Genomic DNA, 133736 nt, shown 5'->3' on the forward strand with positions numbered 1-133736 from the left:
AACATCGACATGTCGTTTGTTCCTTGATGTGCATGATTCGGGATCGTGAGTTAATTCGATCATTGATTACCTTTGCATCATTCTAGATTTGAAGTTTTCGTGACTGCAAGGATCCATACTCGTTGGTTCTTTCGGTAAAGTGACGTAGGTGAAAAATAAAGAATAAAAAAAATTGAAATAACTAAATGAAATCACGATGTTTAATTTAGTTATTTCTATTTTTTATTTTTATTCTTATTTTTTATTTTTATTTTTTTACCTACGTGACTTTACCGAAATAACCAAAGAGTATGGTACATTTGCATCATTTGTATTGCCATGTTCGTATTGTTTGTCGTGTTTGTTTTGTGCCACTTGTACAGTTTTCCCCTTCTCACCTTGTCTATGATATTGAAGATTCATACACGCGATTAGATACACTAATCAGCTGTCCTCGAGCATGTTCGGTGGGTGACTTTACCGACACGTGTATGCGCCCTGAAACAAGTAATCGTCACGTGTTAGTCAAACACAATTTCATTATCGTCGGCGCACGAAGGCAGAAGGAAATGAGACCGCACATTTTTAAATAACGTTCTGTGTGCGTGTGTGTGTGTGCAGTTATTGGTGACAGCACGAGGTTGAGGATATCAACTCACGACACTTGGTAAACAGTTTCACTCGGAGTACTTACCCAGAGTTGAACCCAGGACCTCAGCGCTCTGTCTTGGTGTTCATTCCCTGAGCCATGCAGCCAGCACAGCCAAGATATATTGTGCGTGAGTTGTGTCAATGTCTCAACCTAAGGTCTTGTTCAAGTTTATTCAACAGACTTGGGGTGGTGACTGGCCGGTGATATATTGCTGGGGGTGAACTGATTTCATTCTCCTCGGAGGACATACAATCAGGTGCCTTCCATTTTTTGGCTACCACTCTATTATCAAACTTCTTTTCATATCGTGCATTTATTTTTGGCCAAAAGTGAAAATGAAGCAATGTTTTGTTGGCGCACCACCCCAATGCCCCATAGAGGCCTGCCGCCATTGGGGGTAAATGACAATGCTGGTCGCAAAATCGACCTCAAATATTATTGGAATGTAAACCTCTGCTCCAGCCTTCAAATGCCTCCTTATCTCCTCGCCACTGCCCCTCTTTCTGTCCGAAAAAAAACGCCCGGCAGCACAGAATAATAATAATTGTGACAAAAGCGACCGTGGTTAACAACACGTGTGCAGGCCTCCCCGACTAAGCGGGAAGTATACGGGCGCGATGTGCAGACAGCGAGCGACGCTTTGGGTCGCGACGCGTCTTTATCGACCGTCGCTCATTTGCCTCTGCGGAGACAAAATCAATGTGGATCGATGAGGGGTGCGGTGGCAGAGCTTGGCGCTGCGGTCAGCCCCACGTCGTCGTGTGGTGGTGCCACCGCCCGACGTTACCGGCCTTTTGTGAAGAGTTTGGGTGGAATAAAAAAAACCGCGGCTTGTTAACGAATCGAAAATGTTTCAAGTCGATTTCGTTTCACCCGGCGGAATCGCAAAGAGACCGCGACAGCCGCACGTGCAAGAGCGAACTGGGGGCCATGACGGTGCCAATAGGCGGTGATGGTTGCTCCTGTTATTATATTCCAATCAAGCAATTTGCGGGTAATTTTCGCATTTGGAAAATGTAGACCCTGGCACCAGCCCACCATGACCCGCTCTTACGATGATGTCCGGGGATATTCAGCATCCGCCGTGAAGGAGACAGCGCGAGTATCATGACAGAGATCACGCTCGCAGTAATAATCAGGGCAGTCGCTGGAGTTGAACAGCGAACCTCTGTAACGAGCGATGAACGTTTGACGGGCTGGGCCACGTGACCGCCATTCATGTATTCGTAGGAGTTGAGCGACTTACTGGTTTCAATCGGCAGTTTGCGTTTAGAGGGGTAGAGTGTGTCCAACCATGGAAGAGTAGGCCAAATACTGCCTAAAGCGGCTCTCTAGAGCTCCCTCTAGCGGAGGCCCTTCCGCCGGCAGTAGCGTGCGCAAGCAATTGCAGGGCTGCGCCTTCACCTGTTGAAGCCATCAACGTCAAATAGCTGTCCGCATGCCACCTTGTGGCCGGGCAGCTGACGCACAACTCCATTCATCACACCCAGCACAGAGCTTCTAAAAAAAGAAACAGACGCGCAGCCATCACGCCTCCCCGTGGTCCCCGCTTGACATTTCCTCATTATATTTTTGCCTCCCCCCCCACCACCAACCACCCGCCAATTATATTCCAATTGCAATGCCATATTTAGTTTTAGCTAGGCTCGTCGCTAAGCAACCACAGGAGCAAGGGGAAGGCAGACAGGCGGCGAGGAGCCTCGTTGTCAACTATTGCCCAAGCTTTGGCAGTCCTCGATATATGAAGATGTTTCCAGCTAATGAATGAGTGTTTACGTGTGGGGGGACACCGGAGCACCCGCAGGAGACACACGTGTACGATGGGGGGGGGGGGGCAGCACGCTACCCGTACGGCAGGGTCAGATGCAGAGTAGTCCCACACTCTGCTGTACCGCTCTGTCCCCCAAGCCCAGGGTATGGCACCTCAGGAAGGGAGTTTCCCAAACATGTGTGTGATCCACCAACACTGACCTGCGCAGTGCTGGATTACATGCCTGCGCCTCCAGCACACGACTGGAGTATGCTGCTCATGTGATTTCATGAGGCGAAGATATGTCCCTTGCAAATGTTGCTTCTAGCAGCGCATCGCCCTGCAGCAGAGATCAGTACTAGAGGATGATGCTGCTGAACTCTGGTTTCACTTTAATAGACCTCTCCAATGGGACGTGGAGCGAAACAACGGACATCATGCCCGAGAACACGTGGTACGACCTGAAAACACTTGGGAGAACTCTTCAGCAGAAGCCCACGAACATACGCGGGACTTTAAGAGACCTCTTTATCCCACCCAGGACACAATGTTGAAATGCCCTGTACAGATTGTTCATCAATCAAACCAACGTCAAGCGAAAATTTAATTCTGCAAATTGAGTGAAAATCCAAATTTAGATTCAATATTTTTTGGTGCGGTTATTAAATGAGCTGCAGAGAACCTAATTGAGTTACAACAGTAAATGTGCATCAGACTCAATGTCATTCAACAACTCGCTACACTGGAGGACACGTTTTAATCACGGGCGGCTGAAATCCACACGTATGCACGTAGCATGTTGAACTTCGTTCTCACCGTACGTAGCCTACCGTGCTAACCGGAGGCGCAAACGCACCCAGGATCTCGGGAACTGCTGGCTCGCTGCTCTGACCTCTGAGCCACCGAGTCGCCTTGCAACAGTTGACATTGGCATGCGCATGCATCAATTAATCAACACAACGCGTGCAGCGACGGGGCTTGAAACGCTTAGTGGATCCAACCTGGCTGGGTGGCTCCCAGAGCTCGTAATGTCCTTGTCCCCGAGCGCTGAGACACAATTGCTGTGAGCCTGGGGTTCCAATCTGCGTCGCCAATCAGTAGACAAACTCAATGGCGAAGCACGGTCAGTTTGGATGACCGCAACTATTTTCCACTTGCATAGAGAGCTCAATTAGGTCATCACCGGTTCTGCGCAACGGCATTTGTATTATTCTAATCAGAGTATCGGGATGCCGTGAGCGCACTCGTCTCGCGTTGGTCCAGAAATTAAATGTGTTTTAAGCGGTATTGTAAATGTCTCGGGCCCCTCCGTGATGTGACACCGGGAGCTCGAGTGACACACGAGCCCTCGAATGGGCATTTCTTCATGTCATGTTTTCACAGCACAATTGAGATGAGACTGATGATTAAAAGCTATTTTTAAAACATAATGCCACTGGTTTTAAAATAGTGATTTGCTTGTAATTCTCTACATAACTTAGGGTGGCCACCTGTCCAGGTTTGATCCGGGCAGTCGGAAATCATTGACGCAGTCCTGATCAGGAGTGAACTTTCCTCGTATGCATATTTAACTTCTTTTGCACCCTACATACCCAAACCTCATTCCAATGGCAGGAGTAAGTCTCTTCAATTGAAAACCACTGTTGACTTCTCCACTAAGTGGTACATCTTTTCTCGACCTCTGACGGGCTGAGTCAACCCCCACACATGCACACGCATAGCCTGTAACAGACTGTTGGGGCAAGTGCAGAACGGCACACGAGGGGGTGGGTGGCCAGCACCACGCCCGGCCGCCTTTGTCTCCCCAGTGGCGATGTTTACACACCGCACTAGGTGACGCCCAGGACCGGTTCAGATAATCGTCACTGATTTTGGCCGTGAGCGGGAATTGAATTCGGGTCGCCGGGTTCGTAGCGCAGCGCGTTAACCGCTACACTACCGCTCCCCAGTATACAGTACACACGTGCACGCACACACATGCATATGCATGCATGCACGCACGAACACGCACAAGCGTACAGCGTTGCACATGGAAGAACACTTTCCAATGCCGTGCCAAGCATTGTATGGTCATCAGCCTTGCCGGCGGCCCTACCCCCCGTGGTCTTGCGGTGCCATGATTCAAACCTGCTTCTGAGCAATGAGCTGATCGCATTGCTCCACCTTCACGGTGGTCGACCCTCTGGGCGTGTATCTCTCTCTCTCTCCTCGGCTACCATTCCATCACTAGTCTCGCGATGTGTCCTGTACGAACCAACTTTTGCAGTCAATATCCGCCCCTCCGGTTAGCACGGTGGCAACGTATGGTCCGTACGTCTCTCGAAAAGTGGCATAGTTCTATGAACCCATGATTTCCTCGTTGTGTCTCTCCGTTTAAGTCTTGAAGCAGTAGAATTGCCATCTGGCCAGTTGTTGATGAGGACAGTCCAGGGGATCTGGTGCCGTTGATGTGTCGACGTCTCTGAGAGCAAACTGCAGCAGAGCCTTTGACAGACCCGGGGCCACGAGTCGGCAACGCCGCGGCTCCGATGCAGCCAGCGACTCTTAAAGGAAACTGCTTCGTGACGCGTCCTTTATTAAGGACCCAACACCGGTCTCGTATTCACCACCACGGTGCATCGGCGCCTCTTGAAATATTGAGGCCTGTTTTGTTGTTGTTGTTACCGAATTCAAAAAAAAGTGGCTCTTGTTATTATTTTAGTTTGCCGACCCCGTGACCTCGGCTGACTGAGGATATATTCGGGGCTTGGGTCTGTGCAAAGTAGGTGACAAACAACAATAGCCTGGCGAGCGGCTATTGTTTCACACCCTCCGTTGTCGGTGTGCCCGCGTCTTTGTCGTCCCACGTGCAGCAAGCAGGGCAAATGCTGATTGCTTTTCATTATCAAATTCGGGGTCGTTCCGAAAGCGCTCTCTCCTGCTCCCGGCTCGCGTCTGGAGAGGCGATAGTGGCAATTGAGGGTGGAAAAGTGACGCCCGCAAGGTCACATAATCAGCTGGCAAGACACAAGTCAATGCACTGCCAATGGGTATTATTTTTATTATTGCACATGCTAGCGACACGAGCCTATGTACACCGGCTCTCATGTATATTTATTTATATATGTGTATATATATATATAAGCTGGCAAAACGAAAATAGGCAGCTATTTTTTCTTTTTTTGGACAAGTATATGTTTCCATGTAAAGTAATTCCACAAGCGGCAGATGCATATAAAAAGGCAGGTCATCAATGTACTGTACCGTGCACCGTTCTGTATGAAATGAAAACTATCATTTACAGACGTTTTCTTTTTTCATCCACTGCTGGATGAAAGCCTTGACCATGCTTCACCTCGCTAGCTCGTGTCTGCTGGTGTGGCTGGGCAAGGCTGGTTCAGAAATCGCAGCTCACCGATGTTAGCAGCCTGCTAACCGATGCGACACCTTCCCATCCACTCCTCGACTCCCTCCATCTCTATGAAGTCGGTATGTTATTTCCTGGTAAGGAAAACCAAATATTTTATTTCGGGAGCATTATGTACGGAGCTCAGGGCTTCGTGCTGAACACGGTGATTCCTAAAGTCTTATCAAATTGCACGGTCACTCGTGCGCAGGTGGTGACCTGCCCTTTGAAAACGCAGATAATCAATGTACGCGTATCACGGTAAGAGCCATCTAGAAAAAGAAAGGAAACCCCAACACGTAACTCAATATGACTGGAAGGGGATTAGAAGTCATGCACACTCTAAAAGGCAAAATACATTTAGCCCTGGATAATTGTTGGCGCGTTGTCGAACAGTGGACGTGCCGCTTACTTCCATGCTGGGCCTAATTTATTGGTGTAACCCGGCACACCACGTCCAGTATGCGTCTCGCTATGGCTGTGCCGAATAGTCACGTGCCTTCTCCGGTCTACTCGTGACACGGACACTGTTTTACTATCCGGACAGACCACGTCCAGTTTTTCTGTCGCTGTGGTGACTATTCACGTGCCCACTGCGGTGTATTTTATTTCGAGATCGAAAGATGGAGGAGTACATTGGGATGGGACAATACGGGGTAAGGAGCACACCCCCCCCCTCCTCATTCCCCACACTGCTTTGGGCAGTGATGGAGCAAGGGTTTTGATATTATCCTTCAATACATTACATTGATAGCCATCGTGTGCAAGCCATTGGATGTGTCATTGCATTTAGCGCACTGCGTTCTGCACGAACGGACCTGGCGACCCGCGTTCGATTCCCGCTCACGACCAATAACGGGGGCGAATATCTGAACACCGGCCTGGGCCTCTCCTGGGTCGACTCAGCCTCAAATGATCACCTGGTGCGGTGTGCAAACATCGCCACTCGGGAGACAAAGGCGGCCGCCGGGCGAAGTGCTGACCAACCACACACCCCTCGTGTGCCGTGGCGGCCTACATAGGCGCTCGCTAACAGCACTTGCCCCAACGGTATGTGCAGGCTATACGGGGGGGGGATTCTTTGTCTCTGCTTTAGTTTATGCACGGTGAGTGGGAAGCACTCTCTGTCCCGGGGTGGTCTGCATGCAGAAAGGGCAGCAGCAGCATCAGTCGCGAGTAATGGTCGATATTTACTGAGACAAAGCCGCGTGCCCCGGCCGTCCCCACGCGCATGGTACTGTGGGGACAGTTTTGGGAGCAGATGGCAGAGACTCGTCCAATCAGCTTAAAAATGCGAGCAGAATTGTGTGTTTAAGCCCCGCCGTACGGCGAGTGCACACGAGTAATCGCGGCACGAAGATGCTTTGCATTCATTATTTGCTTACGTCCCCTTTATTTATTCTAGCCGTCGCAGGGCAACATTTGAATAATTGGAGATTGTGCTTTGCGTGCAACTCTGCATTGGCTCGTCGATTGAAATGGAGGCTCACGCTCACCGGACGTGTATCAATGCCGACACAAAAACCTTCATTTTCGGTTTAGCATATCAAGGGACCGACCACAATTGTACAATTATGAGAGGGAGAATCGCAAAACAATGAAAACAAGCTGGTAAAGGAGAGGATAATAAGGAATGGATTATTTAATCGACCTCAACTCCAAATAATTCCAGAAGAATTGTCACGTGCCTGGAATGTGATGAACTTGTACGGAGCACGCATAAACACACTTGGTACTTGGGGTGCTTTAATATATGACGGCTTGGTATCATCATCATCCACCGTGATCTATCCACTGCTGGAAGAAAGCAACGATTCATCTCGCTCCTGCACCGGGTCTCCAAATGCAATGTCCACTCGGGCATGTATACACACATGGTACATGGCGTGCTTTTATAACAGAGCTTGAGTTTGACTGTGCCAACTTTTGTTTTTTTCGACTAATGCAGCCCTTTCAGTGAGCGAACACGCGAAAATGTTCAGTCCGAGACAGCTGCGCGACATTGCACAAAGCAATGCGGGATAGACCGTGACGTCTCCATGCAACACCGAACGCAGAGAAGTCACGGAGGGGACACCGTTCTAAAACCACGACCGACGCAGGCTGACACGCAATCCATTCATGGGGGCTGCTATAGCGTGGCAGCTTAAAAGGCCAGGGAGACGTGGTGCCAACCGACTGTGATGCTTTTAGACCCGACAGTCCAGTTTGGTATTTTTTCTCTCTCTCTCTCTCGGTGGTGTGTTTTTTTTCGGAGCAGCTGTCCCGGCTGTAATTTTGACACAGACAAAATCGGGCATTCTATGCTGCGTGCTAAGATTTACGGTCTTGCCCGCTGTTGGGGATTTTAGGAATCGGGTGGCGAGGTGAGGGCAATACGACACACCGTGGCCAGGGTTTGCCCTTGTGATAAAGGCCTACATTGCCCTCTGTCTGCTTGTGAACGATGAAGAACTGTGGGCTCCAGGCCGACGCATGATGGCCTCTGAGCCTCTGCAGCCCGAAGGAAGATACACCCCCCAGAGATGTCCTGAAAAGCTCCGAGTTTTACCAAGGCGTGGGGCCAATGCGCACGCTCGATGCGTGCCCTTGTGCAGTTGCGTCCAAGGTGCTCGACGAGCCGCGGTGAGCCAAAAATAACCCACGGGGCTCTGGTAAGGTAGGCGCCCTTCCTTGTTAATCCCGTGCTCAATAGCGCCGTCCAGGAGGGAGCCTTGGTTGCACGCTTTTGAGCGATTTTAAATGTGCGCAAACATCCGAGCGCACCGAGACTTAGGCGATGAAGTGATGCACGGCTTGGCTTGAGGTGGGGAGTGACGTACGCGGTTCGTGACCTGCAAGCTGGAGGCCAAAAGCCAGCAAACGATGGATGTTTCACGCGCTCCGGTTAAGGTTGACCGCGTTTGCGCATTAGCACTGTCCAGCCATCCGTCCAAACGTGACGCACGGCACGATGACGCTCGTGAAGATGATGCAATATGAACGAACCTGCCGTGTATACAACTGTGTTGCTGTTGGAGAATCAACCCTCCCCCGCCCCGCCAAGCACGAGGGAGGCCTTCATCCAGCAGTGGATTAACAAAGGACTGCACTTTATAAATATTTGTATTTTCATATCGACATTGGCACTCCAGTTGGCCTGGCGTTTCAACGCATTCCAGCTATGGGTTGAAAGCGTTAATGCTCCGTCTGCATCACGGGAGTCACGATAACTCTAATAAAGATGAAACCAATATGAATGAAGCTGCATTGTGCAATCGCTTTGCTAAAATGTATCAAAGGGGTTGGTGAACATTTTGAGACACAAATTACTACAACAAAGGAAAACGGTTACAGCATTTTCAAAATGAGCGAACACGTGCAGCCTAGACCGCCACGCGCTTGCATCTGCACCGCTGATTAAACGCCTTTGAATACGAGCACATGTGGGGAAGCGTTACGTAACCCCCATGCACATGCACGATTTTCCCTAACTTAGTTTGGTGATGAATTGAGACTTCTCATTTCTCGGGAACATGTTGGGTGTTTTTTTTTCCTCCCACGCCAACTCGCTGCTGTCGAGTCGAGTGCTGCATTACGGATCGTTTTGTGCTGTGCACGCCTTTAGTTTGTCTGAGCCAGACACACGCACGTCCAGTGAATGATAACATTCCTACCCCACGAGAATATTAAAGTCCTGACCCAGACTGGGTAACACAATCCATACAAAACAGAATGTCAAGCAAGTTTTGTATTACATTTTCTCAATTTTAATATATGAAAAAAACACGTTTTTTTATTATACTTATATCCAGAAATACGTTTATCCAGTAAAGAGTTTGTATATTTTGTAATTTTGAAAATGATGTGTGAAAGCCATTGTTTCTCGAAGCAGACAAGCTATAGCCAGACTGACGCAGTTGAAAGTTGGCTGAGTGGGGCTATCAGCACGTGCCAACCTGGCCATGTCACCGTGGCAATAAGTCAAATGAGGGTGGAATTCCTCTCATCAACGACCACATTAGCTGCAATTCCTAATATCCGCGGGAGCTCTAGGGTCTGCGGAAACTCTTATTGTAAGCTTCCCATTCCTTTTATTATCCGCAGTTTCCCCAGTGGACAAGTTGAGTAAATACACAGATACTGCAGAGTGCAATATAATCTGCGTTGTCCAATCCCCCACACCACCACCACCACGGATGAGTACTACCTACGGGATCTTTCACGTTCACTGTGAAACAGACAGCGCGTATATTATATACGGTGATACAGCTGCAGTAATAACCAGGGTGGCCGGTTAGAACCGAACCTTCAACCTCTCTGGCACAATCGGTGAACACGCTACCGCTGTGATGCATCACAGCCCCGTAAAAAAAATTGTGCATTTTACTGCAAATGAAAAAAAACGTTTCTAATAATTTTCATTTTTAGTTTGAAAATAATAACTTTTTTTGTTGCTGCCATTTTTGTACAAAAGCAACTTTATTTAGTTGTTTTAACATTATATTTTTTTCCACGTATGTTGTTTTTAGCGTACCTTAATGATATATACATTTTTTTTAACAATCTAATTTAAGAACTAGTTTTGGCAACATTACCATGCAGTCATGTGCTCGTTCCTGTGGGATCCAAGCCCATCAGTCAGTGGCTGTTGCCACTTTCCAAGTCAAATTCACACCAAGACTGGGCTTTTCCTTTTGTTTTTTATTGACTCAAATAATTTTTGTACAAGAAAAAAAATACATAAAGATCCAACCAACTCTTTATCTCTCGCCAGCACTTGTGTCCACAATGCGATGTAAACAAGACTTGAATCTTCTACGCAGCTGCCAAAATAATTTGGAATGTCTGCTGCTTTTTGTCGAATTGTAACACTTTTGTTGCCTGCAGGTTGTCGGAAGATTTAAGCTGCACGTGACGGTAAATCTCAGGACGTGTGTTGTTGGATACGATCTCGTTTCACCGTTACAACTCCGTGCACCCTTTGCAGTGTGACGTTAAAGAATTTTATATTTGCTTGTTCATATTAAATGTTCGAATTTTAGTTGTTTGTGTCTATGATGCATAGCGTTTGTTTATATCGCAATCGCATTCCGAATCATTATATTTTTGTTACAGTAATCGTTACACAAACATCACTGCAATATTCCTCGACAACACATTCCAAACTTAAAATATATTCCTACTCGTGGCTGTAAATGATAGCATATTAAATAACTATGCATTTGCAAATAGAACACCTTATTTACAATGAAAATGAATTTTCATTGCTATTTCCGTTTTGCTTTCAGCGAACATCGTATGCTCATAGCTATCATTTTACTCCTAAGAATTGAACTCATGCTTTTCTGGGTTTATTGCCAAATAATACACTCTGCCTTTGAAATTGTAAATGCCTCAATCAGCAGAAGAAAACTCATGGTGCCAGTTGGATGTTCAATATTGTACAAACACTCTGTAATGAGTGGCTGAAACACAAGATAAATATGGGTCATACCGCACTGCATTCGCCTCGTTGTCAAATAGTTCACTGGCAACGTGAAACGTGTGCATTTGAAAGTAATTCCCGCCACGGTTTCCATTACAAATGTAGAGGTCTGCTCGAGTCGGGCTGCAACGATGCACTGATGCATCGATTCTTCATCCAATGACAAACGCATCGCATCACGTTTGAAATAAGCTTTTTTTGTCGATTTGTATCCGTTGAATAACATGGGATCCCATGACCCTGGGCGCTCCTCATATATTCAGCACAATGTAAAAAAAAACAAGTATTACATTCTTGAATTGCAATGCGACCCTGAATCACAACACACACATTTTTTTCTTTAATGTGGAAAGCTTGCGGCGGGAGGGTGAGGATAGGGGGGGAGGTGGGGGCTGAATCGTTTATTTTAGGGACAGAAATCCCTGCGCTAATCGAAAATTGTTAACACATAAGAAAAATAAAACGCTGCCCCAAGTTTGAGCGCCGGCCACGGCAAACATCAGCGGCGAGTGACTTCTGAAGCGAACTGGTCACTCTCTTCGTAGGCCCGCGCTGACCAGAATGGTGAAGTATGGTCAAAACCCCCCCACGACTGAGAGGTGTGGGGAGGCCTTCGTCGACTATTGGGTTACAAAAAGGTCTGTACATTTCACGACCAATATTTGCTCTTTAAACATCACCACCGATTTTGCACCAAAGAAGAGACCTTGGCAGATCACTGTCCGATCCGTGCCGATGCACGAGCTATATTTGTGCACGTACTTGTCAGATCTTTGGGGTGATTATGTAATCCTGCCTGCGCTGCGGAACAATAGCAGAGTCATCCGACTGGATGGAGCAAGGTGTTGGAAGTGTTACGCGAGAAAGCGTGTTCTGCCCTTGTGAGTTCTGACAGCGTGAAGTGTTGCGGGACTTGAGAATTGAGCTGGCCTGGATGGACAAAAAACCGACAAAACAACTCCAGTTTTGGAAGGATGAGTAATCTGTTGCTGATTATGTTTCCACTTAATCATGCACTCGGCGCTTCTCAAGAGAAATTGAAAATAGCCACTTGAACACGCCCCGACATGACGTGTGGAGATGGACCCAATGAGATCACCTCGTGTGATGGATTGCAGGATCGTGGGACTGAACGAAAGAGCAAAAGTGCGGACGGTAAGATATTGCTTGCTGCTGCTGCTGAAAAATACTGGCAATGCATTTGTATATCACGTAAAACGCATCGCATGGAGCTCTTGGAAGAATCATGGGGCCCCCTCAATCACCCTCTGGCATAACTCCAAATTCGCCCTTGCAGCTTTAGAAGACCCGAGACTGAAACAGAGGAATAGGGGAGGTCACCCAGATCTGCGGCCCCCTCGTGAATGTCCCTCCACAGACCCTGAGTTTACTTGCTTGAACTTGAAATGAGACCGATCCCCCCCCCCCTTTCTTCCCCAAAGAAAATGGATCTGATGCACATACCACGTAATGCTACGGTCCTATACGTCTTAGTTGGTTGTCTGTCCGAGCCGCCTATCCCGCTATTCACCACTCACCTATCGCGGAAGTTGTACACCCCCCCCCCCCCCGTGATTGGATGAATACAAATAAATGCATTTTTGTTTTCTCCTAAAACAAGGGGCAGTGGTGTACAAGCAGGAACATGAAGGAAACTCGCCACATTCATCGTTAACACTGCCTCAAAACCAAATATTTGGGCAGTAGACCTGCAGGGCAGAGAATCACTGTACAGTATATATCTATATATATAAAATAGGGCAGTGTTAATAACAAATGTGAGTTGTTATAGGTATTATTTTTTCCGTTAACTTATTCTCCAGATTACGAGGAACTCCGGAATGTAAGTCGCACCCCAACTTGTGCCCGGTGTCAATAAAGTTACATATATATCTGGTCTCTTTCACACACACACACTCACACGTAGTGGATTATAAGATGCACCCCCAACTTTTTGCTTTAAAATACAGGGCAAAAAGTGCGTCTAATAATACAAACAATATGGCGCGTCTATCGGTTGCGTCTGGCATTCGAGTTCTGCAAAGTAAACAGAACATCATCTCGCTGCGATCTGTGAAAACTACGGTTGCTGTCGTTTTGTCTGGTGGGCCTTGGAGGACACCACGTGGTCACCGCGTGGTCACCGCGTGGGGTCACCGCAGGGTCACCACGTGGTCACCGCGTGCTGTTGGTGTGTGTGGCTGTGCGGCTAAAGGGATTGCAAGGGGCAGCGGGGGTGCTGGCCACTCACTCCCCTCACCACTTTCCACTTCTAACATCCTCGTGAGATGACAGACGATATTTCGACATGGGATGGAGACGTTTCAGAGCGACAGAAAATGTAGAGAATGTAGAGCGATGCAGATAGACAGATGTCGTGGCATGAGAGAACTCGAGATGCAGATGAGATGGAGAGGCAGTGAAATGAAAGAGATGCAGACAAGGAGACAAGGATGGTGTTAGACGAGAGAAGAGGCGAGCTAGGGATGAGCACATTGTCGCAGCCACTCCTAATACAAGTGCGGTATTCCGGGTTAGGCCGCGTGTTGAGCATTCCCCCTCTCAAGCTTTCGCCACGCGCTATTGTAGGCATCTCCAGGAGCTTGAGAGAATAAACGCTCAATACGTGGCTTGACACACAATACCCCACTTCGAAGACAGGGACGAGCCAGATATCTTTGCTGTCGTAAGTCAATTCGCTTGCTGGTTTTTTTTCGGATTTGAATTTGAGCTGCTCGCCCCTATTTCTGCCACGAATCCGGGGGGTGGGGGGGGGAGGTGGGTCACTCTTTGAGCTGCTTGGGGCGCTGATCATTTCCTTGCTTTGCTTCATGCAAAGCAAGGAAATGGGGGAGGGCACGGGGGCCATGGGTTAGGTGGGTGAGTGTGGGTGGGTTTGGTGGGTGAGTGTGGGTGGGTGTGGTGGGTGGGTTGGTGGGTTTGGTGGGTCGGTTGGTGGGTGAGTGAGTGAGTGGGCGCCTCAAAACCACTCGGGTTCGCTGTCCTTGGGCTGGTGCATGCGGCGGCACATGGCCGAGTTGTCCTGGTGGAGCGGAAACTCGGAGCCTGGGATGAGGATGGATCGTCCCTTGCGAACGCTGTATTGGATCTTCAGCCCCGACACCTTCTCCGACTGTGTGAGCACCTCCCTGTTGGGCCCCAAGACATCATCATCGACATTCGTGTTAGAGAACGGTCCACAATACCGGTATTAGCGCTACGCCTCTGATGGCTCTTCAAATGACATCGGGTTCACACAATTGGGGGACAGCACTTTTCCCACCCACCCTGCCACGACATGTTTGTCGCATGCCGGTCAAAAAGATGATTTAAAAATCTTAAGAGCTTAAATTGTGCCAAGTTAGATGAAGAAACAAATTGAATGTCATGTCTATTTTCAACATTTTTACTTACACGGTGATTGGTGACGACCGGGCTGAGGCCATCAACTCACCGCGCTTGAGACCGCGGTGTCATCGAAGGTAACCGCCGCATGGGATTCACAATTGGGGATCTCAACGGTGCCAGCTCACGGCGCCGACCTCCGAACCCAACCGACCAACCGGCCACCGTCTGTCCACGAAGTCTTTAAAAAGTATTGTTGTGTACGTTGACGGCCCTGCCGCACCTGAAGGGGAAGGTGTCTTTCTCCATCTGCATGCACACCAGGAACGGGTAGGAGTTGAACTTGACGGTGGTGGTGAAGTCCATGCCAGCCGCCGCCTCGGCGCTCAGCTCACTGTTCACCTGCAGGTGGCCCAGCGCCACGGAGACCACCCCGGACAGCATCAAGGCACCCCTAGTGGGTGCGTGCAAAAAGGACAAACACAGGATCGTTTATTGAACCAGCCTACAATAGATTATATCGTCCGTCCGTCTGTCCGATGTCCGATTAGGTGTAGCAACATCGCCCCCTACTGCAAACACTTGGCAGGACCCTATAAAAACCTTTAGACTCAGTGAGGCTTTCCTGGCTAAACAAGTGTAACATTCCCTTATAATTCCCTGAGATAGTTTTTAATTAAAATATTTAAATTAAAAATTAACTCATTCCCTGAGATAGTTTTTAATTAAAATATTTACATTAAAAATTAACTCACAGCGGCCTAAAGCCTACAGCTAGACCTAAAGCCTAGAACTAGGCCTCAAACTCTCCCTTCGTATCGTATTTGTTCGTTCCTACCAGCCCACCCCACAGGGACCTGTTCATACAAGCTGAAAGGCATCACCATAACACATTACTCGAGGAATAGTGAGTTGATGCATACACGTTACTGATCGACCGTGACTTGTGGAATTTATATTCCAGCGTGGGCTACCAGGTTTATCGATAATTCTACCAGAATTCAGTTTGATTGCTCGACTAAACGGATGACTCAAAAAAGTTTTAAAAAACGCCTCAGTCGCGGTGAGGAATCAAACTTAGGTCATCAGGTGAATGGTGCGGTGTGTGAACCACTGCGCCCCACTCCCCCCAAGCCTTCCCTTCTACCCCCGACCCTGCCCACTCTCCACACAACATTATAGGAATGTTGAATTTCAACCACACGTGTAGAGGCATAGTGATTTGCGCACTACACTACAAGCTTGGCAACCTGAGTTCGATTCCCGGGCATGGCTAACAAGAGTGTCCACTGATATCCGATGCAGTCCGAGTCATCCATACTTCACCAAACCGCGCTGAACCAGGGTGGCGAAGTATGGTCGAACAACCCCCATGACTGACGTGGCACGGTGACTCCTCCATCCAGCAACATTGAATCAACAAAGCGCCGAACATTACAACGACGAACTCTAACTATCATTTCTCCTCCTCGAAGTGACGTACTTGTTGCGCACAATGGTTTTGGACTCGCGGTGCCACAGGCTGACGTCCATGCTGCCAGAGATGTCGATGGCCAGGCTTCCTTGAAACTCAACGTCGGCACGCAGCCCTGATGGCAGGCTCAAGTCCTGCAGGACAGACGATCGCGAGAGAAATTAATGAGACTTTAAATAGAAAAAATTCGTTGCCGCGGTGGCGAGATGTCGACTACCTCGCCTGATATATATACAGGAGGTCGCCGATTCAATCCCGACCCTGACACCTGTATATTTGGGATTTGCATGTTCTCCTCGTGCTCGTGTTTAGAAACTATATGCGTTGAGAGTATTTGCCTGCTATGAATTTCAACGCAATAAGCCACTTCGTTGAGCTATCATTCGTGGCCAGGTCACTTCCGAAAAAGAAGCCACATAGTTCAGTGGGCCTTATCTGGTAAAATAGAAACAGTTTATAGTTTTAGTTTAATTGGCCTTTTATGCAAACCGGTGTTTAGGTGTATCCATATTTTTTTCATAAATTGAGCCCCCCACCTTGAGCTCCTAGGGGCTCCCGAATCTTTCCCTTCGCTTGCTCACGTCTCACACCGTTCACCTGCGAGTGATCGATCAGCAGGATGATGCCCTTGACGGCGGAGGTCGGCTCCCCCGTGGCGTCCCACATCTTGGCCATGAGGTCGCCGTAGCCGTGGAAGAAGGTGATTGGACGCAGCTGCACGTCGAAGAGGATGGGCGCCATCCCCGCCATCGAGTCCAGATCCTCCTCTCCCTCGTCCGGCGTGGCCGCAATTAGCCCCTCCAGTCCCTGAGCCTCCAGCGACACCTGGTCAATAAACAAACGCATTCACAAACACACGCACAGACGTACAGCCACTTTAGTTATAAATCCGCTCGCTGCCGGGTGAGGGCCTCCCCCAATGTCGCGAGGCTGGTTTGGGCTGGTTAGTGTGGATTGGCTAAAGGCTGGGAGCTTAGAAGTACAGTACAATCGTGGATTTTGATGCACCGCCTTCTGCTGCCTGCCACGGAGCCCTGCAGCAGCCTGTAACCTGCAGAGCTATAACGATCCAGCCATCCACTCAGCCACGCACTGAGCCAAATACACTCAACCAACTATGTATGTAAGTATGTATGTTGCACTTCTTTCGCACCGTACGTAGGGGGAGCGGGGAAAGAACAACAAACTACCCACGCAGCCAATCAATAAACCACCTGCCCCGCCATCTACCCAACCAGCCACTCAGCCAACTTACCCACTCGGCCACCAATTCAACTACCCACCCAGCCAACCACTAAATCACCTGCCCCACCATCTACCCAACCTGTCACTCAGCCAACTTGCCCACTCAACCACCAATTCAGCTACCCACCCAGCCAACCACTAAATCACCTGCCCCACCATCTACCCAACCTGCCACTCAGCCAACTTGCCCACTCAACCACCAATTCAGCTACCCACCCAGCCAACCACTAAATCACCTGCCCCACCATCTACCCAACCTGCCACTCAGCCAACTTGCCCACTCAACCACCAATTCAGCTACCCACCCAGCCAACCACTAAATCACCTGCCCCACCATCTACCCAACCAGCCACTCAGCCAACTTGCCCACTCAACCACCTTACCTACCCACCCAACTAAGTAACCACCCAGCCAGATTCTAGATTTGAAGCTTTCGTGACTGCAAGGAATCATATTCTTAGGTTTTTTCGGTAAAGTCACGTAGGTAAAACATCAAAATTAATGAAAATTAAATAAAATAAAAACAAAAAACAAAAATCACGACGTTTCAGAGGCAACACGGAGACTTGTGTTGCCTCCGAAACGTCGTGATTTTTGTTTTTTGTTTTTATTTTATTTTATTTTCATTAATTTTGATGTTTTACCTACGTGACTTTACCGAAAAAACCTAAGAATATCACCCAGCCAGAACCGGCCCTAGACCTTTGGGGGCCCTAAGCAAAATTTGGTTGGAGGCCCCTTTGATGTATGATTTTTTTCACCCACTAGCTAGCAGTGACTCTAGGGGGCCCTCTGCTGGCCACGGGGCACTTTGCAATTGCAAGGGTCGCTTAGTGACTGGGCCGGCTCTGCACCCAGCCATCGCTCAATCACTCACTCACCTGCACAGAGTGCAGCTGGGCCTCGTGTGAGAAGAGGAACATGTTCATGTTGCTCTTGCGGAGCATGCCGGAGTTGGAGTAGAGGATGTTGAGGCTGTACGTGCTGGTCATGTCCTTGGTTTCTGTACCGAATGACGGGACAGCCAATGTTTTTTTTAGGGACACCTCGGCTATACATTGCCCAAGAGCATTTTGCGAGGCGATTACACGTTTCCATTTCACGATGCCCCCCCTCCCGTTTCACTCAAAAAGTTCGTCAGTCCAAAAACGGGCGCTTGGTTTTACGCAGTGTGGGGAGGGGTTTAAAAGAGCTAAGATCGATCCGGTGATTTTTTTGTACTTGATTGCATCAATTCAGTTCAATTTCCTGCAGTTAACTAGATGAAATCCCATTGTGGCTTTTTTATGGGCACTTCGTTAATTGTTTCACTTTACAAGGTGCAGCGTGAACACCACCACATCGCTGCTCGACGACTTTATATTATTACAGGACCTTTAACCAGAGGTCACTTATAAAGTGACCGGTAAAATCTACGGGCTACACAGAATTACCGGGACCGCATAACAATTCTCTGTACAGGGTGTGGAGAAGGGGTGGGGGGGGGGGCTGACGGGCGTTCGCTGTGCGTGCGCTCTCCCACTGACTGGACATGAAGCCGGAGTAGGCGGAGGAGGAGCCCGTCTTGGAGAAGCGATCGTAGTTGTGCACGATGGGGTCTCGCAGCACCTGTCTGATCACCTGGCTGCTCGCCACACGGACACGCACGTGCTCATGCGGGCAGCCCCGTCGAGACGCACTCCCCAAGCGCGCGACACATCACCTCGCTCGTACTCCGAAAGCTTTTTTTACGAATCGGGGTCACAGTTTGTCTCAGGAAGCAATTCCTTCGTCTCATTTGCATAATCTCATTTAGACTGGAAGATATTTTCACAATTCTGGAAACTGACTGATGATGCTGGTTGTGACTTCCAGAACAATGTCTGGAACCAGTTACTAAATGTCTGTGCTGAAGCAGTCATGAATTGGCACGTTTGCTGACGTGACAAATTTTAATAATTGGCCGTGTCGGGTGGCAAAAGACATTTTTCTCAAACGATCCGACACAAAATTCCGAATAATGATGATGATATTGGTCTACGTGTTAAAAATATATGTGGACTGTATCTTGTTTATCCCGTGCTGTTATTTGCCGATGCTCCATCCTTTCTAGTTTTTTTTTCGGTAAAGTCACGTAGGTAAAAAATTAATGAAAAAGCAACTAAATTAAATAACGATGCTCCATCCAGCCGGTCGCAGCAACTTTCCGCACATCGGAAAAGTAATCCAGATGTGGCAGAACAATGCAACATTATCCACGCCCCCGCTTATCTTTATAGATTAAATTAGCGAAATATATGCTTTGGTTCTTTCGGTAAAGTCACGTAGATAGAAAAATAACTAATAGATCACGACGTTTCGATCGCAACACAAGAAATCGTCTTCAGGTGAAGAAAATACAGCAGGCTGACTGCTGAGGCAGGAAAAAATGTAGCGTGAGAGCAACTGTAGCCAAAGGTTATATACATTTGAGGTGGGTACAATCTAAGGTTAAGTAGGCGGGGCTAGAGATAGCAAAATATGTGAATGTGGTGAAATAGGATTTCCCCTGCAACTGAACGAATTGGTTGATGGCACATTATAAGGGCGGAGTCAAGAGTGGTAGAGGCAGGGCTTCATTTCAGCAGGGTCTGTCCGGCTCGGTGACCAGGTCAGTATTTTTCGGCTCGCGGCACACCACGTCCATCATTCCTCTCGTTATGGCCACCGATACGAGCAGTCACGTTTCCTAACTCCAGCCTACCAGTAACCAGTGAGAAAACAAGCACTGGGAATAGGGGTGGGAGAGAGGGAGGGAGCGAAGCGGGGGGTCGGGGAGGGGTTAAGTGTGGCAGGGGGGACGGTGGAGGGGGGTTGGGAATATCACGGCACCTGGTCGGGTGGTGGAAGTGCAGCAGGTCGTTGACGCGCACCACCACGAACTTGGACATCTCGTTGGGCAGCTCGCCGACCGACAGCAGGATGTTGCGCACCTCCTCGAGGGATGGCTGCTTGGTGAGGATGAGCTCCATGGCGGCGACGCGCACCGTCTTCTCGTACACGCGCCGGTTCTGGTGGTAGATCCTGTTGAGCGCCGCCCGCACCTGCAGCGGCAGCAGCAGCAGCAGAAGCAGCGGCGGCGGCGGCGGCCGCGGCGTTCCGCGCAAGTCAGCCGCTTGCGGAGGAGCCCGGCCGGCTCAGAGGTCGCGGACCCTGAGCCAGCGCTGCCGGGATTGCCTGGTAGTTGCGTCTGGGTTTCAGGTGCCTCTCGTCAAAACGGTTTCTCAAGTGCAATTGTGAAATAGTCTCGGCCAGGACGGTGAAGGCACCATGGAAAAAAAAACACGTAATAAAAATTGGTTTCATAAATCAACTTTTTGGGTTTAGATCGCGTTATTTATAAATGTATCGTAACGCTCCACCACCCGACACGGCCAATCAGTAAAAAAGTGTCACTTTGACAAAAAATTGGTTTATCGTTTAGCACAATTACCACTCTGAGAATTAAATAAATATTTATTTGACACCCCTATGACGAACATGACTCATGTGTGTGCATATCTTTACGTGCCTGTGTAAATGTGAGTTTGTACCTGGGGAACGGTAGTGCAACAGTTAGCACGCTGCGCTACGAACCCGACGACCAAAATGTGATTCCCGTTCACGGCCAGCACCAGTAACGATTATCTGAATCGGTCCTTGGCCTAGTTTGATTCAGCTTCAAATTGAGTACCTGGTGCGATGTGCAAACATTGCCACTGGGGAGACAAAGGCGGTCGGGCGTGGTGCTGGCCACTCACCCCCATCGTGTGGCCTTCATAGATGCTCGCTAACAGCACTTGCCCCAACAGCCTCTTGAAGCTACACGGTGGAAGGGGGGGGGGGATCTTTGTCTCTGTGTGTGCAAGTGCCAACGCTGGCCGCACCTCCGGCGTGATGAGCTCATCAGGGAACCGCTGGAGGCCGGAGATGGCGATGACGCTGCTGGCGCCCGAGCCGACTTCGGCGTGCCGCGCGAACAAGCCGACCGTGTCGGGCAGCAGCGTGTTTTTGAGCGCCAGCAGGAACGCCTGAGCCTCCGCGTCCGAGGCGGCGCGTTCCAGCCCCGCAAACAGCAGCTCCCGCGCCTCCACCACCGGCTGCACGCGGACGGTGCGGGCGGGGAGGGGGGACAAAGACGATGCGGGGTGTTGCCGCTGCCACCGCCGCTGTTGGCGAGCACACGGCGGCGCGTTTGCAATGCGCAGATGTGGACGGGGCGGAGGGCTCTTACCGCAGAGTCGCACTGCCCCGCCTGACACAGCTTCCCGACGAGGGCCCCGATCACGATCACCAGCGTGTCGCTCGTCTGCGACTGAGCGATCGGCAACTTCAGCTTTTCCTGAGGCGGAGACAAACAAACACGTAGGAAATATAACGCCTTGGAAAATTATACGGTTGTCTTCGCGTATGTACCCGTGGAGCGATGGTTAGCACACTTGAACTTGTCATGCAGAGGTCGCCGATTCGATCTCCTGGGGGGGGTCCATGCCATCAAGGAATGGCATGGACCCCCCCCCCCGCCCCCCATTCCAATTTATCCTCCCCATGTCATAGAGCGGGGCCTGGGCCCCTCTGGCCTATGGGCCCTGATGCAGTTGCATCACATGTACACTGTGCCACTGACTGAACCCCAGGGACATTCTTTTAAAACTATTAAACTAAAACGAAACTATTTCAAATATAAAACTTTTTTTTTAACTGTTTTTATTTTGCCAGGTAAGGCCCACTGAGCTATACAGCTCATGTTCAGAAGCGACTTGACCACAAATGGTAGCTCAACGAAGTGGCTACCACGTAGAAATTTACAGCAGCCAAATACTCGAAACACGTGATTTTGATTCTGAATATGGAAGGAAAATCCGGAGGACCCTACGTGACCACGGAGAGATAGATATGCAAACTCCACATACACAGGCGTCAGTCGGAATCAAACCCATGGCATCCTGCATACCAGGCGAGATAGTTAACATCTCACCACCGTGGCGCCCCCACTCTGACTTTTCAAACCTTTTGCATTAACACCGCATGCAGTGGCATTGCGTGGACGGCGTGGACTCCCATGCAAGGCAATGCGATGGGGCATCCCCTCTCCAACGTCCTCTCTTTGTAATTACTGGGAGCATGGGACCCCCCCACCACCCCCACCCTGCGGCTCGTGGGACCCCCTCGCGCAGCCGCACCGCCTACACGCTGGGTCAGCCACGCCACCAAACTGGCCACGTCGGTGGGAGGGGGGGGGGGTGAGCTCCCGGGGGCTCACCAGCAGGCCGGCGAGCAGCTGCTGCGAGGGCTTGGTGGCGAAGGCGCAGGCGTAGAGGAAGCGCTCGTGAGCCTCCGCCATGCTCCCCTGGGACAGGTCGAGGAAGCGGAGCAGCGCCCGCAGCGACGCGTCGGTCTGCGTGGCGCTCATCGCGTCGATCAGCTGCAGCCTGGTCGGGCGGGACGGGGAAAAGCGCACGCGAGCGAGGCGTGCGCGCGGCAAAGGCTTTAATGGTGACGGCTATGGCAGTGGTGGATCGATAAAATGATGATTGGATGACACATCGATGGTTCTTATTCCTGGCTGACAATGATGATTGACATTAATTGTTGGATCATGTTAAAATGATCATATGATGATGATTCTATGATAATTTGATCATATAATGTTCGACGATAATGGTGGTGGTGCTGATGGGTGGTTAATAATCATGATAATTTAATCAATTACTACTGTATTTAATAATATTAATGTTGATGATTCGATTGATAACAATGAAATATATTTGATGGCATTATCGGATGATGATGATAATAATGAATTGATGGACGATGATGATCATCGATGGAATGATTGATGATAGTTATGATCACACACCAGACCAGATGCTTATTTAAGGCTGATTTGACCTAGGGGAGTCCCATGACCGGTCCAGATAATCGCCACTGGTGTTGGCCGTGAGCGGTTAAAATATCACCCGCCACTGATGTTACAGCATTTAATAGACTGTAGGGTAAGTGCTGCTAGCAAGCACCTATGAAGGTTTGGACGTTGCACGAGGGGGTGGAGGGCTGGCATTATGCCCGACCACTTTTGTCTCCCCAGCAGCATTGTTTGCATACTGCACGAGGTACTCAGTTGAGGTTGAGACGACCTAGGGGAGGCCCATAACCGGTCCAGATAATCGCCACTGGTGTTGGCCGTGAGCGGTAATTGAACTCGGGTCACCCGGTTCGTAGCGCAGCGCTCTAACCGCTACGCCATCGCTCTACACCACTACGCGCCATTCGCCACTAAGTGACAGTGACATCAGCACGGCGCCTGTGCCAGGCCAGGCGAACTCTGAGGCCATTTGAAGTGTCTAAGGCTCGCTGGCAGGAGGTCACGGGACAGACCCAGCAGGTGCCACGGGTCGACTGACTGAGATGACTGGCCAGATGCACCAGCTATGAGCCCCACTACATCGCTCTACGCACACACACAAGACAAAGACAAAGATCCCCCGTATAGCCTTAACAGGATGTAGGGGCAAGTGCTGTTAGCGAGCACCTATGAAGGCCGGAACGGTACACGAGGGGGTGGGTGGCCAGCACCACGCCCGACCGCCTTTGTCTCCCCAGTGGCGATGTTTACACACCGCACCAGGTACTCATTTAAGGCTGAGTCGACCTAGGGGAGGCCCGGGACCGGTTCAGATGATCGCCACTGGTGTTGGCCGTGAGCGGGAATCGAACCCGGGTCGCCAGGTTCATAGCGCAGCGCGCTAACCGCTACACCACCGCTCCCCCACACAAGACAAACACGCACACACGTGCAGCACGGTGCGCCGTGCCCGCCGCCTCCGCGCGCTCACAGCGTGTCCTTGGGCTCGTCCTCGAGCAGCCGCAGCAGCTCGCCGTACTCGGCGCCGCGGAAGGCGCGCACCAGCTTGAGGAAGCTGCGCGTGGTGACCGTCTGCGACAGCGTCTCCGGGTGCAGGTGCCTCCGCACGGCGCTCAGCTGCTTCTTCGCCTGCAGAGAAGCCCCACCGTCCAGCGGATATCAATAGGGAGTCTCTAGGCAAGCGACCGTCTTTGGGGAAGCGACCGGCAGACCGCTTAATTGATGGGCGCTATTTAGACAATGACATGGCTCGGCTTGTCGCTGATGGGGTTTCTAAACAGTTGCTGACAGGCCTGTCACCAATGGTGTTTCTGGATAGAAGACTGACAGATTGGTATCTCAAGTGGTCTTTCGGCAATATATTGATGGAACAGTTTGCGATTTGGGCTCTCGACAACTGACTTGACATACTGATTGCTGATGGTGTTTCTAAACAAAAGATTGTTCGACTGGTCACTGATGGGGTCGTTAGGTCACTCACTCTCAGACGTCCCTAACGTGAGTCATCACTCACATCACCGATCATTGCCCCACAAACACTTTTATAGGAGGTTAAAAAATAATCCTTCTGGCAACCCCAGAGGCAATCGAATGGCTTCCCAAACTCAACACACAGTCTTAAGCTTGTGCTGTACTTTTCAAAATGGCATACGAATATCTGTCAGACCAGTTACTGATTGGCAGAGGTGTGGACTCGAGTCATGTGACTTGGACTCGAGTCAGACTCGAGTCATGAATTTGATGACTTGCGACTCGACTTGGACTTGCATAACAATGACTTTGTCCCACCTATGAGATGTGGACTCGAGTCATGTGACTTGGACTCGAGTCAGACTCGAGTCATGAATTTGATGACTTGCGACTCGACTTGGACTTGCATAACAATGACTTTGTCCCACCTCTGCTGATTGGGTCTTTAGGCAACAGGTTTATAAATAAGTCTCTGATAGGGTATTTAAGCAATGCATTGACAGACTCGAATTCATTGCAGTTACTAGATAATACTGGCTAATTGGTATCTGATGGGAGCTGTGCATACTATGCTGCAGATATGTAAACTTTAGGCAAGATACATATTTAGCCAATCGACTGAGAGAGCAGTGTCTCATAGGTATTTGATGGGGTTTGTCACCAATGGATTGACAAACCTGTCTTTCACAGGGCTTATACGCACTAAATTGACAACTCATTCTCTGATCGTGTCTTTCGACAAACGTCTGACAGTATTTCATGCGGACTGCTCCTATACAGCAGACCAACAAAGTGATTTATGGACGGGGTGTCTGGCAAACAGATCGCAAACTCGTCTCTGATTGGGTCTCGAGGCGAGAGGCAAACACGCCAGCCTCAGGAGCCTTGAGAATGCCGAGCCGCGTCCAAACCAACTGACCACGTACCTATTTTAAAACCCCCTCCGCCCCAAAAGCGAAGGCCACTGGGCGATAGCTGCGGTGTGTGCAGAGCGGTGTTGCCAACTCACCAAAATTTGCCCCAAGATCTAGCGACTTTTAAGCGTTTCTCAAGTGGCAATTTTTTGTTTTATTTCTCAGCGATACGCGGAGCGACTATGCATGACGAGGACTTCACACCGATTTAGGAGCAATTCCAAGTCCTGCATCAGTTTACTTACGGATAATGCAGCCATCCCTCGGTTAACAGTGGCATCGGTTAACAGTTTTTCGGTTAACGTTTCGCCTCCCATAGGACCCCCTGGTTTCGACTGACGTTAACATTTTGATTAACGGTCGTTTACAATATTCACGCGTGCACCAATTACAGCCAATCCGAGCACTTGTAAGTGGGGGCTGAGGCATGCCCTCAGCGTTCAGACCTCGACTGGCTTTGTTTACATTATGTTTTCTGTTTTGGTCGTGGAAACAGCTTTCTTGCAGACTCAGTTATTTTGACTTACTTTTAAACTGATAAGTGAATTCGATGAACAGTTACTTTGGTTCACAGTAGTTTCCGTGGAACGAATTAAAAACATTAACCGTCAGACCATACATGTTCCAGTGACGTTTTTTGACAACTCTAAAAGTTCCACCTAAGTGGCGCGTAGCGACTTCAGGACGTTAGCTTGCCCGCTTTTTCCCACTTCGAGCATTTGGCGACACCCGGTCCAGCGGGCATCGGAAGCTGACAGTCAAGCGCTTACCGAGGGGCAGCTGGCGCACTCGTGGCGCAGCTTCTCGGACGGCAGTGGGCGGCTCGCGTGCTTCCCGCCGGCGCTCGCCACCGCCTCCTTGGCCGTCTTGGCCTTCAGCTGCTTGGCGCCGCCCTCGGCCGAGAGCATCTCCAGCCGCTGCCTGCATGGCGGCGCAGCGGGGCGGGCGGGCGGGAAGCGTCACCAGTTACGGGCGCCGCCACGCGTTGGGGAAGGGGGAGCGAGAAAACGGCTGAACCAGAGGTCGCAACCGGGTACCCGATAGCCGTACCCTACCCGGCTACCCGTACCCGGCCGGGTACGGGTACTGGTAGGCCGTGAGTCACTGGTGAGTAACCGTTTGTCACAATTCAAGTTCCTAGAATCAACCCACCCGCGCCTGCAACATGGCTTCATCCCAGAGGTCGCAAACAGGTACCCGATACCCGTACCCTACCCGTACCCGGCCGTACCCTACCCGGGTACGGGTAGGGTACGGCCGGGTACGGGTACCCGTTTGCGACCCTGGTGCGGCCGGGTACGGGTATGGGTAAGGAATCAAAACTCGTTTGCGACCTCTGGGTTGAACGCACGAGCAGGTTGGTGGTGAAAGAGCGGACACGAGTGAGCACGGTCCCAATCAAAGTTCATATCTCAGAAGCGAAGTTTTTGGACTGAGCCCGGTTGATACTTGGATGGCAAACTGCCAGGGAGTGTCAGGTGCTATGTATATATACATGCATTATTTTTTTATTGACTTGCTTACCATTCATATATATTCTAGTGTTCGTGAATGCTGTGGTTGTCACATCTGATAATGATTGCTTGTGTTGCAATCGAAACGTCGTGATGTAATTTATTTATTTTGTATCTTTTATTTTTTATTTTCTTTACCTACGTGACTTCACCAAAAGATTCTAGATTTGAAGCTTTCGTGACTGCAAGTATTCATATTCTTCGGTTTTTTCGGTAAAGTCACCAAAAGAACCAAGAGTATATACCATGTATACACTTTGCACTCCGATCAGTTTTTGCACTGTTTGTTGCTGTAATTTTCTGACCCGCCCCTACTGGGCATCTGTGAAAAAGAACTTCAAAGCTCACGGGATTCAATCTTGATTTGAAGCTTTTGTGACTGCAGGATTCCATACTCATTGGTTCTTTCGGTAAAGTCACGTGGGTAGAAAATAAAATAAATCGCGACGTTTCGGGCGCAACACAAGCGTCCATCATCCCACCTCATGGGATTCTTTAAGTCTAAATAAAGATTCAGATTTCTGAGATCGGCAAGAGCTGCAGGGTGGCGAGGTGATGGCACTACGGCTGAATGTAACTCAGCGGAGTCTTGTCCTGCGTACTGTGGGCTTGTTCCAGGTTTTCTCCCATAAGTTACTCGCTATTTGAATTGGCCAACCATCCAAATGGAGAACCCTCCCGGACAAAAGTCTCAAGACTTGGGGAGGCTTTCCTGAGTTCATTAAGGGCATTATTGGTTTTAAGTCGCAATAATGTCCTCAATTTGTATGGTAACGATAACAATGGAACTGGTATTTTTACATTGAATAATTGTGGCCCTAACGATAATTGCAAGAAACATGGCAATGGGCAGAGCGATTTTTGGTTTATGGCACCATTTACCCCCAAGTCTCCGCACCCTCCAGTGCAGTCGTAAATGTAAGGACTGTACGGGCCTCATTCTGCCCTTTTGACTCATTATCCCCGCGGTTGGATCTGGAGACGATAACCACGAAAGCGTTTTGTGACACTCTCTCTCCCTCGCCTGGTATGCTGGAGGTCGTGGGTTCAATCCCGACCCTGACGCCTTTTGTATATTTGGAGTTTGCGTGTTTTCTCTCCCCGTGGTCGTGTGGATTTTTCTCCGGGTCCTCTGTTTTTTTAACCCTCCACATTTAGAAACGTGCGTTTAGATTACGTGGCTGCTGTACATTCCCACGTGATAAGCCACTTAGTTGAGCTATCCATCGCGGCCAGGTCGCTTCTGACAAAACAGCTGCATAGCTCAGTGGTCCTTACCTGGTAAGATAAAAACGAGTTCAGTTTAGTTTTAGACCGAGGCCGAGTTTCCCCTTTGTACCTGCTCACCACCGTCTTCCCAACCTCAGTGCGCATGTTGAGGGTGATGCCGTGCGTCTCTTCCAGCGAAACAGACTTCAGAAAACCGCCCTCAAAAGTGTACGACGCCACACTCTTTGGGCTCCACTTCAACCCGAGCACCTAGGAGGGGGGCAGAGTATTCATCATCATCAGTCATGGTCTCTCCACTGCTGGTTAAAGACATCCCGAACCAAGTTGTCGCGATCTCTCACAGGCATGCGAAGCAACTATCCATCCATCCAACACCTGCACACGAGCTGATTTCATCACTCCATCTTCACACTGGATATGTTCTCTCCTTTGGCCGCAAGTCCATTGTTAGTTTTGACCACTGGCCACTGTCCCTTCGAGGGGCGCGTCCTGCACAACCGCGCTTACTTCAATTGATTGTCAAAATATCGTCCCTAACTTCTATAGGAGGTCAGAATCAGAATATGTATTTACACAGATGTCCAGTAGGTGGACAAGAGGTGGAAGTATTTAGGTACCAGCCCATTGTCAACGATTATGAACTATAAACTATTATATCCTGTGCAGGTGGGCTCTGGACAAATGTGCCGATTTTGAGATTAACTATTTGATTTCTAAATAAGAAGCTTGCAACGAAAGATAATCTCATTGGTATAGACTACTGGCTCGTCAAACGTCTAACACGTTAATCCATAGCTTATATATATATGAGGCACATTATCTAATTCACATTGCCTGCACACGCTCTTCGAACACTGCAATTTGGATTGATTTAAATTTGGCATAAAGGTCACGACTTTGTCATAATGCGATTCCGAGTTCTCTTCCACGTGTTTAATTTCCCTGAATTGTGGCCAAATGGGTGATTCGTATGGCCAACTATGTAGAAAAAAACTGTGGATTATAATCAAAGAACAAGATTAGAATAATATATAATTTTTACGACTCTCATCTCTTGAACTCGGATCAAGGTTCAGTGGGGGGGGGGGGGGGGTAAGCATGCCTTATCAGCAAGCGATTGCCCTCAATCTCATGCAGCCCTCTGATTCTGCTACAGCAGCACCCAAGTCCTGCACTGCTCCACGCAGGTGCTGCCACGTGGCATGTCGCGCGTGGGCTGTGGGAATTACGGCAAGTGGAACGGGCAAGCGACATCACAATGCGCTTGCTTAACCCACGAAATCCTCAGCCAGTCTCGTGGCTCTTACTCAGGAGGGTACTGTTACGTTTTCGAAGTAGGGTGTGTAGGTATGTACGTATGTATATATGTGGGGAGCGGTAGTGTAGCGGTTAGCGCGCTGCGCTATAAACCCGGCGACCCAGGTTCGATTCCTGCTCACGGCTAACACCGGTGACGATTATCTAAACCGGTCCCGGGCCTCCCCTAGATCGACTCGGCCTAAAATGAGTATCTGGTGCGGTGTGTAAACATCGCCACTGGTCAACCGTGCGAATCGGAGGTGCGGGGGAAGGACAACAAACTAAACACAAAAAGCAGTTCGCAAGGTACTCAAATCAGTACCCTGCACTCATATTTCAAATCAGTAGCTTGTGGGTAACATTTCAAATATGGCAAATGTGGACCATGACGCTGGAGCGCACACAATGACCTACTCTTGAGAACGACACCATGGGATCTTCAATGCAGATGGCGCACCATGGTGTATGGATGATGATGATGATGATGAAACACACGGCAGTATTAACCAGGGCGGCTGCTGGACTTTAACCGCGAAGCTCCACGACCGCCCTACCACGGGGCGCGTTTTAAGCGTGCGAATGCAGCGACACTGGCACCTCCCGTGCGGTGTTCAACGATGCATCCATTCACTCAAATTACGACGGTTCTGGCGCTCACGATACACACGTTGAATTGCGTGTGAAAATAAATGCTATGCACATTACGTGACAACTCTGTGTTTGGGACTCATTGTGCTCGAACAAAATAGTGCAAACAAGACAGAAGATAGAAGCAATACAAAGAAGACAGTGAAAAAACTCACCACAAATTCGTGAGAAAAAAATACGAAAGTGCAGCCCAGAATCGTGATAATGGAATGAACGCGGGGGTGAATTGTGATATTGTACATCTATTGCACCAGCTGAAGCTCTACTTTGAACTGAAGGGGCCTTTGGGTGTAACACTGCATTTACTGATGTCAATTATTAAGCTCCGTTTACATTCATAGAAACGTGTGCGTAAGAATGAATGTGTTTTGATTCATATATTCATTGGCGCGCTCGCCACTTGAGGTGTTACCATTCAACGCACTGGTAAAAAAAACACCCAAAATGTATTTTTGAATCGTGACGGTGAAGTGCAGAAATTCATTGAATGTCTGGGGAGGGTCTGATTTGTTCCATATGAAATCATAAGCCTCGCAAAAAGTTCGAACAAAGTAGAGAGCGATGGTACGTCTCTGCAATGTACGTGCACAATTTGCTCGCTGCACCCAGACAAGAAAGAAATGCCTTCAAAACATTTCATTGTTGACGCTAATGCAATCAAATCAAATCCCTTCACTGCAACGGCACCTTGTTAGTTGCGGAAGGCGCGGTCTGATGGTTGCTGCAACTCTTCAGGTCCTTGACCTTGGTCACCTGACCCGAATTGACCTCGTAGGTGACCTTGCACTTTCCAGACACATCGATCTGAGAGGACGACACAAGAGAAAACAGAACGAGCACGAAAACATGAGAGACATCGCGCTCAATTCCCACAGTGAGCGGTGCATCGTACCATTGCACGTGTGTGATGCATGTTAGCGTAGTGGCTAGCGCAATGCAAACCAGACGACCCGAGTTTTATTTTCGCGCATAGCCAACACCAGTGACGATTATCTGGACTGGGCCTCCAATAGGTCGACTCAGCCTCAAATGAGTATCTGTTGTGGTGTGTAAACATCGCCACTGGGGAGACAAAGGTGGCCGGGCGTGGTGTTGGCCACCCACTCCTTCGTGTGTCATAGGTGCTCGCTGACAGCACTTGCCCCATAAGTCTGTGAAGGCTATAGGGGGGATCTTTGTATTTGTATGTATGTTGGACTTCTTTTGCACCGTACATAGCCAACCATGCTAATCGGAGATGATGCAAAACCGGTCCTGGCCTCTGCATCACCATCCATCCCCCTACCAGCCCGCTCTGATCTAAATGGTGCAGTATGGTCAAATAAGCCTCATGACCTGCATAGACTGGGAAGGCCTTCATCCAACAGTACATAGCCAACCGTGCTAACTGGAAGGACAACTAAACTAAACACAAAAAGCAGTTCTAAAGAAATAAATTTTCAATGTAGACTTAAAAGTGCATAGCTCCAGTGGCTTCCCAATATCGGAAGCAAGAGCGTTCCAGACGGTCGCAAAAGCGCATCTGAAAGTGCGCGATGCGGCGACCATCTTTGTTCGATGGCTCGCCAGAATCCACTGCTGTGAGGATAACTGGGGATCGTGTGATGGTTTATGCTCCTTGATGAGATCAGCAAAGGTATTCTGGTTCATTTGTGGCAAGCACTGTGTGTGTAATGAGCAGGACCTTATGATGTATTCGTTCGGCAACCAGGAAGTGGTACTACATTGAGGCTGTGGACATGGGGGCCTGCCCCCCTCCCATTAATCGTTAGTGCCCCCTTAGTGCCCCCCCCCCCCGCCAGAATTGGCACCGCTTCGTGGTACCCTCCTCCCCCCCCACTCCCCCACCCCTGCAGTGACCGTCAAGGGCACCGCGGGTCTCACCTCCGTGGCCTCTCCGCTCGACAGCTGGAACTGCAGCAGGCTCACAAGGCCCCGCTTCAAGTTCTCCACCACGACGGGCTCCCCTGGCTCCACGTACAGCCCCTCCACCTGCGCGTCGCAGCAGTCGCGCGCGGCAACGGCCACAGAATTAGAACATTTATTTATACTGGAGGAATCCGATGAGCTGCAAAGCTCTTTTTTTTACATGTCAGAACTTTACAACAACAAACAATACAAAAGCACGATCGGAGTGCAAAACCACAATCGTAAATGAGGACGGTTGGCTACGTACAGTTCGAAATGAGTTCAACATACATGCGTACATACTGCACCAGATGCGGTGACAATAGTTCACACAATCTGGCGTGTCCACCACCGTAGGCTGGGGGACCGGGGGAGGGGGGGGCTATTGCTCCCCAACTTGGCAGAAAAGCACGACCCGCTGTGGTCAGAATGGAGTGCGTAGGCACGCAGAGACCGAGGATTTGGAATTGTGAGTTTGTGAGTGAGTGAGTGGGTGAGTGAATGCAAGGTTGAGCGAATACTTTCGTGAGCTGGCAGGTGCGTGTACCTGCATATTGCACCACAGGGGAGTAGGGGGCTATTGCCCGCCCTCCCACTTGGCAGACTGGGAAGACGAACAATAATACATTTAGCCCCTACCCACGAAAATGTGTATCCATCTGAACAGGGGTGAGGACAAATTGACTTCATTTTAATGGTAAAACGTACATCTTCCTCATTTAATTTTTGTAAAAATTTAATCTGCATTACCTTAAACATATAACGTGCTATACATTCCTTAAGCGGATAGATGCTCTAGCTTAGGGGTTGATTTAGAGAAAGCACCATGTGATCTGAGTATCGGATCAGAACCTGTAACCAAGATGTATGAAGCTAAGCTACTTACCCTTTGGCTACAGGTCCTCTCCACAAAAAGTGCAGATTTTTGTTTTCCCTGTTGGGCATTGCCGAGACGCACGGTGTCACCTCAGCCTCTCCATCCTTCTCATGCGCCTCCACCCCTCCAGCTCCTTCACCCACGGGTACGCGTGCCGGTGAGCGGCGTTGGCTCACCTTGTTCTGGGTGATGAGAACGAGCGTGGGAGCTTGCAGGGCCTTCATCCCGGCCGCTCCCAGAATTCCGTCTCCGCCCGCCGCCCTCGCAGCGTCCTGCTTGGCCGCTCGCTCCGACACGTTGCCGAAGTGGACGTCGCTCAGCTGAGAGCAAGGCACACGCTCGCGTCATTTGATGATTCCTTGAACAGGAATTAGGCTCATCAATCAACACGAAGCGCATAACAAGGAGTTCAAGTTGAGCAACATTATTCACTGTGTTGTGCTGTTAAAATATGTGCGGAACATGATAACCTGGTTTGTGCGAAAGTTGCAAAATAACAAGCGTAAATATCACTTGAAAACCCAAATAACGAGTCAATTTAATTGCAGTTTCTCTGGCATATATACGTCGACTACAAAAACTCTAAATCTAATTTAAAAAAAGTAATGAATATATATGTGAAGGCACTTTCACCTCACAAACATAATTATTCTAAACTAAATTTAACTCTGATCAAATAACTAAGAGCATACAATTGAAGGGATGTCCAAGGGATGTCCAAAAGTAATGCCTCTTGTTTTTTTATCTCAACATTTAATTGATCTGATACAAAATGTTAATCATTAATTGGAATGGCATGCACATTTGGCTAATTTTAAACATAGCCTACAGTCGTTTCTATGCCCTTGCACCAATGAGGAATCAGGGCCAGTGTTCAATCTGCTTCAAATAAACATTTGCGAAGGGAATACTGCACCACAGCATCGTGATAAATACATTGTCCAAATAGGTCATCTCGCCAGAGGAGCCGAACAAATTCAATATGAGGGCGCCAGATCTGGGCTGCATGGTGGATGGGGGGCAGCGTAATCCATCCGAACTGTGCATCGGCCTCTTTTGTTCTCAACATAGTGTCCATTCCAGCATTGTTGTGATGGTGGAGGGACTGGCCGTATAAATGTCCTGAATGCGTTTGCCGAATGTTTTCCAGCAGATTTCTTGAGCCAAATGCATGAGTGTAAACAGGCATGTAACGCTGCATCAATTCCTTGGTTCGAAACAATTCCAACGCTTCCAATGCATGCTCTGAATCAAGAGTGTGGAATTCAATTATGTTAAATTAATGAAACATTTTAGCCATTTTATATACGTACTAACGTTACATTTAGGCTAGCTGAAAGAAGAAAACTAAACTGTGCAAACTTAAACGAAAAGAACAATACAAACAAGACTAAAAAAGAGCGACAGAAAGAACAAATTCTTGAATTGAATCACAATCTCTAAATCATCACGATTCATCGAATTGCTGGCTGGTTGTCGGAGTAACGGGGTGGCGTGGCAACTTATTGTCACGTGCCTTCGCATAACATTCATAAGCAATGCAAAACGTCAATGAGGTGCTTCAACGTGAGCCGGCTTTCTTCGCCGCGCTAACTCCCCGCGGCACGGAGTGAGCGGCCCACTCACCGTGACGCTCAAAAGTTGCTGCTCCTTGCTGGACCACAGCACGGCGAGGTGCACGCGCCCGTCCAGGCTCACCCCAGCCACGTGCCGGCCTCCCGGGCCCGTCGCCTCGGGCCCCGTCGCCACGCTGGCGCTGTAGGCGTACGCGTAGCGACGTCCCCCGCGCCAGCGGCCCGAGATCGGGCCATCTGGGTCGGGGGGGGGGGCGTGACACGGGGTTGAGGATTAACACTGCGGAAGGGGCTTTAAGGGGCTGTGGCCCAGGGCTTGGGATTTCGAGTGGCCCACTCAAAATTATTTATTCTATTATCTGGATTGTGACGCACGTTTTACTCCTACACTGTGTAACTTAAAACAACCCAGTGCAGAATGCTTCTGACAATAATCTTGGGACTAAATTGCACTTGCCTAGATATTTAATAACATTTTAAACAAAATTATCATATTCAAATTCCCTAACACAATTGCCTCAGTGGCTCACTGCTGGCTTAATTGCTAGCCTCATCGACCTGCTGAACCATAATTCATCTTGTCACTCCCGTATAAGCATTTTAAATACATTTGCTATAGGTTTTGATTCATTCACATAACATTTCAATTTGCATGGAAACAAATATATAAAATATATGTATTCTTGTTTGAAGGAATTATTGTAGATTGTATTTTGAACATGTGATTGACATTTGTTACAAGTTTTTTCTGCGTAACATCTTTGTGTTACGAAGGTACATTTGATGAATGAAAAACACATTTCACACTCACTTCTAATTCTATAAAAAAACTTATCCATCACGTTATTTTCTTCCAGTTGCCACTGTTTGAGATAAAGGTGAACAATAAATTAAATAACACCCATTGACCACAGTTCAGTGATCATCTGCTACAAATAAGTGAAGCCCCAATACAACGAACTAACCAAGGAATAAGCAATAAGGGTAACTGTTAGACAATAGACATACAATCCATCACTTATTGAGAAAACACTTTCTAAAAGAAAGCAAGTTCTGCTCATTAAATTAAAAAAACTGTTAAAAATGTTTTGCTTTATCAGATAAGACAGTTAAACCCTGATTAGTGGGAGTACTATTTGGTTGAGGTCAGAAGTCAAGGTACGTGGTGTAACGACTCCACCTCTGGCTCCTGGACCATGCGTGGCTGCTGGGTTAAAGGTAAATCACAGTTTATCGCGAGTGCCGCCGTGTCTACTCCGTACTTCGGCAACCTTTCGCCCCCCCCCACCCCCCATATCCACCTGTTGGGTGTCGTAAACTAAAAACAGCATCAGCCGTACGTGTGAATGCGCCCTGCCTGAGTCAGGGATGTCAACCAGGTGATCCAACGTGGAATGTTAAAGGGTGCTCAATTAAAATAACGACCAATTCAAGTCAGCGATGGCCTGAGAGAAGGGCCCCAACTATGCGAGGATTTGAGGCCCAGCCGTCAACCCCCCCCCCCGTTCCATTTGGAGCGATGCCATCTCGATGTCGGGGACAGTGCTGACTGGCTACCCATCGATTTGTGCACACGTGGCAGAGTGGATTGTCGAATGTCCATTCCCGTTGCACCGCAAGCGAACGCGGATGAGCATTCATGTCTCTGTGTGTCACTGCGTTCTGAACTTCTTTCGCACCGTACGTGGCCAACCGTGTTATAATCGGAGGTGCGGGAAACATCTCTGAACAGCTGTTTATTTTTTGTACTAAAGACCCCGACGGCTCGGCTGACACTGTAGGAATGTAGTGGAAAGGTGTTACTGTCGGTGCTTCGTGTCACAGAAGAATCTGCATTTCCAAGAACGCAGAGCAGTACAGCATGACGTGTACTTTATGGCATAACCACACTTTGCAATTAGTTTATTTTTAGTGTTTTGACGTTTCATACGTCAATTCGTCTTTGACGATTTCTATACTGTTCGTACTTCTCGATTTGAATCTAGCACGAGTAATTTTCAGGCTGTGCCTTGTATGAATACAAATCGACGTTTTTTGTGATTGCATTTTCCTTTTTGTTGTTTTTTTAGCGCAGGTTTCTTTTGAAAATCACTTTGGGTCTTAAAAAAGCTCCCACCAGTTTTCAAGGACGACAACAATAACGACATTTATAACTCGCAAGATTTTGCAGACAAGTCAACGACTCTAGAGGCACTGACGAATGACTACTTACGAATTATAGCTGAACGATGAATCGATTTCCATTCGAAATCGCAATTTTAAACAATGCGATTAGCAATTCGCAAAGGCTGCGATTTTTAGCGATTTGAAAAGTCATATTACTTTCTTATTGGAATTGTTTGAGTTTGTATAATTATAACTGTATTTATTTTACTTAACAATCGTTCTGTTTCATTGTTCTATTTCAATTAATTTTTTTTTATAAATACATGTTGGAAGCAATTCATATCTTTTAAGTTCTCATCCTTGAATTCGAATATGTAGAGCAGTTCATATATTGATGGTATCATGTGATTATGCTCCATCACATGTTTTAAATCTATTACACAGTGAATATTGAACTGAAGCGTGACTTCAGAAAATGTAATCGCAAATCAAATCGCAATCGCAAAATCTGTCAGAAAAATCGCAATTAGATATTTCCCCCAAATCGTTCAGCCCGATTACGAATGCCTTCACACACGAAGCATATATTTGAAAGGCGAAAAAAAATCCGCGATCAAAACACAAAGATGCAATGGCAAAGTGTTAGAGCATTCAAAAAGAACGCGCATCATCAGCAGCGATAGAGGTTTCCACGATTCGGCGCTCGAAAATGCCACGCCGCAGGTTGACAGCGGGGCCAGAGGTGCGATTACAATCCAAATGGCATCTTACCTGTTTTCGCAGTCGCGCAGAGGACGGCACAGATGAGGATGGTGAGAGACAGGACCCTCTTCATGATTGATTCAAATCGAATTACGTTGTGTGTGTTGACTGTTTAGGGCCACCGAATGCTGTTTGAACCGGAGGCTGCGCTGTTCTTTTGTTTGTTAAAGAGAAAGGACAGGACTGGTGTAGCCACGGAGCTTTAAAGGAGTGAGAGGAAGGGCGGCAGAGTGACGTTCACTCCAATCTCAGGGCCCCAAAGTGTAAAGTCCAACAGGAGCGGGATGGCCATGGTTAATGATTCGTGTGCCGACACAGATTCTCACAAACAGCGAGCCCCGAGTTCACATTGCTAAAAGAAAACCACACACACACACCACTCATTTCTAGTTGTGAGAAAATGAACGCTTGCGTGATGAGGACAGAAATTGTCTCCAGCCAGGAGCGACAGTCACACTCGGGGGTGTTGGGGGGGGGCTACAGTCACACTCGGGGGTGTTGGTGGGGGGGGACAGTCACACTCGGGGTGTTGGGGGGGGGCTACAGTCACACTCGGGGTGTTGGTGGGGGGGGACAGTCACACTCGGGGTGTTGGGGGGGGCTACAGTCACACTCGGGGTGTTGGTGGGGGGGGACAGTCACACTCGGGGTGTTGGGGGGGGCTACAGTCACACTCGGGGTGTTGGTGGGGGGCGACAGTCACACTCGGGGTGTTGGGGGGGGGCCCTGCTGTGGCCGATTGGTTCGCTCGCGGTTCTGCTCGACCGGGGTCGGCCACCTGTCCGCGACGTGGGAGGATCCACACGCGTCTCGCCCAGGGAGCGCTGCGTGACGCCAGTCACTGCGCACTGCGGCTCGAGACATATCCAGGGTTGGGTTCTTTGTTGCCAAATTGTAACCCCAAAAAAGGCACTTGTTATTCTTATTTACCGACCCCCTGTGATAGACAAAGTTTTACCCCTCCTCCAACAACAATCGCCATTCGCCACGAAGTGGCCGTGACGCCACCACGGCGCTTGTGCCAGGCTAGGTGCACGTTGGGGCCACTTGAAGTGTCGAACGCCCCGGTGGCAAGGAGGAGGTCACGGGACAGACCCAGTAGGCGCCATGAAGTGGACTGACTGAGATGTGCCAACTCCGACAACATATATGTAATCATCAGAGCATGCGTGTCTGCATGTTCACCCCAAGCCCCCGTGTGTGGTTAATGCGAACTTGATTTCTTGCAAAAAAAATTTATGTTTGGTGTTTGAGCATCTTAACACCTGTTTTATTGCCAGAAAGGGTGAAACCTATTAATTGTCCGTACATGTGAGATGACAAGCGTGTTCCACCATAGCTCTGTTGTGAGCAGCAGAGGGCAGTACACAAGCAAGGCACTGTAATTGCTGCACTGTACAACTATGCTCCCATCATGACCAGTTTTATTGTCCTGTGCTATCATGTTAAATATGTTCCCGTGTATTTACAGGTTCCCGCTGCAGCAGCAAGTATTACCAGCGTTGGAAATAGAGAACCGAGGGCTCAAATACCATGGATTTTATCCAAAATTTTGTGGATCCTTGCAAATATATAATGCATCTGAAATATATTCTTCAATATATTGTTTCTCCATATGCTTGAATGATTTATATAAATATTATTTTATTATTTCCCTTCTACGTGAATTTAACGAAAGAACCAATAATATGAATCCCTGCAGTCACAAAAGCTTCAAATCAAGATGAATAACAAGCTTACTATTAATGTTGCATTGGCTCTCGTACAAATTTGGACGCTTACTATTAGTGTTGCATTGGCTCTCGTACAAATTTGGACGATGGTAAATTCATTATAAATACCTTTTTTTTATGTATCACTCATTAGCATTGTTGGTAAAATGTGTACAATTGTTTGTGAGACTTGTACCACTTACAAGTCATGATTGGCCATGATCAATCCAAGTCTGAATGAAGGCCCCCATAGGCCATCGACAATTCAGTATTTCAATCTCGTGAAGGGACAATGCATTTAGTCCGTGCACACGAGCTGATTTCATTGCTTCATCTTCATGGTGGACGACCTCTGGGCCACGTAACCTCCCCCGAGTCTCAAGAATTCATCAGTCGAGTCCTGCATTGGGATGTTTTGGCGAATTCCATCAACGCGTGTTTGGCATGCGGCAGAAAACTGGAGTGCGCAGAGGAAACCCGCACCTACACGAGGGTAGACTTGGGGGGTCACACAAAGCTTCGCACAGATCGATTCAATAATCCATTGCTGTACTGCAATCTCCTGGCCACCTCACACACCTGATTGTACGTCAGTACAATACGTTAGTTACATTACGGAGGGACCACAGGATTGTGGATATTATATAATTGGCTCACAATCACAAATGGAGATACGCACCTATAAATGAGCGTTTGAGTTGTGAGGACATTGACTCTTGACGAGACACAATACACATTTCCAAAGATGATGGTGGCTCAGAAATCTATTTGCAAATAAACATATCCCCTTGATGTGTTGATGCGTTTTGGGAGGTTATATGTTCAGAACTCAATTTGCAATGAAATCAACCTTTGTACGAAATTTGCACGGGTTTAACTTAATCAAACAATAGTAGTTTACAGTTGTACTTCTTTATTATAATTTTCTTTGTATATAATACACATACTACACTTCATAATCACGCTACATCGACACTCTTTAGGTGTGTGTGTAGAGAATTTTACAATTCAAGTATTCAAATCACTGCAGATTAACGTACTGCATGTATGTTAACGTCACACCGCGCAGCCTTGCAACAGGGACAATTCCTATTACGGCAACAACAAACGACGAATTTACAAACGGGGATTTATTAAGGGGCCATCTGTTTAGTACGCACGCATGGAGGGGGGGAGGGGGGGTTAACCCAAATGCGTATGCTTGCGTATGGGGGTCTACTGACAATGTACGCATAGGAAATGGGGGGGGGGGTGGTGAAGCCTCGATAATAATGTGTCTCCATTGGCCTTGGAATTAGTTAGTCCAGCGGTGGACTGTTTGCTTAAACACGTGAATATTATTAATCCTTGATCGTTTATGCGTGGATTAAATATCGGCAGTTCTATAGGATTCAGGGGGGGGGTGTAAAAAGTCCGCGTGCGTACAGGGAGCGGAGAGGGGTCAAGTTTTGACATGTTTGCGTACCTACTAAATATATGGCCCCTATTCAGAAAACCCCAGATCTGCTTGTTCACTCTCGTCAAATGTCAGGCGTGAAATCTCACAATGCAAAGCAAGAAGAGGAGTTGACGGTGATGTGAAAACAAGGATTGGGTGTACGTGATGCATACAATTCAATCATCATTAGCCATGGTCATTCCACAGCTGGATGCATTTACAATGCAATACATGTATACAATTTGGATTCACATTGCGTATAAATGCGACCACACCTCGTGGCCCTGTACATAAACGGTGGAGACATTAAATTTATACAGAGAGGCAGTCACTTGCAGGGAGAGGGGGCCACAAGGGAAGGTCTGGAACCTGGATTTGAACAGGGGGCAGGGAGCCAACAACACGGCTGGCTGCATGAAGAGAGTTCCGGACGATGGGGGCAGCAGACAATGTACACACTCCCACGTGTAGGGCTGCCACAGACAGTAGGACATGTCTGGCAACGTTCACACATCTTCTTGGTTCTTTCGGTAAAGTCACGTAGAATGGAAATAATAAAAATAAAACATAATAAAATATTTATATTATTATTTTATTTATTATATTATATTATTTTATTATGTTTATTTTTATTATTTCCATTCTACGTGACTTTACCGAAAGAACCAAGAAGATGAATCTCTGCAGTCACGAAAGCTTTAAATCGGAACGTTCACACAGTCCTGGTACCTGAGATGAAACGACAGGCAGCCACGTGCAGCAGTTTCGAGCCCCCCTGCGTTTAACTTTAGACCATCCGAAGCGGGAGAATTGTCGGATGTTGCGGCATTAATTGGCGTGGGGCGATAGGTGCAGACATTTTCGATTTAGTGTGTTGAAAGAGTGTAACCATTCGGCACCCCAACCTTCTCCCCGAGTTATTTAATGAATTGGCAAGATGCTAGACCACGATTGTATTCGAGTATTTTTTTTTATCTCGTTTGTATAGTTTCCTCTTTTTTTCCTGCTTCTTAAAAGTTGCGTTTGCTCCATTCGCCTAAATCAGCATCACACTTGCATAGTGTTTACATACAAGCAAAACATCCATTCTTACGCACAAGATTCAATGCATGTATCACGAGCCTTAATAATCAATGCGAATCGTCGAATACATTTTTCGTTACACCCCTATTGTGTTACTTTTGACAAGACACTCTGCAGTAGCCATATTAAATGATCTAATAGCGCAGGGGTGAGAAACCTTTTCCATCCTCAGGACAAAATCGAACTTTCGAATGCTCTTGGCGGCCCACACATTAACACACACAAACACAAATCAGCCATCGCTGGTCACTCCAAGATTCCATTGCAGTGACTTTACTAAAATTAGAAACGCAGTGTTGTTGCTAGGTGAAAAATATTCATCCCTCATACCCGATTAGTGTGGTTTAAAATGCTTATTGTGATGGATCAATATCTTGTTTGCTGCTACAGAGTCGTAGGCCTCGTGTGGCCACGGGACATATGAAATGCAGTAGCAGGCTAGACATGGCCCACAGGCTAAATGTTCCCAACACCTGCGCTTTACAGTGACAATGTGAAATATGCCTAAATACCCAACGCATCAATAATGCTCACATTGTTGCCACGAGAAAAGGGCGAATAATAAAAAAAACCTTAAAATAACCGTTTCGTAAAATACTACAATTACCACAATTTTCAAAAAGAACAGATACCCACACTTCCTGTATTGGGAGTGCATTGTCGCTGAGCACAGCGCATTGTGAGAAAGGTAAGTGCAATGCATCATGGGGACAAGGTGAGCAGCTCAGCCCATGCTCTCGCAAAGCAGCTTGGGAAATAAATTAACGGCTCGGTCTCCCAAAAACAACTGCCACAGCGTCACACACATCGTGTCACAATATACTTTGGTTCTGAAATCGAGACATTTTTTGTGAGCAACGAAGCAACTAAAAAAAACATTTTCTTTGGGTATTTCGGTAAAGTCACGTTAACATTTTTTGTTACTACGTGACTTTACCGAAAGATTCAAATAATATCAATTGCTGCAGTCACGGAAGATTTAGGTCAAGATAAAAATACATTGCTGGGACTTGTGTTGTTTTCACTATCACCATCAGCCACGGTCAATCCACTGCTGGATGAAGGCCTCCGATCATTTGTCGCCATCCTGCACGGTCCCCTGATGTCGTTTTTTTTAAAATTCAGAATAAAGATGTGCCGCATGCAGTGCCGATGTAAAACAGGTGCCGAGTTATTCAAACTGCTGTTTAAAAAAAACGATAACTATGTGCGAAAGAAGATTACTGTATTGATTTTTTTTACGTGTGATATTGAGATATATTAAATCCAAGTCTTATTAACAAGACAAGCGCAACTGTCAAGTTTGTAGGAATGTGGTGACCCCAGGTTTTACGACATCATTGCAATTACAGGACCACTGTTTCTAAGTTTGCCCATGATTTAATTTCGTTATTCTTACAACTTCATTTTTTTACGTGACATATTTTGATCAGAGCATTACACTGCACGCACAGGCTTGTACGGTACATCGTAAGCCGCAGCAGTGTTAAAGGCTAAACAACAAACACATTTAAAAGATACAAGTGCAGCAATGTAAATGAACAATAAAAACACTCGATTTTTGTTTGTTTACTTCCACTTCTTATTTCTTTACATACATTACAGCCGGTGAGACGGATAAACACGCACTACTATTTACAGTGCAGGACCAATAGTCACAAGACGTAAACCCTCCTCCCCACTTCTGTACAGCGTATCACCTCACTGGCTCGGAGGGGAGTTGCACGCCTCAGCGAGTGGGCGTTTCGCAAGACGTATCACTTTTTTCCACTGGCACATCCAAGCTGCACCGGGGCCCGTGCCGTGCCGAGCCAGAGGCCACAGTGGCTCAGTTGGCGCGCCACGTTTTTCCACCTCAGAACCCGAGCCGTGCCACGGACGCCCGCACGCACGCAACACGTGACGTCGAAACGCGTGCAAGGTGACGTGCCGACGTTGTGACCTCACAGTGCGCCCACGTCATGCGCATTGAACACGGAATTAGCCGTGCCCTTGCGTGGCTAGATTGAGAATGTCTTGCGAGGCCATGGCTCGGTGTGGAAAATTGCCAGTGGAAAACAACCTGTGCTGGCACGGTTTGGATGTGTCAATGGAAAAAGGGGATCGATGTGGGGATCGTAGCAGGGGAAAATCACAGTTTGGTCAAAAGAAATGCGCTGTGGTCATACGAAATGTAGGACGATTGTAGAAAAGTTTCAGAGTGTGCAGAATCACCACAAGGATCACAGAATCGTTACAGGGTTTGCATAATCATCGCAGAAATTGCAGCATGGTTACAGGGAAAACATGGTTTAGGGATTACAGAAATGTTTCAGGGATCACATACTTGTTGCAGGGATCACAGAACAGTTGCAAGGATCATAGCGAATGGCTGCGATGACTGCAGAACGATTGGACGGATCGTAGAGTAGTTGTAGAGAACACAACTATTGCAGGGATCAATCAACGGTGGAAGGGATGACACGGAACGGATACCAGGATCGCGCGATCGCAGTCGAACAATCGTAGTCGCGCGATCGCAGCAGCCGGGATCACAGCATGGTCTCTCCCCCACGGTCGCGCTGGGACAGCGGCGGCTTGTCCGGGTCCGTGTCGCAGTCCGAGTCCACCTGGATGTTGAACTGTGGCACCGAGTGGCCACTCACCTGCGCCTTGGGGCTGGAGGTGGGGGACGGGCACGAGATCTTTAGGTGCAGGGTGATACTACGGGGTGACGGATAGGGATGAGCAGGTGGCATTGGGGGGGCGAGGGGCATTGGGGGGGAGGGCATTGGGGGGGGGCATTAGAAGGGCATCGAAGACAAGTTGGGCCAATGGGAGTCATGCGAGGCAGAGATAATGAAATACAGGAAAGGAAGGGGTGGGAGGGAAGTGAAGGAGGAGGTGAGGAATTGAATGATGGAGGGACATGCATGTGAAATTAAATCGTAATGAAAAAAACATTTAGAGGGAAGTAAGAAATTGGTTGTGGGAGTAAATAAAAAAAAATATAGAGACGTTCACGAAGGGCTCAATATATGGTAAATCAAGGTAATGAGAGAAGCAATGCAGGATGGTATCACAAAAAGCAATGGAGGAAGCGACAGAATTGAAGGAAGCAACGAATCACAGAAACAAGGAAGGAAACAGTGGAGGAGACACAAGAGCAAAGAAAGTGATTAGTACTGTTGAGATGTGCTCAGAGCAACGTAAGCCTGTTAAACACAGAGAGAGAAAACCGTGACCACAATCACAGAGCACCGTTACATTCTCGACGATGCGGACATCGACAAGGCACCGCTAGCTGCGGTGGGGCAATTACCGGCGATCCTTGAGATCCGCCTGGCTGTTGGGAAGGAGCTCGGCGCGCAGCTGCTCCGCAGACGCGACGGGCCTCAGCTTTTCCTGGGAATGATAAAGCGAGAGACGGACACTCGCGGGTTCGGCCGAAGATGTCCACGTAGGAATCTGGGCGGCTCAAGGGCTGCCACCTCGCCTCTGCTGGTTAAACACTGCCCCACCTCATCCCACCATCCCCACCGTGCTTCATCGTGACGGTGCTGATGTTCAGAGTGGGGGGGGGGGGAGGGTTTGGGGGGGGCGGGTACCACGAAGCAGTGCCAATTCTAATACACAGGAAATGGGATGGGGTGGGGGGCACTTAGGGGGCACCATCGATTATGGGGGGGGGGGGCGGTAGGCCCCCATATCCACAGCCTCAGTTGGCGATGAGAAAGAGCAGACCTCGGAGGGGAAAGTGTTGACTGAGCAAATGCTGTGGGATCTAGCAGAAGGAAGGAGGCGATGGCGAGATGTGGAGGCATCGTCGACATTGGCTGGGATGACCTCTTTAACAGCATGGGGTAATGCATTGGGATGTTGGGCAAATCCCGTGAATGTACGAATGGGAGTTTAAATTTACGTGGTAGGTAAAGGAAGCACATCACACTTAACGGGGGGGGGGGGGGGGGGGGGGCTAACACTCGACATTTCCCTCTCGTGGCTACCTTGCAGAGCCACTTTTGTAACATCTAGGGCAAGGCCCTGCCGGCCTCTCCAACCGGGCCTCGAGCGCCGCTCGGCTGGCGAGGGCTGCGCTCATCGGCGACGGGCGCTCACGTCGTCGCTCTCGCTGTCGGTGCCGCCCTTGGATTTCTTCTTCTTGTGCTTCTTTTTATTCTTCTTCTTCTCGTCCTCCTTCTTCTTCTTGTCCTTCTCCGGCATGATGTCGTCCAGCCAGCTGAGGTCGTGCTGGGAAAAGACGCACTCCATCGTCTTGCGCACCACCAGCAGCGCCAGCACCTGACGAGGCCCACAAGGACAACACAGAATAAATTTCGATTTAAAGCTTTCGTGACTGCAGGGATTCATCTTCTTGGTTCTTTCGGTAAAGTCACGTAGAAGGGAAGTAATAAAAGAATAAAAATAATAAAAATAATAAAATAATATAATAATATTTTTTTATTATGTTTTATTTTTATTATTTTATTACTTCCCTTCTACGTGACTTTACCGAAAGAACCAAGAAGATGAACACAGAATAAGTAAATAAGCAGGAGACAACAGGTTCGAGTGTTCCCTTTGTATCAAGGTGACAACGCGAAAGTGGAGGGGGGGTGGGTCACGCCGGGTGGCCACGTCACCCGGAGTGCCCCCCGAACTCGGAACGTGACCGTCACTCGTCAAGCAAGGTCACCGCTGCGCCAACCCAGCCTCACATTGTCAACCGTGCAACCACCGTGGAAAAGAGCAGAAGGAAGGAAGTGATGGCCAGTTGCTGGTGGCATCAGCAGCATTGTGGGTGTGGCAGTTGACTTCAAACACAACAGTATACGCCGGGCAAGCTACCAAACTCAACTATAACACAGTGAGAATAATTTTATTATGTTTTATTTTTATTATTTTATTACTTCCCTTCTACGTGACTTTACCGAAAAAACCAAGAAGCAAAAAGGTCCCATGATGTAGATGCTAATCCCTACGCTTATTCTTAAGATGATTTTGCCTCTCACTGCTACTGCCATAACGACCTGTTTATGTGGCAAGTGCCATGACGGGGGGGGGGCAGGAAGGGGGAGGGGACTCGCCATGACGGGGGGGTAGGAAGGGGGGGGTAGAAAGGGGGGTGGTAGGAAGGGGGGGGTAGGAAGGGGGGGGTAGGAAGGGGGGGGGTAGGAAGGGGGGGGTAGGAAGGGGGGGGGTAGAAAGGGGGGGGGTAGGAAGGGGGGGGGGTAGGAAGGGGGAGGGGACTCGCCATGACGGGGGGGTAGGAAGGGGGGGTAGAAAGGGGGGGGGGGTAGGAAGGGGGGGGTAGGAAGGGGGGGTAGGAAGGGGGGGGTAGGAAGGGGGGGGTAGAAAGGGGGGGGGGTAGGAAGGGGGGGGTAGGAAGGGGGTGGGGTAGGAAGGGGGTGGGGTAGGAAGGGGGGGGGGTAGGAGGGGGGGGGCAGGAAGGGGGAGGGGACTCGCCATGACGGGGAAGATGATAGCGGCCACGGTGGACTTGAGCACCCACAGCACGGCGAGGCAGACGATCTGGATGAAGGTGAAGAGGTGGATCCTCCTCAGGGGCACGTGGCGCAGGTAGATGAAGTCCGGCTGGTGCTTGGCTGGCATCATGAAGAGCGCTATGCGGTCCATGAACTGTAATGGACGGGGGGTGGGGGTGCAGTGTTTACTGTGCATGTCGGTAATATGATCGCCACCTCGACAAGCTACCCGGGATATTTAATGAGAAGAAGGATGCATCACAATACCAGAAGGGGAGAGAGCAATGCAAGTAAATGCGTTGTCTTGAATGGTGTATTCTTGTTATTACTACACAGGTAACAAAACTGGGACTTTTAATGTCCCTGAAAGAGAGGACGATCCTGGGAAAACCCAAGTTCAAGTTCATTTCAAGTTCATTTATTAGGTGTAGCCCTGTGAGCCATTCGGCTCTTGAATCGGGTGCAACCGCAACAAACAAAAAACCAAAACATGAACAAGAAAACATCTTAAAGTGACTATGTGACTAAGTGCAAACAGAAAATCCAAGAAAAAACAGCAAAATATTGCTGAAAAAACACCGTACCCCAACGCTGTGTGCAAAAATCCAGGACAGGTAACACAACTCTAGCCGGTAAACCTGTGGCAAGATCCCACCAGTGACTTCATTCCACATAGTAACGTTCGTTAGGTGACGGTAACAACATTAATTCTCAGAGCTGGAAGTTAGCCACATTAATTGCGCAACCAAATGGTGATACTGTTCGACAGTTTTTGTTGTGCAATTGTTGGTGATCGGACTGAGATGACAGACGCATTGCACCTCGGTGAACCCAGAGCCCAATTTGACCGTGGGCCATTTCGCAGATTCGACCTCAGGATCTCAGCAGTGCCAGGCTCAGCGCTCTGACCTCTGAGCCAAATGGCCATCTCGTAACTCGTTTAATCCTTCACAGTGGCCGTAATACGGCGTTGGCATGTGGAACGGGCTCTCCGACACAGCAGACCGACCTGTACTCCATTGAGAGATGCAACTCCCATGTAGAGGAAGACTCCGTACAGCACTGGCATGGGGATGAACTGCAGCATGGCATTTGGGGATTGGAGTGGGAGGGGGCAGGCAAGAAATACAAAAAAAACCCATTAATTCTCAGGCCACAGCCTGCACGATGTTACAGACTGCAGGAAGGTAACTGCCGTGCAGGAGCGGACTGTTAATATTGCCTTTAAAAAAAAAATCCAGATTAATTTTGCAAACTCTCCGGGCAAGCTGCAAAGCAATGCCCACCGCATGAATGATTAAGCATGGCTCATCAATAATTAATAATATATGCACACTTCCTTAAAATATTACATATATATTTTTCACCATTAACACCTCCTACTGTGAGAATCCCTGTGCATTTTCTGAAGCATCCGACGGGGTAGAGGGACATCTATTGGTAACACTGTACAACTACAGCTCACAGCACAAACGTAACGTTCACGACTAGATTGAAATGCAAGTCATGCGTCAACACGCACAGCCCAGGGTTTCTTAGTCTTGCCGCATCACACGATTCCCACGTTTGTAAGGCCACTTCATCAGGGAAGCTGGCGGCTCAATTTGTACACCAAGGATCTGGGCATGGCCTGGATTCCCACAGCAGCATTACTGGGCCACGCTGCTGAATAAAAATTGATTCCCTCCCAAAGGAACCAGATATATATTCCCATCTACTTACTTGTATCCCTGGGTGAGGTTGGCTAAGCGGGTGCCTGACATATCCAGCTGTTGTGAGGCTCTCGGCGTCTTAACACACCGGTCAATAAGAGTGAAATCTTGCCTCGTGGTGCCATGGTAGAGCGCCCTGACCACTGAACACACCCCTTATATAAGCGGAAAACATGGCCCCTTCAACTGGTCCATCCTCGGAAGCAGTCGTGATGCCACGGGGTCAGTGTGGTAGCAGGATACGGCATAGATGCTGTATCTCGAGTAATTTTACTTTAGAGCTGTGTTTGTCCAAAACATAAAAAGAGAAATACAACAGAAAATGTAAAAAATTATATTTTTCATCTTGGGAAAGTGCAACCTAAACCTGCATTAAACCAAATAACAATTATTTTCTCTTAATCTGGAGGGATAGAGAGATATGGTGGTGGAGGGAGGGAGGGCGTGGGATTTTTTTCTATTTACTATTTTCATTTTACCAGGTAAGGCCCACTGAGCTGTATAGCTCTTTTATACAAGTGAACCGGTCACAAATGATAGCTCAACGAAGTAGCTTATCACGTGGAAATGTATAGCAGTCAAATACTGTAAACGCATGCTGATTCTAAATTTGGAGGGAAAAACCGGAGGACCCAGAGAAAAATCCAGGCGTCAGGGTTTGGATCGAACCTACGACCTCCTGTATACCAGGTGAGGTAGTTAACATCTCGCCACCAGAAACGGGGGGGGTAGGGGGAGCCCATCGAGTCATGTAGCCCTTGACGTGTGGAGACAAAAGAGGCCACGCTGGGATAATCTTGAAATGTCCTAGCATGGCTCGATTAATATTTACGCTCATCGTGGAATCGTAGCAAAGTACCTTGAGGATGGGAGCCAGGAACACAGACACTCCCGTGAGCACAAACACCAGGACGCCGGTAATCCTCTGCTCCCTGTGGAACGGAGGACACGAATGTCACATCCCGTGCCGTGGTGAGACACCCACTTGCTTAGAATCAGTAGAATTACAGAGGTGGACGGAGTGAGTCGCAGCGCGAGCAGGGAGAGAGAGAGTGTGCGAGAGAGCGATAGCCACCCAAAATAAAAATAAAACATGTTTGCATATGCGGCCATTGCCCGAAACATCGCCCGTTATATATATTTTTCCTTTTTTTTAAGGCGGTGTTATTTACGAATGCGTTGAGTTTTTTTTTGTATTGCTGTTGGAAAAATGGTAGCCTCTGCCCAATTCTTTTGAGTCGCTATTATATATTTTCTGCTGATCTGGCAAATTTTCGTGAAAACTCAGCAGAAACCGCTTATCCTGTCTGGCTGCAGTGGCACACCGCTGTGATCCATCGGTTCGGAGAAGAGCAGTCGGTGGATCACAACAATTGTGTGAAACGTGCGATTCCTCTGTGCTGCGAGGTGGCCAGGATGTGGTCGGACAGTAAAAAGATTCTTCCGATTCATAATTGCAGACCTTTTCGGTGTTATCTCCTCGTGTGCGCGGCTTTTCTCTCTGTACTCCGGTGGCTTCATCCAACACAACACCCACTGCTGTGTTATCAGTGGTGTTGCCATCGCTTCAGGTCAGATAGGCAGTGAACTCTACCTCCGGGTTTTTTCAGTCAAGGAATCCATGCAGCCTCTCAGAAGAACAGGTCTGGCAACAACCCAACAGGCCACTCATGCCTGAGACATCGCCACTCCTTTCAATTTATTCGAATGCTGGCTGTCCGGAAGCCATATAGCTCGGCCCCTATTGGCGTGGCCCACTAAGCTGGGACTAACCAAGAGATACAATAATCTGCAGATTAATGAGATGATGTTGAAGCCGTAGACAAGAGATAGAGGCTACTGAGATGCAACCCAAGATAAACAAGAGGGAGATGATACCGTACATTACGACAATATGATATCGTGTCGGAATACATGATGTCCTTTGACCCGATGGCACGAGCCAATTTTATGATGTGGACTGCAAGAAAATATATCCCAAGGACCCTGATCTAATTCATAAATCACTCGCTCACATCACCTGCAATTACAAAACCCGATTTGGGGAGCGGTGGTGTAGCGGTTAGCGCGCTGCACGACGAACCTGGCGACCCGAGTTCGATTCCCCTCGGTCGATTATCCCCTAGTTCCACTCAGCCTCTAATGAGTTCCTGGTGCGGTGTGTAAAACATCACCACTGGGGAGACAAAGACGACCGGGCGTGGTGTTGGCCACCCACCCCCTCGTGTGTTTTTCAGGCCTTCATAGGTACTACTCGTTAACAGCACTTGCCCCAGCAGTCTCTCCAGGCTATACGGGGGGGGGGGGGGGGTGAGGGGGTGGGGGTCTTTGTCTTTTGGTCCGGAGCCGCGACACGTCTCCGTGCGATCCCAAGCTCTGCACCTGACTCCCAGAAACTTGGGCTGCTCTCCCGGGGCCGACGTCTCCGTCTCCATCTTGAGGCTGTCGATGTGGGCGATGGAGAGCACGGTGGCGGCCACGTACCAGGGCAGGCCCAGGAAGGAGCACGTGGCCATCAGCACGGCCACCCAGAACAGGTCCAGGTGGTACCCGGAGCCTTTCTGTGAGACCCCCACAACACACAGCCAGGAGAAGTTCGCGGTCACCCAGGGTCAACCACCACCTGCAGAAATACTGCTATCACCATCAGCACCACCACTGCAAAAGCCGTTACCGCCACCACGTGTAGCAGCAGCAGTAGCAGCAGCAGCAGCAACACCGCCATCAGCACCGCCACTGCCATTGCCGTTACCACCACAACCACCACCTGCAGCAGCAGCAGTAGCAGCAGCACCATCTCTTGGCAAGCTGCACAGTGTAGTGTGGAACTCACATACAAGGGTAGGTTAACTGAATAGGGAAACCCCTTCCACTAACTTGTGCACTCTGCAAAAACAATGACATGATAATAAAGAGAGGGGCCACTGCACAGTGACGTCTCAACCAAAACCCTTGAGAATTTCATTCAATATCAAGAATCCGCAGTTATCGCAAAGTCAATGTCTGACTTGCAAGGAGGACTCTTACAGCCTCACACCACCACTATCCTGGGTCTTCCTCTCAGTCGCCAACTTTCTGGGTGCCACACCACTGCCTGTTATAGTAACCAGCCCTCCCACATTCTGCAAACGAGTCCCACCCATTGTAACCATCTCTCTCTCTCATTACATCTACATTTTCCAGATCCTTTGGTGGCTCAACTACTTTGGTGGAGCGGTGTTGGTGGCACAGCAGCTGGACGCAAGGGCGGCACCTTGCCCTGGGCTAAAGGGGACGCTTAGCTGCGGCCCTAACTCCTTGCATTCTCCACATGCACCTGGATTGAAAGACCAGCAGCGTTTTTTTTTACTTGCCTTGAATATTAGAGGCATTGATCAAATTCAAAGAGGACACATGGGGATATATTTCAAAATTAAGCCATATGCGGTCAGGAATTGTTTCATCAATCAGCGCGTGCTGTGGCCACAAATGACATTGTGGGTTATACAAACTTAATTATAAGGTGGCCAATGCTTTCTTGGGATATATATTGTAATTGGGGACTGGACTTTCAAACCAGAGGCATTTGGTTCCCTCTCCAAACACGGCAGTTGAAAGAATAGGGAACATTTCTTCAATTATCCCCCCCCGCATCCTCTGTTCAACCAACAGCATAGATGGTTCAAGGATCACGGTCAATTGGCAGGTTACGTATTTTGACGTAAAGCGTGGGTACTCTCAGCTCTTCCAAGACGTCTGGCTGGTATGGAAGAGTAGGAAAAGCACCCCCTAGTGGAGGCCCTTTTGTCAGCAGTGGTGTGAGCAAACCATAGTATTTTTACACAGCCAGGGAACTGTCTAATCCATTATCACGCACTGTTGCCACAGCCGGCATTCTACGCAATACAACCAAAATTGTAAATGTGACCAAGGCTCTCCTAAACCTGCTTGAAGCCAAACAAACCTCAGTGGGTCTCCAGGAGCAAAGCCATTCCAGAAGAGAAAAAAAAGCATCACGCAAAATGTTTTTTTTTTTCGATTTAAAGCTTTCGTGACTGCAGGGATTCATCTTCTTGGTTCTTTCGGTAAAGTCATGTAGAAGGGAAATAATAAAATAATAAAAATAAAACATAATAAAATAATTCTCACGACGTTTCGGCCACAACACAAGTAGCCGTCCTCAGGTGAAACGTCGTGAGAATTATTTTATTTTATTCTTATTATTTTATTATTTCCCTTCTACGTGACTTTACCGAAAGAACCAAGAATAACAATGTTTTTTGTTCCTTAACACATCGGGTGATAAATAATATATATTATTGTTAATTCTTTTAAACTGTAACCTTGAGCTTGTTCTCCTTGCGGTTGACGATGATGGCGGTGATCTGCTGGTCCATGAAGACGAGGATGGTGATGAGGATCGCGGGCACGGCGGACACGAGGTACACCCACCAGGGGTTCCCTCCGAACGGCGGCACAAACCAGCCGCGCTCAGGGCTCGTGGGCTGTGGGTCAAGGGGGGTCAAGGCGGGTCAAGCATTCGGGGTTTTTGCCAAGATGCGGAGCGAGGAGTGGGAAGGGAGTGGAGCAGGTGGGGCGGGAGGTAAAGGGCAACGGTGGGAAGGATAATTCATTCAATCGTTCATTTATTCATTCATTTATTCATTCATTAAGGGTTATAAATGAGAAGGGGGTGTGGGAAGAGGAAAGATAATGTTAGACACGCAGGGTGCACAATCACTCTGATGGCATAATTTCACAGGTAATACAGTCATATTTAACTATGTATAACTCAGAAACACACATTTGAATATGTTACCCATTAATTCATATAATATAGTAACTTTAAACAAAGAATATTCATATTTAAAATATTGAAAAAAATGTTACTTGAGAATGTATTATTTTAAGGAACTGCCAAGCAAGCAGAGCACACAGAAGTGATTGAAATGAATAAAAATGAGAAAAGATACAAATATTTAAAAAGGGCACTTTTAAAATATGGATTCCAAAGAACTCTACCCAGGTTTAAAGACAGCACGAGACAGCTCCAGGTGTGGCTAAAGAAACCGCTGCTGCGCCTCCGTTGAATGTGATCGTGTATTTATATACGAGAGTGGAATTTGGCCATTATGAAAAATATATATGTGGAAATGCGATAGCCACTGAGGCCACATGGCTCATTCATATATAGCAGCTCAATAATACAGGGGTCATCTTTTCAAACCTAAAGTTAACTCTGACTATCCAAACAGCTATCTCGGGGTACAGATGACAACTCCAACATCTGCATGGTGCGAGGGATCTTTACCTGCTACTCAGACACCGCCTGCATTCAGGACGTTACCTTGAACTCGGTGGGGACCACGAGTTTGGGGGTCTCGAGACCGATCAATATGTCGAGGCCCACGAAGGTGAAGATGGACAAAATGATGGAGAAGTCGCTGATGAGCTTACGGATCTACGAGCAAGAAACAATTGACGGAGCAGCGCATGCGTGTGTGCAGGAGGGACCGGGCCCAGGAGATCAGGAGAGATGGGACAGTCGGGGAGGGACCCAGAGACGTGGTGAAGGGTCAAAGGGCAGGGAGATGCAGGCCGTGGAAGAGGGTCGGGGGCAGGTGGCGTGCGAGACACCGGGTACCCGGGAGGAGAGAGAGAACGCAATTGCGGATAGGGGAGAGCAGAGAGAGCACGGTCAGCACATGGTTGTGCATCCGAAGGGAAAGCAGATCAGCGAGAAGAGAGACACATCGTACAGAGTGTTAGCTTCCGTGGTCATAATTATCCTTCCTAAACGAAGACCTCTGAGCTTTTCTTGCGATGGACATGTAAGTCACGTTCATCTCCAAGGTCACTAACCACTGCAAAATTATTTTTTGCGCACTGTGTATATAGTGTTAACAAAAAAAGGTCACTATTGTATACAATGAACCAGATGTGATGGGTTATTTGGACACTGGTTGATTATTACCATGAATTAAATCACACCTGATTTAAGGCTTTATTGTTTTCCTTCTACGTGACTTTACCGAAAGAACCAAGAATATAAAAATCACACTTGTTTTCATTTAATGATAGCATAACAAGTGTGCACGTGTTGACTACAAAATAACCGCAAGAGGGAAAACTCAGAGGTCTTTCGTCTTCGATGTTGTACTACTTGTTCCCCCGACTGCAGGAGCAGGAGTGAATCAAAGAGGGAGGGGGGCTTAGATTTCCTCCAGAGATCATCATATCAGCTCAGTTGCGAATCACACGCAGCAACAACAACTCAAAGACCGAGAGTGAAATCTCGACGCCGGAGCCTCATCCCGGAGGCAGACCTTGAACTCGCTGGGCACGATCAGCTTGGGCGTCTCTAAGCCCACGAGCGCATCCAGCCCGCAGAACAGCAGGATGGAGAAAATGATTGAAAAGTCACTGATCAGCTTCCTGACCTGGTGGTGGGGAGGAGGACGCCACGGGAGGGGGTGTGGAGGGGTTTGGGGGATTAATCCTTCGAGTCTCAGTGAATGCTGGGCCTCATGAGATGAGAGGGACATTGGGAAGGCAGGTGTAGGTTGTTAGCTGCTCCTTAAAAATGCCTCATTAAAAACATGTATACGTTCTTTTTGTTATGATAATTTTGCTTTTATTTTTCACCAATAGTTTTTTTGTCCTAACCGTTATATAATGATACTAATAATAACTTCAACCTGTAAAGTTCAGCAGAGAGTGAACGACTACTGAAATAAGGGTCAATACTTTCCCACCAACCTTCCTACAGAGAAAAAAAAAGTTCGTCAAACTGACGACAGTCCTGCTGATATTTTCATTAAAAGCAAAACCAAAGTTAGCATGATGTTTTTCTTTTCATACATTCTTTGATGACCAGGCTGAGCTCATCATCTCGTAGCGCCTTATAACCCGGTTTATTCGCCTGGAATCAATCCCAGTATCTCAGTGGTGCCAGACCAGGCCGATTCATTTTGTTAATGATGTAGTAAATGTCACAAATCAAGCGGCTGCAGGAGTCATGTGAACCGAATAATTCCAACGTATGTGAATTAAAATCATTGATTCTTTCACGCACAAATCCCTGCATGTATTATGAGTGTAAAGAGTCAACATCAGTTGACGAACCAATACATCATGCTGGTGCTGTACTATTTGCCCCTCATTCTGCTCCACGTGCGTGCATGCAGAAAGACAAACATCCCCCGCGTAGCCTGTTGCAGACTATTGAGACGAGTGCTGCTAGCGAGCACTTCCTGAGGTCCGATCGGTGCACAAAACGGGTGTTGTGGCCAGCAACACGCCCGGCCGCTTTTACCTACCACACCACAACAGGTAGTCACTATAAAGCCAAGTTGACCCCACAAAGATGCCCAGAAAAAGATCTGACATCACTCGCAACGAGCGTTAGCCACCGCCGGGAATCTTTAGCCCGATCGGCGGGCTCGTAGCGTAGCCCGCCAACCACTGCCGACACTTCCGCTCGACAAGGCGCACGGGCGCTCACCGTGGTGGGGAAGTAGCGGCCGGTCTTGAACCTCTTGAGCGCCATGGTGGTGTAGTAGGTACCCATGAAGAGCAGCAGAGACACGAGGGCCACGTCCGGCACGAACTTGCACGCCTTGCCGTTCAAGCTGCCGCCGTACTTGTAGCACTCCTTCTTGCTGAGCGCCGACCAGTCGGACCCTGTCGCATTGCCCAGGTCCGGCTTGGGGTGGAGGTGCACGAGCGCGAGAATTGCGGGGAAGACGGAAACCGTCGGGGAGAGAATGTTTGGGAATGAAGTGGATGCGAAATAATGAGAGTGGCGTGTTGCACGTCGCGGAAACGTGAGCGTGAGCATGAGAGCCCGCACAGTGAATGGATCAACCCCAAGAGACCGACCTGGGGCAGTGGTCTACACGTGAATGCAGGAAAAGGCTCAACTATCACCAATGACACGGCCTTGTGAACACATTTTTGCGTCACTCGTAATGCTTGTGTTTTTGGAGCTGACTCTTCTCCAGAGCTCTCTATGCTATGGACCGTCGCCTGCAACTGTCAATATATATATTTAAAACAAATGTGTTATAAGACAATGGTTTTGTTACTGCGATGTGTTTCTAAACGTGCTATGGACATAACGTCACGAGATGCCACATCCACTCAGATCTCACATGGAGCATCGCATCTCAAATGAGACGAGCTAATTCTGCGATTCCTTCAAATTAACCGCATCTTCCCACAGGCTTTACTCACAGATAAATCTTGGTCGGAATCCAGTTAAACTGATCGTTTTTTATTTTAAATTTAATATGACGGGTTTTTTTTGCGCGGTTATGTTTGTGCTTAACGGGTAGAGACTACCCATGAACAATACCTGAGAAAGCAAGTTAATCACAGATGGATGCAACCCGAATGTGAATCCAGGATCTCAGCTGTGGTGGCTCAAACCCGAATGTGAATCCAGGATCTCAGCTGTGGTGGCTCAATGCTCTGAGCCACGTAGTCACCTCGATTGTATAAGACAACGTTAATGACAGCAGTCTTGAGCGTTTCTTTCCCTAATTCCGTAATGAATGGATACATGTGCAAATGAGCAAGTAAATATTCAGAAATGTTGGATTAAAACATGCGAAATAAATAAATAAATGTGCACACGGAGAGCCGAGGGGCCCTGTTGGTGGAAACAAAGCGTTACTAATTGTGGTATTAATTTAGGCCTCTTTCTGAATGTAACAACTGCAAAATTAGATGCATATTCATCATTGTACCATCTTTGTTTTACGCACGCATCGCACGAAAACGTATATCGCTGTTCCTCGCACACAGCATGTTAATGCTTAATGGCTTTCAAGAAGTACATGTCATCACATGTGTCTGCTGGTTGCTTACTATTAATAATATAGCTATTTGCCGATGATGCAAAGAAAGTACTGCGCGAAATGAATGTCTTAAAATAACCAACATTGGAACAACGTCCATAATTGTACTATATTTATAACTGTTATATTCTCCCTGCAGTATGAAGGACAGAGTGAACTACGCTGCACCAGCGTTGCGAGCTTATTTACTTATTACTTACAATGCCGCACACAATTAACATGCAAAGGTAGAGGTGCAGCCCTGAAATTGCTTGCTCACGCCACTGCTGACAGAAGGGAGCTCTCGGTTTATATCTGTTGAACTTCATTCGCATCGTACGTATTCAAGCGCGCTAATCGGAGGTGCGGGGGAAGGACGACAAATTTAACACAACAATTTTGATTTAAAGCTTTCGTGACTGCAGGGATTCATCTTCTTGGTTCTTTCGGTAAAGTCACGTAGAAGGGAAGTAATAAAATAATAAAAATAAAACATAATAAAATAATTCTCACGACGTTTCGGCCACAACGCAAATAGCCGTCCTCAGGTGAAAACCAGGTATGTCTATTACTTCCCTTCTACGTGACTTTACCGAAAGAACCAAGAAGATTAACACAAAAAGCTGTTTACAAAGCAATGAGTTTTCAATCTAGATTTTAAAGTGCATAGCTCCGGTGGCTTCCTCATATCGGAAAGGAAAGCGTTCCATGATATTTGGTCTACTCTTCCACGCTGTCCACATGTGTTGGAAGAGGAGCAAGTACCCACACTTGAACAAACCACCCAGCCGATCGACTGAGCGTGGTTCACCGAGCCGTCCTGCTGGGTGGGATGCGTTGTTTATTTATGCTTCCTCTTGCCAAGAAGATACGTCGCAGTTGGGTAGGCGACTTACACTGGAGCAGCACTGATGCATTATCAACAGAGCTGAGCATTTTTAAACACGTGGCAAGCGTCAGGGAGGTAACGCCAGTGCCACGACCAAATGGGCCGAGAGATGAGAGTGCTCGTTTTGGAAAATGTGGCCGTTTATTTAATCGGTGGGCCATAACGAACGTTTTTACTGCCGTTTCTGCTTTGCCAGTGTTGGCAGCGTTGCGCCTTGCACTTAAAGCGCTGAAGCAAGAGCTGCTCTCACTGCAGCAGCATCAGCAATGCAGGGCTGTGATCTCGCATTTTGCTGCAGTGCAGCATTCTCACATGGGGTGGAAAAAAATTACGCCCAGCCATTGGCTATCAGTGCCCTTTCGATTCAGCACAATTTTTTACATCGAAGCCCTAATCTTAACGACCGCAATTTAGTGCCACAATTATCTCAAGCATTAACCCTGCATCTAACCCTTTGCATGCACCCGTAGGTTAACGCCAATGTTGATTCGCAATGCCACGCATTTATATCTGTCCATTTTTTTGCTGTCTTTGCATGGCCGGTACAGTAAAAAGCCCTTTCTGGAGCTGGTTATGATTTTGTAAACTCTACAAACCTTAATCGTTACAAAACTTCATCGAAATAAACCCGCCACAGCCTTCGTGGCCCACATGCCTCGCCTGTTATCTAACGTCACCTAAATAGGACAATTAAAAGCCATTTTTTTTTTACAAAACTTAAACTATTAAACTATTTATATTTGACCAGATAAGGCACCACTGAGCAATGTAGCTCTTTTTCAGCAGCGACCTGGCCACAAATGATAGCTCAACAAAGTGGCTTATCATGGAGAAATGTATATCAGCCAAATACTCGAAACGCATGCTTATAAATGTGGAGGGGAAACCCGGAGGACCGAGAGAGAAATTCACGTGACCACGGGGAGAGAGAGACATGCAAACTCTAAAAGTACACGTATCAAAGTCGGTATCGAACCCATGAACTCCTGTATACCAGGCGAGGTAGTTAACATCTCGCCACCGTGGCACCCAACAACAGAGCGGATCCAACACCGCCCCCCCAACCCCCCTGCCCTGGGGTGCCAGTGGGACTCGTGATGGTGGAACGCGTGCGAAGCCGAGATCGGCGAAGGGGGTGCGGTGTGGCGTGCGCAACGGGCGTACCAGAGAGAGAACGGTGTCGTTAGGACCCAGGGTGGTTGCCACTGTTACCGTACCGTTCACAAAATAGTTGACTGCGAAGGAGAGGAGGAGGGGTACGAGACAAGATGCAACATAACGGCGGCAGGCTTTTCTTAACAATTTTAAACACACACACAAATTGTTCGTGGTCTAATGAGCACACCAGTATGTTACATAATAACGTAAGACATGTAACAGCCCTTTTGTCAATCCACTTCTGGATTATAACTTCTCCACGCTCTGTGGGTCACGGCAGTCGTTTGACTCTCCTTCACCAAGGTGGTCGTAGCAAGTTGGTGAAGGCGGGGAGCATGGATAGGGATACAAATATGGTAAAACTACGGATTTTGCAGCACTGCCCACTACTGCTCACTACGTAGCTCTGCAGCTGCAGGCTACAACAACGTGCTTTATGAATGGTGATCACCAATCCAAGTGCTATCTAGGCCCAAACCTGCTTAGCAGCGATTATAAAATCATAGAATGAATAGCAATTTTATACAGGGGGAAGCATAACACTGCACACACGTGGTATGTTCAAACAAATTGAGTTCTAAATGGAAATACTCTAACTCAGTACATGCAGCTCAGAATGTAAAGCATGCAACATAGAATGCTCTAAGGACCAACATAAGCACTGGATGTCCTAGGTCTCAGGATGCAGGCTCAATGATGTCTTCCGCATCTCAAGCACCAAATTAAACTTAATGCACTTTACTCTCAGCTGCAGCAAATAAGTTTTGGAAATGTTAACTCAAACAGATTGTTCTCCTCTAGGGACGTAATAAAAAAAAAGTCTAAAGATTCCTTTTTTCTAAAAATATTTTACAAAAAACTGAATTTCAAATTATTACAGTCTGTCCGAGATGCCTGTTCACATCGCCATGATCGCAGGCAACCCTGGATGGCACCGGGAGAGAGGGTTGCATTGCGTGGCGGGTATGCTTGAGTGACTCTGCATGGGCTGAACGCGGACGAGAGACACAAAGGCACGTACTCACTCGTGGTACACAGCAGCGCATGTTCACGCAAGGTGGAAGGGGCAAAGAGAAGAGAGAAAGAAAGAAAGAAATCATTGCGTGAGAGTTGAGAGCACGGATGAACTTCGGTGATAAAACACGAACGCCAATGCGGGTAAGAAAAAAACTCGGTAAGAAAAAAAAACTCAAATATTTCAAGAGCCGCAATGCACGTGAATATACGTGACGGTGGTCCTGATTAGATAACGCGTCACGAAGCAGCAGTCCTTAAAGAGCCGCGTGCGGCTCAGGATCAACGGGCCGCCGACAGCTTGCCTACGCAAATGTGGCGGCTGCCTGGCACGTGTGCACGCCTTGCTCCTGCAGTCCAGAAACCATGGCCGGCTTTGTATCTCGACAAGGACGCGAGTTTGAAAACAAATGAAGCTACGCGCAAAATAAATACACTGGCCAGGATGGCGCAAGCGCTCTCGCGTAACACGTCGGCAAATAAAGAATTACAAGTTTAGATTGATGGTACAAGAGTGGAATGAATATTTGATCGTGTCAAATGTACGATTTAGAAGGCAATAAATCTGTTGAAGTTTTCAAAAGCACGCTCGAGAAAAATAGAGGGAGAAATGTGGCACAAGCTAGGTGGGGATTTTTGCAAGGTACAATAGGTTAGGATATAAAATATAAACAGACAGGTTATCTCTAGGAATGCTTATTTTTATAATTAAAACTGAAATTTTATAACAGCCCTCATAGGTAAAATGGAATATTTGAGATTTAAGTTTCTTATCCTGAGTGAGAATGTATCCGTGTCTTGAATATTGTTATAGCTAAGGTCAAATGTGGCAGATTTGCACTTTAATTCCAAACCAAAATTATAATTTTTTCTAAATAATAAAAAACCTATTAATAAAAGATAAGCCCCAAAATTACAAAAGTGCACAAACCTACACATCCACTCAGGCACATCTATAACATGAGATAAGAATTTTTAATACTTTTTTATCTAATGACTTACAAACAGTTAAGCAAAAAAAAAATCAGCTGGGCAGATACTGTGGAGTGGAGAACGTCTCCCTGTGCAGAGTGAGCATCACCACCTCCCCACTTCGCCCTCCAGAGTGAGCCCCAACACAACGCCACTGTTCGCCGGTCAATTCTCACTGAACATTTTTATATCTTCCAGGTCTGCCGGTAGACCGGGAGGTGGCATGTGACTCGTAGCCACAGCCGTAGCGAGGGGATTATGACTGTGGATGCGATGCCCCAGCAGATGCGGATACTGTTTCTGAGGTCAAGTTAAACAGCAAAGGTGCGGCCCTGCAACGTCTTGTTCAACGCCACTGCCCGTGGAAGAGCTTGCACTCGAGCGATGTTGAGAGAGTCCTTCCAGAGAGTACTTTGGCCTCCTCTATCCACGCTGGCCAGCTGTCTTGAAAGCGGTGTGAGGTGCTCACACGTTTTACTCCCAACACACGCGACCTGCCGACGGACTAACCCTGGCGTCGCCGCCGTTCACACCGCTGGGTGGCCAGGAGCAAGTGTGGAGCGGATCTAAGAACAAAAATAACAACACATCGTCGTTGCAATCGAATCGGATTGAATCGCATTGAGTCGGCGACCTCCGTATCTCTGCTGAAACGAAGCCCCTGCACGGTCGCGGGTCATCCCCGGGTCAGCGACGAGCGACGCGGGCAACACGTACGTGTGGAACAGCAGCGCCTACCTGGGTCCGGCGCCTGGCAGCTGCAGCTGTAAAGTGTGACGTAGTCGGGCTTGTAGTCCAGGTTGATGGGGTAGTAATTGAAGAGGCCGAGCATCTTCTTGATGGCGTCGTAGATGAAGATGAAGCTGATGAGGGCGGAGAAGCCCTCCTCGGTGAAGCGGGTGAAGTACTGCACCAGGTAGGAGGCGTCCGTCGCCACCAGAATGAGGCTCATGAAGGCCGACCACAGGCCGATCCAGAGCCGGAACTCCAGATAGTCAAAGTGGTTCTCCCTGGATGCACAGGGATGAAAGAACAACAAAAAAAATCCCCAAATAGGTGCCGATGAAATATTGTGCCCGTTAAAGTTGTTTCTCTTGCACACGTCTCGAGAGGAACGTCGGCTCATTTGTCTGATTTTGAAATGGGACATTTGCACGCTCTGGTCTGAAGATTGCCCTTTAATGAGAGAGAAAAATGACCAATTCACCCGAGTATAAAATAACTCATCACGTAGATAAAAAGTGTGCAGGCTGGAAACAAAAAAACGAATAATACAAAAGACATGTTTTCATGTACAGCCTGCATTGACTGTTGGGGCAATTCAAATCAAGCACCTAATACAGTTGAAAAGGTGTATGAGGGGGTGATATGGCCAAGTCCATATCTGGCCACCGTTGTCTCACCAGCGCTGATGTTTACGCAACAACACACCATCTACTAACCATTCAAGGCTTAGTCGACTTAAGAGAGACCCCAGAGCCACCCGCTACTGACGCCAGCTGTGGCCGGGACGCGTGCGCGTTCACGTGCATGCAGCAACCGCTCACTTGCTGAAGTTAAAGAGGAGTCTCTCAAACACCAGCACGGGTCCCGTGCTGCTCAGGATGATGAGCGGCTGCCCGGCGAACAAACAGAACACAGCGCCAGACAGGGCCGTGCCCAAGAAGCTCTCCAGCACGCCCTGGGAAAATAAGGCACAAGCACACCAAATAAAACCCAACGCTTGTCATTTTAATTTATTTATTCTTTATTGGTTGAGTTAATGAGTTAATGATGACGTCACCCTGCTGCTGCTGCTCTATATAAGAACGGGAGACACAGCAGAGCCTCACCATTCTGGCGAATTGCCCGATGATGCTGGATGCAATTACCAGCGAAACATCGTACTCAAATTGTAAATGTTGTGGTTTCGCGCTTCAACACACCGGTGGGCTAAAGCAGTGAACTAATTTGTCTTTTGGCAACGTGACACTTTTTTACTGATTGGCCGTGTCGGGTGGTGGAGGGTTATGACACATTTATAAATAACGCGATCTAAACCCAAAAACGTTGATTATGCATTTTAATTTATGTTCGTGCAGAGCATCCCCAGTCACTTTATGCAGAAACACACACACGATCTCATGAAAGCCGTCGCCTGATTAATCCAGCCCCCAAAAAATGCTAACTCAAACAAATATGCGTTTTAAGTTCGATTTGAAAGATTTGATCGTGCCAGCATTCCTGATGCGACTTGGAACAGAGTCCCAGAGACAGGGAGCATCCCAACGGAAGGCCCCTTGACCCCTCCCGAGTTCGGACGACTTCCTCGGAACCACCAAGAAGAGTTCAGCATTTTCAACTCGGCTGTTGAAATATTTGGAGCACAATTCATTCTGTACATGACGTTTTCCAAACCGAAAAGCTTGAGCGATATTCAACGGCGCGTAACAGATAATCGTTGGGAATGATCGCTGCTGAGATGCTGGTGAATGCCTTGGGCTTTCAAATCTTCATATCATGTGTGTCGACAATGCCATGAGAGGTACACGGAGTTTTAGAAGGATGAGCCTCATGCAATATTAGGAAGCCACTGGAGCTATGCAATTTTAAATCTCAATTGAAAACTAATTTCCTTAGAACTAATATTGTGTTCAGTTTGTTGTCCTACCCCTGTACCACCGATTAGCATGGTTGGCTACCCACGGTGCGAAAGAAGTTCAACATACATACATACAATAACATCTTCATTGTAGCAAGTGTGTGTCCGTGTGTGCTTGTTTAGTTTTATTTACCCAACTCAAACTGGCAATTATAATGATTTAATATTCGATTATACCGTTATAGACAGCTTATGTATTGAAAACTTACATGTTCTAATGCTGCACAGCATCATGGGAAACAACCACAATGCATTGCAGACAAAGCCAAAGTACGTTGACAGCAATGTACTTGTGACCTACAGCTCAATCACAATTTTAAATAGATGAATCAACAAGGCAATTTTACATCAGTGTGTCCTTCTTTACATGGACAGTTTATTTTTAGTTTAACAACCACATTATGGTTTGGAGCTGTGCAGTCACAGATATAAACTGTTGTGCCCTCCATAAAGAGGGGAATGGAAGAGTATAAAGCCTTGACAAACAGCATCATCCCAGGCAATTGGAATTTCTACCAGCTTCAAAAAGAAGAAGTGCATCCCAGTTATATGTTAACTAAACCGCAACACCCTAGACGTAAACAAACTTTGCAGAGACTCACGTAAGCTGCACATCTACACCGCCAACTACTTTCGTCAGCATTTAAGTTTTCCTTCAACTGAACGAGCAGCGTTCTTGCAAACGCTTATTCCCAGCTCCCACGCGCAATAAATGCGCTACATCCTTGTCACCCTCGCAGCCGTTCCAAATTGGGGACATTTATCATATTAACGCACGAACTGTCAAGTTCCACCTTCGTCGGTGAGCGTCTTTGCATGGCAGAGTGAATGTGCATTATCAGAGGCAGCCAAACACAAGCCCCTCGTGTGTGTACAGTCGCACAAGTGCTGTGGCGTGAGCGGATATTGTGCCGTCAATGGACCATGCAACAATTCCTGTCCCAGGTGCGTTCACTCTTCTCCCTGCAGGTGAGCAGCGGTGGTAACACAAGGCGCAAGCAAACGAAGCAAAAGGCCTGATTCGTGTTCACGAAACAAGTAAGATTTAACCCAATATCATCGCAACAAAAAACTCCGATTCGTAGACAAATGAAATAAAGTTGCTGAATATATATTTCTTGAAATTAATCGAGGAACTTTAGTATTTCACGTAGCTGTGATGCAATTAAGTTACACAGCGTATCCGGGAAAACACATTCCTGCAGAGGGAGCTGGTAGGAACGTTGGGTTGCTCGGTCAATGGCCAGGGTCAACGGCGGCGTGGTGTATTCCGCAAATATGCCCGACTGTGAGGGCGGGCACAAGCCGGCATGAGTAGGTTAAACGTTGAGTTTTATAAGGGCACCACGGGGTGACCAGCCCCTCCTCACCCAGCACCTCCCCGCCTTCCCCACCCAGCCCCTCCCCAACCTCCCCTCCCCTCCCCACCCAACCCCACCCTCCCCACCCAGCCCCTCCCCACCCTCCCCTCCCCACCCAGCCCCTCCCTGCACGACGGACGGACGGGCACAATAATCCCCTGTGGGCTGGTGTAACCAGGAGGTTCCTACCAGTATAACGTTTTCAGTAATGTGGGTGTATACAAAATATCGTCTGCTCTGGGTTCTCAATGAGCTGCCACCACCACGGGTGAAGAGGGGAGGTGGATGGGTGGTGAGCGAAAAGAAGGTAAAGGTGCAGCCCTGCAATTGCTCTCGTCACTGCTGGCAGAAAGGGCTATGTGGGTCCAATGTGCCATGTTAGCCAGGCGTGTTGGAAGAGGGTGCGCGTACCCACACTTTACCCCACCATATGCGACCTACCGATTGCCCACCTTTGGTTTTAACTATTTATACTCCAGGGTGGGGCAGAGGTGTAGTGGTGGTGGGGGGGGTGGCGTGATGGAAATTTGATAAATGTACACCGTTGCTTCAACTGCTGCGTCAGGAGATGGCATTAAACTGGGCAACCGCTAGATTGCAAGTCCAATGTGCTCACCATGACACCACAGTATCTCCCGGAGTAGTGAGAAGTATTACTGTAGCAGCCTCTATTTAAACTGGGGGCGAGAAAGCCCGTATCCCTTCAGAGAGGGGCACCTGCAATCACCGCCGCAATTATTGTCGACTCACGGTGGGGGGGGGGGGTGTGGGGGGGGGAACGCGGTGTTCCATGTGGGTCAGTTTCAAGGGAGCGAGCCGGATTGTCACATTACCGCGGGGCACGGCGGTTATTGCTGTAATTAATATAACCGCTCTCTTGCCGCTGTTGACTCTGCGGGTGTACGCTTGATCAATATTGAGCGTGCTTCTTAGAGTTACAGGCCAGCACAGGACAAGCAAATATTGGGAGGTCGTCAATTCCTGTTCTGAGAAAGTGCTTTTGAAAACGCATTTGTCATCGCACGGGCTGTTGTGGATTTGCTGTCCATATCAAAGCTTGCTGATTATTGAGATTAATGTAACACGCAGCAAGGACACACTCGGATGTCATTTGTCGAGGCGACACAGAATTGGCAAACACAGTAATTGACGAGAAAAGTTAAACGCTGGTCCGTAGATAAGCACTGCATGAGCTGAACAGTGAAACGCTCCGGTAGTGTAATTCAAACCGGTTCATAACGAACTCTACATTTGGGGGGAATGAAAAAAAACCCCTCAGATCACCAGATTCTTAGTGCAGTGTGCCAACCACTGCACTAAAAACCTGGTAACCTGAGTTTGATTCCCGGCCATGGCTCACATGAGCGACGAGTGATAACTGAACCAGTCCTGGTGGCCGTGACTGCACCGTCCCACACTGACCAGCGAGGTGAAGTATGGTCACACAACCCCCGTGACGGCGTGGGACGTCTGCAACCAACAGCGGACAAATGGCTGTAATGTATTCTTATTATAATTAAAAATACTGTTACGGGACACACTCTGACTTAATTAAAGGGAATTTTATTTGCAACATTATCCAAAGCAATTCATTAAGTAGGATATGTTTATATATTTATTATTGGAGGTCAGAGATAGGTCAGCCATTATTTAATAACATGAGCGTGAATCAGATTATTTAATATTGAAAGTGGAGGTCAGTGTGCGAAGCATTAAGCAGGCATTCTCTTGCTGCTATCACATCAAAGCAAAGATAAGGTGCAAATGTTAAGACTCTTTCATCGAATGGGCAACACAGAGACAGCCAACACACAAAACATCGTGTGGGCTGTCACGGTTGTGCTGTACGGCCCTCGGATGTGTTATCAGATCGTAGCGCATTGTGTTGTTCAGCACGGTGTCCGACGTTTCGCTCCATGTGCTTGTACTGTTGGAACTGAACGGAGCCATTCAGTTTCTGTGGAACTACTACTCCTAGTTGTGTTAATTTTACCAGCTAAGGCCCACTGAGCTATGCGGCTTTTTTTCAGAAGTGACCTGGCCGTAAATGATAGCTCAACGAAGTGGATTATCGTGTCGGAATTTAGAGCAGCCAAATGCTCTAAAAAGCTTCCAGGACGTCGAGCGAAACGTCTGACATCATGCCAGACAATACTTGGTACAACCCGAACAAACACACATCGACGGGTGATGGTATAATATATTTATGTTGAACTTCTTTCGCACCGTACGTAACCAACTTTGCTAATTGCATCAACTTTGTCCAACCATTCGAGCCATTCGCTCCATCTTCCAGTCTCCTGCCACAAAAGCACCGTGACATTGGCTGGATTGTCATGCCGCCTTTCGAATTGCGCAATGCTGGTGGCTGTTGTTGCTTTTGCGCGGCGCATGTCCAGAGTGGGAGAGGCGAGCAAAAAACCGAATAATCTAAAACATTACGCAGCCTCTGACCTTTGGGAAATGCGTTTAAATACGTTTGCCTCAATAATTCGCATTGACTTACGTGCATTCCTGGCGGGTGCAGAACAAACGTTTACATTTTATTACGTTTCAGCAAAATCTCACACATTCTTAGATTACATACACTTGGGTGAGTTTGCGCTCGACAAACACAAGTCCAAAAAGCGTAGCTCTGAGGTTGACTTAAGCGACAGTTCACTTTGAGTGTACGTCCATCTGATATGTTGACTCCCTCATCGTCACCACTGTTATCCGAGGGCGGCCCTCCCCAAAGAGTGTCGCTCCCCGAGGACACTGAACCACGTGGCCCACTTTACAGCAAGCCACGTGACCCGGCTGGCTTGGTCTGCAAAGGATGCTGTGGAGAATCTGGGCAGGTCCCCCTCGTCCGGATTACGGAGCAAGCCAACTCACTTCCCACGGGTCATGGGAACGTGGCCACGAGAGAAGGGTTTGGCTGGTGTTGCGTTAGCAGGAGCTCTTGCCTGCATGTTGTCCGTGGCATCCCCCAGCAAGCCGCCAAACGTGATGGCGTTGGTGATGGTGGCCAAGTAGATGAAGAGGGTGGCCGATAGCGACTGGATGCTCAGCGCGTCGTAGATATCGCTGCAGAAAAATGGCAGCTTCCTCTTGATGTCCTTGAACAGGCCACCGAATAGCCTGTAGAGGGCACATGGGCAAGACATGTGTTTGTACAGCGGTTCGTTTAATAGGCAAGTGTGTGTGTGTATATATAAAAACGTGTGACACATATACACGACTGAACGACACAACTCAGGAGACAAATGCGTTCGGGCGTTGTTCTGGTCACCCACCCCCTCGCGTGCCGTGCCGGCCTTGTTCGTTGGTGTTCGCTAACAGCACTTGCCCCAAAAAGTATGTTTTGGCCCAAACGGGGGACCTTTGTCTTTGTTTGCATGAGCATGTTGGTGTGCGTGCGGCTGCCCAAACGATGGAGCTCGATTTGCGTCTCTGGAATGGTTATGAATGCCCCTGCCCCTCGGAAGTAAACTTCCTAAACAACAAAACGATTCTTGGTCAAAGTAAATATTTTTTTTTGTTGTTGTGCTGGCAGACGCATTATGCATATTGGCGATGCTCTCGAACAGCGGTAAACATTATATAATATGTACCTACAAGCGGTAGTGACGACGATGAGTATAATTAGTGGCTGAAGAAGATGAATATATAACAATGAATATGTTTGATGATGTCACAGATAATAGAGTGGCAATGGTGCCGACAATTGAAATTATGCAGTTATAATGATGATGGTGATGTAATAATGCTATGACGATGACCAAGACAGTGATGCTGCTGCTGATGATGATGTTAATTGTGATGATCATTGCGTCATCGTAACAATGGTAACAATGGAGTGGTGTTACCGTCCCGTGCGCTGCAGTTCCTCCCCGGTGCCGTGGCCACCGCCACCCCCATCGCCGCCACCCCCATCGCCGCCCTCCTGCGGAGCGTCCCCATTGGCTCCCGAATCCATGGCCGAGAAGTGCGACTTCCTGCGCGGAAACCAACGCGGTCGTTTACTCGTTACATTTGTTAAAGAGGAGCAGATGTAAACCTTGCGCATTCATTCTCTCCGGCGTTGCCGACGAATTTCCCCCATTGGCGGTCTCTCCACCGTTAGTCTCCACCACCGGCCATCATCCCTCCTATCGATCGATTCTTCCAAAACCCACTTGCTTCTTCTGAACCCTTTCCCATTCTTCCGATTCCATTCCGATGATGTATGTTGTACGTCATCGGAACGGAATCGGGAAGAGAAACTAAAACCAATGAACTTCATCAGTACGTCTTCAGGTCTGAAGATGTACCGAGGCCCCCACAAGGCCATGCGGGAGGGCGTGTGGCACAGTTTGGCACCAGCTTACATACAGTGCGGTCGTTTCGCTACAGTTCTCTGCGGGAAGTCTTTAAAAAAACGGCGTTATGCCTCTCTAAATAAAAATTACGTGAACCGCTGGCGCGTTCCTAGATTCAGCGGTGACCGGGACACACCCTGCAACTTGCAGACATCTTGGAAAGAGAAAGGGTTAACAGTCAATGCGATGTCTCTACCTTGTAATTGGTGTCTGACCCAAGTGCTCATCTTTCCATGTATCAGTGTAAATCCAAGCGTACGCCTCTTCAACTTCATTTTCACACTTTTAGATTTGTTTCAATTTCCTCTGTCAGTGTCCATGTCTGAACCATGTGTCCCTGTCTGGACCATTCCGCAGAGCAGGCAATGTGCACTTGTCGATTGCTTCTCGTGTTCTCTTATCAAGTTCAGTTTCCCAAAAGCACTACAACCTGCTCTTGGTCACCTCTTTATTTCCCTCACTTGGAACCTGGTTCACCTTCAGCAACTGCTTCATGTACGTACATACTCTCACGTGGGTTCTTTTTGTTTTTCAATTACTGTGCTTCTCATAGATACCTCCAATTGTTTAATGAACTTGCACAGTCATTTTAACAACCAACAATAAAATAACTGCGGGAAATTATACGAGAGCTTGATAAAAAAACAAAATAAGAAGGCTTGAAAAGTGGGTGCTTCAAGGTAAATGAGAAAAAAAAACCCACATCCAACAGACCGTAAACACTGAAAAAAATGACATTTAATTCCAGAGGTCGCACCGACTGCGTTCATAACTCGGGGCTGCGATCACCGAGAGAAATAAGCCACCATGTGACGTCTAAGCCAAATGGAAAAATGAAACAATCGTCGAAAAGCGCCGCGTAATGTCCAAATGCTCGTGCATTGTCTTTGATCCGAGCGGATAAAAGGCGGCTTCGATGTTTCTCGGAAAATTACGAAATGCAAAAAAAACTTTGTATTGGCACGCAGCCCATGTTGGCTTAGGGGAGACGATGGTGGAATTCGTTGGTGAAAACTCGAATCCTCGTCGAGTCCCAATCTGGCTGTTGTATACTTGTAATGATATGGTTTACAAAAAATCATACCATGCAAGCAACGCACACGTCGGAGCGTCAGTTGGCATCGGGCACGGGTGGCGGTGGTGTTACAACGGTCAAGCGAAGTAATCGAACGCAGAAAGAGGGGGCCGAGGGCCACCCCCCCCCCCAAAAAATAACTACAGCACCCCTAAGTGGGTGGACGCCATCATCAAACCTCCTCCGTGAGGCGCCCACCGTTTTTCGGGTGAGGGCAGCGTCTTGGGGGGCTCGATGCGGATGTTGGGGTCCCACTCTCCGGGCGGGAGCACGATCACCTCGTCCAGGAACTCGTCGATGCCGGCGATGAGGTCCTCCCGGTCGCGTGCCTTGTACGCCACGTCGTGGAACACCTGGCGGGGGGCAACGGCGGCGTGAGACGGCGCCGGCGATCGGCGCGCAATAATTCCTCCCCCACCGTACAACTAGCCTGGCACCGCCGATTGAGATCGATTTTATATATTTCAAGCAAATCGAATACATTTCTTCGATTAGGATCCTCTGGCTTGCGCAGTGAGGTACAGAGGAGATTCGCGAACGTATGAAGGTGCACTGCGGTGCGTCACGACGACTGGACTTTGGCGAACGCTGGCCTGGAGAAACTCGCTGCGTTCATGGCCGCGTCAAAACGCCGATGTCTGTTCCATCACAGCACCGGGGGACAGGTGACGCTCGGGCTCACCTCGTCGGACATGAGCGTCGCGATAGCTCTCCCGATCTCGTGGTACGACTTCGCCTTGCCCTTTGGCCCGAGCAAGATGAACAGAAACCTGGCAGGGGAAGAAATGGAAAGACGGACGACGAAATATGCCTGGCTCACTCTCTAATCCGCACCGCTTACTCCGGAGAAAAGCCATTAGCCGTCCGTGGTTGGCATCGGCGCTCGCGAAAGAAAGTGAAGGTACAGTCCTGCAAATTGGTTGCTCATGCCACAGCTGACAGAAGGGCCTTCACTCGAGGGAGCTCGAGAAGATAATTGAGCCGACTTTTCCATGCTGACATCTTGGAAGAGTCTCAGGACAGCAAGTTAAACCGTGTGCAATCGGTTGCCTGAGAAGTATGGACGTGGAGAGGGAAGAGAGGGTTAGGAAACTGTAGCCTGGGCAAGCTGGAGGGGGTGGATGTATATATGTTGAACTTCTTTTGGACTGTACGAAGCCAACCGCGCTAATCAGAGGTGCGGTGGAAGGACAACAAACTAAACACAAAAATCAGTTCTAAAGAAATGAGTTTTCAATCTAGCTGATAATTTAAAAGTGCATAGCTCCAGTGGATTCCGAATATCGGAAGGAAGAGCGTTCCAGACGGCCGCAGAAGCGCATTTGAAAGCGCAGCGATGCGGTGGCCGTCTTTGTTCGACGGTCAGCCAAAAGCCGCCGCTGGAAGGATGACTGGAATTTGCGTGATGATGGTTTATTTCCCTTGACGACATCAGCAAGATATTGTGGTTCATCTGTGGCAAGCGCTTTGTACGTAGTTAACAAAAGCCCCTTACAGGGAGACCGTGCAACGGAGGAGAGCTCCAGCGGCACGAGGTCTTCTGCAAGTCACGACACTCGAATCCATTCAAAGGATTTCCTCCAAGGCAATGCTTTTTTACGCGTTTTTTTTAGAAGCATGACTTAACAATGGCCTGTGTGTAAATAATGCACTCTGGGTTGTCTAAAGCATAAATTAAAAATTATGTAAATTATTTAAAGTGCGGGTGGATTGACAGTGTCCACTGCTGGATGATGGCTTCCCCATGCCATGTGGGTCATGGGGGCGGGGGTTATTTGACCATATTTCACAACTCCGTTCAGTGCTGGTTGGGTTGAAGGTGGGGAGCATAGACAGTGCAGTACAACAACAATTTTGCATCATAAATGTTGCATCGTTGTCACAACATCATAAATAGATAATTAAATAGACATCATTTACCAGTGGGCTTAATTTCCTGCCTAAAATTTCCTGGGACGCTGAGGCACTGGAGCAGGCATCGGATTAAGCCACAGCGAGAGGCATGGCATACTGGACGTGGTGTGCCGGGCATTGATAACATTTCCAACGTCGACCCAGCTGCAATGAATCCGCGATCGTTACAAAAACGCGTTACATACCACGCTACGCATCGCGTTGCACATCGCATTGCGCGGTGGTACGGCGGATGTGGGCGAAGCGGAGGGTCGAGTCGTGATCTTCCCTCTCTCGGGGGGGGGGGGGGGGGCAAGAGTGGCGACCCGGGGAGCGCAGTGCAGAGCTGTCACTGCACTCGCCCCCATCTCCTAGCACCGGTGGAGCTTTACAAACACATCCCCGTCACCCCCCACCCCCCTCCCACGGAGAAAGTTTGTTCTTGGCTCACCTCCGGAGACGAAAGGGTCACGTGTTGCGCACCAGCAGCGCGCACAAAAGCCTCCGAGTGGCATCCCAACTGCGGCCTCAATGTGTTACATGACCGCCCGATTGTAAAACAAAGTATCTCGGCCTCAAATGAAATGCTGTTATTGGAACTGGTGGCGGTGGCGAATAATGTTGAGTAATAACAAAAATTTATTTTATGTGCATGAGACTCCAATCTAGTGTATTGCCATTTTAAGCAAGATAATGCAATGGCAAGAACATTATAACGTGGAATACTCTGCAATAGCCATGTAGCACTAAACTATTAAAAGTAAAATATTCGTTATTTTACCAGGTAAGGTCCACTGAGCTATATAGCTCTTTTTCAAAAGCGACCTGGCCACAAATGCAACATTTTAGCCAAGCAATTCAGGAAAGTAAAAGCAGGACATCTTGCTCGATGGGTTGATAGCCAATGGACAAGACTGGTGACAGAATGGCAGCATTAGGAGAGAATGCATCCGAGAAGGCGATCACTGGCGAGACGTAGCGATGGCATCGGGTGAGTGTGCGGGAGAGTGAGATGGATGGTAGCAGCACTCCACTGAGGGAAGGCGATGGCTTGTGGAACCCATCTTCCATGAGTGGATAGACAACGTCTGATGATGACGATGATGAGCCATTCAATTCCGGATGCACCATTCAGTCTCCTCCCCATTCTGTGCATTGGCAGAACTCGCAGGATCAAGTGCCGGGTGCAATTGGCCGCAGCTCGGAATGTCCCACACGTATCAAAGCTCTCGTTCTCGCATGCCACGTTCTTTGTGCCTTTTCAATTCATTCATTTGGTCGACAGTACAAATCACAATGGCCTTTTTGTTGTTGTGAAAGCTGGCACTGCCCGGCATGTGACCACGTAACTCCAACCTTGGCTGGCTCCAACGCCTGTCTTTCCCTAAATCCTCTTTAATTTGAACGTAATTCAGACACGAGGATAATGTAGCGTAAATAATAACGCGCACCGCGGAGAGCCAGAGAGCACGATCGAATTCCGCGTCGCAGCGCAACGCTCGCTGCCACGCAAATAAACAGACATGTACTATCACAATATCAAAATGCACGCGCGCAGCATGGTGTTACATTGCAGGCGAGGGGAACAAAATGTCTAAGGGGGGTAAATACAAACACCAGTGCAGGATGAATAATTGCTTCGTTATGCTCTCCGTGTTGAAGCTTTAATGTGTCCGCCAACGTAACAGTGGCGTTTATGAATGGGCGCTTGCTTGCGTTTCATTCGGTGAATCTAAAACAGCTGCACTGCAAGCTGTAACAGGGCTCACTCTGTGCTGTGGTGGTGGGCGACTGTGGATCAAGAACAATGTGCATGTTTGTACAATGTACATGTGTGTACATGTACATGATGCATGTGTGTGCATGTTCAGACCTTTTGACATGCCGCTGCTGGATGAGGGCCCTCCCACACACCCTGCAGGTGATCTGCTGCATTTCATCGGCATGCTGTTCAGTGCAGCTGAGCAATAGTGAGGATCATAGGTGTGGCAGCATAGAAGTACAGTACCAGAATGGAATATGCTGCACAATCCCTCTGATTGTCCACCACACAGTCTTGTAGTCTACACCACAGGGTTATGTGTGGTGTTCGCCCATGTGACCACTGTCCAGGATCAACAACTTTGCTTAGCTTCCGTGATCTGACGAGGTTGGGCACGTGACATTCTTGATGATTTGGTCACAGGCAATGAAAAATGTTCAGGGTTAGGTTGGGAGTTCATCTCTCAGCATAAACATTAAAAACAAATGTGTCCATTAGCCTACCGATCTAGTGGACAAATGCTTTCCAACAGGAATTGTTTGGACAGGCAAACTTTGGACCGGATTTGACTCCTTGGGGCTCATGAGTAGAGTCAGGCACATTAAACCATTGCTGCACTATAAGTGGCTGTGTGGCTAAGCAAACAAACCGAGCCAGCACTGCTGAAATTGTGAATTAAAATCCCATGTTCCCACCCGAGATTAAACAGGGATCAAACAAATCAAGAGCGAACCATTAAATCGTCTGGAAAATAACGAAAAACAACAACATTGCATTTAGGTAGCTTCTGTTTAACATCGTAGGCAGAGCCGGCCCAGCCACTAAGCGACCCTTGCAATTGCAAAGGGCCCCGTGGCCAGCAGAGGGCCCCCTAGAGTCACTGCGAGCTAGTGGGTGAAAAAAATCATACATCAAAGGGGCCTCCAACCAAATTTTGCTTAGGGCCCCCAAAGGTCTAGGGCCGGTTCTGATCGTAGGCTAACGTGACCAATATCATCATAGGTAGCTTCTATCAGCACAAAGGTCCCACAGGCCACGATGTAGAGGACATAGAGAGAAGGACCAATGGAATTATATTATTGTGTAACTGCTGCCCATGTTACATCACACTGTGTTTACAGCGCCTGTGCTAAACATCACCATGCATTGAGTGTCCCCATTACACTTCTCAGTGGTCCAAGTGTTCCTGATGAAGAATTATCAAGTAGCCTCGACTGATGCACCAGTATATATCATGCCCACTGAATCATGCCCACTGAATCATGCCAATCCCTCTGTTCGTTTCACTTCTTAGCTGTGAAGTGAAACATTTTACTCTCTTATTCCTGCCTCCGCCCCCCCCTCTGTCTATTTAAGGCCACCCCACAGAGACTATCACCCCTCTCTGTTACCTGTGTTGCTCTCGCTATGTATCTTGGTGATATCTGTCTGCTAATATGTCTGTCTATAGTTTTCTGGTTAGATTTTATGTCGCTATTTCATTATACCTGATGATGATTGCTTGTGTTGCAATCGAAACGTCGTATTCTATTATTTAATTTAATTTATTATTTTATCTTTAGACGTGACTTAACCGAAAGAAACAAATAATAATTCCTGCAGTCACGAAAGTTCTAAAATTAAGATTGAACCACTTCTACGGGGAAGTTTTAAGCTTATTTTTTTTCTCTCTCTCTGGCGACTTGTTTTCTCTGCCTGTGTCCTCTCTTTAGATTGTTCACACTTAAATTCTAACTTAGCAATCTTTGAAATACGTAATCAACCAGGCTATGCGTTAATTGTGTGTTGACCGACCCTCTGTGTTGTATTACATTACATTTCGATATTTTACTAGGTTATTTAATTTTAGTGTGTCCTTCTCCTGATTTTCAGGCTTGCTTGCCGTGCCATCGCATTCGCAGCACCACGTATGTTGACCACTCATTGATATGCTAATTTTTCTCTAACCCTCCTCCCTCTCTCTGCCTCCGCCCCCCCCCTCTGTCTATTTAAGGCCACCCCACAGAGACTATCACCCCTCTCTGTTACCTGTGTTGCTCTCGCTATGTATCTTGGTGATATCTGTCTGCTAATATGTCTGTCTATAGTTTTCTGGTTAGATTTTATGTCGCTATTTCATTATACCTGATGATGATTGCTTGTGTTGCAATCGAAACGTCGTATTCTATTATTTAATTTAATTTATTATTTTATCTTTAGACGTGACTTAACCGAAAGAAACAAATAATAATTCCTGCAGTCACGAAAGTTCTAAAATTAAGATTTTACGGTAAAGTCACGTAAGTAAAAAATTAAAATTAATTAACATTTTTTTTTTACCTACGTGACTTTACCGAAAAAACCTAAGAATATGAATTCTTGCAGTCACGAAAGCTTCAAATCTAGAATTTTACTCTCTGCTTCTTAACAATGCAGCCAGGTGGCTCAGGCGGTAGCACGGTGGGATGACACTGCTGAGATCTGGGGTTTGAATCCGGGATTTAGTCCACCCGTAATCAAACTGGGGTCACTACTCACTGTGTGAGCTCGGAAATGATAAATTTACCATCGTGATGCCAATAGAGCAATTTGAAATAAAACCCTCAACAAAAAGTAAAAATCTTACTTGTTATATATGTTTTTTTGTATTGGTACTGTGATCCAACTTGCGTGTACATGCCAAGGGGATTATTACGTTGCACGATCATTTAGAGATGGACTGGGCAGGCCTTCATGCATAAACACATTCCTGCGGAGGGAGCTGGTAGGAACGTTGGGCTGCTCGGTCAATGGCCAGGGTCAACGCCGGCTTGGTGTATTCCGCAAATATGCCCGACTGTGAGGGCGGGCACAAGCCGGCGTGAGTAGGTTAAACGTTGAGTTTTATAAGGGCACCACGGGGTGACTAGCCCCTCCCCACCCAGCCCCACCCCTCCCACTCCCCACTCAGCCCCCCCTCCTCTCCACCCTCCCCACCCAGCCCCTCCCCACCCTCCCCACCCAGCCCCTCCCTCCCCACCCAGCCCCTCCCTGCACGACGGACACAATAATCCCCTGTGGGCTGGTGTAACCAGGAGGTTCCTACCAGTATAATGGCTGACAGTGAATATCAACAACTATCAGTAATAAAAACTATCATAATAACTACTGTTATAATAATAATAACAACACGTGTGGCCGCGTGGGCCGCAAGTGTGTTGCACCATCGGCGCTGCTCGCCGTCAGTGCCGGACTAAGCGAGTGCGGGGCCTGTACCATATGTTATAAAGGCGGGCTGAATAAAAAAAATACCTAAATATTAAAACACATTTTTTTTTACTTGCACAGTAAAGTAATTGTATTTTTTTCATTTGCTACACAGCCAGATAATACGACAAATCGCTAACCTTAAACACCCAGTCGTTAATTAAAGTTGAAGGCAGTATAATACTATAGCAATAGAGCAAGTGCAGAATCACCAATTGATAGCTTGAAAGCATTTAGCGCGGGGCCCTTGAAAGTGCGGGGCCCGTAGCGTGTGGAGCGACTTTTGCTACGAGGATCATCCGCCGCTGCTCACCTTGTGGGCACGGGCACCTCCGTGAGGCTGCCCAGCATCACCGCTTGCTGCAGCCTCACAAAGGCCACCAGGGGCCGCTCCAGCAACTCGAGCTCCCCCACCAGCACGTTGCTGGCCTCCGCGTCCGGCGGGATCTTCTTCATGAACTTGTTGGTCATCTGCGGAGGGACAGGCAGGGGAGATGGGAGATGGGGGGGTGGGCGCGTTGCTCGCGTCGCTTAAGCACCCGCCGCATCCTTGCCGCGTTGTCACGCGTGGCGTGCAAGGCTCGGTAATTGAAACTGAACGTTGCGGCGTGCTAACCCGCTGCACCTTACCCCCCTTGGCAGCATACGAGCTCACGCACACAAAGACAAAGATCTTCCGCATAGCCCGAACAGACTGTTGGGACAAGTGCCGTTAGCGAGCACTTACGAAGGCCGGCACGGCACACGAGGGGGTGGGTGGCTAGTACCACGCCCGGCCGCCTTTGTCTCCCCGGTGGCGATATTTACACACTGCACCAGGTACTCATTCGAGGCTGAGTCGACCTAGGGGAAGCGCAGGACCGGGTCAGATCATCGCCACTGGTATTGGCCGTGAGCGGGAATCGAACTCGGGTTGCCGGGTTCGAAGCGCAGCGTAGCGCTAACCACTACACCACCGCTCACCCCCCCCCTCCCCCGCAGACGCACGCACAGACATACGCACACCCATCCTTTTGTTGGCAATGATAGTTTAAATAAAAATTGCCGTTTTAATTAATTGCAAAAAGATATTTGTTCAGTCCAATGGTTTCCAGTGACATTAATTGCCGGCATCACAAATCAATAGCCGGGCAAGGCGCAGTGCGATGTGTGGGAGCCAAGCCCCGCGAGGTCATCATCGTATCAACCCGGCATCGTCGGTGGAAACTGTCGGCAGCTTAAACCGCGTCCGACAACAGCGTGGCCTCCAAAGCAAAAGGATCTGTGCCGCGGCGTTTTTTTTGCTCGGGATAATTTAAGTTTTTCTCTCTCTCTCAATACGTCGCGTAATTAATAAGCGGCGAAATGGGTCGAAGTTTTCTTTTCAGCGAATTGAGCGGGCGCTAATGTGCGCGTGTGCGCGCGCGAGCACGCGTTTTAGCGACGCGTGCCAATAATTCAAGGGTTCGCAGGGTCAAAAAGGGCCCTTCCCAGACTGGCGAGCATAATTTTCATGCTCCTATAGAATAATTATTGACTCGTTTGCGGGCTAAGGGCAAGGAACGCCCATTAGCGCGCTCGCTCGCAGAACAAATATGTCAAAGGTTGGTCACTTATTTCCAAAGTTGAAAGACTGAAAAAATTAGAGTAAAGTAAAACAGACGTCATGTGCTGACCCTGACTTTAGATTCAAGTTTGGGCAATATATTTGCATTCGAGTGTGTGCCTAATCTTATTTTCTTACCGAATGTCACCAAAGGCTTTGAATAGCAAACTAAAAGCAACAGTTATGGACATTGCTTCACGACTCAACAATGAAGATTTCAACATTTGTATGAAGGTTCTTTGTTTACGTTCGTGCAATTATATTCCAATATGGCTATGAATTTTTTTGTCATGAGAAAAATACATTCATAGGAATCGGTGTTAGGATCACCACGTGTTGGCAGACGACATGATAGGTGAACTACTTATGGTTTCCCTTCAGTTGCCTCTCATCCACACGAAGAGGCACTTGACCTCATCACTGACCCTGCGATAGAGGTTGCTCCTCGCATGGCAATGAAAGCTCACCTATTGCAACACCGCAAATCAGCGCTGCAATTTGCCAAACCAAGTGAACACTACATTTATATCTGTTCTCTTTTGTGTGCAGTCACTGGTGACCCGGCTGAGAACGATCAACTCTCAACATTTGAGAACTCATTTTAAGTGGCCGAAAGCTAGATTCGAACCCAAGATATGAGCAGTGCTGGCTCTGTTCTGATGCAGTCTTAGCCCCATCGCTGCACTACAGGGCCACCGCGCACTGGGATAGATTTCACACCATGTTGTGGGTGACCGTCACAGCAGTGACAGTTGAGGTACCAACAAATAGGACATCGTGGGAAGATAGGGGGAAGAAAAAAGAACACGTGCATTTTCTTGAGTGGTGTATCGTCACTCCACTGACAAAAACACCCGAGAAGATTAAGAGGAATTATTATTTGGTTCTTTCGGTTAAGTCACGTCTAAAGATAAAATAATAAATTAAATTAAATTATAGAATACGACGTTTCGATTGCAACACAAGCAATCATCATCAGGTATAATGAAATAGCGACATAAAATCTAACCAGAAAACTATAGACAGACATATTAGCAGACAGATATCACCAAGATACATAGCGGGAGCAACACAGGTAACAGAGAGGGGTGATCGTCTCTGTGGGGTGGCCTTAAATAGAGAGAGGGGGGGAGGCAGAGAGAAGGAAGGTGGGTTAGAGAAAAAATTTGCATATCAATGATATAATTTAATTTAATTTATTATTTTATCTTTAGACGTGACTTAACCGAAAGAACCAAATAATAATTCCTGCAGTCACGAAAGTTCTAAAATTAAGATTAAGAGGACCTCAAAACGAAGGTGATTCTGGGAATCCAGGACAGGTGACAACCCGACTTGCCATGCCACTTCGCAATTACCACGGACACCGCCAATTCAGCGAGCTCGTGGGGCATAAGAGAGGAGCTTTTACCTGTTCCTTTCCCGGCATGTCCGAGATGTCATTGAGACTTCCGATGCCAATACCCAGGCTCCTCCGGGAGAGACCCGGGCTGTCTGCGGGAGAGAAGCGCGACAGTGCACGGTGTACGGGGTTTTGCGGTCACCACCCAGCGCTCTCGCGGCACGCGCACCAACACGGCTCGCGGGCCCTGGCACGGCTTACGGCACCGGTTCGCACGCCGTTTGAACAGGAGCAGCCCAGGAAACGGAAGAGGAACGCGAGCGAGGGAGAATGAGAAAGCGCGCGGGCGTGGGGGGCGTTGCAGCGAACCCGGGAGGGAAGTGGACGGGGTCGGGGTGGCGGTGCCCATGCACGGGGCAGCTCGTGCGTGCCTGGGGAGAGGCTGGCAAGTGGAGGCACAGGGTGGTGGGGGCAGGGGTGGTTGGAGGGGGGGGGGGTTGCTCGTGCAGGAAGTGGTGGGAAGGAGGTGAGGGGGTTACGCGAAGGTGAGCAGGGCAGCACGAGGCAGCGGCGGCGGTGGAGTTTGTACACTTACTCAAGCGCCCAAGACTTTGGCTGTGCCGCAGCCTGACATCTTCAGTAGAGCGATGGAAATTAGCCCCAGGCATGGGACCTTGGCCTCGGCCTAACATGGCAATGTATGCAGATGTGTGTGTGTGTGTGTTGCCGGATGTGTGTGTGTGCGTGCGTGTGAATTGTGGTAATTGTGTGTGTGTGCGTGTGCAAGTGCATTTGGTATGGATGCAAATGTGCGAGTGCATATTTTGGCCAGTGAGCGAATGATGAAAGTTAAGTTGAGGAAGTGTGCGTGATGAGCGATTGGGAGTGTGGGAGTGCAAGCGGCACGTACGATGGGACGGCGTGGTTTGCGCGGTGCGGCGTTGCGCGTGATGTGAGTGAGTCGTGATGCGATGTGAACAGGTATAGAATGCAGCACGTGAGAGTTGGGAATTGAAAGTAAACAGAGAGAAGGTAAAAGTTTTAGAAAATCACACGCGCTTGCCTCTCACGAACTAATAAAGGAAGTCGTGAATGTATAGATTAAAAGGCGATGAAAATGGGATGTACAATACATCCAGTGTCGCGCGACATGCATTTTGCTTTTTGAAACTTACTACTGTACACAATTTCCACAAATGTTTGAATGGCGTGGTGTGAGTGTCAAAATACACCCCGAACCTTTATTACCAAATTCATTATGAATACTGCTGAAAGAATGGGTATTTTTGAAGACTGTTATATACATTTTTCTGCTATTAGTATTCATGACAAATATGGTCATCTTTTCTGCTTTACGCTCCTGGCAAGTGCAGCCTTGCAATTTTTGTTTTGTTTAATTCTACGTATTATGTATTGTTGTTATTATACCTCCAGGAACAACAGTCATATGATGGTGTATACGTCACAGTTTATATGGAGTGCTCGTACAAATAACAACTTGTAATGCAGCAGCATTTGTTTCATGCGCCTGATTGCCAACGAGACTCACAGGGTGGAAGCAGGTCCAGAGTTCGCTTTGCTAAAACAAATGCCGCACTTTCATGTTATTTTTGAAGGGCCAATCGGCCTTTATTTATACTAGGAAATACACGACGAGAGTTCTGCTTGTATTTATATTTCATGAACGTAAAGTGTAAGGCTCAAAAATGTTTGCCCGTGAAACAAATCCACTGTACCCTCTTTCTCGTTTACCACAGCGAAGGGGAGATACGCACGCACCGGGCCGACAAATGTTTATGCCGACAAAATGAACGAGCTCAACCCCGTATGGTCTCCAACGTTACGGCAGCAAAAACCCTTTGCCCGCTCATGCAAACAAAAGCGGTGTGTGAATGGGGCACCGGGCACCATTGCTCCACGTGGCCTCTGGGTTCTGGTAGCAAAAAAAAAAACTAATAAATCATTCGCAAGGGTACAAATCACCCCAGCATCGACCCGCACGCTCCCAAATACAAATCAATTGGTCACATGAGCTCAACGTTGGCTGTGCGGTGAGCCGGACGCGTGCGCAATGGAAGGGAAAGTTTAAATTTGGACTGGAAAAAAAGACTCCATCGGCGAGGGAGGGGTTCGTGCCCGCGCATTGAATAGGAAACGATTTACCGAAACCATTATGAAGGCTGCCATCTATTTTCACGTGGCCTTGCAGGAAAACATTTCCACGATAAATTGCAATTTTTTTTATTTCTTCAGTTGTTTAGCTTTTTACAAAGCTCTGCCAACCCTGCTGCTGCCGTGCCCAGGCTATCTTTTGATAAGAACAAAGGAAAATACCACGGGAACTTCCTAACGTTTGTGTGAAAGTCCTCTAATTCTCCCGCAGAATTTCACGCCTATGACCTCATCACCCCAAATAGGGCTGATCTCATCCGATCCCCAAGCTCGTTCGACTACTGCAGGATCTGGCCTGGCAGTGGTGGTTCTTAAAGCCAAGACAACTGTGACCACATCACACTGAATGTGCCAACATCTCTTCAATTCTAGGAAGCTAAGCCTGGTTAGTGCGGGAATAGGACATTGCCTGCAAAACCGAATGCCGTAGGATCGGGCTACAAGATGGTCAAAAGATGAAAATACGGCAAGGAACTCTTAAATATATCTGTGCGGAGCTTGGAGTGTTTCCAACCTCGTATGTCAAGCATCGCAATGCAGGATTTTCTCTGAGCTCAGTCTTGACACTGATTGAGGATTCCCTGGATCAGGGGCATTGTTTTCATGATTATCAGTCGAGGAACCTGACAGCTGTAGTTTGTGTGCTCTTCTCACAATCCTGTACTCGAAGCACTGCAAGTAATCGGCATTGTTTACGTAATGAAATGCAAAAACAATATGTATTGTGAGGTTTCTTCTTTATTCTCGAGAATTTCAAGAAAATCCGGCCAATAGAATTACATTACTGGGAGCATAAATTGAAAAGTTAGAGCAATTTAAACTTAACTATTTAGTCTTCTGTATTTGTTGCTCCCACATCCTCGTTGTCCATATCTATTCTATGCCTCCCGAACGTCTTCTGCCATTTCAATTCAGATCAATGAAATGTTTATTTGTGACGGAGAAAATCTCGTTCAGCCAGTTACCCAAACCGCACCTCCGAGTGAATGATAGAAGCGCGGCTCCGTTTGGCGGCCCTGGCAAATTTGTTCGAGCGAACGAGCGAGCGCCTGCAAGCCCCCCCCCCCTGCCTCCAGTGGTGCATCTCTCTTACTTGATCCAGACACGGACTTGCCGATGTCGGCCAGCGAGCGGAGGTTCGACTTCTTGGTCTGGTGGCGGTGGCGGCGCAGCAGGGTGAAGGTGACCTGCTCACGCTGCTCGGGCCGCAGCAACCCGTCCACAATCTGCCTCTCGGTGATGCACTCTGCAACGCCGCCACAGCAGAGGCATTCGGACACGGACGATCGTTAACGAGGTTCGAGCTTCAAAGGCGAGCGTGGTGAGAGAGGTGCGGCCCTGCAATCTCTTGCTCGTGCCACTGCTGGCAGAAGGGCCTCCACAGCAAAGGTGCTTTGATGAGCTTCGATTATGTTGACGGTATTTTAGGCTACTCTTCCACGACGGGCAGACATTCTTGGAAAAGATGGGAGTACCCATACTTTACCCCCCCCACCCACACCACACACACTTGACCTGCCGATTGACCCACTGTGGTGTGCACATTTAAACTGCTGAGTGGACACAGGCAGGTCAAATTTAAGAAACTTGCAAATTGTCGCAAATTGTTGCGATAATTGTACCGGCGACCTCTGCATTGCAAGTCCAGTGTGCGAATCATTACACCACGACGGCATTACACTTGCTCTCCACGTTTCATTTAATAGCCCAGCACACCACAATGGGTTCTCGCACCTGCGCACGGGGTAACTACATATTGACCTACTATGCTGCAAGCGCAAGCCAGCGAAATCGCTGGTAACGAATGACGAGGTAATTAACGGGGTGGACGGACCGATGATTTGCGGGAGGCTGTGGGCCTCCAGGTCGAGCAGCACCGTGCCGGACTGCAGGCACGTGCGCAGCTCAAAGAGGCTGTGCAGCGACAAGGTGGCCACGTGGGGCTTGCTCCAGCGCTCGCCGCCTTCCTCCACCTTCTCCTCGAACTTTAGCCACCTGCGGGGGCGAGCGGCGACAATGACGAGACCGTGAGCAGAGATCGTGGAGCTCTCGTTGCGCGCGTGTGCGTTGAACTTCTTTCGCACGTTACGTAGCCAACCGCGCTCGTCGGATGCGCGGGGGAAGGACAACAGACTCAACACAAACAGCAGTTCTAAAGGAATGAGGTTTACATCAAGCAGATTTAAAAGTGCATAGCTCTAGTGGCTTCCTAATATCGGAAGAGCGTTCCAGACGGACGCAGAAGCGCATCTGAAAGTGCTGCGCGATGCCGTGACCACCGTCTTTGTTCGATGGTCAACCAAAAGACGCTGCTGCTGCTGCTGAGAGGGGGGCTCGTGGGCCAGTGGCCACGCAAACGGTGGATAAACATGTCACTGTAGTAGCAGGACGCAAGAAGAAGAGCTAGAAAACAATTAATGTCCGTTTTGCAAATGTCAAAAACAGGATAGGGCTGTCGGAAAGACAGCGTCCGAGTGGACGCTGTCTTTCCGACAGACCCTGTTCGACAGCCCTGTTCTTCACCTGAGGACGGCTGCTTGCGTTGTGGCCGAAACGTCGTGAGAATTGTATTCTATTATGTTTTTATTATTTTATTATTTCCCTTCTACGTGACTTTACCGAAAGAACTAAGAAGAGGAAAGGTATATTTTTGTGGAGGTTGTTTTAGTTTAGTGTTTTTGTAAGTTTTCACAGATTTAATTCAATTGTGACCTCGGGGTGACGTCATGATTTGCAGGCTCAACCCATTCGTCCAGTCGACAACCAATGAGCGAGGACGATCCGGCACCCTGTTGTGTGGAGAAGCGAGAGGAGTGCCACGTGTAGTTGTTGTTATTGTCGTTGTTCTGTGTGCGTGTGAGGGCCGGTGAGGACCTGGCGGTCTCCTTCCACTCCATCTCGTCTCCGTCCATGGCCAGCTCGTCGAGCTCGGTGAAGAGCTGCGGGGTGCGTACGTCCTCCTCGTCCCCCAGGATGTAGCGGATGCGCTCGCAAGCCGGAGAGACGGCCAGCGAGGTCGTGCCTGCGGGGCGACGGGGGGGGGCAACGGACGCCCCCGGTGGGACTGCGGCTCCCTCCGCTCGTCACGTGGCCACTGTCAATTTCAGTCGGCGGTTTTTTTTCTTTAACATCGTTTAAAAAAATAATAATCCGCGTGAGGCTAGTTGACGACAATCATCGTGGAATTGTGCAGTCAAGTCTTGGGATCGCATCGAGTCAGTCTGTCGAGTCTAATCTATTCCACTTCCTTGGTTATTAAGTGTCGTGTGAGGGGAGTGACAATTCCCCCCAACGCCCAATGTGAAGACGTACAATCAGTGAGCTCAATAATAATATTTTTGATAACACATACAACATCTTCAGTCACACGAGATAATGTTGTCCCGTGTGTTGGTGTCATCGTCATCCACTCGTATTTATCGCTCATTGCAAGTGGAGGAAATTTTAACTTAAATTAACACTGCAAGTAACTGAGTCAACAAACTCACAATGTCTTCACGCTCACAAATGCACAGCACCAAATTGGCATAGCTATAAAGTGCCAGGGTTCCTGAGATGGAGGAACCCAGGCGCTGGGCTATGATGAGAGAGGAATTGGCCAAGGGATTTCGGTTAATTCCTTGCACCAAGATCCAGGCCGACCGCAGAATTAGCCTCTCAGTATTAAATCTCTGAATGCCTCTGGCCGGTAGGGCTCCATTTAAACTATAAAGCAAAACTATTTAATCAGTTAAGGCCCACTGAGCTATGTAGATTTTTTTCAGAAGAGACCTGGGCACAAGTGACAGCCCAACGAATTGCCTTATCACGTGGACATTTATAGCAGCCAAATACTCTAAACGCACGTTGATTCTGAGTGCGGAGGGAAAAAACCGGAGGACCCGGAGAAAAAAAACCACACTACCACGGTGAGAGAGAGAGAGAGAACATGCAAATACACAACGGGCACCGTCACCGACGGGGATCGAACCCACGACCTCCCGTACCCCCGGCGAGGCAGTTGACATCATCTCGCCGAGCGCGAGCGGCTCCCTCCGCCCGGACCTACTCACTGGCCCGCAGCAAGTCATCGGAGGAGCTGAAGTTCTTCACGCACTCCCCGTTGCCGACGCCGCCGCCGCCGCTGCCGGCACCGCCCCCGCTCGACGTGAGCTCCGCGTCCGAGGGGTCGGACGCGGAGCCGGCGCGCGGCCGCCCGTCCCGGGAGCGGCCCGACGAGGCCCCGCGCCGCCGGTGCCTCCGCTTGCGCCGGTGGCCGCGGGGGACGTGCACGCCGATGTAGATGGCATGGTGGCCTGCGGGCGACAGCGTGCGGGCAAATCGGGGGGGAGGGGGGGGAGAAGCGACACCATCGTTATTGTTGATAATTGTTTTTTTACCCTTCTATCTGGCAACAAAACTGACACTTTTGTCTTAAAAGGAGTCATGTTTGCATAGACCGCAATACCTGCAGCCATAATGCAAACAAAAAACATAACTCTGATAATGTATGCACTGTCCTTGAAGTTGATTGGTCCACACCGGAGACAGCTTTCCTTAGAGCCTAGTCTCACATGGGTTGGACCAGATGACGCCAAAAGGCGCACAACTCAAAGACAATGCACCATCAGAGTATGAGAGCTCGGGGTAAGCATTTACACCATTGGAGCCTCATTGGCGTCATTTGGTCCAACCCATGTGAGACTAGGCTCTAAGGAAAGCTGTCTCCGGTGTGGACCAATCAACTTCAAGGACAGTGCATATATTATATATTATCAGAGTTATGTTTTTTTGTTTGCATTATGGCTGCAGGTATTGTGGTCTATGCAAACATGACTCCTTGTAAAAAAAAAAAGTTGTCAGTTTTGTTGCTAGATAGAAGGGTAAAAAACCAATTATCATATTTTCACTGGCAAATGAGGTTCCAATGGTGTAAATCGTTATTGTTGTTATTAGAATTATCTGAATATGATCATGATCAACATCATCGCTGCCTTTAACGCCACCACTGGCTTGATAGCACCATTGTCAGTGTTATCAATATCATACTCCGACCGCGCCTCCGATTAGCGCAGTTGGCTATGTATGGTGCGAAAAAAGTTCTACATACATACAACATCATCATCGTTGTTAACACCACCATCATGATAACCTTTCATATACTTAACATTATTTCACTCATACTTTTAGTAGGTATATATGTAGTCGACCTCTGCATCAAAATCGTCATCATGACCATCACTGCCTTCAGCACCATCATCAACTTTCACATCATCCACCTCATTGTCCATACCATCATCATGTTTGAATGTATGCCCCTGGCTGGTATATCCATGGTTTACGTTACACTGGCATCTTCAGTATCATCATCATCAGCAGCAGCAGCGGCATCCTGACCAACATCATCAATCACCATATCCTCCAATCTGATACTGTTTGTATTGCTGTCAGGTCCTGTTATTTTGCACCAAGTAATATGGATAAATTAACACTCATCGTCTCTTTCGACATCGCTCACTTGCCAATACTTATGTTAATGCACTCGGTATTGAAGATCTGACGAAACTTGATGTGCGATGACTACATTTTTTTTTACCAAAAATCCTGAACAAAAATGAATTTAAAAAAGCCTGCTAGCAACATCTAACGACGTCAGATGGTGATGTGGCAGAGTGCCCAGCAGAGACATTGATCCATGCTTTCGCCTTCTCTCGGGTCGACTATTGCAATGCCCTCCTGTAACGCCTGCCAGCAAGGGTCCTTAACCGATCACAGTGTGCTCACAACGCAGCAGCCCCGAGTTCTATCGAGAACACCTCCTGCTGAACACGTATTCCCAGTCCTTGCCTCTTTGCACTGGCTCCCGGTAAGGCACGGAATCAACGTCAACGTTCTAGTGTGAACCTTTGAAGCTTTAAGAGGGATCGCACCAACCTACGTCCGTGACCTATTGAACCCTCGGTCAAACATCACGCAACCGACGCGCCTCGGATCACGGCATTCTCTGCATCCCGAGGGCACGTCTTCGATCTAACGGTGACTGTGCATTCTGGGGCACGGCTCCTATGGAATGCACTCCCTATTCGCATCCATGACTCAGCCTCTGTTGTTGATATTTTCAAAGTGTGCCTTAAAGCTCATATTTTGTCAGTTGTTTGTCACGGCTCCCACACGTCTCGCTCCTATTCGTACGCTCCCGGACAACATCTCTTTTGGCCGTAATACTGTTGCGTAATTGTTCAGTGCTTTTTGATTATTATTTTTGAGATTTGCGTATTTATTAGCTCTACAATTAAGTCTAGGGTCCACGAAGACCTATCATCTGCGTGGGGTTAATAAAAAAAATAGAGTACCACCTTGTGAAAAGTCAACCTTGGTTATCCTATGAAAAGAATGGTCCCCACAAAGATATTGGGGATCAGGGCAGAATGGATCAGGGTAGAACATGCGTGCCACTCAATGTTTCTGAATGTTTCAATGTTTATTTGCGAATGCGTGCACTCACGTATTAAGGGAGCAAAATAACTACTTTTTGCCATTCCTAGGAAATATTATATCTGCAAGATCCATCTCTCTATCCATTGGACTAAGGCCCATTCACATGCTGGAGGGAAAACTAAAAAAAATCCTTAATAAAATTGCTACGAACCTCAACACGTAGTTCGCCACTACCAACACGGCTTACCAACCAATGGGCACTGGGAGACTCCCTTGATAGGCTGGCTTGCCAGCTTGCACAGACATGACTAGGCTTGCTTGGCTAAAGGGAGTAGAGGTGTGGGAGAATCTTGTGGACAGCGCTCTCATTATACACCTCGGTCTGCTCCCCTCCCCCACGTGGCCCAAGCCTACCTTCCACCTCCTCGTCGTCGCACTTGTGCTTCTGGTAGACGTATCCACGGTCGACCACTGCCTCGTCCTCCATCCTGTGAGGAGGGATGAGAATGAATTAAGCCGCCGATAGCCGGGGGTGGGGAGCCGGGGGGTTGATGACAGGTGGGAGTGCGGTTAACCACACCGCCCGACAGCCATAGAGACAGGAGATGGCAAGTACAATGGCACAATTCCGCCTTTACAAAGGAAAAATCACCACACCGCACCTCCGTTCAACATACATGCACCAGTACCAATACGATCATTGAAATGTTTTAATAGTTCATATTTTAGAATGTTTAACTTGCACAGTCTTCGTTTGCTGTCAAGGAGAGAGCATGATTTATCGTTGCAGGGAACCACAGCCAAGCGATCAGCGGAGAGGTACACAACAATTGCCCAAGCTCTGTGGCCCTATATTTGGATGTTTAGTAAACTCCATGAATAGGTGTTTATACGTGGTAGGAAACTAGATCGCCTGGAGAAACCCCACGCATGCGAGGGAGGGAAATACTCAAGTCCCGTACAGAGGGGACACAGATGGGAATGTATCCACTTGCTGTCCTGCCATCATACTCTGGCAAGCCGGGAGATGGCTGCCTTGATGCTCACAAGTAGGAAGCTTTGTGAATTTGTCTAATCCACCAACCCTCACCTCCAAAGTGCTCGATAGCAGCAGGGCATGTGCCTCACTTACTCCGCATGTACGGAATCTTGATACGTGGTCGCGTTGAGACTTGTTGTAGATCCACACTGGATTTTATCCTCATTCGAGGTTTATTTTGCGTGTCCAAATTACCCGATACAGTTTGTTTTTTAACGAGAAGCAACAACGCTTTCAGGATTTTTTAGTGTTCACCAAATCGACGCTACAGCGCAGTTTACATCCACCGGAGCGCACTGCATTACTGGCACATGGGTAAATATAAATGCATTAAGCCTATCGGAGTAAATGTCAGATTTCTATCTTCATTTGCTTCGTAGAGGTTTGTTATTGGAGTCAATCTGGTATATAATGTGTTAATGCTCGGCAGTTTATAAACTGTAGTAGATACCATATTGATAAGTAAACGTACACTAAATGCACTTTACAAATACTGTATGTAGGGTATCATCACAAATGGTGACGATCATATATCTGTTGTTTTACGGCACACATGGACACACAACGCACAAAGCCTACACACACACACATATAAAAGTATATGCAAGCGTTAAATAACATATATTGTTATCGTATTTAAATTACTAGATATTCATAAGGTCGCATTATATTTGAATTATACAAGCGGCGTGATTTGCAAATATATGTAAAAAACTGCCACTTTATAATATTATGAAATAATTAACAAAAACATTATTACAATTAACACAAGGGTAACACTATAGATCAGACATTAACGATGTATTTACTGTGTTTACATACATTTGACTGTATGATTTACTTTCCAAAAATAACTATCTGGCATGGACAAAACCCCACAGGCAAAAATACATTTCACGGCACCAAAATCAAACAACAATAGAACACACATTTTAAAAAAAATACGCAAACACTTACGCCGTTTCAGCACGTTGAGAAAGTCACAAACGCGCCAAGATAAATAAATAGCAACGCTCATACGCAACCCTCGCCCGCCCGCCCGCCCGCCGGCTCCCGTCCGCTATAACCTCGGGACAGCGAGAGACGCGGACGACGCGACACGGACCTACGGTACCTAAACTGGTCGAGCCACGATGCTCTCCGACGTCGAGGGTTCTCATGCAGCGACCGGGTGAGCTCCATGCACGAGCTACGGCACGGCAGGTCTTGCCAGCTCGTAACTCGCCGTGGCTGCGTCAATCATGACCCTCGTCTCCAACCGGATTGGCTCGCCGAGTTGACTTAGCCAGCGAACACTTTTCCCCGTGTGTGGGAATAGATTTTTTTTTCTCTCTCTCTCTCTCCGGGACTTTATGGCCCGGCTATTGGAGCCGCGTCTCGTTGGGTACGCTGCGGAGATAATATTTGCGCTCGATGTTGCTGCGCCGTGGCTGTGGCTGTCCCGTAGCGCGGGGACGATGACTTATTTAACTTGTAAGAGCTGACGTGTCCGCTAATCGATGCAGCACCCCGTGGCGAGCATCGGCTCAGTGCTGTGGATGCACCGCGCTAAGTTCGCAATGGGTTGGGGTGTGCGCGTTCGGAGCTGTGCACCCCACACAAATGAAACGGCAGGCCTCCTGAATGAGCTCGGCACGAGTTTGCAGACGTGCAATGAATGTATCCATCAGACCTTGTTTGTGCACACACATCGGACATTGACTTCAATTGTACAGGACCCAAATTCACTCTTAACGTGTTGTTCATTTACTCCAAAACTCGAACTAATTGTTATTATTACATTTTTACGCCATCAGACTAGCGTTATCATAGTGGTTTCTGATATGAAATTATCACCATCATCACGATCTGTGGACAGATAGCCCATAGGTGTTGTGCCAACATGCTCTAAGTGGTACTGGCAAACCAGAGTTGTATTCTCAGCCATGGCTAACATCTCCCGTTATCAATATAGTATGGGGAAGTCTTCATCCAGCAATAGCTTGACAAAGGGGCTGCACTTTTTTTTATTTTTTTAGTGGAATTAATTTGTTCATATTGGATCGGTGAAGGAAGTAATAAGATTAATGCAGATTTTAATTATTAGACTGTCAAAAAAGTCAGCGATTGGGGTCAATGAATAAAACCAACAATTAGTGGCAGCGGCAATGTTATTATTACATTATTAATTATTAGGATAAATTATGGTAATGACGAGTGCGCACAGAAGTGCGATGTCAGCAATTGTGGAGTTGTGCGACGTTTCCACCGCACCAGTCTGCCCAGCACACTCGATAACCCCAAGGGACCCTAAAAGAGCCCCCCCCCCACCACACTTGATACCCTTGAGAGCGACGAGGGCACTTGGGGTCTCAACAAGTGTCGCTCGACCGAGCGATAGCAATGGGCTCGAGTTGATTGCATTTACGGGGGCCCCTCCACGACTTAAATGAAAAACACTCCACCCTGCGCCCACCCACTACAGCAGCAAACCAGGCCACCGGCACGGGCCCACAAAGCCACCACGATGCCCTCCCCTGTCGCTAGGGCAATCAATTAATCACGATCAAATGTGGCGGCATTTGCATGGAAAGTTATTAACGAGATCCACGGCGGACGTAACAATAACCCTGGGAGCATTCGCATCTCGTTCCGCTTTTTTGTTGTTTTAAATTGCTCGCTCACGCGGACACGCGTGGTGGACGGCTATTGAACAATCTCGGTTGCCCACTGCCCTTCACGCTGCGACGAGCAGGCGAGATGGAGGGAGGGGGAGATGGCACGCCACGCAACCAGCATAGCCTCCCCCACCCACCAGCCCACGTGTATTGGGGCCACGCGCTGCTGCCTGCCCACGTCTGGCTCCCCGCGTGCCCTCTGTGATTTTCCCTCTGGTCTCGTGGAAGAGGGGGGGGGGGGTGGAAGCGACGAACCGCAGGTCGATAATAACAGTGGCCGCGCCGCAAGCGTCACAAAGCGCCAGCGTGCCCCAAATGATGATCCCCGTGGTAAGAGCGGGCAGCGAGCTCCGTGCGTTGCCGAGTTAGCGTTAAGTTCTCCGCTGTGTGTGTAATATCGCACTTGACGTGGAATTAAGTTTTCACGTCGATTTGATTTAATATCGTTATCGGATGGGGTGTGGAGCGGTGGCGCAGCGGTTCGCGCAGCTGTGCTCTGAACCCAGGGGCGCGAGCTTAATCCTGGTCTGCGGCTCAAAACCAGTGGCGTGTGATATCCAAACTGGCGCTGAGCATTGACGAGAATGGCGAAGTATGGTCAATAAACTCCTACTTACCAACATAGCGCAGGGGAGGGCTTCATCCAGCAGTGGATTGACAAAGCCCCATACACAAATTAACGTATCGAAAGTCACTCGTATTATCATTTGGAACAATGTTATCCCGACGGTCCTGCTGTCCAAAATGTCACTTGAATGAATAAATATCCATTCCGGTCTCTTGCAGAGCAATGCATCGCCGCGCGTTCCAGAACTGCCTGTGGACGGTGATGTCACAAGAACCGCTTCTGAGGTTTTCTTCACAAACGACCCAATCCACACAATGGGAACCATCCTTACCCCGTCGCACAGCAGTCAACCAAAAATGTGCTTGTTCATTCTCAGAGCAAGAACGATCGCCAAATGAGTTGACGAACTCATTTGAAGACTACAGTTGTTGCGCAGTCGTTGGTAACCAGGCTGAGAGAGTTATCTCAATAAGCCTGGAAACCCAACTTGGTTACGGGTGGCTGAAACGCAGGATTTGCGAACCGAAAATCGGAGCGAATAAGCACAATCCTCGCTTTAAATGGCAAGTTTGGGAAATGAACAAAAAATGCTGTTTGAGGTTGGGGTGAAAAAAATATGTTTTGGCCAAAAAAGCAAAGGTTGAAAATGCCATCATCACATTGTGACGTTGCAGGCGCAGCACATACTTTGAGCATGGCCTGGCTCTCAAGAGGCATTACTGTTACGGAAGTAAGTGGGCTTGGGCAGGACGGCTCATCCATAATTGGGATGATGGTTGAGAGGACAAGACTGGTATAGGAATCATAGCCAAAGGAGAGGATACCACACCTGTCAACCCCCTGATCAGTGCCCTACCTTATTGCAGACCAATGCAGACCCTATTGGTCACGCCGTGCCCTTATAAATCTCAACGTTCATCCTACAAAGTCCCATCACAAGGGAGAAACACAAACAGACAACACATTTTCCCCGTATTGAAACGGCTGTATGCTATATGGACCTGAAGACTCAATTTCCCTGTGCAAGAATCTGGGTGACCATTATGGGTTGGCAGCTATGGGAGAGAGAGAAAGGGTTGCCCAACATGGAGATGGCATTTACATTGCAGGAGTGCGATGGATTTTCGCATCGCAAAACTGTGGCAACGGCATGGGCAGGCCCATTCCGGATAGACATTTGCTGATGATTCGTGATCATGAATATGAGCCTATCTCTTCACATGTCCACTAAAAGAGCGTCCCAAGCAGCCATGCCCAGCGTTGTAGAATTCACAGGTGAATGGCGACAGACAGATTGTCGGGGAAAGACAAACGCAGCGTGGTTCATGATGCCAGCAGAGATTTTTCCACCTCTGCCTCAAAATATCACGAACTTTGGCAGAAGGGGTGACTTGTACACGTGGGAGTAAACCGAAGCACTGGGATAACTGGTTTCAAAACTAGTTTAACGTGAACTGTTGGAATTCCGTTCTGATGTATTTTGAGTATTCGCTCGCTATACATTTCCACGTGGTGATAAGCCACTTCGCTTCGGTAGCATTTATCGGCTGGCCGCTTTTGAAAACGAGCTATGTAGCTCAGTGGGCCTTACCTGGTAAAATGAAAAAAGAGTTTAAATAGTTTTTGTTTTAATGTCAGCAGTTTCTATTCGCCCTCAAGGGAATAACTTACATAATTGTTAAGAATGTTCGAAACGTAACTATGAGGTTAAACACACAACTATTTACACAGTACATGCAATTGCAACAAAAATGTATTTCTTTTTTTTTACTCCAATGCAGGATGAAGGTCTCCCCATGGAACATCAGTCATGGGGATTGTTTGACCATACTTCACCATGCTGGTCAGTGCAGATTGCTGAAGGAGGCCATAGTTCGCATTGCTAGATGTTAGCCATTGCCCAGTATGAATTCAGGTCATCAGGTTCATAGCGCAGTGCGCTAAGCATTGCAACACCACTCCATCCTAGAAATTAATCCAAATAACTTTGTACGCTAATTGTGTACGCTTAGCTTCAAACTGCAGTCGGTATGCATGCATATAGTCAATGTATATATCGAAAGTCATACAACGTTGACGATAGCAAGCAGTATATCAGAGTACTGATCATCGCCACCATCAAGAGTCATGATCAAGAAGCTGCTGGATGAAGATCTGCCAATGCCATCACCATCCCTCGCAGTCTTCCAATGCCACAATCGACTTTATTTTGCTGCTGCTGCTGCTGCTGCTGCTGTGCGTGAGTGCATCTCAACCGCTCCACCTCCACGATCTTCCTCTCAAGTTTGCTCCCTGCGTTGGCTGCCATTCCATCGCCGTGCTTGACCATCGGCTATAATTTTTTCTCGTGACGCATCCTGTGCAAGTCCACTTACTTTTATTAACAGTCTAACACGGTGGGTTACGTACGGTGCGAAAGAGGTTCAACATACATACGATGCCTCTGATTTGTGTGTGTTTTCTAATCCTCTTTCTGTCTCTCAGTGTAATTCCCAGCATGCATCTCTTCATACTTCCTGCGCTGCTAAGTGTTTTCTCTATCGCCTTTGTTATGTCCCATGTTTACAAGCCACACATCATTGCAGGCGGTACGCGCTGATTTAAAATGTCCTCTTGAGGCACAATTGCTATGTTGTTTTTCATTATGAAATTTACATTTTCAAAGTCCATTAACCAGCTCCGGTTCATTCTCTGTCTCACCTTAAGTGTGTTTTCCCAGCGTTGTGCCTCCAACAGTTATTTTCCTTTTGTGTAACAAAATTGTCGTCCTTAACATTTCTTTTGCTCAACCTAACCTTCAAAACTTTTTTGTAAAGTTCTTCAATAATTTCCGAAATGGATTTTCCACCAGTTGCTATAACGAATCTGTCATCATAAAATACGAGATGATCAATACTTTTCTCCATATATGTTCTATTATGTATCCATTTGAATGCATACGAATACTCGTGTACATAAATGCTCGAATGATATTAAGGTGTACAGATATCCAGGTAGCATCATAGACAAACGTTTTCTCTACGCAGACAGCTCCCGCTCAAAGCCAGTGTGCATCATGCCACGTCAAACGATTCTGTACACAAGTCTATTGAGAATGAATGCCCAGGTGATAATGCATTACGTCACATTAACTCTTGTCACAGAGTCAGCTTCACTCCAAATAGCCAAACTAAGGCATAGCCCTCCTGATGCTGATATGAATTTATGATTAAACTTGCAAAGCTCCAAAGCTTCATTCAAACACACATTGACCACGTACTTTATATGCAATCACACACGCGCGCGTAAATAATCAGTGGCGATTACGATATCACGCCTTTTCTTTTCGGTTACTGTAACAGCAAACGTCTTCAATAAACATTTACCTAAAATGCCGGTGGTGTTAAAATCGTGTTTGGCAACTTTGCATGCACACAAATCACCGTTAGATCGCACGATCAAGCCAACTAAAATACAACTGAAACCACAGCAGGAATACAGCGAAACATTTCCACACTCTCTTGGTGCCCACATCCAAACACTTTTGCTCCCCCCCCCTAAAAAAAACAACCCATAGATGACTGCGACGGCGGTAAATTTGACAAAAACGCTCCCACGCTCGACGGCGAAACGCGGACGAAAGAGTGGAAAATCAGCGGCGAGGACGACTCACACTCACCGTGATGACCTGTCGAGAAAAACTTGAAAACAAATAACCCGGGCCCCGAATGCGCCAGCGGCGTCTGCTGCTTGCCCCTCCACGGGGGTCGATCGAGCAATGAGGCAGGGCCGGCCGCGACTCACGGCTTTGAAACTCCGCAAGCCACCCACCCACCAACCCACCCACCAACCCTACTTCCCTCCTCCGCAACCCTGCGCCCCCCCCCCCCAGCTGACGTCGACGGACATTTGAATGTTGACGTCGGTTCAGAACGGACGCACGCGGGCTCGGAAACACTTCGTAACTTGACGCCCTTTTTATTGTTGTTGTTGTGCAACTTTGCAAGCTGGATGTGAGTCGCGACCCACGCCCCCCCCCCCACCACTTTTGCTGGCAAATATCATGAACGTGCCCTCTTATCGTTTATCCGTGAAGAGTTAAAATTCTGATTTAAAGCTTTCGTGACTGCAGGGATTCATCATCTTGGTTCTTTCGGTAAAGTCACGTAGAAGGGAAATAATAAAATAATAAAAATAAAACATAATAAAATACAATTCTCACGACGTTTCGGCCACTACGCAAGCAGCCGTCCTCAGGTGAAGATTTAAAGCTTTCGTGACTGTCTTTCCGACAGACCTGTTCTTCACCTGCGGACGGCTGTTTGCGTTGTGGCCGAAACCTCGTGAGAATTGTACTTAATTATGTTTTATTTTTATTATTTTATTATTTCCCTTCTACGTGACTTTACCGAAAGAACCAAGAAGAGGAGTTAACATTCTTTTCGGCTCCCCCTGTCAGTCTACTGCTGGATGAAGGCCTGGAGGGGCTTGGTCGGTTTTGGAGGGGGGCCGGAGGGGGGGTATATCTGACCCATACTTCACCACGCCGGTCAGCGTGCGTTGGTAAAGCGGAAGGCGCCCATACACGGCCTCGGATATCGCTCGACCGCCGCCGACTGGTCGTACCCATTGGCCGGGAATCAAACTCAGGTGGTTGTGTTCAGGGGCGCAGTTCACGAAACGTGGCGCGCCACCGCCGATTTGCCCGGCCCTAAACGGAGCTAGCTACCTGTTGCTTGCCTGCGCTGCTCGGAAACGAATCCCCCCCTCCCCTGGACGTCGCAACACGGAACCTCTGCGCGTTCCACTAAAACCATTGCCTAAGGGGCCGTCCATAAATGACGTCACGCGATTTTGGACGATTTTTGACCCCCCCCCCCTCGGCACACGGCGTCAAAAAAATGTAAGACCTCTGCCCCCCCCCCCCCCCAAAATAAAACACATGCTTCAAATCGCTTTAAACTAGTGTAATTATAGTGCGTATTTAATGTGGCGCTGCACTCTGATGTTGTAGGAGAAAACATTTATTAAAAAGTGTATTTAATTAAGTAGAACGTGTTGTCTATATTTATTTAAAGTTGCGCATTTTGATGTGACGTCACATTTCTCACCCCCACCCTCCCTTCGTCACACATCGTCACATATGTCTGACCCCCCCCCCCCCAGGTGCGTGACGTCATTCATGGACGGCCCCTAAGGTCGTCTAAGAAATTACACGCGGTTTTTTGTTTCGCCCCCCCCCGCACTCGATTACGCAACGAATACACGAGCGTACAAAGTTACGTCGGTAAAATTTGCACCGCCGTAATTGCTATTCACGAGAACGAATGTCTTTAGAACTGCCTTTAGTGTTTTAGTTGGTTGTCCTTCGAGTATGGATGGAAACAATCACCCTCGCGCTGGGCGAACATCTACCAGCAGAAGGCAGTTGCAGCAAGGAGCATTGTGATAGATCATCTACACTCGTGTCTGTGATGTCATTCATTCACCTCTAGGCTACCGTGAGTTTGTGTTTGGTCTTTCTATGCTTGTGTTTCCAAGTTCTAAGTTTAATTACCATGTTCGTGATGCTCACTCCTGTGTTCTGTACAGAACGTAGAGCATGGTTGTCGTCAATGATGGTGACACGCACAAATCAAATACCGTTATTGGGACGATGGTGTGACCCATAATTTTAGTTTTAGAATATCACAGTGAGACTTGATATGGTTTTCTTATGTAAACGAGTTTTTTTTTTGCGTTAACGAGAAAAGTTCTCAAATGTCCAGTCATCAATGTTCACTTGTAAACGTTCTTGCAATATCCCAGTTTTGTCTAGGCCCCGAAATATCCAGTTACGAGCCAATACATTTCACTGACCCCTCTTTCTCTCCGCTCTGAAGAAGTGCCAGTGCCTAAAACGTCAGCTAATTTTTTGATATTTTTCTGATGCAAGCGATAACAATGAATGTGATGAGTATTTTTGTGCGCGTGCGCAACTGCCTCTTGCGGTCCGTTAACTGTTTTTGCTCAGTCATATTATGTGACTTGTTATTCACAAAGCATGGGCCAAAAGTTAGTTTACCGAAATAGCATCACATTTGTTACGTGATTGCACCATTGCCAAGTTAATATTTATTCACATGACCACATCAACATGCATAGGCCATCAACATACATTGGTCAAAACGTCAAGGCACATTTAAGTAAAGTTGATGAAAAGGGGGCTAAAGTAAGCTTTTAATTCGCTTGTCTGTGTTGCTGGTTGTACACATTTGACAACAACCAGCCACACAATGAGATTGCTCTGGTATTTTGTTACGTACCTCTCGACGTTGACCTTAAACAATATACACTAAAAACACATTATCAGACCTATGAACAAAACAATTGTTAAAAATGCAGATTATAAGCTCCACTTTTCTCAATAAACTGGCCCACACTGTACTGTCTTCAATCATAATACTTAAAAATGGGGTTAAAGAGACGTCCTAAAGAATGGCTTTATTGTTTTTTATTTCCTGGATGAACACAATGACTGCATTATTATGACGTCCAATTGTTACCGCTATGTGTCTTACACAAGACATCCATTCATCGATTAAAATGCATTCTTACACTCAAGATACACGCATTCAATTGTGCATCCGAAAATCGATCAATTTTCATTTGTCACAATTAGTGAACCAGGCTGCCACGAGAGGCGCTACAATTAATGGTAACGAAGAAGAGAGAAAAACAGCACTGCCTTAAAAGGAGATGTTTGTATTAGGCAATTGCCTGAAACGTGATATGCTTTCCTTTTAAGGTACTGTTATTGATGGAAAAAAAATTGTTCGGGTTTTTGTTATTTGTGACTGTGTTTCACTGCCAACGCAGAACGATCACAAAATCGTTGTATTTTTTTATGTAGAAACATTTAATTGACTGTTGAATCGAATGGCAACCCCGAAGCGAATCAAACCCCCGAATCAAACTGCAAACCCGACACTGTGACAATTCCTCACATCGCAATAAGGGAGGGCAAATCGATCCAGACCTCGTTACCGCTGATGTTGAGACACACACACACTCACCCCGCGGTCATGTTTCAGCAATAGCCTTCCCGGCTGCAGTGTGAAGCTGCATGTCACCGGACCATGACACAGTCATAAGTTATTGTCAAGGAATAGATCGGCGCACTTTATGTAATTTACGCATGGACGGATGGATGGGTGTGAGAGTGTGGCACCGTGAACTGGGACTGACCTCCTGACCCCTGTACATACCGCGGAGTCGTCATTCACGTGTGGCTGCCCTGGAGCGAATGTGTATTTGAGTTCAGTAAATCATGCAAAGTGCGCCATCCGTCAGATTGTCCGAGTTACTGAGTGTTGTGAGCGGTTGCATTGAGCGTGACTGCTTTAAGGGGGATACGTCAACCGGCTGGAATGGCTTTTACACTTTATCATCGCGATTTTCACGCGCAGAAGCAGCCGTTGTCTCGCCACGAGCTGGACGGAGCAAGGGCTGAACACAGACGCGTTTCTTTTTAAATCACAGTTTCTGATACAAAAAAAATTAGCAAATAAAAAAACAAGCTACATTTGGATTGCACGAATGGAGAAGATTGAAAATATGAATGTCAAACTAATATAAGAAACATCACCTTGGAAAAATATGAAAGTTCCCCTGGTCAAAATAATTCCTCGACATAGGAAACGACGCATGGTCACTATGTTGAGCGCATCGCGAAAACTGTCTTAAAAATTTACTTCTGAAATATTTTTCATTGTGGGGGGAAAGGCAGTGCCCTGGGAAAAGTCATGCATTCAAATGAATGCCACTCAACCTACTTGCTGTACCACATCCTTTAGGAAGGTCACCACCACGCACGTGGTTATCGCATGCAACTGAACTCTGAAAGACCCACCAATACTTCCTCCATGAGCCTAGAATCACAAGGTAAATATATGTGGAGAGGTGCGTGCATGGAGATTACACTCAGAGACACGAAGAGGAATACACAGATGAGAGAACATCACACAAATTAGCATTGTGATGTGTGCTCGAGTAGCACGGTTGGCTACGTACGGTGTGAAATAAGTTCTAAATTTAATATTTGTTCAGCTTTTGGGAGAAAAGCAGAGAACCTGGAGGAAACCCACGCAGGACCGAAGGAGACTATACAAACTGCACACGTAAAGTTGCCCAGGTCGGGTATCGAACCCAGATATTTTTGCTGTGAGATACAAGTGTTATCACTGCGGCACCCTACAGCCCAACATAGGTGATTTGTCGGTTATATGGTTAGGGTTAGGGTCAATGGGAGGACTAGCACTCGTGACTGGTTGTTAGCTCGAGGAAGGGTAAGTGCTCGTATTAGTGCCTCGTTGGCTAGTTGATAGGATCAGTGGACAGGGCGAGTAAGGGTGACTGGTTCTAGATTTGAAGCTTTCGTGACTGCAAGGATTCATACTCTTAGGGTTTTTACTTGATACAGCAAGCGTGCTGTGACGGTTCCACCTGAAGACGGAAGCTTGTGTTGCCTCCGAAACGTCGTGATTTTTATTTTACTTTTATTTACCTACGTGACTTTACCGAAAAAACCTAAGAGTATAAGGGTGACTGGTTTGGCGAGTTGACTCGGGCTCGTACCACGGTAAATTATATTTGGCGCAGGTGCCCGTATCCTAGACTGCCCCCCCCCCATGCCCTGTCCAGGTTGTATGATGGTTTTTTTTGCTCCGCGTTCATCTCAGTCCCAGTGCTCCGCCGTGTCGCCCTCCAGTGGCCACGCCGCGCCTCTGCAGCCCGCCTTTTCCCGGGCCCGTCATTCCTTTGCGCGCACAGCTGTGGGTGGACTCGTTTGGGGCCGTACATAAATCACGTCACGTGATTTTGGACGATTGTTGACCCCCCCCTCCCTCGTCACACGGCGTCATAAAAAGTCAGACCCCCCCCCCTCAAATATGACGTCACAAAGCTCTGCCCCCCCCCCCCAAAAAAAAAATATTTCCATTTTGAAAATTAAACATGCTTCAAATCGCTTTAAACTATCGTCATTGTAGCGTGTATTTAATATGGCGCGGCACTCTGTTGTTGTAGGAGAAAACATTCATTAAGAAGTATGTTTAATTAAGTAGAACGTGTTGTCTATATTTATTTAAAGTTGCGCATTTTGATGTGACGTCACATTTCTCAACCCACCCCCCCCTCGTCACACATCGTCACAAATGTCTGACCCCCCCCCCTAGGTGCGTGACGTCATTTATGGACGGCCCCTTTGCCAAACGAAGGCATCCTCCCGTTGTTATGATTATCGTCATTGTCGCCATCAGTCGTGATCTATCATCTACTGGATGAAGGCCTCTCCACGCGCTCGCCATCACTCACGGTCATGAGATGCCACAAATCTATTTGGCTCCTGATCAGGAGCTGGTCCCATCGCTCGATCTCCGCAAGTCGTCGGCCTCTCGGACTCGTTCAGCCTTTGGCTGCCATTCAGTTAACAGTCTCGTTCATTGGCCATCATCACCACCATCATCCCCCGTCTAGCGATTTGTCCTCCCTAGTTGGTGACTGCTGTGCATCATGCCATACACTTTGCAATAACAACCGTTTTGAATTCATGCAATGCCAGCAGCGTTTGTCACGCTAAAAAGATATATATATCGTGAATAAACACTGCAAATAAATCTTACGAGTAAAATAAAACACACACACACGAGCATTCTTATGAATATATTTATCCCATAGCCCTCTCGCTTCTTCAGAGCAGAGCGGCGGTTTGCCCGGTCCAGTTCACTTTTATTTAGCAACACAAATCATGAGGGCAGCACAAAATGTCTTGGTTGCCGAATTCCACCAGAGCTACCGCGTCCCGCCGGGTACAACTCAGCTCTCCCGCACAGAGAGTACAGCTCTGACTCACTGGACTAACACGAAATCGATCCCCGTGGTGGCGTGGATATTTTTCTCTTTCACGTTAAGAAACATGCATTGAGACTCTTTAAATTTGTATTGGCGCTGTAAATGTCCAAATGATGGGCAACTTTGTTGAGCTCATCATTTATGGCCAGGTTGCTTCTGGAAAATAATTTCATACCTCCGTGGGCTTTGCCTGGTAGGATGGGGATACTTTCGTTTTCATTGCATTTGTTTGAGTGATTTGTTTACCTCTCGAATTAAAGTTTTCGTGACTGCAGGGATTCATCTTCTTGGTTCTTTCGGTAAAGTCACGTTGAAGGGAAATAATAAAATAATAAAAAGAAAACATAATAAAATATTATGTTTTTGTTTTTATTTTATTAATATTATGTTTAATTTTTATTATTTTATTATTTCCCTTCTACGTGACTTTACAGAAAGAACCAAGAAGATTGTTTAGCTTTCTTGTACTTTGCACTGCTATCGTGTTTTGTATTGTTTGTTGTTGTAACGTTCTTTACCGTATTCCTCCAGTATAAATAAATACTCTGATTCTGAGATGAGCACACCTGCTGCAGGAGAACATGGGAACATTTGCAAAGCCTCCAACCATGCCTCAGACGCCACGATTAGAAGGTGCCCCGATAAATTAATACATGTGTTGCGGTACAACTATAGGTTGGTACAGCATTTTGTCAATCCGCTGATGGACGGAGAGTATCTCCCCATCATGACGGTCGTGGAGGGGCCTATTTGACCACGCTGCAACAATTTGGTCAGTGTGAACATACTGGGGGCAATAGACATCCGTGAAAATAATGGGACACCTGTGAAGAAGAAGCTTCATAGCTCATCGGATTTCTCTCGGATGGTTTAAGATTCTGATTCCGAAGTGTTGATGAGAGGCAACGGAAGAGTCCTTAAAAGTACTTCTGCAATTTCATCTTCCAGAGACCGTTCTCTCAAATGGGGTGATGCAAGAGTTGAATGGAAGCAATTTTTTTGGCCATTGACATGACACAGACATCACAGTTGTAATATAATTGGGAAAAAGAAGAAAAATTATCCACACTTACACATATTGATTATCATTGCTGAGCAACTTTTGCCAATTCAAATTTTGCTAAGCGATGCAAAAAGTGGGCACAATTGCAATTAACTTTCTGCTTAGAATTATAACTACCTGAATAACCAACACTTTTTAATTTGGGCCGCTCAAAATATAGGCCGAAGCGTGTTTGGTTTTATGTACCAACCTCCTCCAAGTCCCGTGCTAAACACCTCAAGACATCATCGGTGAAACAAGTAAATTGCCTCCAGCAGAGTGTGACGCTCAAGCTCACAGACGGCGAGGCAACACCTGCCAACAGTTACGAGTAGATGATAGTTATTGCAAATGCATAAATGTGCCCCTTTTCTGACGTCGAAAATAAATTCACGCAAATATATGACGTTTCATTATTGAGGGGCGTCCTGCTTTCTTCGAGTTGGGCTTTTTCTTGAGAGTAGAAGAATTGTCAAAAAAATGGTGACTTGCGGAGTTAATTGTGCCACCGTCAGCGAGGAGGTGATATCATAAAACAATCAAAGCTGGCTTGTGAAGTGATAGTGTTGGCCATATTTTTTACCGCATGTCGATTATATTCTTTTCTTTAATATACACCTAATTTGGCCCATCACTATGGGTGACAATTCATGCAATGCCAAAATCGAAAAATGTTCAAGGGCCTCTTCTATGCAAACCGATCATTGTTTAAATTGCAGACACCCCACAAAACATTTGAGGCTTTCAAAAATTCGCTCGAAAAGTGAAACGAGTGAGGAAAAAGCCCAGCATTTGAACTGAACTAATTTCAGAATGTGCCAAGGTGGTGGCACATTGCAGGTGTTTGTACATTCACCCAGGCGTGGTGGTGGCGGCGGGGGCGGCGGCGGTGGTGGCGGGTTGCTGGACCTCCTCAACCACCAGTGGGAATCTGACGGACGGGTGCGATTCTCCGAACTCCTCATCAGCTCCTCCAACAAGTCGTAGCGGCGGTGGCGTCTCCAGGAAATCCAGCGAGCTCCCATGCGCCTCGTTCGCATCCTCAGGTCCCTGCACCTCCACCACCTCGACCTCCACCACCTCGACCTCCACCACCTCGACCTCCACCTGCGGACCCTGGCGGGCCCCGTCGGCCCGTCCGAGGGCCCCCTCGGTCACGCGCGGGACCCCGAGGGACTCCTCGGAGACGCTGCAGTAGCCGGAGGAGTGTCCCGCGGGCTCCTCCGTGCCGGTGACCTTGGGCAGGGAGCACTCGCACGAGCGGAGGCGCGACGGCCTTTCCTCGTCCAGAGAGCCGCGCGAGCCGCCGCCGCTGATCGTGGGCACCTCGTGCTGGGAAGACATCGGTGGCGTGTGGCAACGAGTTTTGTTGTTGTTGTTGTTGAATCGCGGGACGATGGCTGCAATTGCGTTAGGCACGCGTGCGCGTCAAGCTAAACATAACCAACCCCTACCGGGATAGAGTAACTAAATGAGCGGTTGGCAGTCACGCACACGTGCGGGGTTGGTGGTCGCACACGTGCACAGTTTACGGGACCGAAGGGGCGAAAGATGCCAAACGGTGACGAAACCCGGGTTGTTATTTTGTGTAACGGACTAGTGCTCCATTTGCGCAAAGTGCGCTCTGCGCTCTCATGTCCGCTCACGGCTCAGTGGTCAGTTTTTTTTTTTATTTCACTTCGATAGTAATTTTGTGATCACAAAGCCACCTCAAAAATGCTCGGCTCGCCCGGCATGCTTTCAATGGAGCGAGCGCACAAGGTGCGATTGTTGCGAACGGATTCAACAATGCGGCCGATTCAAACGCAGATATTTTGCAGCGCGCGCCAGGGCTCTCCAAAGTCCCAAGCAAGTAATCCGATTTAGTTTTGTTTCCTCCATCCTAATTGCTAAGGGAGCCTCGCATTTTACTTGTTTCTAATTAGCGAGCTGCTAATGCGCAAGTTACAGGAGGATCAGCACCTCTTAGCGGGGCTATTGTTACTCGAGGATTTTGGCATTCAGAGGCAGGGCGCTCATTAATTTGTAAAAAATAAAACGGGCCTGGCATGTTTGTTGCCCGCTTGGCCAAGTGTCATTGAGTTCACTCAAAGGATACCCCCCAAAGAACAATGAACTCGCCTTGTGTGTTGCGATGCTGTAATTCGCACGAACATTGTCACTTTGCGAGACGCACTGGGGGCCACTGGGGCCGTGTGATTAAAATTGTAATTACCGCGATGGGCGGTCATAACAAAATAAAAATGTCCCTTTGAAGTACGTGCACTGCTTACGATGCGAATGCATGGGCCTACTCTTAATTCGAAAACGGGTCAATTAAAATGCGTTGGCACCGGCTTGTTGCCTTGGCAGTCGAACTATTGCCACAGCTGACGCCAACACGGGCGGTGCGCTCCCCGTGATCGACTTTGTTTGGGGGGAAGGTGGTTCACGCACCCATGTGCGCGGATCTTGCAGTGTACGTGCGAGTTTTTTTGTTTTGCCTGGGCTCACACGCGAAGCATATCCTATTGGAATTGGCTACATGCCTGGATTGCACACTCCACAGCACGACGAATGCCTCAAGTCGCCGTTGTTTAGCCCGTGGTCTTTGTTTCATTATACTTCACCACGCCGGTGAGTGCGAATGTGACGAAAGGGGCGATGGCATGACCGGTTAGGATACCACTCACCGATGATATAAGCCACGGCCTGTTTTTTTTTTTTAACTCAGGTGCCTGGGTTTAAATTGCAATGCGATAGCCACTGCACCACTCCTCCATCATACCAATCATGTGAAAGGAACATTTATTGTAAGGGAAGGGAGTTAAACAAATTTGGCTGTATAATACCCAGCGGAATTTCCTCTCAGGGCAGGTTAAATTGTAGAGGTGTCGCAATTCGCAACCCGCGATTTGATGAATTGTTAAAATTCAGTCGTGATTCAATTAAAATTATTACTTTTTTACTCTGAATGCTTGCAGTGAGTGATAGTTCCCTCCGGCACATCACATACAACAACAAACTGACAGCCGAATACGTCGTTACCACCACAGTTCGTCATTCGCCAGGTCACCTGTGGTGGGGTCAATTGTGGGCACTCCCACCTCTTCCACGGTGTCCGACCCATGTGGAACAGTAGTCCAAAACATCCTGCCGAGGCGTTCTCCGTTCTCGAAGTTCTCCGTTCTGCCAGCAAGAAGTTGCAGGGCTGCACCATCACCACATTTACCTTCCATACACATCGATAACATCGACTCCCACGCGTACGATTCGATACACGTGTCGATATAAATTGATGAATCCACCCTGCACTCGATGGACCATTTCCCGGCGAGTGCCACTCGTCCGGGGGCGTCTTGGGAGGCTGTGCGCAGCATCGTTTGCGCAAACTTCATCACGATGCGGGGGAGTCCATTGGGACGATGGTCGTTGTCGCGAGAGAGACCTGGGACCCATCGCAACGAGTGCGCACGGACCGTCACAGCCAGATGTGCTGCATCAAGTGATGCAGCACATCTGGCTGTGACGGTCCCACCTGATGACGGAGACTTGTATTGCCTCCGAAACGTCGTGATTTTTAGTTTATTTTTTATTAATTTTAATTTCATTTTTTACCTACGTGACTTTACCGAAAGACCTAAGAGTATGAATCCTTGCAGTCACGAAAGTTTCAAATCTAGAGTGCGCACGGTTTTATCTCGGTGCAGGAAAGAACAACAACAACAACAACAACAAAACACGTAGCAACATAATCATTCAAATCCATCGGGATGAGCAAGTAATAAAGCTTGCGTTATTAAATGCACATGAATAATACATGTGAAATACAAAAAAAAATATGGCTTGTTCCCGTCACGCGAATATGATTTGTATGAATAAAATAATACTCTTTTAAATCCCTAATATCAATTCATCGCTGGATGAAGGCCCAACCCACACGTCGTCAGCTCGGGGGCTTGTTTTACTGAATCTGACCACGCTGCTTCGTCTGGATCAGTGAAAGGGAGAGACCGGGACCGGTTGAGATTTAACCTGCCACGGATGTTCGTCGTTGCCAGGAATCAAACAACCAGGTCGATAGAGAAGTGTGCACTCGCCATTGCACAACCATTTCACAAAATACTTTTAAACTCTTTTATTTTTATTTTACAAAGAGAGGGCCACTATACTAAACAACAAAAAACAATACTCTGATAAATTATCTCTGATAAATTATCAGAGTATTGTTTTTTATTTGCATTTGACTGCAAGTATTGTTGTTAATGTAAGCATGATGCCTTGCAAAAGGTGTCAGTTTTGTTGCCAGAAAAAGGGGAAAACCCCTATTAGTATATTTTGGTACTGGCAAAGGAGGTCCAAAAGAAAGGACCATTGAGCTATATAACTTGTTTTCAGAAACGACGTGGCCACAAATGGCAGCTCAATGAAGGGGCTTATCACGTGGAAATGTATCGCAGCCAAATACTCTCAGCGCATGTTGATTCTAAAAAAAAAGCGGAGGGCCCGTAGAAAAATCCACGTGAACACAGGGAGCGAGACACCGCAAATTTCAAATCTACAGCACCAGGCGTCAGGGTCGGGATCGAACCCACGACCTCCTGCATACCAGGCGAGGTAGTTAACATCTCGTCATCGCTCGCCAAGTATATTGCGAGATGTAAAACTGATCCCTACCATATGAATGTCAAATATTCACGACTGACTCGTAAACAGCGGTGGAGATGAGTGCCACGCAAAACCTATTATAATACGGGTACACCAAGCATCATATTAGTACATCAGCAACAGAGCATGCTGCAGCCTTTGCTCTCACAAAATTATGTCGGAACTCCTTCAGCCGATGCACAGAGCGTTACGGCACACACCGATCGGGCAGAGCGCTCGGCCAGAAGAAGACTCGATGATTGATGGGGCTATTCAGTCCGAGGTGGGGCGGGTTGGCGGGTGCACGTTTCGCATTGGCGGCCGTGCGATTCATCCCAGCGGAGGTTACAGGGCGCCAATTCCGCACGTCACAGTGTAGGGGGCATGCGAAGCGATGTGTACAGCTTTGACGGAATTAATATTGAACAGAGTGAAATAAAAGGGCGTGAGGCGATGTGGATTTTTTTGCGCGCTGTTTGCTCAATGACACGGCACGGAGGCGCGGGCATTAAATGTGTTACCGCTACCGATAATAGACGTGACGAAATGTTGGAAAAGGGCAATTGCTCATGAAGCATTGGCTAAGAAATCCCATTCATTGCTGTAGGTCTGCTGGGGGAAGCTTGACGTGTAATTAGTCCGTTTTTCTGTATTGACGTGTGGACGTCTAACCGTATTCCGCAGTCCTGTACTTGTTAACATTTGAAACACAGTCATTTATTTGAATCAAGTCAAAGAGATCACCAATATCACTGATGCCACCACACACCCACATCGCCAACCGCTTCCTCCAATCGCTGCATTGTCGCCACAATTTAATTTGGGCGGAGCAGTGGCACAAGCGGTCAGCGCACCGCATTGACCCGGCGACCTGAATTCGATTCCCATCCGTGGCTAACATCCCCCGCCACCCCCCAATCTCACGGCCCCAAGGGACCTTCACCAATCCGCACTGACCAGCACGGTGAAGTATGGGCAAACAACCTCCGTGACCGATGCGGCGTGGGGAATCCATCCTCCAACAAGAAACACAGCCCATTATATTCAAGTTATTATTCAAAATTACTCTGAAATAAGAATTCAACCGAATATGGTGCATTTGTGGCCTAAGCGATGTGTGGTAATGGAAGTAAATCAACAAGTATGGTTGGGGTCAGGGTTAAGGTGAACTCATTGTTGACTGGCTACTCATTAAATTTCAGGGAGCCAGCATTTTGCATTATATCGTCACGCCACGTGTTTGCCTTGCCACTTTCGCTCACAACACGCACGCTGAGTGGATTGCGGACAGGCGATACCACGTGTGTCCACCAGTAGGCGCCAGACCGCTATGGAAGGGCTTTCCTGGCCAGTGAGGCACAAGGTGCAAGCCCGAAAAATAGTCTCTTCAGGCTCGGTGTAACTTTCCTGCAATGTGTTATTATTTAAAAAAAAAAATCACATTTTTCCATGCGCAAACTCCTATTTATGCAATAGCATGTTAATGTATCCCTGGATTAGCCAGGGCTACTAAGTTTTTAAAGTTTCACTTTGAAAGTTTCGGAAGACCCTTCCACCTCTTTCCCCATCCGCCACTATTATTGAAGGATTTAACATAGTCTGACGGATGATACTGTAAATGAAAGGTTATTTTCCATCAATAAAACATTATTGAGTCTCCAGTCGTGTTTTTAGGGAAAAAAACCTCCCTCTGCATGTTTGGTCAACTATTGTTTGAAGTTGTAAATATTACCAGCCAAGACCTTCCTGTTCTTCTTTGCACATAACTCACTGTCTCTCTCTTTGTATAAAATAATTTCATTCACATCTTCACCATACTGCTTTCTTCAGTACACTTGCCCAGTAGCCTTAGACTCCAAGGGTTTGGATGCCTTATAATTATGTATCGTATAACATCCACCTTTGCTCAGTTCACCAACCCCCATGTGAATCGTGTTGATTCCTGCATGCACGCGTCGGTAAACATTAATTTGACGTCACCATTGATGGAGTTTTACATTTGAATCTCTTGCCGCACCGACCTTCATGTACTATGAGGAAGTGAAGGCCATTTCCCGTAATGTTACCTGTTACATGCATTTTTCGTTTTAGAGCCACAGTGTTATTGACGAATGTTGTTGTTTTTTGAGTTTTTATTCTTTGTTCTCATGCCCCACTGCCAATGCAGTATCTCAAGAAAATAAATCGATTAAACCTCCATAAAAGTAAAAATCTCACGACAACAATAACCTTACAATGGTGCCAGACCAAGTCATCCGGTTTTATTTTTCTCCCACGGGGTGCGTTGCCAGAAAGTTACCGACGCGTTCCGCGTGGCAAAAGTGCGCTAATTGTATGAGCACACAGACACGCGTGAGTGCAGAGTGACGGCGCGAATATCAAAGTCCACACACATCGTGTGCCACGGTCTAGGCACCTACCGGTGGTTTGAGAAAGACTCATAATTGCGACAGATGTGTTCTTCATTTTTGTGTGTGTGTGTCTATTTTCAATTCTCAATACCTCTCTCGCAGAGTGCCTGGGTGCACCGTTTCAAAGCGGCGAGGGCTCGTAGACGCATCTGGGATGACAGAAGCCGCCGTGTCGCGGACCTCTGATTTTCCGCGGATAAAAGCAAAGAAAAACGAACGCGCGCCTTCGCGATACGACCAGGCGGCTGCCTCTATAAATACCCACTCTTTATCATTAGCGAACTAATTGTACCCGCGTACATTATTCTCTCGGTAAACGATCATTAGGATCGCCACGAAGCACTCCCGCATCAGTCAGCAACAAACCCAAAGCTGGGGGAGGGGGGGGGTGACACCTCCTGTCGGAGGCGGAGGGACGCAATGCCTAATGGGTCATAATGAAAACGGGCAGTTTGTCCATACGCCATTTAGACCGTGGCCTTAAAATATTCATGAATTGTCGTGATTTTGCGACTTGAGCGTTCAAATTGGATATTCAAATACGGAAGGGCAGGTACATCAATTAATAATGATACCGAGTTTTTACAGGCGTTTGTCAACACAAATGCTGGAAGCAGACCTCCCCATGGCATTTTTTTGACCACACTTCACCCATCCGGGCGAGTGTGGCTTGCTGAAGGCGAGGGTTGGCACCGGGTCCTTTAAACATATGTTAGCCAGAGCAGGGAGTAAAACTCAAGGCGCCAAGGTTCATAGGTCGTCGCGCTCATCACCGCACCGCTGCGCAAGCCACCTTTGAGGTCGCTCATCTTTATTTAAAGCAGGTGAGAACCCACTGAGAATAACATTCTCTTTGTTCAAAGGGAGACCTGGGTCAAGAAAGCAATCTTGGCACACACGTGGATAAAAAAAAACTAACGAGCACGTATTTAGAGTTGAGATAGCAAGACAAGTTACAATCTTTGAATATTCACACATTTTGGCTTCACTAATTTAATGACAAGTCAGAACTTGCAGGCAACCCTCTCACGGTCACCTTACAACGGAGCGTGTCTCTGGCTGTAGCCTCTCCGCGTGTGGGAGTGTGAGTCCCAGGTTCGGACACTGTCTTCTTTGGTCATATTGTGCCATGACTCCCTCGGATGTCCTCTCGTCCTTGTTCCACTGATTAGAAAATATCTGTATCTATTCAAACTGTGTGCGCAAAGTAAAATAGTAATCTCCTTTGGATGACGTTGATGACATCCCTTTGCTGTCCCACTTCCTTTCAGTGTTCCTTCTTTTATCTCTCCGGGTTCATTCCAATATCTTTCTCGGTGAAGCCCTGTGGAATATTCGTATCTTCCGCTTGTCTTTTTTTTTCCTTGCAGCGGGCAGATTTTGTACAATGGGAAGGGTTGAATCGAGCTTTAACTCGGTCTGCCTTTTGTTTCTCAATTGCTTTAGTGTTGCAGATTCTACGAAGATTATCTTACCTACACCAGAATACCCAGTCTCCCTGCCATGTCGTCTACGTGCACAATGTAATATTGAATAAAGTTAGAGTCTCATCATTTACAGAAAGTGTTACACTTGACTTAACATCACCAACACTAAGCTGCCAAGTCGTGTAGACTGTGGTTTAAATTCAAGAAAAATGTCGGCATATTTTGTCAATGTGATTCTTTTTTAACACGTTGGCTTTCGCGACCAGTATTATTCACAATAAAGGTTTTTGGGTTAGATCGCGTTATTATAAATGTGTCGCAACCCTCCACCGGTGGGCTGAAGAAGTAACTAATTGGCGTTTTGTTAACGTAACACATTTTATTGGCCGTGGAGGGTTGCGACACATTTATAACAACGCGATCTAACCCAAAAACCTTCATTGTGATTTTTTTGTCGTAATTATCAATATACGTTTTTGAAAAAAACGCATTTGGGATTTTTACATTTTTATTTCAGTGAACATTTTGTGTGAGTTGGCAACTGAGCACGGGACAATGAAAAAGATTCATTCTCCCAAGTGGTAATGCATCCTGTTCAAAAGAACATCCCCTGGTTACAGTCCTGGAATGGAAATTCCACTGCCCTGTAACAGGGGCGAGTATGTCCATAGGACAACCCCTGTTGACTTTGAGCCAAGAGAGATGATGAGCTGAGTCAACTCCTAACCTCAAGCTTCCAATTGTGAGCTGCTCGCATAATCAGTGAACCACCTGGATGGTTTATGCATCGCACAAGCAGACACCGTGTATTTCCACAGCACGCAATACATTTGGCACACATCTCACGCGTTTAAAGGAATTCAAATGCAAAATACGTGAGTTTTGAAATTCAGCTCAACATTGCCACGTGTAATGATTCATTCTTGACACACTCTAACAGATGCTATAATTGCACTGCAGGACGAAGGCGTCCCTTTCTCTCTCGTGTTCGACTGTGGGTGTAACGCGACCACACTTCTCCACGCTGGTCAGTGCCAGTTGGTGGAGGGTGGGTGGGTTGGTGCGGACCAATGAACAGTTCAGATATCACTCACCACCAATGCCAGTCGTGGCTGGAAATTGAACTCAGGTTGCCAGAGTTCATAGAGCGCAGCGAGCGAACCCACTGCGCCACCGCTCCGCGCTGTTATCAACGCCCCATATATAGCCAAGTGCAACAGTGCATTCCTGTTGCCTGCTGTCCAGCATGATTGACGCACGTTGACTGATCCACAATAAACAGCTTTCAGTTTCAGTTGGGGGGAGGGGGGGAAATCCAATAATGCAGGGACGGCCGTCCGTGACGCGATACGAGGCTGGGGGCGCTCTTTTAACATCGAAAATAGCCAACAAAAGGAAGCTAAATGGCCCCCGCTGCACCCAATTATCCACACGCTCTGCGTCTGTTTATTCGCACGAAAGTGCTAATGTGTAGAAACTGTGGGTGACCGTTTGAATCTTTGGAAGACGTTTTTTTATTATTATACATATGTATGCACCTCGGTATATTCGTGCACACCAATACCAATAGCCGCAATTCGCCACGAAGTGACTGTGACGTCACCACGGCGTCTGTGCCAGGCCAGGTGCACTTTGAGGCCACGTGAAGTGTCGAAGGCTCGCTAACAAGAGGAGGTCTCGGGACAGACCCAGCTGGTGCTATGGGTTGGTTGACTGAGATGACCGGTAGATGCACCAGCTGTACCCGCTACTGTGCCAACTTGCCGCATTTTATCCACCCGGCGCTCCGCTCATTGTTGTGAGCGTCGCTCCTCTGCCCTCCGTTGTTGCTGGAGGGCGACTGCCTCCAACTGACCAGTAGCGTCCTCCGTGTACAACAACCGCCATTCGCCACTAAGTGGCGGTGACGTCACCATGACGCTTGTGCCAGGCCATGTGCACCTTGAGGCCACACACAGACACATACACACTCAGAAACAGACACAGCTCCTCCTTCACGAGGACTGTGTGTGCCAATCGCCGTGAGTGAGCAGCTACTAATGGCCGAGCGGCCTACACGGTGGTGTTGTGGCGAGGACGGCACCTGCCTGCCTTTGTCTCCACGGTGTCGATGGACAAGCACCGGGCCCATGATTTAGGGAAATTCCAGAATTGATTCAGAGATGGCTCGCGAGTGATGGATAGCCTTGGCTGGGGAATCAAACTCGGGGCACTCGGTTCATAGGGCAGTGCCGCTAACCACTGCATCGCTGCACCCCACAGACATGCAAAGTTAGGAAGATAAAAAAAAGATCCCCCGTATAGCCTCATCGGACTGTTGGGGCAAGTGCTGTTAGCGAGCACCTATGAAGGCCGGGACAGGGTGGGTTGCCAGCACCACGCCCGGCCGTCTTTGTCTCCCCAGTGGCGATGTTTACACATCGCAGCAGGTACTAATTTTAGGCTGAGTAAACCTAGGGGAAGCCTAGGACCGGTTCAGATAATCGTCACCGGTGTTGGCCGTGGGCGGGAATCGAACTTGGTCCACCAGGTTCGTAGCGCAGTGCGCTTAACGCAACACTACCACTCCCCACAATGTTTTATTGAAATGTTTTATTGATTTGAAAGTTTGCACAAAGCCAATTATATTATAGTTATATTCACATTACGATCAGCTACCCCTATGAATACAATATCATGTAACGACATTTGGAAATTCCAAAAATACTCATCATTATTAGGATTGTGTCTTCTTGTGTGGAAATTTCAAATCCTTCGATGTGTCTGAGATGTTAACTACCTCGCCTGGTCTGGAAGAGGTCGTGGGTTCAATCCCGACCCTGACGCCTGCTGTATATATTTTTGCATGCGTTTAGAGTATTTAGCGACTATAAATGTCCACGTGATGATGAGCCACTTCATTGGGCTATCATTTGTGGCCAGATCGCTTCTGAAAAAGAGCTACATAGCTCAATGGGCTTTACCTGCTTAGATAAAACGTTTGCGTTATTTTTGTTTATAAAAAAAAATGTATTCACTGATGCATTCCTTATGGCGAGACACATTTATTTTTGTAACAAAAAAGTTTTGAGAATTGAATATTAAGGTATTCACAGCCATTAATCTGTTGCTTCACATTTCATTAACTGTTAATATGAATTCACTTATTCCATTACACGTTATATCCCAAGCATATAAAGACGGAGGCTTTAACAAGAGCTCAAGGTACGGTCATTGTGACATCTTTTAATTCTTCTATTCTCAAAACTGTTCTGCCACCCTTGCAAAGGCTGATTGAACGAAGTGAAAAGTGGGATTAAAAAAAAAATAACGGACAGTATGGTCCCAATTAGTGATCCGGAATGAGTTACTCTCCTGAAGTGAAACCATTAACAAGTTGCCCGCATGCCCCATTGCATACCGTTGTCCATCGCATTAATTTACCTGCGTCGCATGGCAAAAAAAAAAAGTTGGCACTGAAAAAAGAGTGGTAAATATTTTAGACGGTGCCAAAGAGCGATTACGATTCACCCCCTTACACCATTACTGCACCCCAAGTGCATCCTGGGAGTAGCCCAACATTCAACTTTTGAACTCCCTACACCCACCTCTCGATATTCCATAACAGATAAAGGTGCGTCCTTGCCATTATTTTCACCATGCTACTGCTGGTGGAAGGATCTCCAACTAGAAGAAGCATTTGACATCCCTTTGCGTGGGTAATCAGACCTAGCCTTCCACATTAGCCGGACGTCTTGGAAGACGTGGGAGTAATCCACTCTTTACCTCGCCACACATTGCATGCCAATCGACAGAATGCGGTTGAACCCATTTATTTAAACAACGAACTATTTCGATTTTACCAGGCAAGGCCCGCTCAGCTATATAGCTTATTTTCCGAGTCGATCTGGGCAAACATGATAGCTCAACGAAGTGGCTTATAATATGGAAATGTATAACAGCCAAATACTCTAAACGTATGCTTCTCAATGTGAAGGGAAAAACCCGGAGAAAAATCCACGCGACCACGGGGAGAGAGACACGCAAACTCCAAATATACAGTAGAAGTCAGGGTCGGGATCGGATCCACGACCTCCTGTACACCAGGCGAGGTAGTTAACATCCCTTCTGGGTGGACAGAGTTGGGAGCGAGGAGCCCCATTTCTTCAGCCGTCACGCCACGGGAACGCACTGGCGACCACCAGATTGCAAACACAGTTCACGAAACCATAAACACCATGGCAGCATCCTCAATATCTCACAACGTGGAGAAATTAATCATGGAAGGATATTTAAATAAATGTATTTTTTTCTAAATCACCGTTGTAATTAAAACACTGGATCAGTTTGCCACATATGATACGCCTGCATTAGCTGGCCAGCACATATTGTATTCTCATTAAATATTGACAAAAAATTAATGACATTAATGAATGATACATTCATGCCACGTGTTTTTTTGTGTTTTTTTTTTTGCTTTGAGTGGGAAACAGTGGCGCGGTGATGCAAATCGGTCGGCGCACTGCGATATGAACCCAGTAAACCTGAATTCTAATCCTGGCCACAGCTACCCTCAGTGGAGAATGATATCCAAACCCACCACATTCACATGTGCGCACTGAACAATTTGGGGGAAGTATGACTCCAACAATGACCACAACTGACACGGGATGTTTCATCTTTAATCCAGCAGTGCATTCAAATTAGGCGGATCGTTATTATGATTATTATTATTATAAAAATGGTCTCAGTTATCAGTGGTGTAAAGTCTTTGGGATTTCACTACCTCAATTGGCATTCACTCCGGTGCTCCAAAAGCATCGTCGCGTTTGTTTCGTGTCCAGAATGGCACTGTCCATGAGTAATGATTCAAGCTCACAATCAAATTAGCTTTGACTAATTGCCCCACAACAGACATGAAGCGAGCACCTATGAAATAATAACTTTAATTACTGCAGACTAAATGTCCGTCTAGTCAGCATAAGCTATATTTTAAGAGATAAATGATGTATTGGCCTACATTTAACAAAACATATACAAGAATCGCAATTCATATTTTTTTCTTCATATTGACACATGCAAATATTCCTCTGTTAATCAAAAACAAAATGTAATCGATGTTCATAACATGCGATGTGTATGTCCTCTGCCTGACTCACGATTCGTCTGTAATATTGCACAGATACATACACAGATCAACATTGCATGAATGCCCTTTTGAATACCGCGTGCACTATAGATGTAACATTTTCACGTTACATACTCTTACTTGCACGGCTAGCATAGACACATGCCTCTCTTTTGTTGTGGACTGCAGTGGTAATTGGTAATAATTTTGCTGGAGCACTCCTCAATCAACACATGCACATGTGCAAATGGACTTAATTAAAATGTAATTTATTAACATTACTGCAAGGAAACAGATTATATTTGATACCCACACAATAAAAGCACACTAATGAGTAGCTTGAAAATATTGAACATTGCGAATAATGAACATCGGCATTGCAAGCATTCACTAACTGCTGTGAAAACTACCTCCTCACGAATTATAGCAACGTTTTTTTTAAGAGTACATTTTATGATCTGCCGGCTAAACACTTAACTTGGTACATTGTAATCTGTATTGACGAAATTAGATGCAGAAGTCACTCTGACAAGCACTGATTGAGCAAAAAATGAAGATAAAATGTGCCGATATGTCCTACGCAGACTGTTGGGGCGAGCGCTGTCAGCAAGCACCTACATGCTGCACCAGCTACTCATTCAAGGCTGAGTCAACCGACAGGACCAAGGAACGGTTCAAATATTCGCCACTGTTATCGGTCGTGAGTGGGAATCGAACTCGGGTCGCCGAGTTCGTAGCGCAGTGCGCTACTCGCTAAACTATAGCCTCTTGCTCTTTGGTTGTTTCGGTAAAATCACGTAGGTATAAAATAAAATAATTCACGACGTTTAAAACAGTCTGCCTCAGCAGCAGACCACGCTTTCCCACCTGATGATGGACGTTTGTGTTGCGCCCGAAACGTCGTGAATTATTTTATTTTATACCCACGTGACTTTACCGAAAGAATCAAAGAGTATGGATTCCTGCAGTCACGAAAGCTTCAAATCAAGATTATAGCATCTTGTATACCAGGCGAGGTAGTTAACATTTCGCCAGCGTGGAAACCCCCACACCTACACACCTGCTGAGCCGACACATTGACATTACAGATATATTTCGATCTAAAGCTTTCGTGACTGCAGGGATACATCTTGTTGGTTCTTTCGGTAAAGTCATCACGTAGAATGGAAATAATAAAATAATAAAAATAAAACATAATAAAATAATTCTCACGACGTTTCGGCCGCAACGCAAGCAGCCGTCCTCAGGCTCTTCCCCTCCATCCCAGCTTAAATAGACGCTCCAAGCCTGGGGCGTGTCATTCAGACTCTGTCTCCTCGACAGACTTGTTCTCCACCTGAGGACGGCTACTTGCGTTGTGGCCGAAACGTCGTGAGAATTATTTTATTATGTTTTATTTTTATTATTTTATTATTTCCATTCTACGTGACTTTACCGAAAGAACCAAGAAGATTACAGATATACACTGCATTTGGCGAACACGCTCATTGAATTACAACTATGTTGCTTTATTACAACAACAACACAAATCGCCCATTGGCACAAGGATGGGGTGGAACAGGGTCTTTTAGTACCGCAACTTGTCCGCGTTGTGCACGACGGGTCAATGATTCTACTGCGCAGGGCGATATCTTTTGAGTGGCACTCTGCAGCTGACTTTGACAGTTTACGATGACGCTCACAGCAGCCGATAAACGCAAGCAAAGGCGATAGCAATGACTCACCACGCAATTTAACATGTGCACCGAAACTCATGTAGGCTGCTAAGCAGAGTGGTGAAGACGGCACGGGGTGGATGGGGTTGAGGGATAGGGGAGTGTGTCATGTTTATTAGACGTCTGTGAGAACGAGCTTCATAGCTCATCGGATTTCTCCAGGATAAATACAATATCTGATTTTGAAGGTGGAAGTGTATGTCTCGATTTCCACTCAAGGCGAACACCAGTGACGATTATTTGAATCGTTCCTGGTCCTGCCCTATGTGGAGGTAGCCTCCAATGAGTACCTGCTGCAGTGTGTAAACATCGCCACAGGGGAGACAAAGGCGGCCGGGCGTTGTGCTGGCCAGCCACCCACCCCCTCGTGTGTCATGTCGGCCTTCAAAGGTGCTTGCTAACAGTACTTGCCCCAACATATTGTTTAAGGCTATATGGGGGATATTTGTTTGTTTTGTGTATGTCTCCATAGCTGCACATTAAAGAATATGTGTTCATTTTTTTGTCTAATTTTGTCCCATTTTTTTGTTACTCGTTGGGATTGTTTCTCTATTTTTTTCACATGTGCAATTTTCCTATATTTACGTTTCTCCTAAATCTAGCGTAAAAAAATGGCATCATCATCACCCATGATCAATCAACTGGTCCGTCAATGTCACAATCCATCCAGCACTTGCACATCCGCTGATTTCATATCATTTGCATATACTTTGTAAGTCCAGTGATAATAATTTAATCCAATGTAACCTCCTTTGCCTTTTGGCTTCATCTGGTCCAACACCATGTGAGACTAGGCTCTAAGAAAAGCTGTCTCGGGTGTGGACCAATCAATTTCAAGGACAGTGCATACAATTTCAGAGTTGTGTTTTTTGTTTGCATCCCGACCGCAGGTATTGTGGTCAATGCAAACATGACTCCTTGTAAAAAAAGGTTTCAGTTTTGTTGCCAGATAAAAGGGCAAAAAACAAATTATCTTAATCCATTGTCTCACACATACTTCATTCGATCGATGCATCCCGAGAATTTATAAATATCTCAATTGATCGATTCTTACATAACGCTCACGTCTCTGCCAACAATTGAAGAGGTTTCAGCAAGCAACATTGAGTAATGTTTTCCACATCTCAAGAGTGCCTCTTTTGTTCCACCCAAGCAACGCTAATCTCCTAAAAACGAATTTGCAATTGTCAATTCTCCGCTTTAAGCACACATTTTCCCCCCAATGCGCACACCTTGAAATGCTTCGCCAGAATTTGCAGGCGCGCTGACATCGGTTTGCCTTGCTGCTCCACGTCAATGCACACACACACACACAGGGGAGTTCACGGAGAGTGCCAAGTGAAGACGAAGTCATGCCCTCGCCACGGACAAATATAGCCCGACGTGCAGGTCCTCGTTGAAGATCAGTGAGCGGGTTTCCCATTCACCTATTTTTTTATAATAAAAAAAAAATCACCATTTATATGCCAAGTGATTGGTTAGTTACGACAGTCACTGAGAGGAAAGTAAGATCGTCACATGTTGGTTTGATTGGCCTTTATTCAGCAAATGTTGAAGTCTAAAAACATATACCTAAACTTCCCTTCGAGAAATAAAAAAAACGGTTCGTTCCTTAATGGTAAGGAATATGGCTTTGGGATGCGGTGAATGAAATGTAAGCCGAAACAAACCGCCGTGCGACGATTTCCATCCAATCACAGACAGTGATAATCAACACATGGAGAGGTGGTGCATCGGTTAGCACAACTGTGCTGAGAACCACGACCACGTGAGTTGGATTCCGGGTCATGGCTAGCATCAATAGTGTTCAGTGATATTTAAACCGGTCGTAGGCACCCTGCTTTCACTAACCCACACTGCCCAGCGTGGTGAAGTATGGTCAAGCAACCTCCACAGTTGACGCGACGTGGCGAAGGCTTCATGCAAATGTGTATTGACAAAGGGCTGAAGCATATTATAAGTATCGATTTAAAGCTTTCGTGACTGCAGGGACTCATCTTCTTGATTCTTTCGGTAAAGTCACGTAGAAGGGAAATAAAAAAATAAAACATTATAAAATAATATAATAATTATTATTATTTTATTATATTACTAGCAGAATTACCCGGCGTTGCCCGGGTGAAAAATATATTTCTTAATAACCTTACATATATACACAGATGGGCTGCTACCCCTGCCCCCCCCCCCAGCCACGATCTCCTCGGCCGCTGTGCAGTAATATGTACGGCCTATAGTGTGGTGGGGTGTCGAGGCCTAGTACCGTGCAGAGCCTCCGGCCTCGCCTAAATTGCCCACCCGGCTGAGGCTGGGTACTGGGGCCGTTACCCCCCCCCCCCCGCGCTACAATAATACTGTCTAATCGCTATAATTGTATTATCTACCGACCCTATAATAGTAATTGCACACATTGGGGTGGGGGGGGGAGTGAAGAGGACGTGAAACTTTGATGAATTTACCTCAGAGTCGCGTGTTAATGCGTGCGCATATTTTTAACGGGAATTAAAAATGGCGTCCACCCCGCAGCGAATGCGTCGCTACCCGTTGCCAGGGGCAACCGCCGTGGAAAACCAAACGGACCAATCGTGTCTCGCAAATCCCTCACATTTCGTCCAATGAAACTGCGTATGGTCCGGCGACACACAGACAGACAGACAGACACACACACAGACAGACAGACAGATTTGCGATTTTATATATATAGATACTTTTTATTATTTTAGTATTTCCCTTCTACGTGACTTTACCGAAAGAACCAAGAAGATATTAAAAGTACATTATAATCAGCACGCTATTGCAAAATAAAAAAAAAACGTCACGTTAATTACACTTCACAATGCCTTGCAGTTGCCGTGAGAGATCAACTATTAAATCGTTGTGTGTGGAATACACTTCGATTAAATAAGCGGCGTCATTTCTCCGACTTATCAATGGGAACCGCGAACGCGCCGCAGAAGCACCGGTGCGTCGTTGCCATTGCGAGCAAATGCCGCAGCGTCCATCAATCATAATTGTTGCTTTTTAAGCCGCCATTATGCAAAGCCTTTTTCGAGGCGTAACTGGTATTGCGACAGTGGCATTATCAGAATTCCTAAGCCGATTGAATGAAATGTGTTAATTAAAGGGAAGCAAATTGTACGTTGTGTATCGAATCAAATATTTGCACTCACGCAGTGCAATGAGTGAAGTATAATTAGCTGCGCAGTGAAAGTCCCAAAAACTCAACATGATTGATTTGTATTACTCTGCATCCTTAATTAACGTAGGACGTGCGATATTGCCAATAAACTGCACACGGCAAAGCTTACGTGAGTGTTTGTGATCCAATAGTATATCTCCAACTGAGAGGATCCTCCCTGCAGACAGAGTCGGGCAGGGCATCACATCACCAGCGCTTCATGTGTTCGTCAGGCAGGAAAATCACTCGCAGTTGCCAAATTACCAGATAATCACTGCCCGAGAGATTGTGAGAACCTAGATTGTCTCTCTATTGGCTTATGAGGGCCCTTGCATTTTTACACAACAATAATAATTACGATGCTTATGAAATAGGAAAGTGGCAGCGAAGTGGTTAGCACACAGTGCCATGAACCTGGTGAACCGTCTTCGATGACGAGCTAAAATAAGTGGCGAGTAATTAAGGCATTCACTCCACAGCTTCATGGAGTGTGAAAAAGATATTGTTGATTTCCATTACTGAGCTGAACATCATCTATGTGTTTTTCCCCTTAATATAACGAATAAGAGAGAAAAGTGTTTTTATTTAGCTACGTTAAACATTTGCGTATGTACGTGCGAATCGGAGGTGTGGTATATTTCAATTTAACACGTAGGCTTTCCCGACCAATATTATCCATAATAGAGGTTTTTTTGGTTAGATTGCGTAAATATAAATGCATCTTTAAACCGACCACCACCCAACACAGCCAAATAGTTTTCACGAAAACAAAACATGCCAATTCTTTACTAGTTCAGCACAGTACGACATTACAACCAGCATCATCAGGCGACAGCCAGAGTTAGTACTCGATGATATCGATAATTCAATGCAATGAAATAATTTACACCGAATAATGTGAAATGATCATGACTTTGGAGGTGTCTGGGTGGCGGAGGGGACTCATCTTTCACCTTCATCACGTCAATGAGGAAACACATCTGAGATCTTGTATTTAAATCGTAGGTCCTGATATATCTATAAACAGGCGTGCATTTTATGAGCACTGTATGGTCTTGGCTAGAACAGAAAAACCAATAATGTAGATATACTTTCTTCTGTTAAGTACATTTACATAACTGTTTGTACATTTGTACTTAACTGTTCAAGCTCAGGGCTAAGCTTGGATGGCTGAATACCGTACATGACAGATGTCATAGGCTGCTGCAGGACGGTGTTGTGGCCGATAGAGGACGTTGCAGCAGAATCCAATGTTGCACCGTACTTCTATGGTGATTCCAAATCTATGCAACCCGCATTGACCAACCAACAATCGCCAACCGCGGTGATCTATGGACAAATCGCACCCACGACCCACACGGCGTGTTGATGCCGTCATTCGGCAGTTGGACGGGCAGATGGGATGTTCACGTACAGGTGGATGTCCCTTTCAAGGGTAATTGTTTACGATGTGCCTTAGTTCTGAGTGCAGCGCAGTCTGCTTTGGTGTCATCACAATCACACAAATGCCTCGATGTCATTGATGTCGAGAGGGGATGTGGGGGGGGACATTACGTTCACATTGGAAATGTCCCCGTGTTTGTTAAAGCCATTCAACGTCGGTGCAAGCACATTACGATTGGCTGCTCCATTGATTCCTTTAGTTTCGGAATGATGTCGCACTTTCTTAAGTGACACAGTCAGTGGGTTCCAGAGCGCTTTTATATCGGCAAACGTTAAACCGCGTGCGCATTGTGATGTTGAGTTTAAAATGAGTTCAATTTCACCCGAGATTGCGACACGGGGCAGCGTGTCCACTCATTATTAAAAAGGTAATTTAAACAAAACAAAAATGTCATATTTGATCACAAGTGGGAGCTTCTGACTCACACTATAGCAAAACGCGTTGTAAAATGGAATTCGAGAAGAGAATTATGGCTCCGCTTCGTGATTCATAAACATGACGATGAGTCAGACAAGGTGATGTGTTTGAAGCCGCAGTCAATGGTGACTGAAACAAATTCGTGCTGCGTAGGAAAGCTATTTTTTTCTTTCATGAAAACTTGCAACTGAAAGGAGCACAAATGAATCATGGGCTGGTGGGTGGGTGACACCGTCGCAGTGGGTTTAAAAAAAAAATCAATCATCACAACACGAGAGCCGACGCGTTGGGCATCGATGACATTAGCCAGCTGCACACAATCGCGTCGAGAATATAGAGACAAGCGTGAGACAGGATCTCCGTTGCGAGGCAGTTTGACTCGCTGACCTCCACAACTGCAATTCTCTGAGGTCCTCCGGGTTAATCGTCATCATCATCAGCCATGATCAATCTACCGCTGGGTGAAGGCTCTCACCTAGCCAGCGGCAACCGTCATGGTTCTGCGATGCCACGTTACAACCCAGCACCTGCACACGACCTCGGATTCATCGCTCCATCTCCGCGGTGGTCGCCCTAAAGGGCCCTTTCTATTCCACGGCTGCCACTCCAGCATAGGCTCTGGAGGTGTAAGTAGATGTAAATATATGCTTCATATCTGTCTCTCCGCATAAACAGAGAGAGGCATCGCCTATAACATTTGGCAGTTCGCTAGCATTCATCCAAGCATGCCCCGCTCTGCTGGTAAAACACATTGACTTTTTAAGCCCGTCCAGAGTTTTCTTCGATTTAGTCAATGCTGCGAAAATGGCGTGTTCCCAAAAGACAATGGTGGCCGTTGAGTATGTCAAGATGTTTATTTTATAAATGTGGAGACACGGGTGTTTGAATGAGACACCGTCTGCTTACAGGTGTAGGTAAACGTGCGTGTATGCGTGTTGAACTTCTTTCGCACCATAGGCGGCCAACCGGATGCGCGGGGGGAGGACAGCATCTGTGGGTAACCACGTTGTGGTCAAGAGCACGCACTGAGAAAAGCGAGCAGCACCAGTGCGGCCACCTCGCCAACCCTGATCCAGCAGCAGCAGCTCAACACCACCACGTGCTTTGTTCATCGAGGGTTGTATCGACTTGACAAGGCCCCCGATCGGGATTCCATTTTGTTTAAACACATTCCTGCAGAGGGAGCTGGTAGGAACGTTGGGTTGCTCGGTCAATGGCCAGGGTCAACGGCGGCGTGAGTAGGTTAAACGTTGAGTTTTATAAGGGAACCACGGGGTGACCAGCCCCTCCCCACCCAGCCCCACTCCTCCCACCCCCCACCCTGCCCCTCCCTTCCCACCCAGGCCCTCCCTGCACGACGGACACAATAATCCCCTGTGGGCTGGTGTAACCAGGAGGTTCCTACCAGTAAGACTTCTACTTCTTCACATTTCCGCCTCGGTGCATTCCAACAATCAACAAATGCTCCGGTGTTACCGGTTGTTGCGAGTCTTTGTTTACAGAGATCATTGTTGGGTTGTTGTTGTTTAGGTTCGGTTCGCTCAGGGGGTCCGCAATCTGCGGCCCTTTAAGGACTGCTGCTTCGTGACGTTATTTATTTAGAACTGTAAGTCTCGTATTCGACGTTGCATTGGCGGCTCTTTGGATGATTGAGTTTGTATTGTTGTTTACCGAATTCGAAAAAAATGGCTCTACTTGTTCCTTTGGTTGCCGGTCCATGGGTTAGCGCAACGGCGGGGGAGTGGGTGGGTGGTGTCTGGGGGTGGGGGAATGGTGAACATTTGGGGGGGGGCTATGAGCGGCGCATGTCGTCTGACCGAGAACAGTGTTCGTGTGTCCTGGTGGCACTGGGCCCAAGGGTCTCCGACATGAGAGGTTTTTCAGGAATGGCTCGCATGTTCCATTAAAGTACACCTCCTTTTCCTTTAAGCCTGTATCCCAGGTGCCCCAGAGAGGCTCTAGCTGATGTAGGGAATTTGTTCCACGCCACTAAGGATCGAAAATCGTGTTTTCCCACGTGCCCCGTATGGTTTTTCGTACCGCTCCGTACGACGTTTGGGGGAACGCGTTTTTACTTTTGGAGATGCCCTGGGCTTTCATACCCAGAAGTGACATTTGCATTTATGGAGCAATGTTTGTGGAGTTAATTTTGTTGAAGTATGCAGCGATGTCCAGACAGGATCAGAGTGCACGCTCGTATGTCCGATTTGTGCCACGTGGACTTTTGGGAGAATTTTGCGGGATGTAGCAACGTTTTCATTTGTAAGGAGAGTTCCGTACAAAAATACATTGGATGGTCCCTAGGGAAGATCATCTGGGGCTGTTATGTAGTTACTTCCAAATCTAACTCCATTGAGAGTCTGTGATGGCATTGGGGGAAATTCCATCCCATAGTGCCTTATTTATGGGTCTCATTGGCATGTTATGGATTATTAGGATTTAGTCGGATTCCTTCATGGCATACATGGTTCTGTGGCTTCAAAGTTAGGTGATCAATGGGGGGGGGGAGTTAAATCTCCATCTCGTGCTTCGTTGATTGCACTTCGAATCTGTATCTGAAAAAGTGTGAGTTTTAGATATCGTATTTGGCTCCGATGCTTTGACAAGTATCTATCTCCACCCTCTTCGCATTAGTAGGTCTCCAATCTTGTGGACATTTTTTTACAAATGGATCGATTCCACCAGATAGCCGAATGGGGGCGGGGTGCTTGTGGAGGACATCATTCGCCTCTGAGTGACTCTACGCATCCACATTGTACGGCACGCCGATCAGACTGGTTTGAGGTTCAAGGGTTTATCTTTGGGGTGGGAAAAGGTTATTCCTGCCAAGGGCTTTTTGAGGTTTGTTCCCCATTGGGATTCAATTTAAGACCAAGTTGGAATTGAGGCATCTATTAAAAACAAAAATACCCCGATTTTTTTCTAATAGTGCTATCGGTTTTGTGTCAAGGAATAATAATAAAAAGGCTATTCTTGCATGCAGCAGTGCATCATAACCCTGCGCGAGAGGACAGCCTGTAAATGGTGACGTCCCAGCACTATTTCTGAGATGCCTTCAAGTGATCTCTCATTCACACGAGGAGTGTTGCACTTTACCAAAAGGCTCTGCTGCAGGAGAAATGTTTATCACACCATAGCCAAACCAACATTGGTAATCATCTGAGCTGGAATTTAGACAAATTGAACGAAAATCTGAAACTAATATGGTGGTGTTGGGGTGGGGGGATTATGAAGTTTTGGTAATTGGGCTGAGACCCTCACCTGGGTGCCACAATGGCAAGAAGTTAACTCCTTCGCCTGGTATACAGGATAGTTGGGGGTTCGATCCCGATCCCGATCCTGAATCTGATGCCTATATATTTGGAGTTTGCATGTTCTCCCCATGGTCGTGTGGATTTTTTCTCCGGGTCCTCCGGTTTTTCGCTCCGCATTTAGAAATATGCATTGAGATTATTTTGATAATTTTGGTGCTATAAATCTACAAATGATGGGCCACTTTGTTTAGCTATCATTTGTAGCCAGGTCGCTTCTGAAAAATAAGTTAATACCTCAGTGGGCTTTGCCTGGTAGGATGGGTGATGGTTTAGTTTTATTTTTATGTGTTTGTTTGATTTTAGTTTACCTTGTACTGTGCACCACTATCATGTTTTTGTACTGTTTGTTGTTGTAAAGTTCTTACCCAGCCCTAGTGGACATCAGTGAAAATTTTCTTTATAGCTCATCGGATTCCTCCAGTATAAATACATATTCTGATTCTGATTTCCACATTATAAGCCACTTCGTTGAGTTATAATGTGCGGCCAGCTCTCTTCTGAAAAAGCACTATATTGCTCAGTGGGCCTTACCTAGTAAATATTAAATAAAAATACATAGTTTATAGAACTGGATGTAATCACAGCTCGCTAAAACCCAGATTCATAGCCAAGATCTCGGTGATGTTGGCTAAGCAGCCTGGCTCGTGAGCCACCAGGCCACGTCAGGCACACTCATTCCAGGCTGAATTAAAGGCCAATCCAGGTGGGTGTTGCACCTTGCGCCACTGGGGTGGTGGCGCAGTTCACGCCCTGACCCTGTGAAGCTTTAAATATTTAGCTGTTTCTCAGCGAAGTTTGACCATCAACAGGAAGTGCCAATATATGTGGTAATTCTACGAAGTCAAACACCGTGTTTGTACTCAGTGCGGGGAAATATGTTACAAATATGTGGGAAAAGTCACCCTTTTGTGAGCTCTGGCCGTAAATAATTTATCACAGCCGCCATATAAGGTTCAGTTGAAGGTATACAACGATGACAGCAAATTTGAACAGCCTCTCTGAAGCCTCGTCGTATTTGCCTTATGTAAAACCACCACAAGACAAAGCTCACGGAGCCCACATTGAAAAATCATAACCTAGCATTTGAATGAACCAAAGCAAATTATAGATTGTGCCTAGGCTTTTGTCGGATATCTAAGGGAGACTCCGACTTGGGTCCTCTTTTCTCCCAGTGACACTGGAAGAGTTAAGCCAGCCTTCATAAATAAACAATTAAAAGTGAATTGGGATTCGCTTCCTTTGACGGTGCTGACCTTTACACATGGCATTTTATTATCATCCCCTGGCCTCCCGCTGTTTGTGTCACTCTGCCTCCTCATACCTCCAGCAGTGTCTGCCCAGACGGACCCACCCCCTGTATACCTTCTCACGTACAAATGCGCGCATTCGCAATTGGGCATGTCGCATGCCACATTTCACGAAGATATGAAATATGAGAGAAATTCCCGGGTTCAGCAGTTAGCAGAGTTAGTGGTCTTGGCAGCCAGGCACTGCTGGGAAAGTGGCGTCTTCCGCGGAAAGAACACATTTCTCTTCTTGTTATGTCAAATTACCTCGCAACATTGTGGCATATATCAGGTTTGCCAAAGGCAGACAAGCTTAGATAATATGGCAAAGATGCAATTTTTGCTATTATTTTAAAATAGCATAAAGGGAATTATTTGACCATATTTCAACACGCTGGTCACTGTGGGTTGGTTGAGGAGAGAGAAGGCCCAGGACTGGTTGAGCTATTATTTACCAATATTGTTAGCCGTGGCTGGGAATCATCGTGCAGTGTGCTAACTACTGCACCACTGCTCACCTCGACTTATAGTAACTGTGAGGATACAATGCACTCTTTCTTTGTGTCTGCATAAAGTGTTGTCACTACCATTATGTTTAGAGATGGTGCATTGAAAAAGCGGCCATAGAATACCCAGGTGATGGCAACATCGCTTAAAATCCAAATTGCATAAAACTTAAAAACCGGAACCTTTGTGGCACACACATTAACCATATCTCTCATTTCAACATAAAGCGACACATGCATACGTGAGAAGATATTGATAAGCGTGCATCTCATAGAACAAGCAGATCGTGGAAAATACCAACTTAAATTCAAACGGCCCCAAACTTGCAAACTGAAACCTTCAGTAGCAAACACAACACAACGGCTGTTCTCCTTTTCGATATAAAGCAACACAGATATGCGTCAGCAAGATCTCTGCGTGCACGCGCACACACGATACATTTCAAACACACTCACGCACAAATTGACGGGTACGGGTACCCGTTTGCGACCCTGGTGCGGCCGGGTATGGGTAGCCGGGGTAGGCCGTGAGTCACTGGTGAGTCACCGTTTCTCACTCATTTCCCAACGTCTTGTCTCTTCTCACAATTCAAGTTCCTAGAATCAACCCACCCGCGCCTGCAACATGGCTTCATCCCAGAGGTCGCAATCAGGTACCCGATACCCGTACCCTACCCGTACCCGGCCGGGTACGGGTAGGGTACGGGTATCGGGTACGGCCGGGTACGGGTACCCGTTTGCGACCCTGGTGCGGCCGGGTACGGGTACGGGTAAGGAATCAAAACCCGTTTACGACCTCTGACGCGAACCCCACCTGGCCGTCTTTAATTTGCCAAACGCTTCCCGTGGAACGCATTCACAGTCGGCGGCCGTCAGCGCCGTGTCACTTGTAGGCTCGGCGGCAGCTCTGCTGCTCCATTTGCTGCTATCGGTTTAGAAAAAAAGAAAATTCCACTTTCAGCCGTCCAATTTATTTATTTTTACACAAATATACCCCCCCCCACCGCCGAAAACCGTGAGCTCATAAATCTGGTGCTAATAGACTGTCGTCAACGGTCATAGAAATAAAAGATAAATTCTCAGGAGAACGAGTGCAGTTTGGTTCAACTTTCAGAAAGCAACGCCAACCCCTGTGTTGTTTTCATTAAGGCTGACGTGAAGAATATGTAAAGTTTTACCACTGCGTAGGTGATTGCGGTTGTGTTGTGCAGCCCTACGATGTGTTTTTGTTTTCTGCTGTGCGTTCTTCACCACGATGCGCGATGATTTACACCACAAGCTGGGAGCTTCTTCAGGAAATTGAATAATTCATTTTGTCCCTCTTCATTACGTAAAAAAAAAACATCCTCGATTCCATCGCTCTATGCCGCACTTGTAACTTTCTCACTTGTGTTTAAGTTAGGGAGTGCGTTTGTTTTTTTGTCCCAGAGGTCATGCGATCACCTGCTCATGCTCAATTTCTCAGATCTGTGTCGCACGTGGTATAATGTGGTTCGACTTTGATGAATGGCCGGGCAAGCATGAGGGGACGCGACATCCAGCCCATTCCCCTTCATCTCACTGCACCCACAACTCAGCCACGGAGTTACTGTCATGTCCAAATGTGAAACCGCTGTGAGTTCACCTGCGCAAAGTCCTGCCGACCCGAGGTAACCTCTGTTACCGAAGACAAGAGGCATAGGCAATCTAAGCAAAAGCTTAGCGTCCTAAGAATCACGTGGAGCCCGCAATTCATGATTAAAAAAAAACATATATTTGGATACACCAAATCGAACTCAGAGCCTCATACAATCAAACAAATCTGGTCATTTAAATAACACTATTAAAACAAATGCAATTCGTCTAGTGATTTAATAATGTCACACAACTGTGGCGTCATTAATTTACGTGCCTTTTCCCAGCACATGTTTGCAGTCGTGTGGCGCACCCAAATGAATTTCTGCTTCGGGCCCCCTAATCACGCCGTGGCACCGCCACTGTCTGCAGCGACACGGAGCTCCCAGCCGCTTGGCGTTCCCAGACGACCCACGAGGACGGCGGCGAGCAGAGGTGAGGCGCGCCACATGGACAGACTTCTTGTGTTTCACCTCTTGCGGCGCCACGGTGGCTAGGAGATGGTAGCTACCTCGCCTGGTATACGGGAGGTCGTGGGTTCCATTACGACCCTGACGCCTGCTGCTGTGTATTTCGAGTCTGCGTCTCTCTCTCTCTCTCCCCGTGTTCGTCGGGATTTTTCTCCGAGTCCTCCGGTTTTCCCCTCCGCATTTATAAACACGCGTTTGGAGGATTTGGCTGCCTTACATTTCCACGCGATGAACCACCTCGTTGAGCTATCATTTGTGGCCAAGTCGCTTCTGAAAAAAAGAGCCAACGTAGCTCAGTGGGCCTTACATGGTACAATAAGAAAAAACTAAATTGTGTTTCAATCGCATAGGCGAGGAGCAACTCGGAGAGGGTTTCTTTTGCATCCCCTCCAAGAGGCCGCAACAACAAAACATTGTCACGCCGTGACGCTTCGTCGCGATGCACACACGAATGCTTCTGTTTTCAGGACAGGTGAGGGAAAGACCTCGCGAGTGGAAAATTAACGCCGGGTTAATGCTCGTGGGTGAACACAAGCGTCGCTATATATGGCAGACACACTGATATGGTCCATATAAACAATAAAAATAGAACACACTTATACTGGACAGTAATATACATACCTACACAATTTATTCAAGACCCACGTATATGTGCGCATGTGTTTTATACAATCTCCGGCCTTAGGGGCCGTCCATAAATGACGTCACGCACCTAGGGGGGGGGGGGGGGTTCAGACATTTGTGACGATGTGTGACGAGGGGGGGGGGGGGTTTGAGAAATGTGACGTCACATGAAAATGCGCAACTTTAAATAAATATAGACAACACGTTCTACTTAATTAAATTTACTTTTTAATAAATGTTTTCTCCTACAACATCAGAGTGCAACGCCACATTAAATACACACTACAATGACAATAGTTTAAAGCGATTTGAAGCATGTTTTTTTTTGGGGGGGGGGGGGGGCAGAGCTTTGTGACGTCATATTTGAGGGGGGTCTGACTTTTTGTGACGCCGTGTGACGAAGTGGGGGGGGGGGGGGGTAAAAAATCGTCCAAAATCGCGTGACGTCATTTATGGACGGCGCCTTAACAGACTGTTAGGACAAGTGGCATTAGCGAGCGCGCCTATGAAGGTCTGCAGGGCACACGAGGGATTAGTGTGAACATCACCACTCCGGCCGCCTTTATCTCCCCAGTGGTGATGCTTAGAAAAAATTGACAGCTACTTATCCGAGGCAATGTCGACCAAAGGTAGGTGCAGGGCTGGTTCAGATATTAGCCACTCAAGTTGGTAGTGAGTGATAATCAGGTCATCGGGTTCACCGCCCAGTTCGATAACCAAAGCGCTATACGCACACTCACACACCGTTTATTAAAAACCCATGTGGTGTAGACGCATTCAATCTCTCTACACAAGTACAATTTATATATTTATATATATAAACATGTACCTCATATATGCGCATACACGATACCGGACCCATGTGCATACCACAAAGACAAAGA

The 133736-nt window shown here is 47.5% G+C and overlaps 2 protein-coding genes across 5 annotated transcripts; both read right to left on the bottom strand.

The window, feature by feature from the left end:
* Positions 1 to 10434: 10434 nt before the first annotated feature.
* On the bottom strand, positions 10435 to 37706 carry LOC144720556 (microsomal triglyceride transfer protein large subunit-like). Its single transcript, XM_078597352.1, has 18 exons — positions 37472 to 37706; positions 34647 to 34831; positions 33197 to 33340; positions 32120 to 32227; positions 30923 to 31039; positions 28398 to 28537; positions 26315 to 26465; positions 24131 to 24288; positions 22558 to 22726; positions 21529 to 21636; positions 21182 to 21394; positions 20148 to 20359; positions 18824 to 18921; positions 18179 to 18300; positions 16650 to 16877; positions 16062 to 16186; positions 14862 to 15032; positions 10435 to 14382 (listed from the first exon to the last, which is right to left on the bottom strand). The coding sequence occupies exons 1-18, from the start codon at positions 37533 to 37535 to the stop codon at positions 14214 to 14216; spliced, it is 2682 nt and encodes an 893-aa protein (XP_078453478.1). The 5' UTR covers positions 37536 to 37706; the 3' UTR covers positions 10435 to 14213.
* A 2364-nt stretch (positions 37707 to 40070) lies between these two features.
* Positions 40071 to 97572, bottom strand: LOC144720557 (electrogenic sodium bicarbonate cotransporter 1-like). 4 transcript variants are annotated; one of them, XM_078597356.1, is made up of 26 exons: positions 97463 to 97572; positions 89955 to 90028; positions 87176 to 87418; positions 85998 to 86145; positions 84958 to 85118; positions 84217 to 84369; positions 81547 to 81636; positions 81021 to 81103; positions 78338 to 78495; positions 71827 to 71914; positions 71343 to 71497; positions 69578 to 69706; positions 68675 to 68849; positions 63272 to 63405; positions 62463 to 62734; positions 59745 to 59815; positions 56356 to 56556; positions 55178 to 55291; positions 53195 to 53356; positions 51255 to 51433; positions 49732 to 49804; positions 48170 to 48238; positions 47141 to 47314; positions 45794 to 45976; positions 44997 to 45079; positions 40071 to 44398 (listed from the first exon to the last, which is right to left on the bottom strand). In XM_078597356.1, the coding sequence occupies exons 2-26, from the start codon at positions 90025 to 90027 to the stop codon at positions 44227 to 44229; spliced, it is 3543 nt and encodes a 1180-aa protein (XP_078453482.1). In that variant the 5' UTR covers position 90028; positions 97463 to 97572; the 3' UTR covers positions 40071 to 44226. The 4 variants fall into 4 exon arrangements, with proteins under 4 accessions (XP_078453482.1, XP_078453479.1, XP_078453480.1 ...); XM_078597353.1 differs by having other exon boundaries at positions 40071 to 44353; positions 97463 to 97564; XM_078597354.1 differs by lacking the exon at positions 81547 to 81636 and having other exon boundaries at positions 97463 to 97564.
* Between the last annotated feature and the right edge of the window lie 36164 nt (positions 97573 to 133736).

Source organism: Lampetra planeri, chromosome 9, assembly GCF_965212315.1.
Source record: "Lampetra planeri chromosome 9, kcLamPlan1.2.h2, whole genome shotgun sequence".
In the NCBI taxonomy this organism is placed as follows: domain Eukaryota; kingdom Metazoa; phylum Chordata; class Hyperoartia; order Petromyzontiformes; family Petromyzontidae; genus Lampetra; species Lampetra planeri.

Excerpts from the sequence above, each read along its gene's own strand:
- LOC144720556 (XM_078597352.1), bottom strand. The coding sequence starts at position 37,535 with ATGAAGAGGGTCCTGTCTCTCACCATCCTCATCTGTGCCGTCCTCTGC. Across the intron at positions 33,341-34,646 it reads AGCAACTTTTGAGCGTCACG|CTGAGCGACGTCCACTTCGG; the intron begins GTGAGTGGGCCG and ends CCTTGCTCTCAG. Across the intron at positions 22,727-24,130 it reads GACGAGCCCAAGGACACGCT|GCTGCAGCTGATCGACGCGA; the intron begins GTGAGCGCGCGG and ends CCGCCCGACCAG.
- LOC144720557 (XM_078597356.1), bottom strand. The coding sequence starts at position 90,027 with ATGGAGGACGAGGCAGTGGTCGACCGTGGATACGTCTACCAGAAGCAC. Across the intron at positions 87,419-89,954 it reads CGACGACGAGGAGGTGGAAG|GCCACCATGCCATCTACATC; the intron begins GTAGGCTTGGGC and ends TGTCGCCCGCAG. Across the intron at positions 49,805-51,254 it reads CCCAAGTTTCTGGGAGTCAG|GGAGCAGAGGATTACCGGCG; the intron begins GTGCAGAGCTTG and ends TCCGTTCCACAG.